The 119,973-nt window shown below is 45.5% G+C and overlaps 2 protein-coding genes across 5 annotated transcripts; one reads left to right on the top strand and one right to left on the bottom strand.

Moving 5' to 3' along the window:
* Positions 1-13,400: 13,400 nt before the first annotated feature.
* On the bottom strand, positions 13,401-85,188 carry KLHL8 (kelch like family member 8). Of its 2 annotated transcripts, XM_006115329.5 has the most exons (10): positions 85,001-85,188; positions 66,312-66,550; positions 44,614-45,162; positions 42,282-42,468; positions 38,821-38,964; positions 37,785-37,896; positions 27,628-27,796; positions 25,779-25,938; positions 19,252-19,453; positions 13,403-17,438 (listed from the first exon to the last, which is right to left on the bottom strand). In XM_006115329.5, exons 2-10 carry the CDS (start codon positions 66,510-66,512, stop codon positions 17,315-17,317), a joined length of 1,848 nt encoding a protein of 615 aa, XP_006115391.3. In that variant the 5' UTR covers positions 66,513-66,550; positions 85,001-85,188; the 3' UTR covers positions 13,403-17,314. The 2 variants fall into 2 exon arrangements, with proteins under 2 accessions (XP_089634216.1, XP_006115391.3); XM_089778090.1 differs by lacking the exon at positions 66,312-66,550 and having other exon boundaries at positions 13,401-17,438; positions 85,001-85,139.
* A 1,096-nt stretch (positions 85,189-86,284) lies between these two features.
* Positions 86,285-117,169, top strand: NUDT9 (nudix hydrolase 9). 3 transcript variants are annotated; one of them, XM_075929558.2, is made up of 9 exons: positions 86,285-86,442; positions 98,623-98,892; positions 102,605-102,841; positions 104,065-104,160; positions 110,622-110,708; positions 113,263-113,374; positions 113,818-113,964; positions 115,418-115,502; positions 116,896-117,169. In XM_075929558.2, exons 2-9 carry the CDS (start codon positions 98,759-98,761, stop codon positions 117,057-117,059), a joined length of 1,062 nt encoding a protein of 353 aa, XP_075785673.2. In that variant the 5' UTR covers positions 86,285-86,442; positions 98,623-98,758; the 3' UTR covers positions 117,060-117,169. The 3 variants fall into 3 exon arrangements, with proteins under 3 accessions (XP_075785673.2, XP_089634217.1, XP_075785674.2); XM_089778091.1 differs by having other exon boundaries at positions 102,602-102,841; XM_075929559.2 differs by lacking the exon at positions 98,623-98,892 and having other exon boundaries at positions 86,288-86,442.
* The last annotated feature ends 2,804 nt before the right edge of the window (positions 117,170-119,973 follow it).

Raw genomic sequence — 119,973 nt, 5'->3', positions numbered from 1 at the left:
TAATTAAACTATTTCTAAGATGGTAAGCTTATAAGGGGTTACAGGTGGTGCAGGACATCAGTGCTTGCTCCCATGTTGACAGGACAAAAACCCAGGGTACTCTGCAAGATGTTTTCGATTTATAGTGTCTTCCCTTTCCTGCAGATCTCTACCAGTTAGTCATCACTTACATAGGCATCATCTGTGAGAGTCATCGTATGCACATGCAGTGGCACCTTCTTTTGAGTGGTGTCTCAATGCTGCCACATTCTCCTTCAAAGAGGGTGCTTCCAAAAGCAGGCACTTGCTGCTGACCCCCAAGGTTTCCATATGTCCAGTCTTCTTCCTTCACGGGTCCCGTTGTTCTTGGATCTAGCTTCCATCCCCTCTCCAACCTTTGCAAGTGCCCAGAGATGCTTATCTTTCCATGCTTTATCCCAGAGGTTGCCACCTAAACCAGAGAATTGACCAATGCAGAATTGCCAAAAGAGCAACAGCTCGATATCACCAACCCTGGTCCATCTCCCCACCACCACTCTCAGCACATCCCGCCCACTGGCAGCCCCACCGGTCAGTGCCGCCTTTTCTTTTTCCTCCTGCCCCACCGGTCAGTGCCGCCTTTTCTTTTTCCTCCTGCCCCACCGGTCAGTGCCTCCTTTTCTTTTTCCTCCTGCCCCACCGGTCAGTGCCGCCTTTTCTTTTTCCTCCTGCCCCACCGGTCAGTGCCTCCTTTTCTTTTTCCTCCTGCCCCACCGGTCAGTGCCGCCTTTTCTTTTTCCTCCTGCCCCACCGGTCAGTGCCTCCTTTTCTTTTTCCTCCTGCCCCACCAGTCAGTGCCGCCTTTTCTTTTTCCTCCTGCCCACTGTGGTCAGCTCGTTCTTAGTGGGACACTAAGAATGGGTGTGACAAACGCAGTGGAGAGTGTAGGAAGTGGTAGAATCCTAGGGGGAAGGGTGAATGGGGACATCACCTAGGGCAGAGCTGGGGGGTTGAACAGTGAGCACCCTCCAGCCAAGTTGGCACCTGTAGTTCCAGCCCTGGATTTTGTACCTATGTAAGGAGCCGCATATTAACTTCTGAAGAGCCACATGTGGCTCTGGAGCCACAGGTAGGACTCCCTTGCCTTATCCATTCACTCAACAGGGCAATCAATTAAGCAAAAGGGGGGTACAAAGTCTGCAAGATAAAGTATACAAACATTCTATATAAAAGGACTTAATACAACAAAACTAAAGCCTTAATACAATGCTTAAAGGACTTGATACAAAGTTAAAATAAAAATTTTAATGAGAAAATGAGTAATACAGAGATTAACGAGATGTATCTACAAGCGCCACCAACTCCGGCACCGCCCAGACCTTGGCAAAGAGGGAAACCACTATCACCCACTCAGCTGGACAGGAAAGCCTCACGTAGCCCTGCACAGTCAGTGAGAGAGACTGGAGTCAGACACTTTGTCCTAAGTGTCACCAGCCCTCTAGATGCTCGAACCTTCTGGCAGCCAGGTATACTAGAGCTGGGTTGTGCTGTGAGTGTGGGTCATTGTTTGAGATACACACTCAGCACTGCTCTCCATTCCACCATTACTCACTGGCACTGAGTTTCTCGCAATGGGGATCTACAGGTCTTGCTAATTTCTCAGCACCAATCATTCACACCAGAGCAGGTCTCAAGATCACCTGTGGTCTACTGACAGCCAGTCTGGGTGTTCTCCATGGTCATGGGTATTGTCAGGTGGCTCCTGATACCAGAGCTATTGAAGCTTTCCCTCCCATCATAAGCATCCGGCCTATGTCCACGCCATCCATGCTGCATTGGAATTCTTCTTGCTTCCCCCAGCACAATTGTCAGCACCATATCCCATGTTGCCCCAGTGAGTACTTCAGGCAGCTTTACAGCCTGCCCCAGGCATCCTGGCCTGCTCAGTGGTGCCCAATGGACTTGCTGAGGCTTCCTGGTACAGCCCCAGAAACTATGCTCAGTGGCCAACTGTGCCCCCAGCCACAGGCACCAGAGGCCATCAGGCCAGCTATCCCCTCAGGTGGAGGAGTTGAGTGACCAGCCCGGGCAATGGAGGATGAGCACTCAGCTAAAGCCTTGACTCTGGATGAGGCCAGTGTGGCACCCTCCCCCCCCTTCAGTGGTTCCCTTGGAATGATGATAGAGCACACCGGGGCTGCATCTAGACTGGCAAGCTTTTGTGCAAAAATCTTGCTGCCTGTCTACACTCGCCGCGGGTATTTGCACAAGAACACTGAGTTTGTACTGTACAAAATCAGTGCTGCTTGTATTCTTGCACAAGAGGGCCAGTGTAGACAGCCAAGTTAATTTCTTGTGCCAGCCCGATGGTTAAAATGGCCTTCGGGGCTTTCTTGCACAAGAGAGCGTCTACACTGGCACGGATGCTTTTGCACAGTATAGACGCTCTCTTGCGCAAATACTTTCAACAGAAAACTTTTCCGTTAAAAGTATTTCCGTAAAATCATGCCAGGCTAGACGCAGCCCAGAACTTTGTGACGCAGGTGGCTGATAGCCTGGACCAACAGTCTGAGAAATGGAGGAAGCCTCAGATTCCTTGTTCAGGGCCCGCGAGCAGACCCAATGCATGCCAGCATTGCCAAGGTTCTGTGGTAAACTTCCCCCGCCCCAACCCTTTGCAAAAAGAGCAGCTTGGAAATATTTTGTCCCTGCAACGTCTGTAAACTCACCCTGTGCCCAACAACTCCTTGGTGGTAGAAGCAATATACCACTGGTGGGGACAGGATTTATTCTGTTCCCCCCCCCCCCCCCCCCGAAAAATAATACAAATAAGATCCAATTATTTTGAATCTTTAAGTTTTATTCCTCAGTGAGCTTTCAACCCTGGGTGGGAAAAAACCACCAGGCCCTTGTACAACTTAAATATGAGGCAGGCAGTGTTCAAATTTGAGTCTGCACTGGCAGAAGCCCCTAAGAATGACGAGTTCAGGGTGCTTGCTGATTAGGTAGCCTCGACCATCAGGGCTACAGGTGACTGCTGATGTAACAGATGTCACAGCATGATCCATGACAGCCTCAGTTTCCATGAGAAGGGTGGCACTGATCCTTTTGTGGCTTCCTCTAGAAGCCATTCCACCCAGGATTTGCCATTCAATGGAGCCATCCGATTTGTAGGACAAACGGACACAAAATTGCACACGTTTAAAGATCACAAACCATCCTGAATCCCTTGGGATTGTATGTGCTGGGGCCAAAAAGGAAGAAATTCAAGCACCTCCTGTTCCAGTTGAAGAGGTCAGCCCAGGCTGGAAGGACTCAACTCCAGGGAAACCTCAGGCCTTCTTCAGGAAACTGAGCCATTAGTCTCAATCTCACTCTCAGCCCTCCTCCAGCCCAGCTAAGCCCACTGACAAACACCCCTTCTGAAGGCGTGCCTGGGGTTGCTTTCATGATTTACTTTGCCCCAACTTCACTCTTCCTCCCAGCCTGGAGAACCAGCTCTGTGGCTAGCCGGGTCCTTCAGGGTACGGTACAGCTATATCCTCCAGTTCTCTTCCTATTCTACGTTCCCATCCCTCTTCAGAGATCACCCCCTCCCCAGTGAGGCAGGGGAGTTGTTTCAGGTGGGAGCAGTGGCGGTGCCACCCCCAGTAAAGAAATTGGGGCATTTAATCACGTTATTTTTCAACCTCAAAAAACAGAGGAGAGGTGGGCTGGTCCTCTTCTAGATTTGTGAGAACTCAACTGCTACCTAGTGAGGCTCAAGTGCTGCATAGTAGCCCTGGTTTCCATTATCTTTGACCCGGATCCAGCCTCAAGAATGCATACTTTCACATTAATGGTAGGTGTGAACTATCATCAGTTTATGGTCCTCCCCTTTGGGCTGGCTACAACCCCCAAGAATCTTCACAAAAGTGTATGTCAGCGGTAGCAGCTTACTTGAGGCGCCAGAAATATCTTCTTTTAATTATTGCTGCTATCCATTCACCATTAGGTGAGTGCACCTGCCAAATACATCAGTGCCAGAAGTTTTTCCCTAAGCAGTACCCATAAGCGCTGGGGTCCCCAGTACCCCCCTGCAGTGGGCCATCTACACACCACTATATAGGGTGCCCCCTGCTCCCGCTTCAGTTCCGTCTTACCACCAATGCGGGTGCTTGACACAGCATGCGCCAGCCTCTGCTGTGGCAAGAACTCCCTTTGCATATAAGTTCCCTATTAACAAATTGTAGAATAGCTGTGAAAGACTCAGCCTGGGGGACTGGGCATACCCACTGCCCCGGCTTCAAAGTCTGCACTACTTCTCACAGCCCCACGCCAGTTAGCCCCCCCTGCCCCAGCTGCTGCCTATTTACATTGCCTGGGGAAAGGACAACTGTGGCATTTGCCGGTCCTTCCTTCCCAGACCCATTAAAAAGTGCAGTATTGGTCTCAAGGTATTCTTAATGGAGTCGGCACTAGCTCTGCTGGGTCAGCAGTCAGACTCAGCACTGGGTCCGCTTGTCTTGATGTACAGCGCACTGCCGGCATCAATAGCGCAGCACTGTTCATAGCCCCCACCCCTGGCTAGGCCTGCATGGCAGTTGGGCAAGGACAAGTCCCGTCATAAAGATAAGGGGGGGTCACATTAGGATGGAGGAGAGGGGCCAAGAAGGAGGACACCCAGTGGGACGAATGAAACAAGGAGCAGCTAGAGTTAGACGGTCAGGCCAGGGCCACTGTGGTGAAGGAGACACACAGAGAGGAGTTGCTTGGATCTGAGGGGGTGTAGCCCGGGGCAGGTGGCGGACTTGATAGCTGGAGGACTGGTGTCTTGCAGTTCTCACTGGAGCCAGCCCCGATCCCTTGGCAGGTACACATCAATTCCCCAGCCTAATTCCCCAGCCTAGGGGACCACAGTAATGGATTACATGACCAGGTACCCCTTCGCCATACGACAGCACCCACCCTCGCAGGTGGAGCTAGTAAAAAGCTTTTCAAGGGTAGGACTGCCCCGAGAAATAATCACAGATCAGGGCACCAATGTAACATCGAAGTTGTCCCACCCGCAAACTGACGGGTAGAAAGGTTCAATAGGACTGTGAAAGGGATGGTAAAGAAATGTATTGAAGAGGATCCTAGGGAGTGGAATTGCAAGTGGTCCTCTTCGCGACAGGAGAGGTGCCCCAAGCCTCCACGGGCTTTTCACCAGTCGACCGCCTATATGGGCGACAACCCCCACGGAAGCCTAGCTATAATCAAAGAGTCCTGGGAGGAGCAGAATACCAGGGTTCAGGGGATCGTGTAATATATTTTAAAGTTACAATAGGACGTGCAGGAAAAGCAAACCAAGCATTATAACCAAGGAGCATGGTTGAGGACATTTGACCCAGGGGATAGCGTCCTAAAGTTGTTGCCTGAGCAAGACTCCATGTTATTAGCCAAATGGCAAGGACCCTTTGAAGTAGTCCTCCGAGTTGGGCCGCTCGACTATGAAATAAAAATATCGGGGAAGTGAAAGAATCTTATAATCTAGCATGGCAATTTGTTGAAAGCATGGATTACCGATTAACCCCCCCCCCTCCCCCGTATCGCTTGAGTCAGCATTGGGACCTTGGGCCGGGGATGGAACTAAAATCCTGACTTTACAGCTTGGGCAGGAGTTATCTGGGATGCAGCGGGAGGACTTTATGGAACTCCTGAAGAAGTTCCCCCAGGTATTGACGGACCAGCCAGGGCAAACAACTGTTATATCCCACCATATGACTACAGAAATCGGTAAGAAGGTACGGGACCTTGTATGGCCGCTCCCGAGTTGTGAGACACCATGGCCAAGGAAGTCCGGGGGGAGGGGGGGTGTTTGATAGAGGCGTCTTGAAGTGAAGGGCGGAGCCCCATAAATTTAGTCCCCAAGCCCGATGGCTCAACTCGGTTGTGCATTGATTTTAGAAAGATCAACGCAATATCAAGATTAGCTGCTTACCTCATGCTGCACGTGGATGAATTACTAGAATGCTTAGGAACCGCTCAATACATATCTTCCATCGACTTGACTCACGGATATTGGCCAATACCGCTTATCCCGACATCCCTAGAGAAGACAGCTTTCTCAACACCGTTTATGCTATATCACTTTGTCAACATGCCCTTGGACTTCACGGCGCCACGGCGAACTTCCAGCGGTTGATGGACAAAAATATTACGCCAACATGGGCAATATGCACCACCTATACAGCCAACATAGTAATATACAGTGCCTCCTGGGATGAACATCTCCAGCACAGCTGACGTCACTGAGGGAAACTGGACTTACAGCAAACCTGGGAAAATGCCACTTTGGGGAAGGGGAAGGTTACATAGTTGGTAATGGCCAACTGAAACCAGTGGTGGCCAAGGTTGAGGCCTTACGTGAGAGCTCTGCCCCCCAAGACTAAAAGGCAGGTGCGCCAATTCCTGAGACTCATGGGATACTATAGACGGTTTCTGCCCAACTTTGCAATCTTAGCTACCCCGTTAACAGTCCTAAGCCATAACGCAGCCCCTCCGTCCCCCAAAAGTATAGTGGGACTCAGAATGCGAGCAAGCATTTAAGACCTAAACGCACTAGCTGACCCATGCGCCGGTGCTGCCCCAACGTACTTTCAACAAAATCTTCACCTTATACACCGATGCGTCAGAAGTAGGGCTGGAGCTGTTCTATCCCAAGAGGAGGGGGTGCAGGAACACCCAGTCCCTGATAGCGGTCATAAAGTATATCACCATTGATAAGGAGGTGTTAGCCATAAAATGGGCAGTTGATACGTTGCGCTATTATCGCATAGGAGTCAACTTCCGAGTGGGCACTGACCACATACACTCCTCCAGTGGATGCAGACAATGAAAGATACGAATGCTCGGATCCTAAGCTGGTACCTGTCACTACAACGGTACTGTTTCTAAGTGGCCAACCGAGCACACGGGAATGCGGATTTCTTCTCTAGCATACCCATGAGGGAAGAATCGGACATAGCGGAGGACTTTTAAAAGAAACTGTGATGGGGCAGCTGAACCCCCACGCCAGCAGCGTGGTCCCACTCTGCACACAGGCCCCTGTCCTGCATGGGGAATCGGGGGTAAAACAACCCACCTGTGCCGCTTGCTTGGTGGCGAAGCGGCCGGCAGCGGCGGGGAATGTGCAGCAGGGCCTGGAGTGGAGCTAGCGGGCGGTGTGTGTGTGTGGGGGGGGGGGGCCATGTGAGGACAGAGGGGAGGAGGATGCCAGAAGAATAAAACAGGGAGCAGTGGAGTGAGGAGGCGGCAGAGGACGGAGTCTAGGTCAGGCCAGGGCTACGGAGGCGACGGAGAAGCCTAGAGAGGAGTCGCCTGGCTCTGAAGGGGGTAGTAAGTAGAACAGGGCAGGGCGTCTGAATTAATAGCCTGAGTACTAGTGCGTTGTGGCCGGATGCCCACCAGTCGGACCAAACTGAATGGGTATTGGTCCTTATGGCCCTGGGCTGGGACCCATGAGAGGGGTTCTTGCAGGAGGAAATTGGGCCGAAGACCCTTCAGAGCAAAGGATTCAGGTGTAGGTTGCACAGAGCAAGGGAGAGGGGGTTGGACTAGCTGAGCAAGGGGCTATGCGGCGATGCCACTTACAGATGGCTAGAAAGCTGGCTAGCCGGTCAGACTGAGCCGGTAGTGATCAAAGCCTCTCTATCACTTTCTAGCGGTGTGCCCCAAATGTCGGTTCTAGGACAAGTTTTGTTCAACATATTTATTAATGACGTGGATGAGGGCATGAGTTGCACCTTCAGCAATTTTGTGGATGACACTAAGATAGGGGGAAAGGTAGATTATGCTGGAGGGCAGGGATAGGGTCCAGAGTGACCTAGCCAGATTACAGGATTGGGCCCAAAGAAATCAGAGCAACCAAAACGATTAGGAGGCTAGCGCACATGACCATGAGGAGAGACTGAGTAATTTGGGTCTGCAGAAGAGACGAGGCTAGAGACAGGCTGGTCACAGTAGTGACAGATGGTAAAATAAGGAGCAATGGTCTCAAGTTACAGTGGGCGAAGTCTCCGTTGGATATTAGAAAAAAACAATTTACTAGGCGGGTGGAGAAGCACTGGAATGGGTTACTAGGGAGGGGGTGGAATTTCCATCCCTAGAGGATTTTAAGTCCTCTGCAGGTATGGCTAGAGTTTTGGGGGCTGAAAGGGAGCACTTGGTATTGGTAACGGTGCTGGCCAACCATGAATCGTAGAAAGTGCCTGTGGGCAGGATGAATTGTTATGCAAAAGTATGAAACTTGGAGGTCAAAGCCAAAATCCTTGATCTAATGCTGAAATCATTGTTGCTAGGGCTCACCATCTTGAATTGTTGGTAAGCAATGTATTTGTAGAAATCTCTCCCTTGGAACGTCGTTGGTACGTCAGTCATTCCGCTTTTAACTCGCCTCTATGACAGTTCTCAAGGCAGCCAATCAATCCTTTCATTGACTACAGGCATAGTAATAAAGGCAAAACTCTCTGTGGCCCTCTATTGTAGCCGATATGATAGTAATTCAAAAGGTGCTGGTTAATTGTTTCTTTGCCATCCCATTGCACCCAGTCTCACAGGACAGATTTGTTTCACTGTAAATCGACAACAATGGACATTCCAACGTTTCCCCAAGACTTCCATAATAGTCCAGCACTAGCCGACAAACATGTTATTGATAGGCTAGCAGTTGTTCCCAAACTTTTCGGCCTCACACCCACTTTTTGAATTTTGAGAAAGCCTCACGCCCCCCCCCCCCCCAAAAAAAACTAGCACCAAAAGTTGGGGATTCACGTCTGTGTTGTGGCTGGATTGCCTCACGCCCCCCCCCCCGAAGTTCTTCACACACTCCCGTGGGGCATGCCCCCCCATTTGGGAACCCATGTGTTAGACCATATCAGTCCACAAGATGGACCCCTTGTGTTCTGTTATGTAGACGCTATTTAGTTTTGGGGGAAACTGAGGCACGGGTACAACAATTAGCTAAGACGGTTTTGGCTCTGAGCCAAGAAAACGATTTTATGGTGAAAAGCCCACTCTCAAAAGACTTATTCGGGCATTGTTATAGGAAGAGAAGGGAGGCAAACAGACCAATGGAAAGAGTTAATTTCTTATGACCCTATCTTTACAAATATACTGAAATCACTTTGCCCTTATGGAAGCTGCTCAAGAGAAGGCACATCAGGAGTGGGCATCAGCTCGAGATGAGGCTTTGCCGGTGCTTAAACAAAAAGCCATGACGGCTGGCGAATGAGTCCCAGCCGTTTGTAATCAGACTAGCAGCTAACGATCTGGCATTAGCAGAATCTAGTTAAAATTCGACACTTACCACCAGGGACTTAACAAGACTTTGAACTTTCTCACCCATTACCAAGACAGTTTCCCCAATTATCACCTGTAATACCATTAACTCACAAACATCCCACTCTCCCTACCTTTAATATCAGCAATTCACAGACACTTACCTTCCTTCCTCCCCCTTCCCACCCCCCCGCATCCCCCTTCTGTTCTGCAATGTGATTTGTCCTTTTCATATTTGTTCATTTTTTTTAAATTGTAGCCTTTGGTATATATGGTTGTGACTATTTTCTTCCACTATTTGATCTGAGGAAGTGGGTCTGGCCCACGAAAGCTCATCACCTAATAAACCATCTTGTTAGTCTTTAAAGTGCTACATTGTCCTGCATTTGGCATTAGCAGCTACTCTACTTCAAAAGACTGGGGTAGGCAAACTGGTGCCGGTAGCCTACGAAGCCAGGAAATTAAAGAATTAAATTTTGACCCGGGTGAGAGGGCATGCTGCCATCTAGGCGGTACAATCTTTTGAACCCGACAGGGCCAGCTCCCCCCCCCCCCCGCCCCCGCCCCCAACAATCCAAAGCACCCACACGTCCTTTCCCTGTCAGGGAAAGTGCTTGGAGGAAATCTCACATATTCGCATGGATCAGTGCTGGACTCTCATCTTGATAAACAGAGTCGCCGCCATGGAAAGCGTAGCTAAACCCGACATGCTAACGCAACTTTAATTGAAAAAATTACTACCCCCCTCTTTTAAACCGGAGCTGACAAAGACTAGAAAAACAACAATCTGGGAGAATGAAACAATGTTTGTTGGGACTGCAACCTTTTGGATTATAAATGGCCCAGATCCAGAGACTGTGAAATTTCCCCACTTACTCCGAAGGCAACCCTGTATTCAGGTGCAAGTGGCCCCCTCCTCCCCATGATCTGTACTCTACATATCACGATAAGAATGACCTGGCTTGGGTTAAGCCTGAGTGTGCCCCATACAGTTCCCTCATATTTGATGCATGGTATCAGTCATTATTGCAAGAACATATTCCAAGAAAGACTCAGAGTATAGTGGCCACTGTTTTGGGGGGATAGGAACCGGGACCGGTGTCCTGAACTCCATAGACCTTGAAGTACTAAGAAACAAATTTAGTGCCATTGAAACCCTTCACTATTCAATAACCGAAGGGCAAGAACATCAAATTGCTCAGTTGGTTCAAACAAGTATAGGTACTGTAGATTTACACTGCGATACCTGGCAACACACAAACCACCCTTCTGGGCAGAATATGCCACAATGAGAGCCATTGCAGGTAAAATGGCCCTGGCTCTGTGGTGCTAATGGAGAGGGAAATGGATTTTGTGAGGGCTCGGGAGGGCTAGAGGGCCCCTCTATTGACACAACATCAAAGTAACTTATTTGTGCCATCCCTTGCTGGATGGTACTGTCACATTATTTCCTTAATGTACAGCAACTGAGCAGGAGCATTTCTGTCCAGGTGCTGAGCACCCAGGATGCAATTATGTTGATTTGGCCATTCTCAGCACTGCCAGTAATTCAAGGAAAACATATTTGGCTTCCCAGGCTAGCTGGGACTTACATGAATAGTAAAGGGATGCCCCGCTCCTCCTATCTTGGAGGAACCATGCTCCCTCCAGAGCAGATCATTAGCTACATGTTTTTGGGATTAAATGGATAATTCCACCCCAAGATGTATTTTAATGGAAGAAATTGTGTGTGTTGTGGGATTTTAGCCTGAAACATGGCAAAACAAGTTTCATTCAATCCCCAGTCCAAAAGTGTAATGTCTCTGTTGCATAAAAAAGCCTTTGCCTGAGCTTACTTGATTTATATACAGAGATATTCTAAGGCTACACCAAACTGTAAGGTCTAAAACTGCAACCTATTGTGATCTGTGTCAAACTCTGTGTAACTCTCAGAAATGTACTGTAAGCTGCAATTTTGTGATCTTTGTAACTCTCAGCCAGCTTGCTTGTAACTTTCTTTAAGCTGCATTCTCCCCTGAGTGAATGGAGAAAGAGTGTTTGAAGAAGGCTTGGAACAATGGAGCACATTTCAATGAGTCATCACAGTCTGGGCATGCTTCCTGCTGGATAAAGGGAAGTCTGGGCATGCTCCCTGATTACGAGGTGAATGAGTCACAGGAGCCATTCAGACACTATAGCAAGAGAAGAAGCATGTGAGACCCTCTATTTTTCCTTCCCCTGCTCCTGAGAAGCTTCTCTCCACCTGACCAGCTTCCCCAGCCATGATGAGCAGACAGACCCTCCAGAATCCACATGCTCCTTCTGCAACCTATATGTCTGTGTAAGTGTGTGAGTGCCTGAGGGCAGAAATGAATGGGTGTGAATGAATGGAGGGGTGTATGCTTGCTTGCTTGCCTCTGTGTGCGGAGAGATCTAGCTTCTTTAGCTTAAACCTTTGGTGGCTGCTTTCTCCTCTTTAGTTTTACCTAGTGGAAATAAACCCATGCTTGTGTAACCCTGGGAGGTCTCCAGTGAGAATATTTTTGGGGTAAGTCTCCAGACTTCTAAACTGGTTTACTATTTCCCAATACACAAAGAAAAACAAATTCATATAGAAACCTCAGATCTGATGGACCTCAATCCTGATTTCTCTTTGTGTATTAATTGGACAGGCCTATATGGGTAGACTTATAATAATGAACAAATTAGTAAATTAACAAAAACCACTTGAAGGACAATCCAAACCAGAAGTTTGGCCAGCCTCCATGAGGGAGACGAAATACTTAAGGTGGCTGACCAGGCAAAATAATTAAGTATTCATCATTGGTATGATGTGTTTAAAGGTTGGTCCCCTAACTGGTCAGAATTTTTGAATATAACCTTCCATCCCATTATTATTTTAGTAACAATCTTGGCCCTTATGCTGGCTCTAATGCTCTTCATGTGCTTTTGGATGAAACAAATGTATTTTAAATTGAAACCATGGATTGAGATCATGACCCAGGATGTAGCTTTAAAACAGATCCATAAAATTTAAATGTTGACCACTCAAGAATTGTTCTTGAGAGGTCAAAAGGAGGACAATGTGGATAAATCTCTGTAACATTTCGATATAATCATGTATCATTCTCATATAACTTTGTATTAAGAGAAACTTTGTAAGTCCTTTTATATCTTTGTGTTAAGCCTTCTTATAGAATCCCTTGTATTAAGAGAAACCTTGTATCCAGTCTTTTCCTTAGAAACTTTGTACCAAGCCTTTTATGTTATAGGCTTTTAGGAATAGTTAAGGTAAAGAAAATGTCTTTTTCTAGGAGTAGAATAGTTCTCTCCCCTTTCATTGATTGACCTGTTGAAACAAGTGAGGTGTGAATGGAGAAGGCATGAAAGGTGAGCACCTCCAGCAGCAGTTGCAAGGGTGAAGAGAGGCTGGGAGAAAGATCCAAGGACAATAAGACCTGTGAACTGAGCTCATTGAAAAGAACACGGGACATATAGTAATAGATATGTAGCCCTGTTAGTCTGTTCTAGCTGAAACAAAAAACAGGACGATGTAGCACTTTAAAGACTAACAAGATGGTTTATTAGGTGATCAGCTTTCGTGGGCCAGATCCACTTTCTCAGATCAAATTGTGGAAGAAAATTGGCACGACCATATATACCAAAGAATACAATCAAAAAAATGAACACACATGAAAAGGACAAATCAAATTTCAGAACAGAAGGGGAATGGGGGAAATACAATTTATGCTATCTTGTGCCAACAATGTCCATCTGCTATGTACATTGGACAAACGTCTCAGACACTTTGCCAAAGAATCAATGTACACAAAACAGATATTAGACAGGATCACAAAGAAAAAACAGTTTCTTGCCATTTCAACCAGAAAGGGCATTGTCTCAATGACCTGATTACCTGCATGCTGCTTCAAAGACCTTTTAACACCAGACTTGAAAGGGAATCCTCTGAACTGTCATTCATGCTTAAATTTGACACTTTACACCTAGGTCTTAACAAGGATGCTAATTACCTTACCCATTACAAAGATAGCTTTCCCAATTATCACCTCTAATATCATTAGCTCACACATTTACCTCCCGCCCCCATCCCCGTTCTGTTCTGAAATTTGATTTGTCCTTTTCATGTGTGTTCATTTTTTTGATTGTATCCTTTGGTATATATGGTCGTGCCAATTTTCTTCCAATATTTGATCTGAGGAAGTGGGTCTGGCCCATGAAAGCTCATCAATTAATAAACCATCTTGTTAGTCTTTAAAGTACTGGACATATAGACCTCCTTGGGAATCAAGCAACAAGTGCCTGCCCTTGGAAGGATCCTTTTTGAAGCAGCATTAAAAAAGGCAAGGAGATGACTAACTGGCTGCATGAAAGGGATAAATATGAGGCATCTTGAGAGGAACCCCGGTTTTCATCTTGTCAACATAGGAGCATCGATCCGGATCAGCAGAAGTCCAGTTCCACCCCTCTCCCAGTGTAGTTAGGGGGAGCAACTATTGGTAACAGCAAGACGGAGTGTGCTTGTGTGTGAGTGCATCATATGCATATGATAAAGTATTGATTGATCTATGTACGCTTAATAAATGTGGCATGTTGCCTTATCCCCCAAAAAAGATCCTGTGTGCTTCTTTTAAGCACAACATGGAGCGGAGCCATGTGGAACAGCAAGCAACCTTCAGCCAGAGCCTAGCTCTGGCACCCTAGTCCCTCCCTTCCTCAACCCTCTCATACTCAAACCTTCTGCTCCCTCCTGCACCCATATCTCCTCCCAGATCTGGCACCCCAATCCCCTACCCCAGATCGCAATCCCCTCCTTCGCCTAGGTCACATCCCAAAATCCTGCATCCCAGTTCTGTGTCCTAGGTCCCAACTGCCTCCTTCACCCAAATGCGTCCCAGACTCTCTTCTCTCTCCTGCATCCCAATCCTTTACACCAAGATCCCCTCTGCTCCCAACCTCCATCCCAGACCTGGCGCCTCCTCCATAATATCCTTGAAGAGTGTGGCCCTTGACCACTTTCCAAAATCTTTGAGTGGCTCCCCATAAAAAAATTATTGTCCACCCCTGATGTAGCGAGTCTATAAAAGCCCTCTTTAGCAGTGGGGTAGTGCAAGGCAAGCACACAGATGAGGACTACAAAGCTACCTTACAAAGATCCACTTAACCTAGAATTTGTATTCATTACCACAGTAGTAATGCTACAGCCCATAGTCTAGGGTTTGATGTGAAGCCAACCTTCTCCAGCTCTGTGCTTTAATTCTTGAGGCATGTCATCTTAGATGCAGAGAATATTACTTCACCTTTTACAGATACCTAATTGTTTAGGTGTGCTGAAGGCTGAATGCATGGAGAAGGAAGAACGGCGCCAAAAATAAACCCAATAAATACTTGCAGTGGTTAACAGCTATCCTTATGATAAGTCCCATTTATGCTCAGAATTAGAATATTATTAATTTTATTACAACCTCCATATATTTCAGTGTAATACCAGTCCATTCTGTATTTTGTCCACTGAATATCCATACTACAATAATTTTGAAACAAAAAACAATTGTAAAATGTGACAGTGAAATACTAAAGCTGTGATGTGTGTGCTTTAGGATCTCTGGTAAAGCTAACAACTTTCCTAGCATGGTACTAAACATACATATTATTTCTAGTTAATAAATATTTCTTCAAGAAATATAGGATTTTCATTCCCCTATTTTGTTCCAGTCCCACAGTCTCTACTAGTATTTCAATACCAAACACTGAACTTAAGAAAACTGTAAACTGTTGATCTTGTCAAGAAAATTCAGGTTTGTGAAAATCTGTTGTCTTCTGCTGAAGTAGCTCTTGATTTTGAGGTTTTCCACATATATGTAAAAATCTCTCTGTAGAATGCGGTGCTTACATTTTTTCCTTTACCCGCTGATTTGTTTTTCTGCCAGGTTATATGGATACTATTACAATTGTTTAGAAGGCAAGATCATTCCCTCGTCAGTATTTTAATTTGGTATATAGTACCGACCAAGAGGAAATAAATGACGAAGGTTTTAGATAGTCTAGCAAGGGGTAATCAAAATACAATTCCAATAGATTAAAACTAGGAAAGAATACTTTTTAAAATTGCTAAACATTTGCTGAGGCAATTCAAGTTTTAAACAAGTGCGTCCTGTCAAGTTAAAATCAGATAGTCAGACTTATTAAAGGCAGTTGCTTATACCTTAACTGCAAATCCATCATCAAAATGAAGACAGTTGAATAGCTATTCAGACAAAGGCAAGCTCTTAGACAAGATGTAAAAGATTCCTAGGAACTTCTTAGTTTCACATACAGGAATCCTGTTATTAAACTAATGGTTGAGGTAATGAACTTGAAAAGCCTGAAAGGTCCCCAAACACAAAGTTACAAATAGAAATTTTAAATAAATATGTACAAAGCATACATTGAATATAGATGGTTAATAGCTTAATACAGTAGACTTCTGATAATCCGGCACCTTTGGGACCTAGGTGGTGCCAGATTATCGGATATGCTGGAGTACCAACCCAATCAGCCCCCCAACCTTATGCTTGGGTCCCAGTACAGCTGCACATCTTTTCAATCAGCTGGCTGGGATTCCCTGCGTAACCCAATCCTCCTCCCCCTCCCCTTCCCTGGAGCAAAACACTTCTCTTCCCTGCTGTAACCCGATCCCACTCCACCCCGCAACCTTATGCTCGGTCCCAGTACAGCCGGCATGTGCACTGAGCAGCCGGCTTTTCAATCAGCTGGCCGGGAGCACTTGCCATTTTGATGCTGGAGTATCAGGAGTGCCGGACAATTGGAGTTTTACTGTAATAGATTCCTGGTCTTTCAAATGCCATACTGTTGAAAGATAGCACAATTTATTTTTTTAATTAGAATGTGTCACTGCATGTGGCAAACAAAACCCATATACAAAAGACTATTAATCTATATAGGAAAGACTATTAATCCCCTGATATATAATTTTTGTTGATACTAATGTTTATTTAAAGTGACTTTAGATTCCAACAGCTGCCATGATTCTTCATTTGAAGATTTGTTTCATTCTGGGTCTCAAACTAAAACAGTCTACAAGACTGCATGTTTGTAGCTGAAACCAGTAACATTTATATTTTCCTGGCCTAGCTTATATCACTCGGTTAACCAATACTGAACATGTAAGTCACTAAAAGTTACATTTAGAAAAAGGCAGATTTTTTTTTTATTGTAATTTTTCTCATTGTGCATTCCTTTTTCCAAGAATATAGTAATTAGAGTGTAATAAAGGACCAGTAAACTGTGCCTATCTAGGCAAACCATTTCTATTAAAACACAAAATTATACAGGAAGCCTCTCACAGGCTTTTATTCTTAAGGAGTTTCCTATTGTAGGTTTCACCGAATTAAGAGGAAACATGATCTAGTGGCTAAATCCCACAGAAGCAGATCAGAGTTGTGGACTTTATTTCCATCTTGTAACAATTACTTTGCTTTTCAAAAATGCTGAGCACCTGCCATTCAACTCCTCTGATGGGTAATGAACCTGAGTTTCCTCAGGTGTACAATAGGGAAATGAATCTCCAAAGCATTGATATGCTTTATTCCTGTCTAAAGTGCTACAAACTGGACTTTTTCTTTTTAAGGCTCTGTCAGAGTGTACATATTACATATACAGAGTGCATATCTCAGATTTCTTTTTGCAGATTAGGGGGAGGTAGTTTAACAATTCAAAGTGCAGCTCTTTCACCACAGACCATATCCACTTTATTAATTATAAATGCTTCAGATTAATGTCCTCAAATGTTTGTTAATTTCTGAAGTTAGTTTAGAAAAGTTACTAGGAGATATCGGTTTTCAAACTACAGTCCTTATTTCATATGAACCTAGGCTTTTCTGAAGGAGATACACTTTAGAAAATTGTGAAAAGCTGAATCCTAAATTAATCATCAAGTTATCACATCTAAGATGCAATCAGTATTTTTTAAACCATGTCATATGATTAAAAACCTCAGAGCAATGCTCTTGTGGTCATGTCACTCCATCCTGGGGGGTTGCTGAAGGCTTGAATCAGTTCACATACAATCAACCACATTGCTGGATCCCTGACCAACATCACGGATCTGACTAATAAGACAAGAACATACAGCTACTCCTGCTCCAGCTCTGCAGTGAGAAACAGATCCAACAAGGTCCCACCTAGGAAGAACAATAAAGCAAAAAGAAAAGGGGAAAAGTTAGTTTTTCCCTCAAAGTTCTCTCCAACCAATATCATAATAAAAGATAAATTCTCCATAGGAGAGATAATGTTTACATTGTATACTTCTATGGAAAAACATTAATTTAAACTTTCATTTACATAAATGTGACCAAGATTTGAAGAATGCACTTAATTGTTGTACCTATCAAGTGCTTCCCTCTTTTCTGCAGCCAACCACATACTGAGACCCTAGGGAGTTGTGTGTAATTTCCCTGCCAGTTGTCTCCTTGGAAAGTAGTCTCTCAGGCAAGAAGAAGTAATGACATTAGGCTAGTAACGTAATTATATTAATTCAGTTTTACCTTACATTAGTGATCTTATTTATAGTACACGTTGAATCTCTCTAGTCTTGCAACATGCATGGACCAGCATCCAGGCTTGGATTACTCACAGGAAAAAACTGACAGCAGGAGCATGGATGTTGCTGAGTCAGCAGCTGTGAGTGGAGTCCTGGGACTTGTGGGTGGGGGCTAGAACTCAGCAGCGTGGAGCAGAGCCCGAGTCTAGAGGCTAGCAGGAAAGGGGCCAAAGTTGACCTCTCCTAGTTTAGCAAACTCCCTGGTTCAAGACTAGTCAGGTCCCAACGGTGCTGGACCAGGAAGGTCCAACTTGTACTCTGATCAGAAAAGCTTCCTTTAACTCAGCAAGGAGATGGGAGATATGAACTGGTAAGTGAGAAAAAGACAGAGACTGGAAAATGGGAGGGACAGGCAGATTAATCTGCATATCAAGGAAAAGGTAAGTGTTTACTCTTAAATACATATTGAAATTAAAAATCCCAGAACAAGAGCATTTAAATAGGGCCCTTTCTACTTTGTAGCTGGAGACAGTTTACTTTAAGCTGAGTTTGACACAGCAAGAGATTGACCGGAGCAACTATGAGAAGTACAGGTGCCCTCTGAAGCTACCCTCAGTGGTCTATTTACGGATTTTAACTAGATCGGCTAAATTAAACACCAGAAGGTCAACCTCCAGTATGACGAGTGAAGACGTGCCCTTATTCAAAGGGAGGGGAAAGATCATCTGTTTAGATGGAAGATCATAGCCTTCACAAAGATTAGAGCCATCCAGGCCATAGATTTTCATAAAATCATCTCATTATTCAACTTTTTTTAAGCAATAGCTTTGTCTATTAATGGTGACCACTAAGGATGTAGGTCAAATTGGAGACGAATGAAAAGTTACAGAAAAGTTAACCTTTCAATGACATATGGCTTAACTCACAACTGCTAATACCATGGGAGAGACTCAAGACTGGGCCTAATGTGCCAGCGTATGGTGTTTCAGATTAGTCTCTTACTAGAAAGGAGAGCTGAAATCACTAACTACATTATAATCAGACTCTCAATCTAAACTTGAACTCTGGTCCCAGGGAAAAGTGAATTCTTTAAACCCATTAATGTAACTAGATTAAATATTTTTGTTGGATTTATTAATTTAGTCCACATGAAACAGCACTTGTTAAATTACCTAAAAGTATTTTTAGAAGTCTAGCATTTGCATTAAATATCTTTCTGTTATCTAATTGAGGATAGGAAATTGACTTGTGCTCTCAGTCAGGATTGCTTGCTTTATATATATAAAAACAAAGCCCACATTATTTCTTGCTACCCCCCTATCTGGAGAAGCATATTTGGCTAAAGGAGAAAAATTACTCAAAAACCACACATAATTTAAGGGACGCAGTAATTCTGCATTGTATACGTCAGCAGCTGTCTTCATCTAAATCAGCAAAGCTAATTTCAAAATTACCTGTTCATCACTGGATCAAAGGCTTCCACTGAGTTGAGGTATGCATTGCCATTATGCCCACCAACTGCAAAAATTTTACCCATTAGTGTTGCTATGCCAACTCCACCCCTGGGGGTTGTAAGTTCTGCTACATACTCCCACTTATTATTGCGAGGATCAAACCGTTCAACGGAGCTCAATGGAGAGTTGTCATCAAAGCCACCTGCAAAGAAAAAACATTACATAACTGTTTGCTAGGAGGGAGATTTTAATAATCCTGGATTCAGACTGCATGATATTCAATCGGTTGACTATACACTAGCCACATAATTCAAACATGGGTGCCTGAAGTTAAGTTCCTAAAAATCAATCTTTAGCTAGCAGTACGTGGCATAAGTTTTCAGGGTGTAAAAGTTAAAAGGGACTGGCAGGTGCTCACCTCTGAAGGGACAGTCTGGCATAGGTGCTTTAATTTTAGGCCCTTATATGTGAAAATGTTAGCCACACTATCATAGTGCTCTTAAGGCAACTTTTTGCTGTTTGCTTTTAATTCTTTACCTCACAAAGTATGTAGATAGTCCTTTTGTTTGGGGCCTAATTCACATGAATACAGTCTTGTAGGCATGTGTGCTTGTACTTTCTATTTAAGTAATTTTCTGGCTGCCTTGTTTTTGCAGACTATTCAAGCTATTCCACATTTCACAATATGCCAGAAAATAAATTTCAGTAAATGCTGAAAGCTGCTTTAGATCCACAGAGAATCATACAATACTAGAACCGGAAGGGACCTTGAGAGGTCATCAAATCCAGTCCCCTGTCCTCATGGCAGGACGAAGCAATGTCTAGAGCAGCGGTCTCCAACCTTTTTACACCCAAGATCACTTTTTAAATGACAGAACAAGCCAAGATCTACTGCCCCACCACTTCCTCGAAGCCCCTCCCTTCCCTCTCTATTCTCCTCCTCTCCATCACTTGCTATCCCCAACCCTTATACTGCTGCTTTTTTTCCCCAATTCTTCTGTAGGAAGAGGTTTTTCCAACATTTGGCCTGTCTAGACTGGACCAAATGTCAGAAAAACCCCTTCTTTTGGAAGCCTCCATATTCCTCGTGGAAGGAGGAATATAGTGGTTACTGAAAGAGCACGTTTGCTCTTCTACTAAAAAAAGCGGAAGAACAAATGCACCCCTGGATGCAGAAGAGCTTTTCTGGGATATCTCCGGAATTCTGAAAAACTCCTGCAGTCTAACCTTACCCTCGCTGGGTTGAGGCAGGATGTGTGGGCTCTGGGGTGGGAATGAGGAATTTGGGTGTAGGAAGGGGTGAGAGATGCAAGCTCTGGGAGGAAATCTGGATGCAGGAGGAGGTGGAGAAGGGGATGCTGAGTCAGGGAGGGGGCTTCAGGCCAGGCAGTGTTGGGGTCAGATGTAGGGTTAGAGTACTAAGCAAGCCACAGGCTTGTGGATATGAGGGTGCAGGAATTTGGGTTGAGGTATGTGAGGGGCTCAGGGCAGGTGGTTCCATTGTATGATAGATTCAGATCAAGGGTCTGGGGAAAGGGGGAGTGCAGCAGTGTTATGATGCTGTGGGCAGATGGGGGCTTGGCCCCAACTGAGGGTTTGTTGGCCAGGCTTCATCATATATATATATAGTAGCCCAGTGTCTGAGACTCTGTAACACCGAAATGCTGGCTGTTCCCTCTGGGAGGCCTGTGCTGCCTGGGGAGTGCGGGTCCCAAACGGCTGCTTGCTCCCCTGCTGCGGCCCGGCTGAGCAGCACAGAAGTGACGTGCGGTGTGACAGCGTCTCCAGGCCCCGTCCCCTGGCCATGAACGTCACTGCCCCGCCCCCCTTCGCCTCCCACCATGGCGCTCGACTGACTTCTGTACCGCTCAGCCAGGTCGCCAAGTGGAAGCAAGTGGAGCAAGCAACCATTTGGGCTCCGCGCTCCCCATGCAGCACGGGGAGTGCGGAGCCCAAACGGCCGTTTGGGCTCCGCAGTCCCCCGAGTGAGAGGCAGGAGCGGGAGGAGAAGAGAAAGAGAGACAGAGAGAGAGGCAGGAGGCGAAGGAGAGCCGGGGGGGGGGGGGGAGGCAGAGAGAGAGAGAGAGAGAGACCGGAGGCTCAGGAGAGAAGACTGACGTGGAGGAGAGACCTGAAAATTCCGTCTTATGATGGGCTAATTGGCTAGTTTTTAAATGAAATACTATATCAAACAAAAAGCTTCTGTATTGTCTTTATTTCTGAGAAAGGCAGGGAACCTGTTTTGAGTCAGGGGTCACTGACCTACAGAAAAGTCAGTTGGGGCCACACAAGTGAGATGCAAAATAAAAACTCCTCCAAAACCCCCACAAGCCTCACTAATGTGGACCCAACTGTGCAGGTGGGAGCAGGGGACATGGTATTGGGGAAGGGTGCCAGGGGGTACTGTGACAGGGGACAGGGTGCCAGGTAGGGTGCCAATGGGTGCCAGGGCAGGGGACAGGGTGCTGGGGCAGATTGCCAATGGGTGCTGGGGCAGGGGACAGAGGACTGGGTGTCAGGGGAGGCAAGGGACAGGGAGCTGGGGTGGGGACAGGGTGCCGGCGGGGCCAGAGGCCAGGGTGCCAGTGGGAGCAGAGTGCCAGTGGGAACAGGGGGCAGGGTGTTGGTGGGGGCAGGGAATCTTCGGCACGCGCCTTCTCCTCCCCCGCCCCAGAGGGGGGAAGCTCCGGCAAGAGCCTCCTCCCGGGACGACTCCTCCCTCCCCTGCAAAGGAGGAAAGCCCCGGCATGTGCTTCTCCCCAGGACTCCTACCTCCTCCCCCGCAGAGGAGGGGAGCCCCAGTGTGTGCCTCCCCCCCCCCCGGACGGAAGCCCTTGTGCGCACTTCCCCCTGGGACTCCTCCTCCCGCAGAGGAGGGGAGCCCCGGTGCGCGCTCCCTCCCCAGGACTCCTTCCCCCTTCCCAGCATCTGCTTGCCCTTGGGACTCCTACCTCCACCCCCGCAGAGGAGGGGAGCCCCAGTGTGCACCTCCCCTCCCCTCCCCTCCGCTCTCTTCCCCCCCCCCCCCCCGAAGCCTGAGCATGCGCCTTCCACCTGGACTCCTACCTCCTCCCAGCACGCCACAGACCTGGAGGAGGGGAGCAGGCAGTGCACTTTCAGAAACACCAGAAGTGGGGCACAGCTGCCAGACTTCCCTCTACCCCGCGGGAAGTCAGCACTACCTCCATTTTCGAGGTAGGTAGTGGGGCTTCTTGGGGATGGGGGGAATTGGGAGGGCCCTGAACTTCTCACGATCGACTGGCCGAGCCCTCCAGATCGACCAGCCGATTGCGATCGATGGGTTGGTGACCACGGGTCTAGACCATCCCTGATAGATGTCTGTCTAACTTGCTCTTAAATATCTCCAGAAATGGAGATTCTACAACCTCCCTAGGCAATTTATTCCAGTGTTTAACCACCCTGACAGTTCGGAAGTTTTTCCTAATGTCCAAACTAAGCCTCCCTTGCTGCAGTTTAAGCCCATTGCTTCTTGTTCTATCCTCAGAGGCTAGGAAGAACAATTTTTCTCCCTTCTCCTTGTGAAATCCTTTTACATACCTGAAAACCGTTATCATGTCCCCTCTCGGTCTTCTCTTTTCCAAACTAAACAAGCCCAATTCTTTTAGTCTTCCTTCATAGGTCATGTTCTCTAGAACTTTAATCATTTTTGTTGTTCTTCTCTAGACCTTTTCCAATTTTCTACATCTTCTTTGAAATGTGGTGCCCAGAACTGGACACAATACTCCAATTGAGGCCTAATCAGTGCAGAGTAGAGCAAAAAAATGATTTCTCGTGACTTGCTCACAACACTCCTGTTAATGCATTCCAGAATCATATTTGCTTTTTTTGCAACAGTGTCACACTGTTGGCTCATATTTAGCTTGTGGTCCACTATTGATGCTTAGATCCCTTTCTGCAGTACTCCTTCCTAGATAGTCGCTTCCCATTCTGTATGTGTGAAACTGATTGTTCTTTCCTGAGTACTTTGCATATGTTCTTATTTACCTTATATCTTTCATCCTATTTACCTCAGACCATTTCTCCAGTTTGTCCAGATCATTTTGAATTATGCTTCAAAGCAGTTGCAATCCTTCCCAGCTTGGTATCATCTGCAAACTTAATAATTCTATTCTCTTTGCCAAAATCTAAATAGTTGATGAAGATATTGAACAGAACCGGTCCCAAAACAGACCCCGGTGGAACCCCACTTATTATGCCCTTCCAGCAGGATTGTGAACCATTAATAACTACTCTCTGAGAACAGTTAGCCAGCCAGTTATGCACCCATCTTAGGTGTATTTGCCTAGTTTATTGATAAGAAGATCATGTGAGACTATATCAAATGCCTTACTAAAGTCTAGGTAAACCATGTCCACCACTTCTTCCTTATCCACAAGACTTGTTAGTCTATCAAAGAAAGCTATCAGATTGGTTTGACTTGATTGTTCTTTACAAATCCATGCTGGCTGTTACCTATCACCTTAATTTCATCCAGATGTTTGCAGATCACTTCCTTACTTAGTTGCTACATTATCTTCCCTGGCATAGAAGTTAAACTGGTCTGTAGTTTCCTGGGTTGTTCTTATTTCCCTTTTTATAGATGCACACTATATTTGCCCTTTTCCAGTCTTCTGGAATCTCTCCTGTCTTCCATGATTTTTCAAACATGATAGCTAAAGACTCAGATATCTCCTTTATCAGCTCCTTGAGTATTCTAGAATGCATTTCATCGGGAGACTTGGTGACATCTAACTTTTCTAAGTAATTTTTAACTTGTTTTTTTAAATTTTATCTTCTAAATCTACTCCATTTCCCCTAGCATTCACTATGTTAGGCATTCCTTCATCATCAGACTTCTTGGGGAAGACTGATAGAAAAATCATTAAGCATCTCTGCTATTTCCAAGTTTCCTGTTATTGTTTCTCCCTGTTCACTGAACAATGGGCCTGCCTTTCCTTGGTCTTCCTCTTGCTTCTAATATACTTATATAATGTATTCTTGTTAGTCTTCATGTCTCTTGCTAGTTTGAGCTGACTTTGTGCCTTTGCCTTTTTAATCTTGCTCCTGCATACCTGTATTGTTTACTTTGTAATTTGAGCTAGTTTCCACTTTTCTATTTTTAGATCATGAAAGATCACCTGGTTAAGCCATGATAATCTTTTGCCTTACTTTCTATCTTTCCTACCCAAGAGAATAGTTTGCTTTTGGGTCCTTAATAATGTCCCTTTGAAAAACTACCAACTCTCTTCAGCTGTTTTTCCTCTTAGTCTTGCTTCCCATGGGATCTTACCTACCAGCTCTCTGAGTTTACTAAAATCTGCCTTCCTGAAATCCATTATCTTTATTTTGCTGTTCTCCCTTCTACCATTCCATAGAATCATGAATTCTATGATTTCATGATCACTTTCACCCAAGCTGCCTTCCACTTTCAAATTCTCAACCAGTTCCTCCCTATTTGTTATAATCAAATCTAGAACAGCTTCCCCCCGGTAGCTTTCTCAACCTTCTGAAATAAAAATATATGTTCAACATCTTTATTAATGACCTGGATGAAGGGATGGCTTGCACCCGCAGCAAGTCTGCGGATGACACTAAGCTGGGGGGGGAGATAGATACGTTGGAGAGTAAGGATAGGGTCCAGAGTGACCTAAACAGATTGGAGGATTGAGTCAAAAGAAATCTGATAAGGACACATGCAGAGTCCTCCACTTGGGACAGAAGAATCTAAAGCACTACTCCAGGCTGGCGACTGACAGCAATTCAGCAGACAAGGACCTGGGAATTACAGTGGATGAGAATCTGAATAGGAGTCAACAGTGTGCCCTTGTAGCCAAGAAGACTGACAGCATATTAGGATGCATTAGGAGGAGAATTGCCAGCAGATCTAGATAAGTGATTCTTCCCCCTTATTCGGCACTGGTGAGGCCACATCTGGAGTATTATGGCCAGTTCTGGGCCCCGCATTATAGGAAAAATGTGGACACATTGGAAAGGGTCCACCAGAGGGCAACCAAATGATTTGGTGGTTGGAACATATGATTTATGAGGAAAGGCAGAGGGATTTGGTCTTCTTTAGCCTCCAGAAGAGAAGACTGAAGGGGGTTTGATGGCAGCCTTCAACTACCTGCAGGGGAATTGCAAAGAGGATGGAGAGAGGCTGTTTTCAGCGGCGACAGATGACAGAACAAGGAACAATGGTCTCAAATTGCAGTGGGGGAGGTCTAGGTTGGATTTGGGAAAAACTAGGAGGGTGGTGAAGTACTGGAATGGGTTACCTAGGGAGATGGCAGAATCTCCCTCCCTGGAGGTTTTTAAATCCTGGCTTGACAAAGCCTTGGCTGGGATGATTTAGTTGAGGTTGATCCTGCTTTGGGTAGGCTAGACTTGATGATCTCCTGAATGCACATTTTTAAACTTACCACATCAGAACAGCATTCGCCCCGCTTCCCCCAAAAAAGCTTCACTGAAAATCTACATTGGTATAGGACAAAGTTAGAGATCAACTAGGAAGAAATACTCCTACTCACCTACAACATATAAGCAACCACGGAGTTCACTAACCCCATTGCCAGCTCTTCGTTGACCCATCTCTTTCACTTCTATCCACTTATCCAGATGGGGATCATATCTCTCTACACTAGAGAGAGAGGCTACACCATCATTGCCACCAACAGCATATACATAGTTCTAAAGGGAGATTAAGCAGAGAAGTTTTGTGCATAGAGCTAGTCTTTTATATGAAAAGTCAACAGAATTTTTGTAGCAAAATTCTTCACCACACTGTATCACCCAGGTCCTTTTCAGGGCTTTTTTTTTTTTTTTTTTCTAAATGAACAGTGATTGTATAGGAATATATGCTGCTCCTGGAATGGCTGTCAGGGATCAGATAATTGTACTGCGTAGAATGCTTGTATTACTATCATGACCAAAAAGTTAAAAATACAGCCTAGTATATCTATTTCACAAATGTATCTCTCTACTATTTTTCTATGTAATCCTTAGAAGACTGAAATTTGTCCATGTGAACACATTGATTTGTTATGAGTGCCGCACGCGTTTTTTAAAATTTGATGATGAGGGTTATTTTGGACTTTAAAAACAGTAAAAAAAAATTTACATACCCTTTACTAAGTATCACACTGTATCATTCATTTAGTGATACATTTTGCCTACCTAAATCCACTTGCTGTCTTAATTGGAAACAGTGTTTATTGCCTGTCTTCAACTGTTTGCATATACTGTAAATAAAGATGCCATACTGCAGGCTAACTTTCATTAGTGAGTAAAATTATTTCAATGTTTATATAAAGTGTGAAGTATTTTGGAAATGTTATGAAATTATAGTAGACCAGCTTTTTCCAATGCTTTGTACATTTATGCTGGTTCTTTTATGTATCTGCAGCTGATTGACTGACAAATCCTATATGGTACTGTAAGCCTGTAGGGCTTTGAGAGGGATGCGTCCCCCTTGGGGGTCAGTGGGTGGCCACTCCACCCCATTACCCCCTGCTTAGTCTCTTGGGAAATCAGTCTTGGCGTTCAGCTCTTCAGGACTGCTGGCAAGTCAATGAACAGTCCAGAGCCAACGCCGCTACTCAGGGCGGGTGGCAAACAGGTACACAGTTCTGAGCCCCAAGCCTCAGTTCAGGGCAGGGCAACAAGCAAAAAGTCCAGAGGCCCAAGCCTCAGTTTGGGGCAGGACAGCAAACAAAGAGTCCCAAAAGGCAAGCCCTTGATCAGGGTGTGGCAGTAGGTAAATACAGTTTGAAAGCCAGGCCCAGGCTCAGGGTGTGGCAGCAAAACAAACAGTTCAAAAGACATGGTAAGCGCACCCAGCTGGGTCCCCTTGCTCAAGCAGGGGTCTGGCAGGTGCAGGCTGCTGTGGAGTAACAGCCGAGGTGGTGGAGTGGCAAGGGGACGCGGGCCCACACACTCCAACACGTCCGAGCCCAGGGCCGTAGTAGCAGCCGAACCATCTGCTGCTGGGTCAGCGGGGATCCGCTACGAAACATGCTGCTCTGGTTCTGGCTCAGCCACAGAGTGGTTAGTCACCCCGGGCTTCTTCTCTTCTCCCCCTCGGGTGATATTCATAACCGTGGCTTTTCTCTTTTAATTTGGCCATAATTAAAAGTTGGTTTTGAGCATGCCAGCCTACTGATCATAGACTCAGGATCAATACACTACTTATTCGAATGTTACGACAAACATTCTGGAGTTTGGTTGGAACACAAATGATGAACACCCTGAACTTTTGCAGAAATTATATAGTAATTTAAAGCCTTATTTTAAAGAGAGTCCCTTGTACTTGTACAGTGCCACCTCATGAAAAGTCAAGACATTATTTCAATGCTGACTCAGAAGGAAGCATTAACTTACCACAAGGGCAACTGAACCAACTCCTCCTCTGGGCGTATTCATTGATGCTACTCCACTCCATTGATCAGATTCAATGTCATATCTCTCCACATCACTGAAGCAAGTGTTGTCATCTAACCCTCCTATGGCATAAATGGGTCCACCAAGGGAGGCGAGAGCAATTCCTCTCCTAATAAAATCATAGCATCAGCACTTGAATGTATCCTTGAAGATGTTAGGCAAAGGCATTTAGACCAAGTACAATTTTCTCTGACTGGCAACTGATCCAAAATATGGGAAATAAAGTGTAATGAAAACCAAAGGAAAAATTAAGGAACTTAAATATTTCTTTGCTCAGTAAATATAGCAAGTTGACTGCTGGTACAGTATTAGCTTCATAAGTAGTTTAGCTTATTTTTAGAGGGTGTGCCCATCTTAAGGCCCCAATCTGCCTCACGATCCCCCAAAAGAGATCTCTTCATCCAGAACCTCACTACCAGTAACTAGAGGTTAGTGTTACTGTAACTAGAAAGGCTAGCTGATCTTAATTTATGGGAGGCAGCTATCCGTTCAGCTACAAGATAATCACACAATCCAAAAACAAAGTTGGAAGCAAGGAAATATTTAAGATTTAACCCACTGCAATGTAAAACAAATGTATTGTTTAAAAAAATGTAATGAATTCTATGAATACAAGGGTTCATGCTAGGAGTAAGTATATAACTGCATGAATCATGGATTAACTGTTGTTAAGGTTCAATAGGGCAATTTAGATCTCCCTTCAGAGTTATTAATGCCAATATCAATGGTACACTATTCACATTTGGAAGGGTTCCTTTTGCTTTTGCTCTGATACCCTGAATCTTTATAGACAAAGCAAGCAATATGCAATGAATGATTAGATTCTGGAATTCTGCAGTAACTTTTGGATTCTATGGCTGTGGAATTCAAATGTGGGCCCATGTGGACTGCGTAAATATATACAAAACATAAATTAAAGTTTCTAATCATATGCAACACTACCTTTACTTTTGTCACCAAAGTTTTAGATTAGAAAGTTCTACTCATCAACAGCTAGTGGTTAGTATTGGCTGTACTGTCCAGACAGAGCCTGTGTGATGGGGTGCATAAAGCCTGAACTTCCTGCTAGAGGCGTTTCAGCACCCTGGCCAGCAGCAGAAGCAGCGGAAAGGTGCTCCGAGCAGGGTAGAGGGGCAGCCTCCACTGCAGCCAACCAGGATGCTGCAGGCTGCTATATAAGGAGCTGCTAGTTAAGGCCTGTCAGTTCCAACCTGGAGCTCAACTCAGGCAGACTTCTGGGCTGACTGGGAACACCAGCCCTTTGGACAGCTCTGAGTATCTAAGTGGAGCTAGATCCTTTGGCTAGCCAGCAGCAACTCTGAGGAATCCTGGAACAAGGGAAACTTTGCAACTAGGACCTAGAGAAGGGCTGGATGAAATGGCATCCTGGAGAAGTTGCCCGGGGACACGAACAGAATTACAGACTCTGAAACCTGGCAGGTAACTGCTACATATAGGGTCCCTGGGCCGGGACCCAGAGGAGTGGGCAGGCCTGGGTCCCTCCCCCCCCAAACTCCTACAAACTACACCCAAATGAGGGGGTAAAGAGGAGGCCTGAACCTCAGCCACGAATTGGACTGTGCTTCACCTGCAAGCAGGCGAGATAATTATTGTGAGACCCCTTTCAGCCATTAAGGGGCACTCACAGACAGGACTGAACCTGTTACAGCCTGGTATAGCCATAGTCTGAGAGAAGTCCACTTAAACTTGAAGTGCTTCTGAAATATTTCCTAAGGAACCTCCTTCAATGCTCTATGGCTAGAAGCAACTGCATCTCCTGGAAGAGAAGGGTCCCTAAAGAGAGACAGAAAAAGGGGGTGGAAGGGCAGAAGGACACAGAACTGAAGGGAATATCCCCTTTCTACTGTGTGAAGCACCCACTGGTTTGAGGTGAATATGGATGTTAAAATGTGTTTAATTTTGTAAACATGTAACTGCTGTAAATTTCAATGGTCACCCATTTACATGCAGGAGAGCAGGTGGGAGCAGCAGTGTGGTGGGGGGGGGGACGAGAGGAGACAGCTCCATGGGAGCTAGCTCCACACATATCCCGGCTCCTGCCTGCTCCTCACAGCCTCTGATATAGTGGCAGCAGGAGTGAGGCTATCTATCTGTATCCATTAGTATTAACTGGTGAGTCCAGGCTCATCCATTAACCATGTAAACGGCTATGTGTTCACATCCCTAGAGGTGATAAGGGATAGAATAAGAATAGGAAGGGGATAGTCAGGACAAAAAGATAATGTTCAGAGACCAGGCTGGGCTACATGTCAACGAGGATTTTAGCTGCCCTTCATTTTGGCCAGAGAACTGGCACAGTCTCCTTCTGTCACTTCTATTATGCCTTCTGGTGTTGTATGGGTGGTTCTGTAGCCAAAATCTCTAAGAAAGATTTGGTTCTATAGCTAAAATCACTGTCTACTTCGAGTGGAAGATGTGTAAAGGCCTAAGGACCTTAGGGTGGCCCTGGAGTCCTTGAGGCTATTTAACCTCTTATCTGTCTTCTCATAGAAGAGGTTCAATCCCTCAGGACATGTCTACACAGTAGGGCTAAACTCAAAATAAGCTACACAATTTGAGCTACATCAATTGCATAGCTTAAGTTGAAATAGCTTATTTTGACTTTGGGCAAGTCTACACAGCATTTATTTCAAAATAGCGCACTCTTCCCCTAACTTCCCTTACGCCTCATACAATGAGGTTTATAGAAGTCAGAGTAAGAAGCCCACTATTTTGACTTTATTTTGAAATAACGGGCTTGGTGGGTAGATGTACACGACGCTATTTTGGAATAACTGACATTATTCCGAAATAAAGCTGCTGTGTAGACATGCCTTCACAGGGCAGGTCCTGAATAGTCTGTTGGACCCAACACCTTGAGCCATGACCCTCTTCTCATGGTCACCTGAGTTGCATCATCTGCTGAATCAAGGGCTGCCTGTAGGGACACTTAAGAGATCACCTGCTTTTTTCACTTGAGAGATCATCAAAATACCAAATAAATCCATTTCACCCCGTGTAAAAGTTTTACACAGAGAAAGCTCGTAAGTTCAACCCCTTTATCAATGAAAGAGAGATGCACAGTGGTTGCTCCTCCCCACATAGCAATTAAATAATTAAAAAGTGTTTTTATTAAGTATAAACATAGGATTTAAGTTATTGCAATTGAAACAGACAGATCAAAGTAAGTTGCTAAGTTTAAAAACAGACACCAGCTAATTCTAATATACTAAGAAACTTGTTATATGTAAATTCTTATCCTAAGCAGTTGATCTTATCTTAGGTAAAATTTTTCACAGGAGGGGAACCTGCTTCTGCAGGCTAGATCCAGCTGCTGGCTTACTTTGTTCCAGCCCCCACCAAGGCTTGGGGCTTCCCGCCACAGCAGGGTGAGCTGGCATTCATGCTCCAGCCCCAGGTCAAGACTCCAAGCCATGAGCACAAGTAGAACCCCATGTTGAGTGAGGAGGAGGAGAATATATTTTTTTATTTCTTTCTGTCCTTCTCATTTGGGAGTCAGGTCAGTGAGCTCGGCATGTGTGGTTTTTTTTTTTTTTTGCTTCTCCTGATTTATTTTTCTGAGAGCCAGTGGCCCTCGACCCAGAAAAGGTTCCTAAAAGAGGGACCTTTACTCTGTCCTGGGTCTACAGCTTTTTTCAGAGTTTTTTAGAATCCTGTGTTTTCAGGTTTCTGCATCTAGGTAGGTGGGGGATGCCAGTGAAGGAGTTTGGATAGTTAATGGCTTCGGCACTGACAACAAAAGTGGGACTGGTGCAGGCATCGGTTTCAACATCAGAATTGAGGGCACTGGTGCTACTAATGATGCAGAAAGCATCTGTTGGTTCCGCAAGATGAATGACATGAACACCACCTACAGAGAACAAGATTCTGTCCATGGGGCACAAAAGGGCAGGATTCTGCCACTGAGGCAGCCAGCGTTCTGGTTGGAATCTCTGACACCTGGAGTAAGAGTGATGACTCTACTCTGGTTGCGCTCTGAACAGCAGGAGTCTGACTCCAAAGCCTCAGAGTATGAAAACCAGGGCGGAACTGAACCCCTGGATGTCGAAAGTTGGGAGTCTGGTGATCTGCTCCTATGCCTGGAGATCAAGGCCATGGATGCTGAGGTGAAGGGGAGCAGCATGACATCCCCAAGGAGAGGATCAGGCAGGGCACTAGAGGTGTTAGTGCTGTCTTGCTCCTGGGTGACGAAAATGGAGCCATGAGGGCGAAGGTGTCCTGGGCCGCTTAGAATGCCTCTTGCATTCACAGTAGCAACAGGTCTCAGGCGCCACTAGGGAGCATGTCTGGCCTGGACTTAACCAGCCTCCCTGTCAGCAGTCAACATAGCCACACTGTGTGTCTCCATGCCGTGGCCTGACTGACAGCAGTGGCTGAACTTAAGGTCTATGGGCAGGAGACCAGCTCCTCTTGACCCTCCTCTTCTGCACCAGTGACTGCAAATGGTACCAAAGAGTAGAATGTTCCTGTGACATGCAGTGATGGTGCCAAGGCTCACTGGTCACATCTTTTTTTGGCACCTGGTCCGTTGAAGGGGGCACTGGAGCTATACACTGAGGAAGAAGTGCTAATGTCAGGTACTACAGCACTGGGGTTTGACTGAGGTTGGAGTACAATCTTTAAGAGGAGGATTTTCACCCACTGTTCATGCTTTTGTAGAGTCTTTGGTCACAATTCTTGATAAATCTTTCTGGTGACCTTCACCCAGACACCTGAGGCAGGATGTGAGGGGGTTGCTTTCTGGCATGCACTTCACGTAGTCCTTGCAAGTCTTGAATGCTGGCAGCCACAGCATGCCCCAGAGGTAGAAAAAAAATGGGGAAGACCACTGTAACAGAAATTTAACACTAATATACTCAATAACTATTGAATGTCTAACTACAAGAACTATGTATCTGCCCTCTTTGGGTCTTCCTGACTGGTCCTGAACAAGGGAGTTTGCTGAACCAGGGGAAGTCTGGGACAGGGGCGCCAACCTCTCCACTGGGCTCCTCTGCCCAGCTCTGCTGCCCCATGAGCTCTGCCAGCCTACACAGGATCTGGGAGCTCCGCCAGCCTCCCAACCCTCACCCTGCGGGTTCTGCTGCCCTGCAAGCTGTGGGCTCTACCACTGGCAACCTCTGCCACTGGAGCTCTCTGGCCTGGCAACATGTTGGTTCAACCTGTTTATGGGATCGCAGGAAACTTGACCACATCCATGAAAAGTGAACATTCAGCAAACTAAAATCATGCCAGATGATGGATGTTTCCGGACCAGAGAGTTCTGGACTAGAGAGGTTCAGCCTGTAGTTAAGTTTTGGAATAGGCATCTAAGAGAGGCTGTGAAACCCCATCGAGGCAAGTGTATAAGAATAGGTTAGGGGAGGGAGGATCTGGGTTTAGTTGATCCTTCCTTAGTGCAGGAGGCTGGACTCGATAACTACTCAAGGTTCCTTTCAATCCTCCATTTCAATGATTCTATGGTTTTATGACCAAGGGGGAAAACCTGCAGCTTGATTTGAATGTTAAACACCTACACCAACCTACAAAAATCTCTGCCAAGGGTTGCTCTGTAGCCAAAGAGGGGAAAAAAGGCCTTGGGCTAAAATTGAGCAACAAATGAGAAACACTTGCCAAGTATTGAAACCCATTTAACTACAGATAAGAGATTCTAGCCAAGACACTCAGATGCTGCTGAAATGTTAGCGCTCTCTTCTCCATAACAAAACAATCCTACATGCTCCGAACATATGCTCCCGCGTATTGCTCTGCGTAAGTCTGAGGGTGTGAAGAGCAGACTTGGGTTTGGTTTGCTATGCAGGTTTCTCACACACCCAACATAGCTGGTGCCCTGATCCTCTGCTGTTTCAGACCTAGGGTCTGGTACAGGTCTGCCAATGCACTGCAGTCCGAGCTGGGACTCTGATATCCAAGGAGACTATTAATTTACGCACACAGACCTGTTACTGTAACCTTTTCTACACACCCATGGGTCTCTTTATCCACCTGTTGTGTCTTGTCACAATCCAGGAGAATGAACTCTCTGGAGCAGCGGCTGCCTCTCTTTCACTTCTCGGCACGGTACCTTGCCCAATGGGGCTCTGATTTCTGACTGACTCTCCCAGTTGCTGCAGCAAGATATATAATAGCAGAAGCCTCTCTTTCTCCCAGCGCTAGTCCTTGAGCCAGGACCACCAACCAAACCAGGCTGTGTGGTGTGTTTGGTTAAGAGGAAAAATGGAAACCAGGTGAAATCACACTCATTTTTCACTTGGGGCCTGAGCTGTGACTCCAGAGGGGAAGAGCTAGGGTGTGACTACATTGTACTGCTTCACTGGTCCCAGCCACGTGTGTGTAAAGACAAAATGCCACGGCCATTAGTATTTACAGATTAAATGATGCTACAGATGGGGTTTATTTGCCACCCACACAGACACATATGCTGGTGAACCTGAGCCTGTCGTGGAAAGTAAGGGAGAACACCCTGCCTCCAAGATGTTCTTTTTGTTATTACTCTGTTTCCTTTTAAGACTCCGGTTGTTGCCTAACCATATTTCTTTATCTTGACCACTGTTCCCTATAACGTGTGCACTTGGGCAGCCACCTAGGAGAGATGCAAATGCTGATTAGCAGAGTGCCCACAGCCAGCAGCATGTGTTTCTACTGATGGTGCACATTCACATATGCCTTGGTGCACATAACAAAATTCATTATGCACATGGATGGAAACATTTAAAGGGAACATTGGTCCTGACTGCCACTATAAGTTCAGGATAGCGCCTCAGCTCTCACTGATATATCAGTCCTGCCAATGTAAGGCAACAGATGGATTGATAAAGCACTGTTGCTGCCTAACTGGAAAGTGTGCCCCCTTTTCCCTTGAAAATGATGCCATTTCTTTAAAACTTAATTTATAAACAGGCTGGATCCATCCCCAAGATGGGAAGTTCTTCTGGATAGGGACTGAATATTTGCTACATGTTTGTACAGTGCCTTGCACCAGAAGGTTGGCACTACAACCTTATCCAAATGATAATTGGGAGAAAGACAAGTTGGGGAGATGAGGCACATAGAAGCAAGGACCTCTGGAACATACAGACTGTATAGCAAAGATCTCAAACTCTGTGTCTTTGTTCAGTGTTTCTTTCACAGAAATCCCCTTTATTTGGCATGAGGTAAAATAAAGCAGTAATTACAACAACAAACCGACATGCGTGCATTTGCTTCAAGACCGCTGATTGAGCAATCATGATGCTGAAAAATGATGCATGTCTTATGTGAAGATGTTGGATAAAAGGATCTGCTCATTACACAATGAGGTTTCACTAGCAATCAGCAAATCAGTTAAATAGTTCGTTCCACTCCCAGGTCCTGGTACTATGGTGATTAATGAATTAACATTTGGGCCATGCATTAAGTGGTGCTCAGACTTGTCATGGTCCTAGGAGCAATCCACTTTTCCTCTTATGTTCAGAAAATCCAGGGCCTGATCCTACTGGCAAATTTCCCCTAGAGGTCAACCCTGAAAGAAGATAACAAGAACTAGCCCTGACCCTTGGAGAGCAGAGAATTAGTCAAACCCTAGGCAAGTGTCTTTCTCCCAAGGAAATCTCTTATCTGCAGAGGAGGCTCAGACAGCTGTGGTGCTGCCTGGGTGACCATCAAAGCTGGGCAAAGACTTTCCTCTGGGACTGAAACATCGCTGGATGAGGGCACTGTGTGCTATTCAACCACCAACTTCTACAACACAGCTATTCCCCGCCCATCCTCTCCTAAACTAACAGCCCCTCCTGCAAATCACGGATCACTTTCCGCTGACGCTTACAGACACACAACTCTTTGGATTAGTGGCTGACAGCTGAACTTGCCACATCAACTGCATCCCTCCACTGACTAGAGCAGGAGTGGCCAACCCATTTAACAAAGAGAGCCAAAACAGCGGTGGAAAAAATGCAGAGAGCTGCACCAGAATTGTCAAAAAAGCCCCCAGAACAAAGCAAACACAAAATAATGAAAAAAAAAATTTTTTTTTTTAAAAAACCAGGACACTGCCCCTTTAAAATGTCTGTCATCTTGGGTGCCATTTTTAAAACCCTGCAGCTCCAACCCGGTAAGCACAGGAAAGCCGGAGGAAGGGGGGGAAGCCAGCAGGGGGAGGGGGCTGTTTGGGGGGGGGAGCACAGGAGTGGCTTTGAAAGCTGCACTTTTGGGGGACAAGAGCCTGCTGCAGCTCGCGAGCCGCGGGTTGGCCACGGCTGCTGTACTACCTAACTGCTGAGCAACTTGCCAGATTAAGAGCGAAGGAAGTTCCAGCTACTGTCACTTGGCACAAGGAGGAACTGAGGATTAATAGGATCAGCAGGGCCCTATATTGAGCACTGTGAGGGCACTGACCCTATGGAATAGCTGCTAGTCACTGTGTGTGTACACACACCTGACTGTTATGCACATAAACACTGAAGAAGAATTATATCTCTCCCCACCCCCAAAAAGAAAGGTCCTGAGATCTTGCATCTGCTTCTCCAGGTTATCACCGATTCAGACACAATACAGTAATCACCCCACCTACCACAGTGCTTCACAGGAGGCATTACTAAAGCTTGAAGGGCCATCCAAGCCCTAATGGAATTTCCTGTTACCAACTTGCTTCTCTAATACAGTGGTTCTCAACCTTTTTTATACCACAAACTGGCAAACCCATTCACAAACTTTTGGCAGACCAGCAACATTTTATTTGATTATCTGTATAGTCATTATGCAAATAATGCATATGCAAATAAAATGTTACCAGTCCACCAAAATATGTACCCCAGCCATGGCCCCGAGCTGCTACACAGCAGCTGGCTTTAGCTCTGGCAGCTACTGCGGCCCAGCAGCCAGCAGTTCAGAGCCCAGAAATGGTCCGCAGACTGGCAGTTGTGAACTGCTGCTCTAACAGATGACCTGGTTTCTTGGCTTTTTCAAAGTGCTTATGCTTTACTGCTTAAGCCACAGTAGCTGCATGTTTCAGGACTCAGACATGCCTAAGTACTTTCTTGAAATCTATTTTAGACTGCAACAAATTATGGAGGTTTAAAGTAAAAGTAAGTTTTTTAATGGAGATACAGCAAGACGTAAAACAGAAACCTTAGTTAAAGCAGTTTAAAAAATTCTCACTGAAATAAGTGTAAAATAAGTGTAAAACTGCTAATTAAGTTTGTAGCTTTCGTATTCTCTCTCAAAAAGCAATATGCAACAGAATATTTAGTTACTTCTATCCATGGCTCAGGAAACAAAAGAAGTATACTGATGGAGTAAAAGTAAGACAGTCACAACTAGCTGGGAGAGGTTTATCTGAAAAAAAAAAAAAAATCATCTTTATGTGCCCTTTATTCGTAAACTGCTTTTTTGGTAGCATGGTCTGATGAAATTTCCCTTCACCCAATGTTACACAACTGCTAAGTAATTAGGAAAATCCAATCTGCTTTTTATGATGTTTACAAATAATACAGTAGTTGGAGGCTGACGTAAAGGAATATTATAAGTACATACCACCAGTAATTCTCTAATGTGCATATCTGAGATACATTTCATTACACACTGAAGCAGACTACTATGTTTGTCCGTCCACTCTTTGAAGTGTTACATTATCCTAGTGGAAACATATAAATGCCCTTCGTTAATAATTTGGGGAAGGGGAAATAGCATTATGAATACTCCAGAACACAACCCCTCATTGATATCATGGTATACTGTTATACAGGACATAATACAGAATGCGTATGCAAGTACTGACCAAAGTATCTCTTTTCTATAGCTAGCAAAAAATTAAAATTGCCAAGAATCTCAAACAGGATTTTCATCAATTTCAAACCATGCCTAAGGCAAAAGAAACTAAGCAGCAGCTGAATGCAAGAGCACAAGTTTGCATTCGTAAACTCAAAACAATCGAAAACCTTGGAAATGTCTAAGTCCTGTAACTCAGCTGAGCCTGACTATTACAACCCTAAGAACTTTTAAAAATGGTATGCACAAAGGAGTGGATAAAAAACTAGGCCACAAAAACTTCCGCATTATTTTCTAAAAGAATTGCTTGCTCCCTTTTTATGGAGATTTACCTCTTCGTGTTCATTGATGCTTTCATCATCCACTTATTAGTGACAGGATCAAACATTTCCATGCTGCCTAAATGCTCATTTCCATCATGCCCACCTACTGCATAGATTTTACCTGAAGAACAGAGAAGCATTTTTATTTAAATGATTGGTAGATGACACTGGTTCTAGACACACAAGATCATCCCAGGCAGTGGGAAATATACAGGCCCAAGCCTATTTTCCAGAATAGCAGCACACTTTTCAGTTGCAAAAAATAAGATTTGAAGGTCACAGACCTAAGAGATCTGTCTTAGCGGCAGTTTCTATAGGACATTTTAACATCTTGATATGAAGTCTTCCGTTTTCATATTGAAAATAACATGCGACAGCATGGCTGCTTTTTTCTTACAATCACAGAATCATAAGGCGGGAAGAGACCTCAGGATGTCATCAAGTCCAACTCTGCCCAAAGGAAGACAAGCTTTTGTTTTAGCCTCTAAACAAAATACCAAATTACTTTAAATAAAACAGTATATTTGGAGGCACAAAGGAACGTATGCTTTCTAGAAAACGGGTTCTGTTTCAGGAATATGAAGGAAGAGTAACTTAACAGCTGTGGGTTCTCAGCAGCTCTGGAAACTTGTTTTTATCTTGAGCACCCAAAAATTGAGTTATGAAAGCTACTGACAGTTTTAGAAAATTATGCAGTACATGAGTTGCCCAAATTCAAAGAAGTCAGTTCTAGAACTGAGGAAAAATGGCTTAATGTGCCCACACTATGCTTCTGAGAAAAAAGAAAAATTAAACCATGCACTACTATACATAGGCTACAGGCAGTGAGCAATAAACTCACTGAACTAATATGTTCTCATATCAGTGCTATAATAACACAGGTATGTTTTCAGATCTGAAAATTTACTCTGTAGTAAACTTAAACATGTCAAATAATGTAGTCATGATATGGGACAGGCTTTTCTTATTGTTTAGCAACAAGAAAACAATTAAGTAATTACAAAAATAAAGAATAGGTTAGTACAAAGTTTATATTGTTACTAACCTTCAACAGAGATTACACCCACATGTCTTCTCCTGCTGTTCATTTCAGGACCAAAGAACCAATTGTTTCTGTTTATAGAATAGCATTCAATACTGCGAAATGGATCACCTGATCCACCTCGACCACCAACACAAAATAGCACACCTGAAGGTGAAGATATAGAGAGAAAATAGAAAGTTTCAGAATGATTAGCCAACAAAAGTTGAGCAATATTTTTACTGAGAGTAGATTAGGATTATAAAATTAACTGAAGACAAAACACTTTTTTCTCCTCCCCCGTGGGTCACATTCAATACAGCTATACTTATGCATTTGTGGCAATGACTTCATCTTTATTTTGGCAAGAGCCATGGTATTTTAGCATGCAAAGTGTTTGTCAATGTTATTGCATAGGCTGCTAATCAGACTCAAACCCAATATTTTAGTCAAATTATTATTTCATTGTGGAGACAACCATTTTTCTTCGGTTACATCTATTTGGCTTTTCTAGATTAGAATTTCCAGTCTAATCTGCATAACTCAGAACACTTTGTAAACGGCTGCTCACTGCTTTGGTGTCAATTTTTGTCCAAAGGAACAATAGAAATGTTTTTATTCCTCAAGAAGTAAGCTTTGTAGGGCTTGGATTTCTTTGATTTCCTGTATATTTCCTTGAACATTAATATGCTTTCTGTAAGCTTTGCCTTGTATATTTACATTTGATCTAGTTAAATTAATATTTTAAGCTAATTTAAGTAACATTCATATACTAAAAGCTATGCATTACACCAGAGACTTTCACATTTCTTCTTTAAACATTAATTAGGTTATAAACACTGTGGCGTAGTGGGAGTGCTGTCTGCTCTGTAACCTGGTGTCCCCCTGCACTGTGATGTGAGATTCTCACGGACTCTCTCAAATGTGTATTAACCCAGACACCTGGGCTCAGCCTCCCAGGGAGAGAGACAAAGGGAGGAAGATGGAGACCAACACCTGGCTGGGGGGGCAGGGCCTGGGAGGGAGGCAGTTGTTGTATGGGAAGCATGGAGAGAAGAGGCTAAGCTGGGGCCTAGGGGCGATGGACTCTAACCCTAGAGTCTGAGGGGCCCTGGCCCCTGTAGCCACATCACATATGTGCTGTGCTGTACCCTGAAGGAACAATAAACCCCTCTCTATTCTACGACTGGCAGAGTCTGTTCTTGCTGCTACGGGGCTGCAGGATTTGGGGTAACCCCAACACGCCATCGCAAACACTACCTATCCATACTACCTATCTCTAAACCAGGGTTGAGCAATAACTTTTGCTGGGGAGCCACTCCAAGATTTTGGTAAGTAATCAAAGGCCACATTTCTCTATGGAGATGGAATGTGGGTGCAGAAGAGAACTTGGGGTAGGGGACTGGTATGTAGAAGAGGGTGTGGGGTCTCAGAGGAAGTTTGGGTGAAGGAGGGGATTGTGATCTGAGGCAGAGGCTTTGAGTGCAGGGTCTGGGAGGGAGGGTATGGATGCAGGAAAGGATTCTGGCCTAACAGAGGGATGTAGGAGGTGGTGCAGGGTCTGGGAGGGAGTTGTGACCTGGAGGAGAGGGAAGGCAGGTGCAGTTTTTGGGTGGTGACCTGGAGCAGGAGGGGGTGGATACGGATTTGAGGTGTGAAGGGGAGGTGAAGTGCTAGGGGCAGGCTCTGTCTGGGAGCTGATTAGCTAGGCAGCTGTCAGCCGATGGCCAGGGCAAGCAGGCAGGCAGGCAGGCGGGGGGGGGGGGGAGAGAGAGAGAGTGTGTGTATGTGTGTGTGTGTGCGCGTGTGTGTGTGTGTGTGTGTGTGTGTGTGTTACACCTGAGTCTTCAACTGCTGAGACACAAGGTCCCGTCGCAGCGGGCAGCCTAGGGAAGGCTGATGGGCACCCCGAGAAGTTTAATGTCCGTGTCTTTGACCGCTAGGACCAGGTCCCTTCGCGGTGGGAAGCCAACAGGCTGACAGACACCCCAGAGTTTACAGGGAGAGCTTATTACACCTCAGATTTTGACTGCTAGGATACGTGATCCCTTCGCAGCGGGCAGCCTAGGGAAGGGTGAGAGATGCCCCTACGGATCTGTCCCCTGGAAGCAACACGATCCAAATGCCCAGCTCTGCCTGTATCTGTCCCTTATGACCGGCTGGAGTTCCTTTAAATTGTGCTTGGTTCTGTTACAGCAACTGAAGGAGTCAGGTTAAAGCTTAAACAGTTACAGGTTTATTAAAGAAGCTTATAAATCATATGGTTACAATGGCTATTGCTCTCTTTCTTAACTGCTAGCAAATATAGATCTTAAAAATGGTTACAAAGAAAATAAAGATAGAAAATAGAAATAATGGTACCAAGTGACAGCTTAATCTTTAAAGAGCTGTAAGTCTATGTGTACACTTAAGACAAAGGACACATCCAGGTACAATTTTTACCCCCTTCTGTGCCTCTCGACTCCAGCGTATCAGGCCAGAGCCAGTCCCTCAATTCCTAGGAAAGACAAATACGAGGTGGGCGTCCCCGTGGAACCTTGGGAGGCCAATCACATAACCCAACCAGCAGATAGATAGTAGACTGATGCTCAGAGTAAGCGTGCTGCTGGACCCATCTTTATACCCATAGGGGCCCGTATCCTCTTTCTTATCTAAGATGCCAAATTGTGCTGGTTCGTCTTTGTGACACCAGTTCTTACAAGGGAGTTTCAACTTAATTTACATTTGCAAGAGAGATAACTAAATTGTGAGTACTGGACATTCTTTACTGGGCGGGAGATTCCTCCCCCTGCGGATGGCTGTGTGTTCGTATTAATATAGGTTTCAGTCAAAGGCACTCCTCGGCAGCCTCTTGGTCAGCAATTGGCGTTGACGTATCTCTGTTTACAGCCATCCAGGGTCACAGCAGCCAGCATATCTGGGCCTTCTGTCAAGGCATCAAAGACTATGCTGATTTTACTGCTCTGTCTATGCCCTGTGTGCTCCAGGCAAGCAAAGATGGATGTTATGGGGGCGGGGGATTCCTGTCTGGCTACAGCAGCTCCTGGCCAGCAGCCCTGCAAGACCCTGAGGCAGACTCCTTGCCTGCCAGCAGCCCCAGACCACTCAAAGCAGCTGGCTGCTCTCTGTGGCTCTCTGCTCCAAGTGCAGGAGAGTGGGTGGCTTTGTACACTACCCCCGCCCCCAGAAAAATCTCTCAGCTTCTATTAGTCTGAAACCAGCCAATGGAATATGAGAGATTTTTCTGGGGGAGGGAGCAATGCACAAAGCTCCCCCTCCTCTCAAACATCCACAGCAGAGAACCAAAGGGAGCAGCCAACTGATTAAAGCAGCAGGTGGGTGCTCTGTACTTAAAGGTCCTGGCAGCCCGTGGGCAGGATCTGGTGGTTTGGCAGGTCGGATCCAGTCTGGATCTTGCCCACCCTGCCCTACACAAATCCCCAACTCTTCCTCAGTACTGGATAATCAGATCCCCGTTTAATTACCTGCAGTCTCATTCCTTGGAGTTGTGCGGATGGAATACTCGAAGCCTGGCACCGCCCTGCTGCTCAGGTGAAGATGATAGTTCCTTGCTTCATCCAGTAAATCTCTACATTTTAGATTCTGCTTGATGATCTCTTCTTTTGCCACAACTCCCATAAGGAAACAAATAGGCAACAAAGGCAGACGTACCTGATGGGAATGTACACGGTTCTGGGTAGCATACTATTATACTGTCGAGCCCTAGATGCTACTGTCATGAATATAGTTGTGTAACTTGTAAATTAAAAAAAACACTCTTCAGTAAAAGTAGTAATAAAAGTCCATTCAAATATAGCTTTGTTCTTTCTGGGGAGAATGAACACTTCTGTCATACTGTTTAATATGCAGAGTACACGTAGCTATAAAACACACTGCATTGAAAGGGTATGTCTACACTGCAAAAAGACCTGCAGTGAGTTGGAGAGTGAGTGGAGTTCACGCTATGGGGCTAAACATAAAAGAGTACAAATACTGGGCTCTGATACTCAGTGAAGGGGGATGATCTTGGATCCTGGGCTCCTGCCTGATCTTGAAATGTCTACACTGCTATTTTTAGCCCCATCCTATGAATCTGAGTCAGTTGAGCCAGGCCCTGAGACTTGCTGCTACAAGGTTTTATTTTCTGCAAGGTAGATATACCCAAAGACTCCAGCAGCAAAGAAAGGTCCTAGCAGGTCAGAAGCAACATGCCACAGTGCTAAAAAAAAGCAATGGATATATGAGAGGTTGCACGTGGGCTCGCAGAGGGCCCTGAATGGTATATACTTTAGGATTCAGATTTGTAGTGCTCTATTCACCTAGGCTATGCCTTATCATTTATTAGTCTCTATGTACAACTGTAAGTGTAGACATACCCTCACTTGACTAAATTCTTCATATAAAAATGTTACACAGGATTTAGAAAATCCACTCAAGGGTGAATGGACTAAGTGGCACTTTAACTGCTTGTGACATAGTAGTTGTTACACAGATAGTACATCAAGTATTGCTGCATACTTCTTTCGCCAGGTGACTTCTTTCTTTTATAGCCTTCAAAAACTCAAATATAGACCTTTATACCAGCATAAGAGTGCTTCTGCTAGTGTAGCTTACTTCATTTGGGAAATAATGATAAGCTATTTCATGTTTCTGTTGATATAAATCTGTCTATACAACAAGAATTTACTGGCAGTACTAGCAAACCTTTGCTAATGTTGATCTCGCCTGATAGCATAGGTTAAAGGATGCTGACAGCTAAGTGGCAGAGTGTCTACAGGCAATGATAGAACTAGCAATATAGTAGTACACAGACTAGCTAAAGAAGAGAGCAAATTTTGGTGCTAGATCAGCAGGGAATGTCTAGGACTATTAAGTCTAACTAGCAGAAAAGACTAGACAGCTTGTCTCCAATGTTTGCCCAAAATCCAGCATGAATTCTGGAAGATATTTAAATCTGCTTTTCTGCTATGTATCTGACTGGTTTGCCCCTTTTGCTTTTCAGTTTCAAAGGAAATTATTGAAAAAAGCAATCTGATAAGGAGTTCAGATAATTAAGCTGCAAATTCTTCCAGCTGAATGACGGAACAGTCCAAAGTGTGTTTTCTTAAGCCATGGATCAAGAAATAGATTAGCACATTCTGTCATAAAAACGAAAGAAATACCCTATGTACACCCCAGAATTTATATCAGAGTTAGTCTCATTACCTTTCATTGTAATTATATTTACAAAAAAGTATTCTGAAAAATGTCCAGCTTGGTGGCAGTTGACTTCCCAGCATTGTAGGAAACATATAATGTTTTAATACTTCTGACTCTCAGCTTTGCCTCAGGACAAATAAATACTTAAAAAAGAAATCATCCCTCCTTCCCCCCCAGAACTTAGTATTTCCAAATGCATTAAGTAATGATGACTTTATGTTCTTATTTAACTATGTATGCATTTTAAAGCTCTCTTCCTCCAAAACTGATATTGTTTTGTGTTATTTCTGACTAGCATGAAGTCCAGTCATCATTAAAATAAATTTTTCCTTTCAGAAACTGGTAAATAATCCTATTTCCTTTTCTGATATCCAAGGACAGATCAGAATTACTTCTGTTCTAAGCAGAAGACTTCATACATCTGTAACAACATTTAATTGGAAAATATTATTCAACACAGAATTGAAATGAAATTTGATAGGGAAAGAAATACTTTGCATCTTTTGTCTTTTTTTTTTTTTTTTGCTCTTTTTTCTACAATATACATTTCCACTGTAAACAAAACTTATGGCTTAATCTCTATATGCCACAGGAAAATATACCTCAATCTCTTCCTACCTGAGAAAGTATTTCATTCAACCATGAAGTATGATGCTGTGGATTAGCAAGAAGCCACTTGATAGCTGCACTATAAACCTGTTTCTCATTCTCAATGTTCAGATTGCTGGAGGACAAGAGTTTATGGAGGTGCTGAGGTGACATACTCACAAAGTCCTCACATTCCACCACTTCTGTAAAGTGTTCACAAGCATATCGGTCAGCCATGTCCATCAAGTCAATGCGATTGTGACTCTCTGCAAAGGCCCTCACTGCCAGGCAGTTTGAGGGATGAAAGTGTAGTTTCATATATTCACAGCAGGCTTTTGCTACTAGCTCCACCTGAAGAATGCAGGCTGCATATAAAAGAGGTTGGACGTTATCAACAGTCAACGTAAGCTGGGAGGAATAGACAAACTTCACCAAATCTTCTATTGCGTCTCCATCAAAATCCTTGATCTCAATCAATGTCTGTTTTGCCTCAGCCATTTCAGAAAGAAACATAGCTCTGAAGTAAGGGATAACACAAGCCAGAACCAGCTTGTGACAGGAGATTAGCTTCGAACCAACCTGTCGGGGAGGGAAGAAAAAGACTGTTTAAATGAAACCCCTTTTTTTTAGCTGTAAAGAAAAAATATTCAAATTATAGTTGAGGTTGCAATCTTAGAGTTCCTATACTTTTGTCATATAACCATAAAACAAAAACAAAAGGATTAGACATCTGATTTTTAATTCATAAGAGCAGGACAAAACAATAGCCTATCACTACAGGTTGAACCTCTCTCAACTGGGATTCCCTCGTTGGGCAGGACCATGGATATTGCTGAAAAACCCAGTGGAGGGACAGAGGCAGGAGCACTGCGGGGGCTGGGAACCCAGCCAGGCTGGCTGCAGAGAGGCCAACAGCTGGAAGCCCTGCCATGGGAGTCTAGCTAAGCCCAGGAGCCATGGCAGCGGGACTGCTGCAGCAGGGCTGGCAGAGCCAGGAGCCTCAGCAGCAGGGCTGGTGCTGCCCTGGTAGGACTGGCAGGGTCGGGAACCCTGATGGCTGAGTGGCAGGCTGCCACAGGCAGGCAGTGGGAGTCCCAGCAGTGGGACTGTGGGCTGGTGGAGCTGGTGCTGCTGTGGCAGGGCTGTTGGGGCCGGTAGCACTGTGGCAGGGCAGTGGTTTGCCACGGTGAAGCTGAGAGCCCCAGCAGCAGGACTGTGGACTGCCATGGCAGGGCACCAAGGCTAGTCATACGTGGGGAGCCCGCTGGGAGAAAAGGCCAGAAGCAGAGCCAGGCTGGGGGGCAGTAATGACCTTCCCTGGCCCAGCAAAATCCCTCCTTCTGGACTACTCAGGCCCTGAGTGCGGCAGACCAGGGAGGTTCAACCTATAGTTCAAGTCCTTCAATAACATCTCTTATTCTTCTTATAAAAAATTTCCCTCAAACACAGCATCCTTTAAAAAAGACAAAGCAGAACTGGAATTCCCTTAAGAAAACACAATTCAAATAGAAGTCTAGGGATTGAAGGGGAGGTCACTAGTTTTTCTAAGCTTACACACAAATTTAAAGTGCAAATGAAAAATTAATCTTTGCTAATATGTGTCAATGGCACTCACACTAAGGAAAACAAGATATACAAAGACTGTAGCCTCATCAGACTGAAGAATGGCAATCACTGAAACTTTCTTCTTTCTCTCCCATGAATACAACAAGAGTGAGGAAAGTATCAATCTCTTCCAGAGGCAAGTGAGAGGGTGAGTAGTGGGGGATATAGAGAAGCAGACCATGGATTACTGCCTCTTCTCAAAAATAGCAGGGGGCAGATCCTTCACTGGTGCAACTGTCATTGAGCCTTTCACTTCAATTAGAAGTTTACAACAGTAGAAACTGGTGTACCTGTTTGAGAGTCTTTGGGCTACGTAGGAGGCGAGAGCAACAAGTGTGATGTTGTGGTAGCTATCTAGACCAGAAAGAGGAAGTAGACTAAGCTTCTTCAAACATCTAACAGAAGTTTCCAGATCAGGCCCTGATTCTCATGGGGCACTTCAATCACCCTGATATCTGCTGAGAGCGCAATGCAGCAGGACACAGAAAATTCAGGAAATTTTTGGAGAGTGTTGGATACAACTTCCTGGTACAAGTGCTGGAGGAATCAATGAGGGGTTGTGTTCCTCTTCACCTGCTGGTCACAAACAGGGAAGAATTGGCAGGGGAAGTATAAGTAGGTGACAATCTGGGCAACAGTGATCATGAAATCGCTGAGTTTAGGATCCTGACAAAAGAAAGCAGAGCAGCCAATAAATACCCTAGACTTCAGAAAAATAGGCTTTGACTCCCTCAAGGAATTGATGGGCAGGATTCCCTGGGAAGCTAATATGAGAAAGAAAGGAATTTGAGGAGAGCTGGCTATATTTTAAAAAAGCTTTATGGATGGCACAAGAACAAACTATCGAAATGTGCAGATAGAAGGGCAAATATGACAAGCAACTAGCTTGGCTTATCAAAAAAATCTTTGAAGAGCTTAACACAAAAAAAGAAGCCTACAATAAGTGTAAACTTGGACAAATAGGGAGAAGCATAACAAAATTGCACAAAGCATAACTGAGCAAGGTATGTGAAGAACAAGGTTTTCTACAGGTATGTTAGCAAAAAGAAGGTGGTCAGGTAAAGTGTGAAGCCCTCACTGAATGGGGAAGGCAATTAAGTGACAGATGATGTACTGAATGCTTTTTCTGCCTAAATCTTTGCAGACAAGGACAACTCCCCACACTGCTACACTGAGCAGCACAGAATGGAGAGGAGAAGGGAGCAGCTCTCATTAATGAAATAACAGGTTAAGGACTATTGAAAAAAGCTGGACATACCATTGAGTCAGATCTAATGCATCCAAGGATGCATTGGCCATTATCTTTCAAAACTCGTTGTGACTGAGGAATCACTTGATTGTCTGGGACTGATTGGAAAAAGGCAAATGCAGTGCCCATCCTTTAAAAAGGGAAGGAGAATCTGTTGAACTACAGACAAGTCAGCTTCACCTCAATTCCTGGAACAATCATGGAGCAGGTCCTAACAGAATCTAATGTGAAACACGTTACAGGAGAGAAAGGTGATCAGGAACAGTGAACATGTATGCACCAAAGGCAAGTCATGCCTTACCAACCTAATTGCCTTCTATGATGAGATAACTGGATCTGTGGATATGGGGAAAGCAGTAGATGTGATATACCTTGACTTTAGCAAAGCTTTTGATACAGTCTGGCTTGGACTATAAGGTGAATAGAAAGCTGGCTAGATCATCATGCTCAACGGATAGAGGTCAATGGCTCAATGTCTAATTGGCAGCTAACGGCATATTGGGCTGTATTAGTAAGAGCACTGCCAGCAGATCAAGGAAAGTGATTATTCATTTCTATTAGCACCAGTGAGGCCCCATCTGGAGCACTGCATCCAGTTCCCCTCTTCCTCCCCTCTCCCCCTCCCCCCTCCAAAAAAAGCTGTAGACAAATTGGAGAAAGTCTAACAGAGGGCAATGAAAATGATTAGGGGGCTGGGTCATATAACTTATGAGGGGAAATTGAAGAAGCTGGGCTTTTTTAGTCTGAAGAAGAGAAGAACAAGGGGGGATTTGATAGCAGCTTTCAAGCACCTACAGGGGTAATCCAAAGAGAATAGAGCTAAGCTATTCTCAGTGGTAGCAGATGACAGAAAAAGAAGCAATGGTCTTAAGCTGCAGTGGGGAAGGTCTAGGTTGGATCATTGTGAAGCACTAGAATGGTTTATCCAGGGAGGTGGAGGAGAGGTTTTTAAGGGCAAGCTTGATAAAGCGCTAGCTGGAGTGATTTTGCTGGGGTTAGTTCAGCTTGCAGCAGGGAGCTGGACTAGATAACCTCCTTAGGAATGGAAGGAAATGGCCCACCAGACCACGGTTGTCTTTTCTATAGTATGCCAACCTCTGACACAGCTGGAGCCTTCTTCCTGACTGCTTAGGGCCAGGTGGGAATGCCTCTCCATGGCTGCTGCAGCTCCAACCAGCACAGCTGGAGGAGGAGTGCATGTACTCTGGCTATGGCAGGTTCATGTTAGGCTGAGCAGGGGCCACAGAAAAACCATCTGTCCTCCGGCAGCGGCAGCTCAGGATTAGGTGCCATGGCTGGAATGAAGAGGTAGTGGACAGGAGAAGCCCCCTCCCCTGACCTGAGCATGAAGCTACAATGGCTGGGAATGGGTAAGACACCCCTTCTCATGGCCTCAGCACAGAGCTGCCACAGTTGCCAGGGGAAGGGGGAAGGGAAGGCAAAGCCTGCCACTCCCCCATAATGGAGCTGCTGTGACAATTCTGTGCTGGGGCTGGTAGGTAGAGGTGGCACACTGTGCATTATCCTGAATCCCTGCCCTGAACCCTCTTTCAACATTTGCTCAGTTATGTTAATTTTAAGGACTACACTTGATTTGGTGATTCTATTTTCTGTTTGAGTTAATGAGAAGAAATCCCATTCTAGGCACATCCCATTTTCCTGGAACAACCAAATCCTTACGTTGTTTTAAGTTACAGTAAGAGGAAGCTCTATAGCGAATTTGGTAGTCCTGGTTCTTACCATTTAGGAGAAGTTCTTGAACAAACACACAGACTATGTCAAATATATACAGTAGATAGTTACTATACAACTTCCAAAGAACAAGCTTAAATGTGACTAGTCTATCAGCCTAAACTGAGTCTATAATTTTTGTTATTCCACATAAACCTATGTAAAAATCTGAATCATATTTGCCTAGTTTTATTTATTCAATTCAAACACTGAACATTTTTGTCCCTTCTGTTCAATTAATAAATCTATCAGTTTCAACCAACTAATGTAATCAAAAAAGTTCATTTTACCAAGAAATACAAGCTGGAAGAGATTATATAAGAATGGCCATACTGTATCAGGCCAAAAGTCCATCTAGCTCAGTATCCTGTCTTCCAACAATTGTCAATACCAGTTGCCCAAGAGGGAATGAAAAGAGGAGGAAACTATCAAGTGATCCATCCCATTGGCCATTCACAGTTCCTGACAAACCGTCACTAGGGACATTATCTATCTTCCATTAAATTTATCTAGTTCTTTTTTAACCCTGTTATAGTCTTGACCTTCACCATATCCTCTAGCACAGTTCCATAGACTGACTGGCTACGTCTACATTGGCCCCTTCTCCGGAAGAGGCATTCCTCTGAAAGTAGGAATAAGAGATCCTCCGGAATAGGGCTTTATTCCGGAGGATCGGGCCAGTCTAGACGCTTTTTTCCGGCTTTTCCCCAAGCCGGAAAAAAAGCGGCGGCCATGTTTATTTAAATCCCGCGGGGGATATTTAAATCCCCTGCGGATTTCCCTATTCTGAAGTTTGAAATTAACATGCCTCTTCCGGAGAAGGGGCCAATGTAGACGTAGCCCCGGTGCGTTTTGTGATGAAATATTTTCTTTTGTTTTAAACTTCCTGCCTATTAACAAGATTTAAGATAATGTCTTGACTGATCAATGAGGTTTGTGTTTATTTTGAGACAAGTTCTCTGTATTATAATTATGGGGGCATTTTTTAAATTAAAATTGTAATTAATCCACAACAAGACAACCACACTTAAAGATTCATGTGAAGCTGGGAGTATAGCTGCAAATACTACTGGTTCCAACAACAAAAAACATTCTACATATGCTGAAGAAAAAAAATGGTTACTCACCCTTGTAACCGTTCTTCAAGATGTGTTGCTCTTATCTATTCCAGTTAGGGTGTGCACGCTCCACATGCATGACTATTGGAAAGTTTTTCCCTACGTGCTACCCATCGAATCAACTGTGGAGCTCCCTCGAGTGGTGCCAATGCAACACTCTATATATGACCCTGCTGATCTGACCTCTCCATAGTTCCTTCTTGCCAGCTACTCTGTTACTGGTGAAGGAAGAAGAGTATGGAATAGATACAAGCAACATATCTCTAAGAATAACAGCTTTTTCCTTCAAGTGCTTGCTCATATATATTCTAATTATATGACTCATAAGCCTGTACCGTGGAGGAGGGGTTGAAGTCACAGTCTAGATGACTCAAGAACTGTGGTACTAAAAACTGTGTCCTGCTGCAATTGTTGCATGATGGCATAGTGTGATGTGAAGGTATGTACTGAGGACCAAGTTGCAGCTCTGCAGATTTCCTGGAGTGGTATATGAGTCAGGAATGGTGCCGAAAAAGCTTGCACTCGTGTGGAGTGCACAAGAAGTGGTGATGGAGGGACCCTGGCCAGGTCATAACAAATATGGATGCATGCATTGATTCGGGAGGAAATGTATTGCAACGAGACTGGCTGTCCTTCATCCGATCCACAGCTACAGCTACAGACAGTTATGATGTCTTATGAAAGGGCTTGGTATGTTCAATGTAGAATACTTGTGCCCCTCTTACATCACGGGAGGGTAGGCATTGTTCCCAGGTATTCTGCGGAGGTTTAGGATAGAACCTAGGAAGAAAGGCCTGGTGTGGAAACTGAAGACTACTTTGTGACAAAAACCAGGTGAAGGCAAAGCTGGACCTTGTTTTGTGAAAGACCGTGCTCCAAAGACAGGTCATGAAGTTCAGAGACCCTGTGAGCAGATGTAACGGTAACCAGAAAGATCACCTTCCAGGACAGATAGAGTAGAGAGCAAATGGCTAACGGCTCAAATGGTGGACCCATAAGGGCAGAGAGAATGAGGCTGAAGTCCCAAATGGGAGCGGGGCGATGAATGGGTGGAGCTGGTCCATCCCTTGAGAAAACACCCTATCTGGGGGTCCAACAAGATCATGCCGCCTGTTTCTTCTGGGTGGAAGGTGTAGATGCCTGCTAGATGCACACAAAATGAAGAGGTTGCAAGACCTTGATGCTCCAGAGATACCAGATAGTCAGCATGGAGATAAAGTATCCAAGTTGCTCTTAGGGATGTCAATGTGTAGTCGACGATACATTAACCAATAAGCCTAGGCTTATCGGAGAATCTTGTTGACTACACACATTCCCTCCCCCCACCCACCTGCTGCCTCTTAAAAGCCAGTTCCCCCCATTATGGGCTCCTTGATGCCACCTATCAGAGGCCTACGCTGATGCAGAAGCAGCAACACGGGGTGGCAGCAGCCCCTGTGTGGGGGGGGGGGGGGGCAGAGCACCCCATGCATAGAAGCTGCTCCACAGGATCTGGAGCAGCCTCTGTCTGAGGGGAGCTCGGACCCCTCCAAGGACAGGGGCTGCTGCCACCCTATGCTGCTGCCTCTGCATTAGAGGCAGCAGCGGAAGGTGACAGACAGCTACTCTGCAAGGGGAGCTGGTTTTTAAACTGGCTTCCCTTGAGGACTGGCTCCCCCTGACACCCCATGCTGCTGCTGCCTATAATACAGAATCAACAGCATGGGATGGCAGGAGGCTCCCCAGGAGTGGAACTGGCAGCACACTGGCTGCCAGCCCACTCCCAGGGACTATAGAATAGTTGTGTAACTGCTAAGATTTCATGCAATTACATAACTATGCAATTGCCCAAAAATTAAAATCCCTAGTTGCACTGTAGGCACCAGCTTGGGAACTATTTCCATTTTTCCAGGTACATAAGTCTGGTAGAAGGTTTCTGACTAAGGGAACTTAGCAGGCCCATTCTGTGGGGTTCAACCATGGAGTCATGCCATGAGGTTTAACGAGTGCAGATCCAGGTAATGCAGGCGCTTCTGATCCTGCGAGAGGAGGTCTGGCAACAGCAGAAGTGGAATCAGAGTTTATACCAGGAGTTCCAGGAGTGTGAGGTACTAATGCCAGGCCAGGGCTATCAAGATGACATCCACCTTGTCTCTGTGGTGCTTGTTGAGTACCTTGTGGACCAATGGGAACGGGGGAAAGCGTAGAGCAGAATGACGTTCCATGGAATCAGGAAAGTGTCCACCACTGACTGAGATTCCATAACAAGCTAAAGCGTTGGCACTTCTGATTCTTCTGAGTCATGAAGATGTCCAATCAGGGAAAAACCCACTGTCAGATGTTGTGGAGGACATCTGATCGAAGCAGCCACTTGTGGGCAAAGCTGCCTCCAGGTGAATGAAATGGGCTATGCACAAGTCCCACAAGCAAAGAGCTTCCTGGCAGAGTGGGAAGGATTGTGTGTCATTCTGTTTATATAATACATAGAAAAATGCTACAGAATAAACAGATTTCAGTTTAATAAAATTCTGTAGCGGGGGTGGGGAACTTTTTTTGGTCAAGAGGCCACACACAAGTGAGAAGCCCAAAAAAAAAAAAAGTGAGGTTGCTTTTCCTTGGTGAGCCTCATTATGTCTGCTGGCACTGAAGATGCCATTTCTCTGTTTATTTTCTCCATAACTGTGTAGACCTTTGTTACGTCATCTCTCTTCTAAACTGAACAGCAAGTCTTTTTTTAATCTCTCCTAATGTAGAAAGTTATTCCATATCCATAATCATTTGTGTGACTTTCCCTAAACATTGTAACTTACTGTCTTTAGTTTTAACACATTAAATAGAAAGTTGATTGACATAATGGTAAATAAATTCAATGAACACAGCATCCAATTGTACTGTATTACCCCTTTAAACAGAGGAGAGACAGCATAGGGCTTTTGTATCCTTAATTATTGGGCTAGTAGGTGCTGAACTGATTTCAAATCAAGGATAAAGATACCTTCTGAGATTCTGAAGTGCGACGGTCTACGACAGGGACTCACATCAGCATGTCTTTAGGGCATAAAAAAATCCAACTCTGTAAGAATGTGTCGGCGATGTAATTGACACTTGTGACTGGCCAGTGCCAACTGACTTGGGTCCCTCTACTCCCTCAGCAGGGCTGTTTAATTGTTGTGTACACATTCCAGTTTCAGTTGTAGCCTGAGCTCTGGGATTCTCCCACCTCACAGGGTCTGACAGCCAAGACATCTATACCACAGTTATGCAGCCCTGAAGCTTGAGCTTTGGGGAATGAAAGTCAGCTGGCACAGGCATCAAATCTGGGCATGATGAATTAACTGCCACAATGAGGGAAACCCATGGCCCAATGTAATATTTGATAATTGTTAATGTTCTAAGGGATTTGGCCTTTCATTTCTCTCGGTATTACCCACAATTACAGTATTCTCCTTAACCAGAAGTGATTTGTATAAGTCTACGATTCAGGATTGACATGTTTACAGACTCTACTTAATAGCCACATCAATTCAAAATTATATTTTTTCAGAATCTAAAGAGCCTTTTATAGTTAGTACTATTCACTTTGACTTAATCTGTCATTCATGGGTCATTTAGGAGAAGTGCAAGAATCATGCACCAGTGAGTCACAGCACAGCACAAACATCATATAAGTCAATCTCTGCCCAATATATTCCCAGAACTTCTGCAAAGGAGAAATCTAAGGATATTTTCCTTAAAGGAAAATATTTATCTTTGTTCTTGAAATATCTCATTATGGATAAAAATATATGTGGAACTGTAAGATTAAAATGAGGTAATTAATCTCAGAATCATCATTAGAAGGCCACTGGCAACTTAATTTTTTTTTTTGGGGGGGAGGCCTTTTTCTTCCCTCCAGCTAGTCCTCTAAGCAGTTCTGAAAACAACATTAAATATGATTAAACATTACAAACATTCTTTCCCCTTCATCTCTGTACACTCCTCTACCTGCTGCCTGCTGGTTGTAACTGTAGGTCCTATAGTTAACACTATCTTAAAACTAAACCTGAAGCATGCACCAACACCACAAAGAGAACAGATTATACAGGAAGGAATATCAAATGCACAAAGAGAACACGTTTAAGAGTTTTTTTTCTTTAATATCTTTGTTAGTGATCTGTGGGTTTTCTTGCAACTTTAATAGCTACAAAATGTTCAGATAGCAGTTGCAAATTCAGTACTTCAGATTTCAGTTACTTTTAATATGATTTTAAAACATTTTTCTACCTAAGGGGCTCATTATTTGCAGTTCAACAGTGCTTCTTCACAGCTTTAGTCATACTTGAATATAAAGTGAAGCTATATGGCTCCATTTGTGATATCAAAAATTATTTTTAGAATAGACTGATATGCAACATGATTAAGAATAATTCACTGCCAATCAATTAAGATGAGCTGGCTTGTGATTAAAAAGAAACTCCTGCTTAAATGATACAGGCCAGGGTTTCTCAAACTTCATTGCACCATGACTCCCTTCTGACAACAAAAATAACTATACAACTCCAAGACGGGGGACTAAAACCTGAGCCAGACTGAGCCCTTCCACCCTGGGCAGGGAACTAAAACCCAAAGGCATTTAATCCAAGGCAAGGGGCAGGGGGCCTGGAACCTGAGCTCTGCCAGCCAGAGCTGAAGCCCTGGGCCCCAGCAAGTTTAAGTCAGCACTTGCAATTCCATTAAAATTGGATCATTGACTACTTTGTGGTTTCAAACATACCTTTACTAAATGTAAACAAAATATATATCGTAGTGTTTTCTCTCAAATTTTCAGCTTCTACTGCTCATCCACTTGTTAAGAAGCAGCACTGTAAATTTTCTGTTTCAGTGCTGACATTCAGAACTCTGTAAACAACAAAAGTACTGACAAGAATTACATTCCAACTGCTGCTGTTCTTAGTTTTCCTACCTCTGGATAATGAATATTGTGACAAAGCTCCTACTTAAACTCGGTGGACCTTGCACTTTCAGGTGGATTTGCTTGCTTCATAGGCTAACAGCAGCCCTCAATTTTAGGCACCACACTAAGAGCATTAATTTGCTGTTTGCTGAGCTCTTTTCATCATTGGCCAGCGTATGGTATAAAGTTAGAATAAACGCCACAATCTTTTTTCCTGAGTGGAAATGGGGAAGTGAGTGTTGGGGGGGAACGTGGGCCCACCCTCTACTCCAGGTTCTAGCCCAGGGCCTTGTGAGTCCCTGACACCTGCTACAAGACCCTGGGTTACTTCTCCACACCTTCCCCAGCACCTTCCTTTTCTCCAGTTCATACTGTAGCCTTCTTGTGGAAAAGTTTATGCAAATGAAGCATAGCGTGGAATATTGCTGCCCTTCATTTGCATAATTAATTGGCAGCTGCTTTTGCTCAAAAAGGAGCTGTGTAGATGGCTCCTTTTTGCGCAAAAACCCCATCTTGTACAAGAGCCATTCTTCCTCATTTTTTTCAGGAAGAACAGCTCTTGCACAAGAGGGGCTTTTTGCACAAAAACCGAGCCTCGTTAATTATGCAAATGAGGCACGACAATATTCCATGCTTTGCCTCATTTGCATATTTCTTGTGCCAAATGGGCGCAGTGTAGACATAGCCCTAGTGTCCATTTGTCTTCTTTCCTCCTACTCCAAGCAGCACTCTCCTCCATCTTCTCATCTACAGAAACATATCAACAACTGCAAGCTCCTTTTATAGCCAGTCTCAGCTGGTTTCCCTAATTAACCCCAGGTGTCTTAATCAACCCAGGCTCCCCTGATACTGCAAGCTTGGTCAATTAAGCACAGGTGTTCAACTGCCCCTGACTGCCTCTGATGGTTCTAGACCAACCCCTCCCTGTTATCCTGGGAACAGAGATTTTCTCAGTCTGAGGCTAATGTCCCACCTTTCCACTCCTTTTTGTCTCTCTCTGATCTGACCCTACCACAATCTCTACTGTGCTTCCCCTCCCGCACCCTCTCTTCTCCAGGAGTGAGGGTGTGTTGGACTGCGAGGCTGTGTCTACACTGGCGCAATCTTGCGCAAAAGCGGCTGCTCTTGTGTAGCCAGACAGAGGCCCCCCCGTCACATCCATCTTGCTTGCCCCTCTGAGGTGCCTGGAGCACACAGGACATAGAGAGCAATAAAATCAGCATAGTCTTTGAAGCCTTGACAGAGGCCCGGATATGCTGGCTCATCTGACCCTGGATAACTGTAAACACAGATACGAGAAGGTGATCAAGCCAATAAGCTGCTCTAGAGGCTGTGAGCACTGCCCTTGGCTGGCACCTATGTTGAAACGATCACACGGCCGTCCTGGGGAGAGGAATCTCCCGTTTAGAAAAGAATGCCCAGTACTCCCAATTTAGTTCTCTCTCTTACAAGTGTAAATTAAGTTCACAACTCCCTTGTAAGAACTGGCATCACAAAGACGAACCAGCACCATTTGGTACCATAGATAAGAAAGAGAATACGTGACCCCACGGGTATAAAGATGGGTCCAGCAGCACACTCACTCTGAGCGTCAATCTACCATCTACCTGCTGGTCGGGATAGGTGATTGCCTACCGAGGTCCACAGGGATGCCCACCTTGTATTTGTCTTTCTGAGGAATCGAGGGACCAATCCTGGCCTGACACACTGGAATCGAGGGACGCAGAAGGGGGTAAAAATTGAACCTGTATGTGTCCTTTTGTTTTAGTGAATGCATAGAATAGAGCTCTTTAAAGATTAAGCTGTCACTTGGTACCGTTATTTTCTAACTTCCTTTTCCTTTGTAACCATTTTAAGATCTGTATTTGCTAGCAATTAAGAAGTAGAACAACAGCCATTGTAACCACGTTTTATAAGCCTTTTAATTAACCTGTAACTGTTTAAGCTTTTAACTGACTCCTCCTGTTGCTGTAACAGAACCAGACACAATCAAAAGAACTCTAGCCGGTCATAGGGGCAGACACAGGCAGAGCTGGGCATTTGGGTTCTTTTGCCTCCACGGGACAGACCCTTTGGGGCACCCGTCGGCCTTCCCTAGGCCACCTGCTGCAAAGGGAACTTGCGTCCTAGCAGTTAAAGACTCAGGTGTAATAAGTTCTTCCTGCAAACTTTGGGGTGCGCATCAGCCTTTTTGCTGCCCGCTGTGAAGGGACCCCGGTCCTAGCAGTTGAAGACTTGGGTGTATAACACACACACACACACACACACACACACACACACACACACACACCACGCAATGCCCTGACCATCGGCTGACATCTTGCACAAAAACTTGCTGCCGGTCTACACTGGCCGCGTGTTCTTGCGCACGTAAACTGATGTTCTAATGTATGAAATCAGGGCTTCTTGTGCCAGAACTCTGACACTCCCGCTCAGGAAGAAGCCCTTTTGCGCAACTGTTCTTGCGCAAGAGGCCAGTGTAGACAGGCAACATGAATTTCTTGCGCAAGAAAGCCCTATGGTTAAAATGGCCATCAGAGCTTTCTTGTGCAAGAGAGCATCTACACTGGCATGGATGCTCTTGTGCAAAAGCACATCTCTTGCGCAAAAGCACATGTCAGTGTAGACACTCTCTTCTGGAACAGTTTTTACAGAAGAACTCTTCCACAAAAGAGTTTTTGCATGAGAATGCGCCAGTGTAGATGTAGCCCTACTGTTGTGGCAGGCAGGCCTTGGCTGCCTACATTCTGGGCCAAGCCCTCTCCTGCTGTGTTTGCAGAGGACTTCTCTTCCTCTCCCCTCAGCTGGCTATTGGGGCTGCTGGGTATGTGGTGGTGGGGCTGCTGCTGCGCTGCCCCTGGATGGGGGAGGAAAGGAGAACCCCTTTTTTTGTAGAGTGGGGAGTGGTTCACCTCCGCCTGATCCCGCCTCTGCATTTGTGGTGCTGCCACCACCACCACCGCTCCCTCCCCAGCTTCAGTTGCTGCAGGGACCCATTTCCATTCTTGGCCCCACTGCTTGCCCCCTCTTTCTTTTGCTCTGCTGGATCTTGCAGTAGGTGTTGTGGGCCAGTTATTCAGATGCTTGTGAATGTACCTTCCCTACCCGCCACTAGCAGCAGGCCCTTTCTCGCTGCCTGCCCTCCCCCCTACTTGCAGCAGGCCCTTTTTCACTGCCTTCCCCCCTTTTCCTGTGTGCCCATTCCTCCCGTTTTTCTTTTGTTTGGCACCTGAGCCTCCCCTTCTTTCCTTAGTTCTCTCTCTCTCTCTCTCTCTCACACACACACACACACACACACACTCACCCCATACTGTTAATATAATCTACCCCCTCATCACCCCAGTGCAGCCGGAGGAGCCAGTCTTACCATCCTGTGCTGAGAGTTGTACCCCTTGTTCCTTTATCCCCCTTCCTCTTTATTGCTGCCCTCCCATCCCACTTCCACCCTAGCATAGGGAAGTGGTGAACCTTCCTCTTCCCTTTCCTTCCTTCTCAGGCATTTTTTTTAAATCTCTCCCAATTGTTGTTCCTGTCCTTCCTTCCTCGCCCATGACAACACTTTTAATGGAGGGGTTGTCTTGTGACACTCCTGACACCTCTTCCCCTCCCATCCACCTTTGCAAATACCATCCTCTCTGAGACTTCCAGGCTACCTGTTGATACAACGGTGGTGGTGGGCATGGATGGGAATTCTTGGCCCGCCACTCATACTGCAGCACCTTTTGTTAGTGTCACCATTAAGAAGGCCTCCCTGAAAAGCAGGAAGGGTCAGGGGACCAAGAAGGGTAAAAAGCCCACCGGAAGACAAAACCTCCCTTTGTGGTGGCTCATCCCCCTGCCATTGCAAGTTTAGCAGCGGGGGGGATCCAGACTCAAGCCTCTGGAGGGCCTGGGCGTATGGATAACATTTTCCTCCGTTCCTCCCCAAATGTCACCCTACTGTCATTCCGCCCTGGAGAGGACTGTCAGTCCTGAGACCCCTTCCTCTGGGCTGCAAAGATCCTGCCCTCTACCAGCAGATACCAATCCAACTGCCACTGGTGTGGCAGAGAAGCTCTAGAAGGATCATTTCTGGTGCCCCACCAAGGGGTCTAGTACTGGGTATACTACACTGTGGGGGAAGCCTGGTGCTTTCTCTGCCAGGTGACAGGACACATCCAAAGGGACTGCCCTCTAGCCCAGCAAAGCACTCAGGACCCCTGAGGCCCAGGAGGGCACTATCCCTACCATAGCCAGTGGCCCTGACAGTCCGGACTCTGGGGTCACCCCTCCTCCATCCATGACTGTCAATCCTGTTGGGCTCCGCAGGGCCCAGACGAGCATGGGGGTGCCGCTGCCACTGTGATAAGTGCTAAGGCTGGGCCTATGGAGATGGCAGCAATGGCAGTGATGGGACTCAGGCAGGGCTTACCCCAGGGGGAGGTTCTTCCTTCTCCTAGGCTACATCTAGACTGCAAGCCTCTTTCATAGAATCATAGAACCATTGAGCTGGAAAAGACCTCAGAAGGTCATCAAGTCCAGCCCCCTGCTCTACACAGGACCAATCCCAACTAAATCAACCCAGCCAGGGTGTTGTCAAGCCGAGACTTAAACACCTCTAAGGATGGAGACTCCACTACTTCCCTAGGTAACCCATTCCAGTGCTTCACCACTCTCCTAGTGAAATAGTTTTCTAATATCCAACCTGGACCTCTCCCACCACAACTTGAGACCATTGCGTCTTGTTCTGCCATCTGTCTCTACTGAGAACAGCCTCTCTCCATCCTCTTTGGATCCTCCCTTCAGGAAGTTGAAGGCTGCTATCAAATCCCCCCTCACGCTTCGCTTCTGCAGACTAAACAGACCCAACTCCCTCAGCTTCTCGTCATAGGTCATATGCTCCAGCCCCCTAATCATTGTGGTTACCCTCCGCTGAACCATCTCCAATGCGTCCACATCCTTTTTGTAATGGGGGTCCCAGAACTGGACACAATATTCCAGATGTGGCCTCACCAGAGCTGAATAAAGGGGAATAATGACATCTCTGGATCTGTTGGCAATGGTCCTCCTAATGCACCCTAATATGCCATTAGCCTTCTTGGCTACAAGGGCACACTGTTGACTCATATCCAGCTTCTCATCCACTGTAACACCCAGGTCCTTTTCTGCAGAACTACTACTTAAGCTGGTTGGTCCCCCGCACAGTACTCTGCACTTGTCCTTGTTGAACCTCATCAGATTTCTTGTGGCCCAATCCTCCAATTTGTCTATGTCACTCTGGATCCTATCTCTGCCCTCAAGTGTATCTACCTCTCTCCCTAGCTTAGTGTCATCTACAAACTTCCTGAGGGTGCAATCCATCCCCTCACCAGGTCATTAATAAAGATATTGAACAAAACCGGTCTTAGAACCGAACCTTGGGGCACTCCGCTAGAAACCGACCGCCATGCTGACATCGAGCCATTGATCACTACCAGCTGGCCCCGGCCTTCTAGTCATCTTTCTATCCATATTACCGTCCATTTATCCAATCCACATTCCCTTAACTTGCTGGCAGGAATATTATGGGAGACGGTATCAAAAGCCTTGCTAAAGTCAAGGTATATCACTGACTTTCCCACGTCCACAGAGCCAGTTACCTCATCATAGAAGCTAATCAGATTGGTCAGGCTCAACTTGCCCTTTGTGAATCCATGCTGACTACTCCTAATCACGTTCCTCTCTTCCAAGTGCCTCAAAATGGATTCCTTAAGGATCTCTTCCATGATTTTTCCAGGAACCGAGGTAAGACTGACCGGCCTATAGTTCCCTGGATCGCCCTTCTTTCCTTTTTTGAAAGCATCTTTCGAAAAAGCCTCTTTCAAAAAAGAGCATCTAGACTACAACTAGAACTTTCAAAAAAGCAAGCCACTTTTTTGAAAGAGAGCACCCGGGCAGTCTGAATGCTCTCTTTCGAAAAAGCAGTTTGCATTACATAGCGCCTTTTTTTGAAAGAGCGCTTTCGAAAAAAGGCGTTAATTCTTGTAAAACAAGATTTTCCAGGTCAAAAAAACTGCCAAGTTCTTTAGACTACAGGTTTTTTTTTTTAAAGCGACCTTGTTTTCAAAAAAACTTCCTGTGTCTAGACTGTTGCCGCGTTCTTTCAAAAGTAAATCTAGACACACCCTTTCTGTCCAGCCCCTGTCATCCCTCACCCTCTCACCAATGCCCTTGTCCCCGATCCCTTCCTTCTCTAAAGTCCAGCCCCCCTTTTTGCGGGGCTGGGAGCTTACCATGGGGAGGTGACGAAAGTGGGCCCAACTCTCCACCCCACCTGACAAGGGGGAGGATACCCTCCATGCTCCTCTGGGTATGCCTCTCCTCTATGCCCCAGGACATTTCACATCACCAGACGATGGCTGAGGTGACTGTGGCAGTTGCAGAGGGGGTGAATGCCTCCCTCCTGGAGTCCCTGCAGGGGAGGCCATGGTGGATACTCCTTTTGCCCCCCTTTGTCTGTGCCCTCCACCTGTGTGGAGGCGATTGCGGATCCTGCCACTGACAAGGGCAACAACATGGTGGTAAGAGGTGGACTTGCGTTCCTCTCACAGGAGGTTGAGGCCCTAGGCTTGACCCCATCTGCCTCAGAGGACGAAAAGTCTCATCCTCTCACAATGACCCATCATCTTCCCATCTTCATGCCTCTGAGTTGCCCCAGGATGTGACCACCTGTCCAGCCATAAGCAGCTCTTTGGTCATTGCCACTAAGCCCCTAGATGCTTCTAGTGGGCAGCAATTCCCATTGTTCCACCAGGGCCTGGTGCTGGGGAAACACTACCTTCCCCTACCACTGCTATTGATCCCCTACTCTGCGAGGAGGCATTACAACCCAGTTGCCTCCTCTGCTGAGGTTGCTGACCTTGTTCCCACTCCCAACCCCTTTCTACCCCGTACCGTGCTCAATCCTTCTCCCATCCACGTTCCACTCCTCCTGTTCCCCTTCTGCCATTTCCTCTTACTCCTCTTCCTGATTCCCCTTCTTTTTCTCCTCCCCTCACTTCCCTTCCTTCTCTCCCTTACCTCTTTCCTTCCCCTTACCCAATTTCTGCTGTCCCTGGGGTTGCCATGTTTACATCAGACATTGGCCACCAGAAGGCAGTTTTCATTTCTCCTGCTCCCAGCACGTCTGGGGCTGTTCTCTCTCTGCCACTGCCCCTACCATCATCGCAGCAGGGACTTTAGGGTCCCTGCTTGCCTATGTTGGTCGGCTGCAGGGCCTATAGGGAGGTCTGGCCCAAGGATGTTCGGGGCCTGAGGCCCTGATGCCTGATGCACTAAAGACCGAGATTCACTGTTTCTTGGAGGACATTCATGGCTCTTGCCCTTCAGCTCTGGGAGACTTCCAACTTGTCCTCTGGACCATAAAGGACATTTTGAGGGAAGGCAAAGAGATTGGACGGTGGAAGGCTGCAGCCTACCAGTGGGCCCTCTGCTTCTGATACACCCTGCTCACATTTAGGTACAATCACAGTTTGCTGTGGGGCCCAATGGGGGCTGCCCGCATTCTTGCCAGCAAGGATCTTTCCTAGCCCTCCCAACGCCACTGCTCATCTTTGCCACTCTGAATACCTAGGGCTGTAAGATGGGTCTCCACAAGTATCAAGGGCTCTCCTTCCTTCAGGAAGGGGGGTACTCCATCAAGTTCCTGTAGGAGACCTGCACCACTCCAGCTACCGAGGCTAGCTGGCAGCTGGAGTGGGAGGGACAGGGTCTAATTTTAGCCACCTGTTGACTCATCAAGCCAGAGTTGCAACCCTGTTCTCCCCAAACCTACAGCCTGAGGTGCTGGGGACCGCTGAGGTTGTGCAGGGTTGCCTGTTGTACCTCCGGGTTCAGGTGGAGGGGCTGACGTTACACCTTAACATCTATGCCCCGATTTCTGGCCTGAAAAGGCTCTGCTTCTTCCAGGGGACTTATGCCTTCCTGGGCTCTCTGGATACATGCAAGTGCCTGGTCCTGGGCAGGGATTTCAACTGAACCTTCGAGGAATGGGACCACATGGGGACCGAGATGTGCCAGGCCTCTGTAAACGTCCTCAGAGAGATAATAGATCAACACTCCCTAGCAGACGTTTGGCATGACTACCACCTGGACAAAGATACTGCATTCACCTTTGTCCGGCTGGACGGTGAACAGTTGTTACAGTCCAACTGAGAGTGTATTTACTTATCTTGTTGTCATCTTTCCTGGGCCCACTCCTCCAGCATTTGGCAGGCTCAGTTCTTGGACCACCACTTGGTGGCTGTGACAGCTCTCTTTCTTTGGAGAGGCCAGGGTTGACCTTTTGGCATTTCAACAATAGGTTGCTGGAGAACATAGCATCCTTCTGGGAGTTCTGGCTGGCCTGGCATGGGCAGCGGTGTGCCTTTCCCTCAGCATAGAGATGGTGGGATGTGGGGAATGTGCATGTGTGGCTCTTCTGCAGCGACTATTCCTGGGGGACCAGCCGGTGGCAGGATGCAGCGATAGAGCATTTGGAATGGAAGGTTGTTTGTTTGTTTTTTTAGAGCTGAAGAGGTGCCACCAGCCCCGGAGATCCATCCCTCTGCAGAACGTACCAGGAGAAGCGGGAGGAGCTCCGGGCCCTGAACAACCTTTGAGCCTAGGGCACCTTTGTTTGTTCTTGAATCCATCTCCTCTGGAGATCAATCACAGCTCCCACTTCATCTATGCCCTAGAGAAAAAGAGGGGAGCTAAAAAGCACATAGTCTGCCTTCTGGCAGAAGATGGCATACCTCTCACAGATCTGGTGGAAATGCACGAGAGGGCACGAGCCTTCTCCACCTCCTTTTTCTCCCTGGATTTGACCAACGCTGATGCCCACAGAGTTCCCTGGGAAAAGTTTCTGACAGTCAGTGTGGGTGGCCAAGACAAACTGGAGCTGCTTCTCACTTTAGCAGAGTTCTCAGAAGCCCTCCGCCTCATGCCCACCAATAAATTCCCAGGCATGGGCGGGCTGACCATGGAGTTCTACTATGTGTTCTGAGATGCCCTCAGCACGAACCTTGCCAGTGTCTAGGCTGAGTCTTTGGAGAGCGTGGTCCTCCCTTTATTGTGCAGGTGAGCAGTGCTCACTTTGCTGCCTAAGAAGGGGGACCTTCGTAATCTGAGGAACTGGCTTCCCGTCTTGCTCCTCAGCATGAACTATAAAATCATCGCCAAGACCATCTCACTGAGGCTGTGACCTGTGTTGGCGGACGTGGTCCATCCAGAGCAGACCATCTTTGATAATCTTTATTTAGTCCAGGATCTCATACAGCTCAGGTGTAGGAATGGTCTGTCATTCACCCTCCTGTCCTTGGATCAGAAGAAGGCATTCAATTGGATGGACCACAGGTATCTCCTGAGCACTTGGTGGGCCTTTGACTTCGGGCCCCACTTTGTGGGGTTTCTCCACACACTGTGCACTTCCATGGAGTTTACTGAAGCTCAACTGGACCCTGACAGCACAAGTCAGCTTTGGGCAGGAAGTGCATGAACACTGCCCATTGTCAAGTCAACTGTATACTCTGGCCATCGAGCCCTTCCTCATTCTCCTTCAAAGAGGTTGATGGGGTTGGTGCTCTGTGAGCTGGAGATGTGGCTGATCTTGTTGGCATATGCCAAAAAACGTGCTCCTCTCCCTATGTAGGAGGGCACTGGTGCTGAACCAACTGGTCATGTCCATGATCTGGCACCGTTTCAACCCTGGTCCCAACTCCAGGTTTCCTGGCCCAGATCCAGCAGCTGATGCAATGGTTCTTCTGGCCAGGACTGCCCTGGTCCTTCGTAGGGGTTCTCCATGTTCCCCTGGAGAAGGGAGGGCAGGGTCTGATGTGTTTGCACATGTGGGTTCATGTCCTCCGCCTCCAGGGTTGTCTGCTTGGTGTATCCATCCAGTTCCCTCATTTTAGCCCTTTGACGTCCATACCCATCCCTGTTTTTTCTTAATTTGTGCTCCATAATCATTTGGTGTTTGGGTTCTATGTATCCTCCCCATAGGTTGCGGGGTGGTCCTTTAGATGGGGGCAGGCAATAGGACTACTTTTTTGTAACCTTCTGCTCTGACCCCATCATTAATTAAGATGAAGCATACCTCACATCCCTTTTCCCCAAAAATGGGAGAGTAGAGTAGAACAGAATACTAGAAATGATGTTCCTCTGCACCTCTTCATAGTAGGCTCTGGATGGAACTTTTCTGCTCGATCAGGTAAGTGGCTAGGAGGACAGAATATCAAATGTATCAGCTATCCAGTAGGCAGAGGCTTATAGAAAATATGTAATTTGCAATAGGATCCAGGAATACCATCCTAAAAGAAAACCGAGCAACTGAGTGTTGCCGAGGGGCTGAGATTTTTACTCTTATCTTGGGAATGGAACTACCCCACCATCTCTTTTAACCTACCAAGCTCTGCACTTAATGCTATTTTGATTCTACATAAAAAGAGGTCCTAATCAGAAATAACTTAACTCTATAGATCATTTATATATGAAAAATAAGAGCAATTAGTAACTGACTAATTGTTACATAACACCCATTTAGTAAATTCCCATCTCTCTCCCTGGTCGCTTGTTTTATTTTTTAGGAGAGACATAGGAATATTAGGATTATTGGAATACAATGTTTATTAATTAAGGGTTTGGCAAAGAGCAGCACAAAATCTCATTCAAGAAATGTAAATGTGATACAGAAGGTGAGGGGAAACAAATGAAGGAATTATGGCTGGAAATTCTCAAACATTGATTTCTATGTTAGCAGGATAGAAATGTTGAACAGGTGTGGAAGGGGAAAAGGAACGGCACTAAGGTAAAAGTCAAGAAGGTGTTAACTGAATATCCTGAGTATGACCACGATATTTTAAAATATTTTGTACATAAATTGTGAGGTACTCCTTTGTTAAAATGACTGAAGACAGGAACTGTAGCACCCTAGCTTGAAATTCCTGAGCTATCAGTAGTGTTCACAGAATCACAAACAGCCTTTAACAATATCCCAGAACAAGGGGATTGTAATAATTTGTAAGAGAAATTAAAACTGAAACACATTTAGGACATGCGTTACAAATCAATAACATAAAACATGGAGGGAGGGGAGAGAAAGTGTTTTTTCTGTCACCTTCAATGTAACATCACAGAGTTCCCCAGATTCATAGAACTGAAGAAGAGAGCTATGAAAATCCTTCCAAGCTTCATTTGCTTCAAATACAAACACTTCTTCACCATCACTGTTCAGAGATCTATCTTGCTGCTGTTGCCGCCTTTTCCCTTTTATCTGATAGTGTTTTGCTGACTCTGGGATCATAGATTCTGAAGCCATTGGATGTTTTCTTCTTTCACAGCATGAATATTCAAACACTTCCCATAAAAAAAAAACACAAGAAAAAATGAAACTCCATCAGAACTCAGGCCAAACATACACAGTAAAGTAGAATCACGATCTTCCTATTTGCAATGATTAAAAAAACAAACAGATTAAACATTTTATTTTGATAGTGTACTTCACATGTATAATCATATAATCATAAAATCCTAGGGCTGGAAGAGAGCTCAGGAGGTCATCCAGTCCAGCCCCTGCCCAAAGCAGGACCAATCCCAACTAAATGATACCAGCTAGGGTTTTGTCAAGACAGGACTTAAAAAACCTCTAGGGATGGAGATTCCACCAACTCCCTAGGTAACCCATTCCAGTATTTCACCACCCTCCTAGTGAAATAGTTTTGCCTAATATCCAACCTACACCTCCCCCACTGTAACTTGAGACCATTGCTCCTTGTTCTGCCATCCGTCATTACTATGAACAGCCTCTCTCCATCCTCTTTGGAACCTCCCTTCAGGAAGCTGAAGGCTGCTATCAAATAATCCCCCCTCACTCTTCTCTCCTGCAGATTAAATAAGCCAAAATCCCTCAGCCTCTCCTTGTAGTGGTTGGGGTCAGAACTGGATGCAATACTCCAGATGTGGCCTCACCAGTGCCAAATAAAGGGGAATAATCACTTATCTAGATCTGCTGGCAATGGTCCCCCTAATGCACCCTAATATGCCATTAGCCTTCTTGGCTACAAGGGCACACTGTTGACTCTTATCCTGCTTCTCATTCACTATAATCCCCAGGTCCTTTTCTGCTGACCTGCTACTTCGCCAGCTGGTCCCCAGCCTGTAACAATGTTTGGGACTCTTCTATCTCAAGTGCAGAACTCTGCACTTGTTCTTGTTGAACCTCATCAGATATCTTTTGACCCAGTCTTCCAATTTGTCTAGGTAACTCTGCAGCCTATTCCTACCCTACAAGTATCTACCACTCCCCCTAACTTTGTGTCAGCCACAAACATGCTGAGGGTACAACCCATCCCCTCAACCAGGTCATTAATAAAGAAGTTGAACAAAACCAGATCTAGAACTGATCCTTGGGGCACTCTGCTTGAAACCAACCATGAGCAGATGTCAAGACATAGATCATTACCCATGTATAGCATGTCTAATATCCAATTTACACTTTTAAAGTTCTTACTAGGCATAGCACCTCTGGTTTGGAACTCTGGTTCAGCAACATTTGTGGTCCGACAAGATGTTGCTAGACCATGGAACCCCAGTGGTTGATAATGAGGACTGGCCAAGCATCCAGTGGCAAAGTCCAGCTGGGTCAGGAGCAGGGTACTTTGAAACAGAGTTCATTCAGTTGCTAAACTAAATTTTTCACAGCAGTAGCTTCCTCTACAAGCAGAGAGAATATTTTCATTGTTTGGTATTATTCACTTAAAAAGCAAGAAAAAAAAAACACCTCTTATTTCTGTTTCTGTCTATGAATCAAAATGACAGTGGGAGTGGTAAGATGAGAGCTAGTAGCAGGAATGTAAAAACCCATTCAATTAGTTAACTGGTTAAACGGAGGGGGCAGGGCAGAAGCAGCCCCCCTGCCACCAGCCTCCACTGGTTAGCCATTCACATCCTTAGCTAGTAGAAGTTTTAATGACACAGTACATTTAGTGATCTGAGGAACTGTCTGTTGGAGTTAATAAAAAAAAGAAGAATGTGACATCCATCAGCTGAAAACTAAGGAGACTGCTTCAACTGCAAATGTAAAACATTTATATAACAGTTGAGATTTAGTTTAATAAAATGCATGTGCCGCTATTGTGTTTGTGTATGAGATTTAGTTCTTACCATTCCTAATGCACTGCTGCTGCATCTGTAGCTCAACACAGGTAATGAGTATTATATACACCATTTCCAAAATAAAAATCAAGTTATCTAAAAAACATTATGGAAGGTATACACATTTAGGTGTTGTAAAATACTGTAATGTGTTTTAAATTAACATGTGGTATCTGAGTCTTTAGCTATCATCTTTGAAAATCACAGAAGTCGGAAAAGATTCCTGAAGACTAAAAAAGTGTAAATATAGTGCCCATCTATAAAAGTGAAATAAGAACAACCCAGGAAACTACTGAACAGTCAGTTTAACTTCTGAGCCAGGGAAGAAAATGGAGCAAGTAATTAAGGAATTAATCTGCAAACATCTGGAAGATAGTAAGGCTAACAGCCAGCATAGATTTGTAAAGAACAATCATGTCAAACCAATCTGATAGCTCTCTTTGATAGGATATCAAGCCTTGTGAATAAGGGAGAAGTGGAGGATGTGGTGTACCTAGACTTAAGTAAGGTATCTGACATGGTCTCGCATGACCTTCTTATTAATAAACTAGAGAAATACAACCTAGATGATGCTTACTATAAGGAGGGGCTGCATAACTGACAGAATAATGACTACTTTCTGAGAACAGTTAACAGTTCACAATCATACTGGAAGGGAACAACAAGTGGGGTTCCATAGGGTCCTGTTCAATATCTTCATAATTTAGACGATGGCATAGACAGTAGAATTATTAAGTTTGCAGATGACAGCATGCTGGGAGGGGTTGCAAGTACTCTGGAGGACAGAATAAAATTCAAAATGATCTGGACAAACTAGAGAAATGGTCTGAGGTAAATAGGATGAAGTTTAATATGGACAAATGCAAAGTACTCCACTTAGGAAGGAACAATCAGTTTCGCACATACAGAATGGGAAGTGATTGTCTAGGAAGGAATACTGAAGCAAGAGATTTAGGGGTCATAGTAGACACAAGCTAAATATGAGTCAACAATGTCACACCATTGCAAAAAAAAAATCATGATTCTGGGATGCATTAACAGGAGCATTGTGAGCAAGACATGAGAAGTCATTTTTCTGCTCTACTGTGCACTGATTAGGCCTCAGTTGGAGTATTGTGTCCAGTTCTGGGCACCACATTTCAGGAAAGATGTGGAGAAACTGGAGAAGGTCTAGAGAAGAGCATCAAAAATTATTAAAGGTCTAGAAAACGTGACCTATGAGTATGGTGACCATATTTTCTGAACCAAAATTACAGACATATTAGCCATGTCCCATAATTCTCATTAGCCACACCCCTGTCACAAGAAGTCCCATGCCTGGAGGTAGTGCTCCTGGGGTCATGATGGACATGTGACCAGTAGTAAAGGGTGTCGTGTGACTCCTAAGAACTCCTCCTGCTGTTCTCCTACCAATAGGGATGAGTTTGGGCCCTCACAAGATACCCCCCATACAACTATCCTGCAATTGTACTAACCCAATTTGCATTGCATTAACTAAGGGAGGTGAGGCTGGGGAAAGTGTTCCCTCTAAGATTTTCTTCCCATGAGCGGAGTGAATTTTGTCTTGTGCGCCAGTATTGAGTTCATATGCGCTTGTTCGGATATGTGCCACTGTGGCACTCAAGGGTACGTTTAGACTACGTGCCTCTGCCGACAGAGGCATGTAAAATAGGCTACCCGACAGTCAGTGAAGCGGGGATTTAAATATTCCCGGCTTCATTAAAATAAAAACGGCCACCGCGGTGTTGTTGGCTCAGCTGATTGTTGGCACAGCGCGCGAGTCAAGATGTGGATCGGTCAACCAGGGAAGCCTTTGTCAACTGCTTCTGTAAACCCCATCAGGCCACAGCATTATAATACTCCTGCACCTCCCCAAATCCTAGATCTGAGCCTATCATACACTGGAACCCCCTGCCCTGAGTCCCTCACATACTCTAACCCAAATTCCTGCACCCTCACATTCACAAGCCTGCGGCTTGCTTAGTAGCCCAACCCTCCCTCTGACCCCAACACTCTCCAGCCTGGAGCCCCCTCCCCAAGCCAGAATCCCCTTCTCCACCTCCTCCTGCATCCAAATTTCCTCCCAGAGCTTGCACCTCTCACTCCTTCCCACACCCAAATCCCTTATTCCTACCCCAGAGCCCACACATCCTGTCTCAACTCAGTGAGGGTATGGCTAGACTGCAGGAGTTTTTCCAGGAATCCAGAGATATTCCAGAAAAACTCTTCTGCATCCAGGGATGCATTTGTTCTTCCGTTTTTTTAGTGGAAGAGCAAACATGCTCTTTTGGTAAACCCTATATTCCTCGTTTCACGAGGAATAAGGGGGCTGCCAAAAGAAGAGTTTTTTCTGACAATTGGTCCAGTCTAGACAGGCTACATGTTGGAAAAACCTCCTACAGAAGAATTGGAAAAAAAAAGTGGCAGTGTAGAATGTATAAAGGCTGGGGATAGCAAGTGATGGAGAGGAGGAGAAAAGACAGGGCGGGGCTTCAAGGAAGGAGTGGGGCAGTAGATCATCGCTTGTTCTGAGATTTAAAAAGTGATCTTGAGTGTAAAAAGGTTGGAGACCACTGAGATAGATGGTCAGTGAGATTTGATGTTGAAAGGGCCATATTTGAAGAAGAAATGATAGAACTGCAAAACAACAGTATTCTAAAAGCTATGCATAAGGAAGAGGATACTGAAACATTTTGGATGACCCATGTACAGGAAAAACTTAAAAAACAACAAATGGTCTGGTAGCACTTCATAGACTAACAAAACATGTAGATGGTATCATGAGCTTTCGTGGGGACAGCCCACTTCTTCAGATGACTGGCTACCCCCTGAAGCTTATGAACATGTACCCTGCATTACTGAAATGTGCCAAAAAAGTGCTAACTTGCTCTGGGTTTACATAGGTCTGTGAAAGTTTATTCTTCTCCATCGGAATCATTGAGTCAAAACCGCACGCCTATCTTAATGACAGACATCTGACCGACTGTCTCTGTGCTGCTACAATGGAATACAAGCCTGATGTGAAACAGCTGTGAAAAGTTTGCAGACACAATCTTCACATTAATTGTACTTATACTCCAGTAAATTCCATTACTATATTGGTAGTTTTTGTTTGATCTGTTATAATTGTGAAGCCAAAACAAAAAAGTAGTCAAGATAATAGTCTACTGTTGATATGTATTTTAGTAGCTAAATTCCTGGACTGTCATTGCTCATTAAAAGTGCTGTCACATGGGTAGAAATTGGGTAAACATTGCATTTTATTAATATCAGCAGAACTGACTTAAACTGGAGCCGGTGTGTTGTATAGTCTTGCCTTAATTTTTGTATTCATGCCCATCAGTGTGAAAAAAGTTATTTGCATATATTTACATGTATATACAATCACACAAGTTGCGGCCCTCGGCATGTGCTATGAGTATCATTGTGGCCCCTGGGGCTTCCAAAGTTGAGTAGCTCTGTAATAGATGGACAACCAATAAGTAACATCTACTAAAATGGTTGCAATTTTGCTAAGTTTTTTGTATATTTTGAACAATTAGAGACAGTTGGTATGGTCAGTTAATGTTTAAATTCTAGAACAATATTCACCAAGATTATTTTTTGTATTCCAGCTATATCTTACATGTCAACTTAAAAAGAAGTAGCTACACCTAAAAAAGGGAAGAACCTGGTTAAGTCAGCCTTTTTTGTCATCTGCCTGGCTTCATCTCAAAAATCCAGGCTGGACTCCAGGATTTTCCAAAATCTTTTCAAAAGCTAAAACAACTTTTGTCCATGAGGGGAGAAAACTTTTAAAAGACCTTACAGAGAGCACTGAGACCCCCCCCCCCCTTTGGATCTGTACCTTGGAAGGGGTTTTGCTTTGCCTTCATAGACTCATAGCATAGTAGAACTGGAAGGGATCTCGAGAGGTCATCAAATCTAGTCACCTGTTTTCATGGTAGGACCAAGCACCATGTAGATCAGCGGTGTGCAACCTGTGGGAGATCACAGCTGTCTTCCGGGGGGGAGGGGTAGAGGGGGGTGCACAGCACTGTGATTCGGGCTGGCCAGTATTTTCAATTCCTGGCTCGGTGCCCAACATATATGTGGTAGGGGTGGGGGGGAGGGAGCGGCATTTAAAGGGGCCATGCTTTTTTTCTTCTCAACCAAATTTTCCCTGGGGGTCGCAAGTGCAAAAAGGTTGAGCACCACTGCTTTATATCATCCCTGATAGATTGCTATCTAACCTGCTCTTGAATATCTCCAGTGTTGGACATTCCACAATCTCCCTAGGCAATTTATTCTGGTGTTTAACCACCCTGACAATTAGGATGTTTTTTTCTAATGTCCAACCTAAACCTCCCTTGAAGCAATGTGCTTAAATTGCAGCTTGTCCTATCATCAGAAGTCAAGGAGAACAATTTTTCCTCCATCCTCCTCGTAACACCCTTTCAGATACTTGAAAACTGCTATCATGTCCCCTCTCGGTTTTCTCTTTTCTAAACTAAACTAAACAAACCTCTTTCAGTTTTCCCTCACATATCATGTTTTCTAGATCTTTAATAATATTTGCTGCTCTACTCTGCACCTTCTCCGATTTATCCACATCTTCCCTGAAATATGGAGCCCAGAACTGAACACAATACTCTGAGGTTTAATCAGTGCAGAGTAAAGAAGAAGAATTACTACTTATGTCTTGCTCATAACACTCCTGTTAATGCATCCAAGAATCATATTTGCTTTTTTTACAATAGTATTACACTTCTGACTCACATTTAGCATGTGGTCTATTATGACCCCTAGATCCCTTTCTGCAGTACTCCTTCCTAGACAGTCGCTTCCTATTCTGTATGTGTAAAACTGATTGTTCCTTCTTAAGTGGAGTACTTTGCATTTGTCCTTATTAAACTTCATCCTATTTACCTCAGACAATTTTTCCAGTTTGCCCAGATCATTTTAAATCATGACCCTATCCTCCAAAGCACTTTGCAACCCCTCCCAGTTTGGTATCATCAATTTAATAAGTGTACTCTCTGTGCCAATATCTAAATCAGAGATGGGGAACCTCAGGCCCGGGGCCTGTGATGGCTGAGAGTGGTGCTGTTGCCCTAAAGCTGGGTCTGGATACAGCTAAGACCCAAAAAGGGGGTGGCTCTAAGTTTGTGTCTTCTGGGGAGAAGGATGCAGTGACTTGGGTAGATCCAGCCAGCATCTTGTCAGAATCCCAGAGATCAAAACAGTTGTGGCACAGACGTTGTGCCTGATGCAGCTGTGTTGCTGGGGGATGAGGGAGCAACCTGTGGGACCAGGGTGACCCCTCAGCCAGGGCACAAGGAGAGAATGAGAGCATGTTACCTCTGGTGCCTCATGACTGTGGAAGTTTACAGCCATCTGGAGAGCTGAAAAGGGAAGGAAAATGTCTCTGACCTTATAACTCACGAGTCTGTCTGTTTGCCTGAGAGGGGATTATCTGTGAATCCACATGAGGTAGCAGAGATGACCCAGGGAGTAAGTGTAGCCGTGTTAGTCTGGTGTAGCTACATAGTCCTGTATTTTGTTCCAGGGAGTAAGGGGATTGCCAGAGGAGTTGGTTGTGGCTCAGCAGAGCAATGCTGCTGCAGAGCCAGAGAATGGTGAACTGTTACTTAAGGAAGCTCATAGGGAAGAGAGTTCTTTCAGGGCTTTTAGCAAGCAGTTTGCAGTAACAGAGAGGTGACAGGGCCTTGCTTGGGGAAGGCATTCAAGAGAAAGCTCTGCCTATAAAAGGCAGCAGCTTGTTGCGTGAGGCACTTGTTTCAGTGCCTGACAGACAGAATGTGTCTGTAAGCAGTGACTCCACTGACTTGGTTTTAGAGAAACCCAATGTGGATGGTTGTAGAGAGGTCTCAGAGGAACTGAGGGTTGTTACAAATGAGACAGGAAAAGCCAGAGAATGGGAGCAGTCTGATAACCAAGTGACTGTATGTAACCAGTTTGCTGGGAAGTCAGTGTCTTTGGGACCGGATTATTCCCAGATGGATGAGGAAAGTGGAAAGTTAGTGTCTCAGATTCAGGAGAAAGACTGGGTAGCCAAGTATGCAGAGCAGAACATCTATGTGGTTACTCTCTCTAGGATGCATGAGATGGCAGTTAAGTTCCCATCTCTGGACACAGTGGACACTCATAATCAATCAGGGAATTTGATATCTAGCTCCATGTGGAAACAAAGGTTGGAGGTGGAAGGAGGAGAGACTTGTGAGTCTACAGCTTATTGTTACCCCACTGACTGGGGGGGAGAGAGAATTCCATGGCTATTGTGAGCCAGGAAGACACGCCGAGCCAGGCCTTTGTCTCTGCTAGGCCAGGTATTGAGCCCACAAGAGAAGGGGGCTGGGCAGAGCTTGCTTGGGCAAAGGAGACTTGCAGTTTAAACCTGAAGGCCTAAGACTGCAATAGTGTGGAGCCAAAGATGTGGCATAAAAGAATGTACTGTCACTATACATTGGATATGGATTTGTTCCTATTACTGATGTCAACTCTTGTAACCAATGTACTATTGTTGCAGAGAATTGTAAAGATGTACGATGTGCATGATCGTTTGAAAATACCTTGTAACTTATCAAGAAATGTACCAGATGACAAAATGTATGCTAAAGGACCTTGGGATGTTAATATTTCAGGGTTAATGCTTGTAACTGGTCTTGGAACATCTTACAGGACAAAGAAGGTTCCAGCCAGAAGGTGCTATGTGAACAGGGAAACTGAGGCACACCACCATTTTGTTTTTGTGGCTAAGTGAAAAAATACCTACATTCATGCACTAATTGGATTTCAGACTGTTGCCCTAGCTGGCCTGGATAGATTCACTATTTTCTTCAGCTCTGGGCAAGATCACCTGACACAAATAGGGATCATGCTGCAAAAGCAGATCCAACTGGCTATGGTTTTTACTAAGGTTTACCTTGGGTTTATAAGATAATGCAGGGACATGGTTGTCGCTATGACAGAACTTGCTGTGATGAAGCCTGTTGTAAGCAAGTTTGGTTTTCATACACTTGTCCAGCTCTGTACTATGGTTTGTAACATTGGATTAGAACGTGTGATGAGACAGAGCCAAAACATGGGGAGGCCTATGATGCCCTCAGTGATGTTACTAGCATCACTTCTGCATCAATTTTGTGTTGGGGGTGTCACGTTACTGGATTTTGAGAGGAGCAGCCATATCACTGCTGCACCCATGGGGAAGGGGTGTTTGCCCCAAAAGTGGTTACAAAGAGGGCCATATGAGGTGTCAAACAAAAACTTACTTTCTACTGATTCTGCATATGCTCTTCATATACCTGTATAATGTCTGTGGGTGAAGTTATAAATATGTACTCTGTATTGATGCTGAAAGATTCTCTGTCTGAGGCAGAGCAATGGGCCAGGAATGTTTGCCCATGGACATGCTAATGAGCAAAGCTCCAGGGAACAATGGACCTCTGGAGGCCAAAGACACACCTGGCCACTGGCCAGGTGACTCCCTCCAGCTTGGAAGAAGCCAGGAGGGGGGATAAATATGCCATGTGACCAACTCTATTTTGGTCTTGAGATCTGCTCCTGACCCCAGATGCGGCCTCGCAGGGAATCACGAGCCAGGAAGAACTGTGGACCCATCTGGATATAGGATGTACACCAAGGACTTTAAGCAGCAGTTATAACATCTCTGCTGTGAGCCTGCATCGAGAACTGGGAGATTCGATGCATGTAATGTATGATACTTTAACAACCATACTCTCATGCTTTTCCTTCTTTTAGTAATAAACCTTTAGATTTTAGATTCTAAAGGATTTGCTCAGCGGGATCTTGTTGGTAAGATCCAGAGGATAAATGACCTGGAATCTGTGGCTGGTTTCTTGGAACCAGACAGAACTTGTTTGGGGAAGGTGGGATTGGGCTCTAAAACCCCTCACCTGTGTATGAGGCCTGGGGCCATCTGAGGCACAGATATTGCTGGGATGTCGGAGGGGTTTTGCTCGTGAGGCTTCAGGCAGGCAGCTGAAGCACTCTGTGGGACTGGTTTGTGGCCTATTTGGGAAAGTCTCCAGTCTGGGGGGCTATAAGGAGCCCCGAACCTGAGCAATTCGCCCTGAGCGGATGCCCTCAGCTGTGCCCAGATCCGGCCCAGTCCAACACAAGAAGTCAGGGCAGGGTTTAGAGATGGGGGTGGGGAGAGGAGGAGACGTAGGAGGCTGGGAGTGGAGGTGTGCGAGAGTGAGGTTTGAGGGATGAGGAGGGGCTCACAGTGGGGGTCCCATCTGGCACAGCCCTTTTCCCCAGCGAGCCTCTGCCCAGCCACTAAGGTCCTTTTCTCTCACCCCAGCGCACCCCTGCTGGGGGCCTTCTCTCCCCCACCACTCCAGCCCTGTGTCCAAAGGCTGGGAGAGAGGAAAGGGTTTGGGGCTGAGAGGCTACTTACCATTGTGCTGGCAGGCAAGATGGCAGAACCCCAGTCCTGCTGGCCAGTGGGCACTCTGCAGGAGAGATAGATCTCTCCTGCAGGCTTGCTGCCCCCACTGGCCACTCTAAAATCGCATCCCTCCAAACAGCAGCCCCTCTCTTTCCATATTATGGAAAACAGTCCTTTCCCCAGGGTTTCCCGTTTTCCCCAGGATTTCCAGTTTTCCATGTACAACCAAACCCTAACCTTGCTTTAAGTTGGGAGAAGAAGCTGCACATCAAATTTGGTGACCCTAGCTCTTACCATTTAGGAGGAGTTCTTGAACAAACAGACTCGTAGACAGACACATTCTAAAATATATAGAGAGATTATGCAGCACAGTCAGTATTAGATACAACTATACCACAGGATATTAATTTATTTTAATTGAATTGGATCATTAGACAGAGACAACAGGGAAGTCATATGGGACTCACACAGATGTGAAACTTCAAGTGTTTGATCTTCAAATAATCATTGTACCAAAGAGAAAAAAGCGCAGTATATTTTATTAGTCCACTCCTCATTATTATTTAATGGTATTGGTACTGCAGTAGTGACTAGGGATGTAAGCGACTAGCTGACTACCCAATAAGCATAAGCTTATCGGATATTCAAGTAGTCACTCGACTAGTCGCTTCCTCTCTATGAAAGCGCGCAGTGCGGGGGTGAGGGGGAAAGAAGGGGAGTAGCAGGAGCCTAATTGCTACTATAGAAAACACACTGTTCCCAGTATTACAAGTGCCTGCCTTACAAGTTGCTTCCCACAGGAAGAACAGGAGCCGGTGCTTTTGTACATTTCACAGGATTGGGGACCTAAGCAGTACTACTTTGCCTTTTCCTTTGAAATGTACAAGAATCACAGGCAGCTTTTGTACATTTCAAAGGGAGAAGTGCAGCGGTATAGCGAGTTCCCCCCTTATCGACTAATTGATTAATCGATTAGTTAATTAATTGACATTTAACATCCCTAATAGTGACTAAGGGCTAAATTAAAAATCAAGTCTCCAGGCACTGCACAAATCTAGAGTCAAAGACACAAAAGATAGATGATACAAAGGGGAGAAGATGATAAAAGGTAAATTTTCTCCTCCTCACTCACCAACCCCCCAAAGTCTTTGCAAAACATACAATGGCTTGTAAGAGGTCTAACATAGCCATGCTAGCAAAATTCATATGTAACAATGACTCTCCAACATAGTTTGTCATTCTGTCAAAGCTTCACTGTGGAGATCAGAAACTGATCAATAGCTTTAGTTAACAATAGAGTGAACAGTTACTTCCCTACAGCTTCTCCCTTTCCCCTAGTAAAATAATTCAGTCAAATGTAACAAAGTCCCTGGTTTTGTACCTGTTAAGCAGAACTTCCTTAAAACAAATGATCTAGTGGAATAAACTACAAGCTACACTACTACACCATACACACTTTATTAAGTTAGCATTAAGAGTCAGGTACTAGTGATGTGAATGGGTAACATGCATATCTTTTACTAATTACAGACTATCAAGTTTCTTTTGTTTGAAACAGAACATGGGCTTCAATTGTATATTCTATTTTAAACATTCCGGGACATCTATAAGCAGACAATGTTTTGAAAGTTTCTAAAAGAGAAAGTGCAACTGTTACACTTAAAAAAAAAAAGTGTCACTGGAGAGATGCTGGACCAATAGAACACCACATTAACATAATTAAACAAGAGGAAATAGAAATATAAAATGCTTCCTGTGCTTGGGAAAAAGAATTATGATATAATGTGTCAGAAATACGGAGTCAGGAGAAGTGGGATCTGGAGAACTGGGACACAAAGGGTATGTCTAGACTACCCTCATGGAATGAGGCATACCGGGGAGGTCGACAAATGCCTTTGATGTCGACTGCAGAGCATCCAGATTACAGCGCTGAGCCAACAAACAGCTGATCAGCATAGCGTGGCAGCCATTTTAATTTAATGAAGTGGTGATAATTTAAATCGTGGCTTCATTTGGGAATGTCTAATAAACTAATCTACATGGCTCTGGTGACAGAGCCATGTAGTCTAGACATACCCTTAGTGTCTAACTGATTGGCCACCCCGACCTAAATGATTATAGGAATTTTGGGTGTGATAGTCCCCGCGCACACACAATGGCCAGTGCCCTTCGTAACCTGAACCCAGGAGCAGGTGTGACCCATTTTGCCTGGGAAGCAGGAGAAAGGTAGGAGGAAGAACCTGACAGGGTGTGGGGGACTAGGACTAGGTTGCTGAGAGTGCAACAGTCTGGCTGCCTGGGAGCAGGAACTGGCCGCCCACACAAGAGGGGAGAAGCAGGAGCCACACACACACACACACACACACACACACACACACACAGCTCCACACACACACACACACACACACACACACACACACACACACACACACACACACACACACACACACACACACACACACACAGCTCCTCCTTACCCCCATAAGCTTTAACCAGTGAACTGTTTAACCAGGATTTTACATTCCTAGTTTGGGATGTAGGAAAAGAGCCAGGCTCCTAGCTCTGGGCTTCCCTTTCCCAAAAACGGATTGTACTGACTGTTCCTGTTTTCTGTGCTGACAAGTCTGTTCTATGCTGTGTTCCTGTCAGCAAATAAACCCTTTTGTTCCACCTGCTGCCTGAGAGTCACATCTGACTGTGAATGGGGAGTGCAGGGCCCTCCGTCTCCCTCACACTTTGGTGACAGGGTGTGTGAAAGGGGACACAGCAGATGCAATAAACAACTTATACATAAATAAAACATCAAATTTATATTTAAATAATTCCTTTGTTCGATACTAGGCTTGAAATAAGTGAATTAATCCTGAGAAAATAACGGTCATTCTACTAGCATTAGATTATTGTATTTGGATACATATACTTAAACAAAACAAAGGAAGCCTCCCACTGAATTAATTTTGAAATTAATTAATTAACATACAGAAGAAAACCACTTTGCTTTTTTGTAGAATACAGATTAAGGCGCCTCAATATGAAAACAAGCTAGGATACCCATACCCCACAAGGTTGGAGCAACCGTTCGCCCGTGCAGGCAGGAGACTGCTCCCAGGTACTGGTTAACCGGTACCCAGTAAGCATCACCTATAAGCATAAAGTAAGTTGCTGTGTATAATAGAATTTATTAAATACTGTTTTGTGCATTACCACTAATAAGAATTTGAAAGAAAAGAAAATCTCCATATATTTGGCATAATCTAAAGATGTTTAATCTCTTTATGCAACAGAACCCAAATGATGCAGTGGACAAACGCCTTCTCTCAGCCTACTGTCCACACAAATATCTTGGTTGTTGGCCAGCTGCTGGCAGAAAAAAAGCAGGAAAGGAAGGAAAAGAAAATTTGTTTGACAATGCCTTCCAACACAGATGCACAAAGAATCATTTTTCCACAAGCTATTTTTATAATCCGGAGCCACAACAGTGAAGGCACCAAACGGAATCTACATCTTTATCTTTACAAACACTGCCTTTCAAACTTGTTCAGCCATAAACCTCTTCATAAATTCCGACAACTTCCACACAACCTCAGAACCTTTCTTGCTATGGGAATTACAGATATCATCTATTTGCTAGGGCTTTGGAGAAGGATTAACAATATGATTGTGATAAGACTCAGTGGTCCCCAACGCGGTGCCCGTGGGCGCCATGGAGCCCGCTGGGGCATTTATATGCACCCACCAAAACATCTGGGCTGGCCCCGCCCCCAGCGCTCAGCACATGCACGGTGCCGGCCCTGGCTGCAGGGCGTATGGGTGGCCCCTGCCGTGGGCACGCAGCACATGCGCGGGGCCGGCCTACATGCAGGGTGTGTGGGTGGCCCCACCCCCAGATGCCTGGCATTTCAGCGACTGCACCCCCGGCAGCCACGAAAGGTTGGGGACCACTGTGATAGATTATTTCATTAGCTAACAAGTCACTTAATCTTCTGGGTAGCTCATATGTAAACTGAAACAAATTACCTATTTCAGAGCTCACAAATATTGAGGACAGTTTATAGACACCAGAAAAGGCAAATAGAGCAGAGTCAGAAAATCCTTTGTTCAAAAATTTGAGTCAGTCACAAAATAGCAATCCAAGGACAAACAGCAATTAGAGCTGTCACTAGCATCTGCATTCCTGGCTAGTGAAAATTCAGATTATCTAAGGCCCATACAAAAGAGGGAGAAGAGCTGACAATGCATTCTTTCAGGGAATCTTTCCTTCCATCCTCTAGCACATGCACAACAGCCTGACTATTATTAAAGAAACCGTCACTTTTCAACAGTGAGCATCCAATATTAAACTTCCCTTCTAATGCCAGTTAACTGAGAATACAAAAACTAATTTGCAGTGACTCCTGGACCACAAAGCAGGGGTGGGGAACCTTTTTTTGGGCCAGGGGTCACTGACCCACAGAAAAATCAGTCCGGGGGCTGCACACAAGAAGCTGGAGCAAAGCTGGCGTGCCAGCATGGGCTCCCCCATGCTGTGGGGGGAGGGGAGGAGACGGGACCTGAGTCTCAAGGGCTGGATCCAAGCAAGCTGGGGGCCACATCTGGCCCCAAACTTATGTTTCCCACCCCTGCTGTAAAAGCATTCTGCAGAAAGAGCACTCCTCCAGCTCAACATCAAGATAAGGCCTTCTCATCCTGATGGAACTCACTGCATTTGATACAAAGAACCATCAAATTCTCTTCAGAGAGGTTGCGATGATGTTCACCAGGACAACAGGAGACAGTGTTCACAGGAACCACTTCAGACATGTGAGAATGACAACTAACTTCAGTACATACAAACAAAAGTTTGTATTATTTATGACTTAGCTTTTCCTCACTAAATACACATCTCACTCCCACCCCAATACATGCAATATACCCACTCACTCAAAATAAAATATTTTCACCAACAAACATTTTTTATTCCCACAAATGAGAAAGAAAAGGAGAGCTCACTTGAGACCTTACTGGGATTGTAAACTCTTCAGACCACAGCCTTTATGCTGTACTTTGGTTTGAAAATATTGCAGACTCCTGCCCTAAGAACCAAACTACAGTAAAACTCTGATGGTCCGGCATCTGATGGTCTGGCACCATCAGGAACCCAGAAGTGCTCCGGGCAGCTGGACCATTGGAGCTGCTCTGCCCCCAGGTTCCCCAATTCAGCCGCTGCTAAAACTGACCAGCGGCTGAATCAGGGACGCCTAGGGCAGAGCAGCTGGGGCACTGCAGGGTTGGTCCCAAAGCGCTGCCCCTCAGGACTGTGGGACCCAACCCGGCAGCGCCCCAGCTGTCCCCATTCAGCCGCTGCTGAAACTGACCAGCAGCTGACTCCAGGAAGCCCGAGGCAGAGCTGCTCAGCAGCAGCTGACTTGGGGACACCTGGGGCAGAGCAGCTGGGGCGCTGCCGGGTTGGTCTCGCTGCGCCAAGGGTCGGCGCTACCTGACCAATCTGGCAGCACTGCAGCTGCTCTGCTGCAGGCGTCCCCGATTCAGCCGCTGCTGAAACTGACAAGCAGCGGCTGAATCATGGACACCTAGGGCAGAGCCGGACTATCGGAAGGCGGGGCAATGAGTGTCTGGGGGGGCATGCCCCCCTCACCCCAGACCCGTCACAGCCTCTCCTTCCGATAGTCCAGCAAATCTGATAATCCGGCACCCCCTGGGTCCTAAAGGTGCCGGATTATCGGAAGTTTACTGTACATCAAAATTCAGAACAATGGTCAACAAAGAGATGTATAAGAATGGCCATTTGCATGACTGAAAATATACAACTTATTATTTATTATGTCAATTATCATTAATATTAATACCATCCATGAAACGTACTCTCAGACTTTATTTAATGGGACTTCTGCTGCTGCATCTTTTCGCACATTTCTTTTTACATCATTATTAGTCAAATCCAGCTTCAGGCTGTCTTCTGTCAATCTTATGGTAGGGGACTGCGTATGTGGAGGTGCAGGAGTCTGTGTATGAGAGGCTCAAGGCAGAGGGTTCAGATGTATGATGGGCTCAGAGCATAGGGTGGAATGGGTGTGGGGGGTTCAGGAGGGTTATGGCAGGAGACTGGTGATGTAGGGGTTTGGGAATATAGGAGTATGAGGGGCCTAGGACAGGGGGCTCAGGTGTATGATGGGCTCAGGGTTAGTGTGTGTGTGGGAGGCGGGGAGGAGGGTGCAGGAATGTTATGACATTCCTGCGGCCAGATGGGGGCAGAGTCCCAATTGGGGGCTTCTTGGCCAGGCTTCATTTTTAAATAAAGTAAAAAATTATGTTCAACACAAAAGGTTTCAACATTGTCTTAATTTATGGCAGGAGTAGGGAACCTTTTCTGAGTCAGAGCCCACTGACACACCGGAAAAAAAAATCAGTAGGGGACCACACTAGTAAGAAGCAAACCAAAAAAAACCCCAATCCTCCAAAAAACCCCAACCCCCACTGATGTGGCCTCCAATTGAAACACCTCAGTCCCCTGATGCTCTAACTCCAAGGTGGGGGGAGTGGCAGGGAGGACCGAGGTTCAAGTCCTCAGGCCAAATTTACTCTTCTGGAGTTCCAGGGTTAGTGCATTTTGTGGACCCCTAGACTTGGGGGGGGGGGGGAGAGGGAAGCAAAAATGAAAGGCGGGCAGGCTGTCTGGCTGGAGGGGTGAGGGTGGCTGAGGAAGGAGAAGAGGAGGGGGCAGGGTGTCTGGCCAGAGGTGAGGGAGCAAGAAGCAGGAGCAGGATGGGGGCATGGTGTCTGGCTAGGGGGACAGAGCAGGAGTGGCCTACGGGTGTGGGGTCTCAGCGGTGGGGGAGGAAGTAAGGGGGTAGGGTTGCGGGGTCTGGGCATAAGGAGATGGGGGGCAGTTGTTTTCCTGCCGCATCACAGGCATCATACAACATGGTCTCCCAACTACTCCCATTCACTGGATTCAGGCCAATGGGAGCCAAGGGGGAAGCCTCCAAGAAGTATGTCCCTGTAAGGCTATCCCATGAGCGCATGGAGCCGTTTTTGGCTCCACTTCTTCCCCGCACACCGGATTCAGCACGGGGGCTCGGGGCTTTCTCCCACCTGAACTGCCCAGCCCTCACAAGAAGCCAGCACTGGCATTCCAACCTTGTAAGGTGCTGTAAGGCTGAAGTGCCAGCGCTAGGTCCCTGCCGTGGGAGAATCTGGGGGAGCTGAGCTGGAGCACCAAAAGAGAATATCTGGCTCCCTAGTGTGCCATTTGGCTTGCAAGCCATTGATTGCAGACCCCTGACTTAGGGCATGTCTTTAAAGCCTGCACGGATACAATATTTGTATCTGCAGCCGCATCCATATTTGCAAAAATGAGTCGCTGAGATCCTCATTCATATTTGCTAATAACCTGAGGATATCTGCAAAACTGCAGATACAACATTTCCACAAAAATTTCCATTTTTTCCATAGCCACAAAAATGATCCATGGATATCTGTAGATTTCCAAAGCTCTACATGTCTTAACTACCTGCTGGATCACTGGGAAGCGAACTATTCAGCGGGGGTCGACTGATCACGTCTTGTATTTGACGCTCCCCTAATCAACGCTGAACAGACTCCCAACAACTCCAATACACCACCAAAACCAGCAGAGGAGACCATCTCCTGTCCACTTTCCACGATGAAGAGACTGCAGTAGGCCTAAGTACCTTGACTTCAGCTACATTATTCACATAGCTGAAGGTGCCTTATTTATGTCAGCAGCCCACCGACGTCTAGACAAAGCCTTAGAAAAAAAATTATGCCCAGGGTCTTGGTGGGGCTGCTAGCACAGACAAGACAGTAGCTTAGCCCTGTCACCAACAAAGAGCAATTTAAAGCCCGCAGCTGAGCCCTAATTACAGCATCCATAAGCTGTCCTGTGATCATTACGTTGCAATACCAGGCAATTATTGTCCTTATAGTCAGAGACTATTTCGAGAGGGGGAAAAGAGGAAGTTCCATGTTAGGGAAATGAGCTGACACGTTAAATACTCTGGACAATCAAATTTAGCGGCAGGTGTGACAATGCGTGAAGGCTTGTGACGTACTAAGCGTTACGACCCATGAAAACCCTCCTTGTGCGATGTGCGAACGCGCAACCTTCAGCGACAGGAGGAAATCACTTCCCCGAGACACGCAACAAGCCGCTGCCCCGCACAGCCCCGCGCTCGCCCCTCCCTTTCCATTCCCCCTCCCACACTGCGCCCGGCCCTTACCTCCTGCGCGCTGCGCTACTCGCCGCCGCCGCCTCCGCTCTCCTAGCGCCCAAGGAACTGCCGGGGGCAGCAGGCCCGCAGCAACGGTCTCGCCGGGCGCAGCCTCCCGCGCATGCGCGCTGCTTTCCTGACAGAGGACGGCATCAGAACTACGCGGCTGGGAGGAGGCGAGAGAGGAAGATCGCTGGCACATGCGCAGTTCCATCGAGGCGCGAGGAGGCGGTTCATGCTGGGGAGGGGGGGGGGGGCACAAAATACCATCTCCCACTAAAGATTAGTCTTTAAAGTGCTACATTGTCCTGCATTTTGCTTCATCTCCCACCGTGAACCTTTACATACGCATAATACCAGGAAATCAAATGAAGCAAAATGCAGGACAATGTAGCACTTTAAAGACTAAGAAGATGGTTTATTAGATGATGAGCTTTCGTGGGCCAGACCCACTTCCTCAGATCAAATAGTGGAAGAAAATAGTCACAACCATATATACCAAAGGATACAATTAAAAAAATGAACAAATATGAAAAGGACAAATCACATTTACCCTTCCCCACCTCTAATATCATTAACTCACAGACATTCACCTTCCTTCCCCCCCCCCCCACATCCCTCTTCTGTTCTGAAATGTGATTTGTCCTTTTCATGTGTTCATTTTTTTTTAATTGTATCCTTTGGTATATATGGTTGTGACTATTTTCTTCCACTATTTGATCTGAGGAAGTGGGTCTGGCCCACGAAAGCTCATCATCTAATAAACCATCTTGTTAGTCTTTAAAGTGCTGCATTGTCCTGCATTTTGCTTCAGCTACCCCAGACTCACACGGCTCCATTTCTATCAGGAAATCAAATGGACCTTTCAAATGCTGGCCCAACTAGTTTGAGAAAACATGCACAAAAACTGGGGTGTTGACCCCTCTATCCTTTGTCATTGTCATGTTTTTTTCCTGTGCCTTTAGTGGCATTTGGTTTCCTGCTATTTTGTGTATGTAAAGGTGCACAGCAAGAGGATGTGGTCATGCAGCAGCGAGTGTGCAAGTCTAAGCAACACGTGAGAGCATGCACAAAAACCCCGGCCCTTCAGAGCTCTAGCCTGGGTTCTTTGCAAGAGATAGAAAACAACTGGCAGGGAAGCGGGGCGGGGTAGGAATGTAGATTTTCTCGCCTCTTCGCCCACCCACGGTGGGAGATTGGCGCATGTATTTTGCGGCCCCTCAAGCATGAACCTCCTCCTCGCGCCTCGATGGAACTGCGCATGTGCCAGCGATCTTCCTCTCTCGCCTCCTCCCAGCCGCGTAGTTCTGATGCCGTCCTCTGTCAGGAAAGCAGCGCGCATGCGCGGGAGGCTGCGCCTGGCGAGACCGTTGCTGCGGGCCTGCTGCCCCCGGCAGTTACTTGGGCGATAGCAGAGCGGAGGCGGCGGCGAGTAGCGCAGCGCGCAGGAGGTAAGGGCCGGGCGCAGTGTGGGAGGGGGAATGGAAAGGGAGGGGCGAGCGCGGGGCTGCGCGGGGCAGCGGCTTGTTGCGTGTCTCGGGGAAGTTATTTCCTCCTGAGCCCATTGGCCTGAATCCAGCGAATGGGAGTAGCTGGGAGACCATGTTGTATGATGCCTGTGATGCGGCAGGAAAACAACTGCCCCCCCATCTCCTTATGCCCGGACCCCGCAACCCTGCCCCCTTCCCCCCCACCGCTGAGACCCCACACCCGTAGGCCACTCCTGCTCTGTCCCCCCAGCCAGACACCCTGCCCCCATCCTGCTCCTTGCTCCCTCACCTCTGGCCAAAGCGGCTCTGGGAGACAGACCCATAGTCTCCTATAGACAACCACCTAACCTCAAGATGATTCTTACCAACCACCACAGGACATACCACACTAATACCAACCCTGGTACCTTCCCTTGCAACAAACCCCGCTGCCAGCTTTGTCCACATAGTCACTCTGCTGATACCATTATTGGACCTAACCAAGTGAGTTATAAGATCAAGAACACATATTCCTGCGCATCCAGAAATATAATCTATGCTATCATGTGCCGAAAGTGTCCGTCTGCTATGTACATTGGACAAACATCTCAGACACTTCGCCAAAGGATTAATGCCCACAAAACAGATATCAGACAAGATCACAAAGAGAAAACAGTTTCTTGCCATTTTAACCAGAAAGGACACTCTCTCAATGACTTAACCACCTGCATTCTGCTACAAAGACCTTTTACATCTGCACTTGAAAGGGAATCCTCTGAACTGTCATTCGTGTTAAAATTCGACACTTTCCAAAAAGGACTCAACAAACATTTGAACTATCTCACCCATTACCAAGATAGTTTCCCCAATTATCACCTCTAATACCATTAACTCACAAACATCCCACTCTCCCTACCTCTAATATCATCAATTCACAGACACTTACCTTCCATCCTCCCCCCCCCCCCCTGCATCCCCCTCCTGTTCTGCAATGTGATTTGTCCTTTTCATATTTGTTCATTTTTTTTTAATTGTATCCTTTGGTATATATGGTTGTGACTACTTTCTTCCACTATTTGATCTGAGGAAGTGGGTCTGGCCCACGAAAGCTCATCATCTAATAAACCATCTTGTTAGTCTTTAAAGTGCTACATTGTCCTGCATTTTACCTTTGGCCAGACACCCTGCCCCCATCCTGCTCCTTGCTCCCTCACCTCTGGGCAGACACCCTGCCCCCTCCTCTGCTCCTATCTCAGCCACCCTCACCCCTCCAGCCAGACAGCCTGCCCGCCCCTAGCCTGCTCCTGCACCCTCCTCCTTGGCCACGTACTCTACCCCTAGCCTGCTCCTGCACCCTCCCTTGCTCCTGTCTCCTGCTCCTGGCCAGACAGCCTAGTCCCAGCCTACTCCTGCACCTTACCTCACACCCTCATTTTCTCGTGCACCCCACCTCCTACCCAGATCCTTCACCCCTATCCCACTCATTGGCAGCCCTGACCCACAGGCTTAACCTTTCGTTTTTGCTTCCCTCTCTTCTCCCTCCCTCCCCCAAGTCTAGGGGTCCACAAAATCCACTATCCCTGGAACTCCCGAAGAGTAAATTTGGCCTGAGGACTTGAACCTCAGTCCTCCCTGCCACTCCCCCCACCTTGGAGTTAGAGCATCAGGGGACTGAGGTGTTTCAATTGGAGGCCACATCAGTGGGGGTTGGGGTTTTTTGGAGGATTGGGGGGGGGGGGGGTTTGGTTTGCTTCTTACTAGTGTGGTCCCCTACTGATTTTTTTTCTGTGTGTCAGTGTGCTCCGACTCAGAAAAGGTTCCCTACTCCTGCCATAAATTAAGACAATGTTGAAACCTTTTGTGTTGAACATAATTTTTTACTTTATTTAAAAATGAAGCCTGGCCAAGAAGCCCCCAATTGGGACTCTGCCCCCATCTGGCCAGAGGAATGTCATAACATTCCTGCACCTCCCTCCCCCACCCACACACTAACCCTGAGCCCATCATACACCTGAGCCCCCTGTCCTAGGCCCCCATACTCCTATATTCCCAAACCCCTACATCACCAGTCTCCTGCCATAACCCTCCTGCACCCCCCACATCTATCCCACCCTATGCTCTGAGCCCATCATACATCTGAACCCTCTGCCTTGAGCCTCTCATACATGGACTCCTGCATCTCCACATACGCAGCCCCCTACCATAAGATTGACAGAAGACAGCCTGAAGCTGGATTTGACCAATAATGATGTAAAAAGAAATGTGCGAAAAGATGCAGCAGCAGAAGTCCCATTAAATAAAGTCTGAGAGTACGTTTCATGGATGGTATTAATTATTATGTCAATTATCATTCATATTAAGTTGTATATTTTCAGTCATGCAAATGGCCATTCTTATACAGCTCTTTGTTGACCATTGTTCTGAATTTTGATGTACAGCAAACTTCCGATAATCCGGCACCTTTAGGACCCAGGGGGTGCCGGATTATCAGATTTGCTAGACTATTGGAAGGGGGGGTTATGCGGGGTCTGGGGTGGGGGGCGCATGCCACCCCAGACCCTCATTGCCCCCCCCTTCCGATAGTCCGGCTCTGCCCCAGGTGTCCCTGATTCAGCCGCTGCTGGTCATTTTCAGCAGCGGCTGAATCGGGGACGTCTGCAGCAGAGCAGCTGGAGTGCTGCAGGGTTGGTCAGGTAGCGCCGACCCTTGGCGCAGCGAGACCAACCCGGCAGCGCCCCAGGTGTCCCCATTCAGCCGCTGCTGATACTGATCAGCGGCTGACTCCAGGAAGCCCGAGGCAGAGCTGCTCTGCTCCGGGCTTCCTGGAGTCAGCCGCTGGTCAGTTTCAACAGCGGCTGACTCCAGATGCCTGGGGCAGAGCAGCTGGGGCGCTGCCGGGTTGGTCTGGTAGCGCCAACCCTTGGCGCTGCAAGACCAACCCGGCAGTGCCCCAGCTGCTCTGCCCCAGGCATCTGGAGTTAGCCGCTGCTGAAACTGATCAGGGGCTGACTCTAGGAAACCCAGGGCAGAGCAGCTCTGCCTCGGGCTTCCTGGAGTCAGCCGCTGGTCAGTTTCAACAGCGGCTGAATGGGGACAGCTGGGGCGCTGCAGGGTTGGGTCCCGCAGCCCTGAGGGGCAGTGCTATGGGACCAACCCGGCAGCGCCCCAGCTGCTCTGCCCTAGGTGTCCCCGATTCAGCCGCTGGTCAGTGTTAGCAGCAGCTGAATCGGGGAACCTGGGGGCAGAGCAGCTCCAATGGTCCGGCTGCCTGGAGCACTTCCGGGTTCCTGATGGTGCCGGACCTTCAGGAGTGCCGGACCATCGGAGTTTGACTGTAGTTTGATTCTTTGGTTTGAAAATATTGCAGACTCCTGCCCTAAGTACAGCATAAAGGCTGTGGTCTGAAGAGTTTACAATCCCAGTAAGGTCTCAAGTGAGCTCTCCTTTTCTTTCTCATTTGTGGGAATAAAAAATATGTTTGTTGGTGAAAATATTTTATTTTGAGTGAGTGGGTATATTGCATGTATTGGGGTGGGAGTGAGATGTGTAATTTAGTGAGGAAAAGCTAAGTCATAAATAATACAAACTTTTGTTTGTATGTGCTGAAGTTAGTTGTCATTCTCACATGTCTGAAGTGGTTCCTGTGAACACTGTCTCCTGTTGTCCTGGTGAACAGTCTTGTACAGGTAAACAGTTGTTAGAGGTAGGGATGTAAACGAGTAATTGAGTATATGATTAACTGATAAGCCTAGGCTTATCAGTTAATCTTTTTGACTACTTGCATTCCCCCATGGCTGCTTCTGTATCAGAGGCAGCAAGGAGCGGGGAAGCAGGAGCCAGTGCTGGGCGTAGCTGGCTTAAAAGCTGGTACCTCTCCCCCAGGCCTGTCTCCCGCTGTTATACCAAATAAAAGTAAGCAGGATCTTATGAGGGGGATAAGGCAAAAAGATAATAATAAAAAAATAAAGAAAAGATAGAAGCAAACAACGTTGTTTAACTACTTATTCCTATCACTACTTAACCCGTATACACTTTTATATATATAAAACATTCATTCATACATCCATTTATTCAAGTTCTGTGTATAGTTACCAGCCTGGAAGTTGCTTGTGACAGAATACTGGCCAGGTACTCTGTACACAAGTGATGGTAGTGGGAAGCGAAGTCCTGATCAGATGCGCATCTGAAGCTCCTGGTGGGCTGGCAGCAGAACCTTGGACTCTGATTCCATAGTTTTTTAGTCCAGTTCTTATAGGAATTTCTTCCTATGCCAGTCTATGGAAATTGCTGCATCATGCTGATGTCTCCAGGGTGGCTGCCAGGTGCTCATCAGTGATCTCATCGGTTGGACCTCCAGTACTTGGTTTTCTCCACTTGACACCTTTTGGTTGCACTGGCACCTGACGCCTTCTTCAGCCCTTTGTTGCTGTATTCTCAGGTTGGCACCTCTCAGAACCATTCATTCATCTCCAAGCACTCTCTCTCTCTTACATACATTCTCTAATTAATGTTTCCCATACAGTATTTTGTATAATAATAAAAGTTGTAGTTACAAAAGTTTCTGGGTGGTATTGCTTAAAACATTCTCTGAGTGCTGAGTAAAGTTACAATGTTTTAAAGAGAACAGGCGTCAATTATGTAACAATGCCCTTAGTCAATTACAGGGCTTGGCTCCCATAGCAGAGTTAGTGGCTTGACAATGCATTGTTACAATGTATCTCTGCAATGTCAATTTCAAGCAGCCCCTTGCACAAGCCTGAGCATGCCCTGGGACACAGAGGGGGGGGCTGTTTCTGGCTACATAGGATTATATTCTTAACAGTTCTAAGTTACATGACCTAATATATTATATTCTAAAGGGGCAATAATAATCATAAATCTAAACATTTAACAATCTTAAATAATAATAATAATAATAAGAAGAAGAATTAATAAATCTAACCACTTTAAGTTGTGGGGAACAAATTATGGGGAGTCATTTCCATTTGGGGGAATCATTTTCAATACATTAATATGTTATCCCTACACCGCCCCCGCGCTGCTGCCTCTATCAGAAGCAGCAGCAGGAGGGGGAAACAGCAGCCTCTGTCCATGGGTCGGGATGTGGGGGTCTGAGCTCCCTGCTGACAGAGGCTGCTCCGCGGGATGCAGAGAAGCCTCTGTCTGTTGCGAGCCTGGGTCTACTGCAGGCAGAGGCTGCTTTGCTCCATGGGAGGCTTAGTAACCTGTGTCTGTGGGGAGCTTGGACACCCTGTGGACAGGGGCTGTTGCCACCCCGTGCTGCTGCCACTGTATCAGCTATTTTTAAACTGGTTCTCCTCGCAGACCGGCTCCTGCCTGGTAGCATCAGGTGGCAGGGGACTTTTTGGCAGTAGGGCCAGATTGCATTGCCTACCAGCCCTGCCCCCAGGTCTCCCACCTCCCTACCTTCAGGGACTGTAGAATAGTTGAGTAACCGATAAGAATTCATGTGATTACTCAACTATTCAGTTACCCAATCGATAGCTAACATCCCTAGTGGGAGGTCATGGTTATGGAGAGAGAGTGAGAAGCAGTTTTGTTTGACTGTGGCCAGTTTCATGAAGGTCTAGGAATAGGAGTTGCTGGGTTTAGTCTGAGGGGAAAAAAATGTTTACATTCATCATCGCAACCTCTCTGAAGAGAATTTGATGGTTCTTTGTATCAAATGCAGTGAGTTCCATCAGGATGAGAAGGCCTTATCTTGATGTTGAGCTGGAGGAGTGCTCTTTCTGCAGAATGCTTTTACAGCAGGGGTGGGAAACATAAGTTTGGGGCCAGATGTGGCCCCCAGCTTGCCTGGATCCAGCCCTTGAGACTCAGGTCCTGTCTCCTCCCCTCCCCCCACAGCATGGGGGAGCCCATGCTGGCATGCCAGCTTTGCTCCAGCTTCTTGTGTGCAGCCCCCGGACTGATTTTTCTGTGGGTCAGTGACCCCTGGCCCAAAAAAAGGTTCCCCACCCCTGCTTTACAGAGTGGTCCAGGAGTCACTGCGAATTAGTTTTTGTATTCTCAGTTAACTGGCATTAGAAGGGAAGTTTAATATTGGATGCTCACTGTTGAAAAGTGACGGTTTCTTTAATAATAGTCAGGCTGTTGTGCATGTACCAGAGGATGGAAGGAAAGATTCCCTGAAAGAATGCATTGTCAGCTCTTCTCCCTCTTTTGTATGGGCCTTAGATAATCTGAATTTTCACTAGCCAGGAATGCAGATGCTAGTGACAGCTCTAATTGCTGTTTGTCCTTGGATTGCTATTTTGTGACTGACTCAAATTTTTGAACAAAGGATTTTCTGACTCTGCTCTATTTGCCTTTTCTGGTGTCTATAAACTGTCCTCAGTATTTGTGAGCTCTGAAATAGGTAATTTGTTTCAGTTTACATATGAGCTACCCAGAAGATTAAGTGACTTGTTAGCTAATGAAATAATCTATCACAGTGGTCCCCAACCTTTCGTGGCTGCCGGGGGTGCGGCTGCTCAAATGCCAGGCATCTGGGGGTGGGGCCACCCACACACCCTGCACGTGGGGCCGGCCCCGCGCATGTGCCGCGTGCCCAGGGCAGGGGCCACTCATACGCGCTGCAGCCAGGGCCAGCACCGTGCATGTGCTGAGCTCTGGGGGTGGGGCCAGCCCAGATGTTTTGGCGGGTGCACATAAATGCCCCAGCGGGCTCCATGGCGCCCACGGGCACCGCCTTGGGGACCACTGAGTCTTATCACAATCATATTGTTAATCCTTCTCCAAAGCCCTAGCAAATAGATGATATCTGTAATTCCCATAGCAAGAAAGGTTCTGAGGTTGTGTGGAAGTTGTCGGAATTTATGAAGAGGTTTATGGCTGAACAAGTTTGAAAGGCAGTGTTTGTAAAGATAAAGATGTAGATTCCGTTTGGTGCCTTCACTGTTGTGGCTCCGGATTATAAAAATAGCTTGTGGAAAAATGATTCTTTGTGCATCTGCGTTGGAAGGCATTGTCAAACAAATTTTCTTTTCCTTCCTTTCCTGCTTTATTCTACCAGCAGCTGGCCAACAACCAAGATATTTGTGTGGACAGTAGGCTGAGAGAAGGCGTTTGTCCACTGCATCATTTGGGTTCTGTTGCATAAAGAGATTAAACATCTTTAGATTATGCCAAATATATGGAGACTTTTTTTCTTTCAAATTCTTATTAGTGGTAATGCACAAAACAGTATTTAATAAATTCTATTATACACAGCAACTTACTTTATGCTTATAGGTGATGCTTACTGGGTACCGGTTAACCAGTACCTGGGAGCAGTCTCCTGCCTGCACGGGTGAACTGTTGCTCCAACCTTGTGGGGTATGGGTATCCTAGCTTGTTTTCATATTGAGGAGCCTTAATCTGTATTCTACAAGAAAGCAAAGTGGTTTTCTTCTGTATGTTAATTAATTATTTTAAAAATTAATTCAGTGGGAGGCTTCCTTTGTTTTGTTTAACTATATGTATCCAAATACAAAACAATCTAATGCTAGTAGAATGACCGTTATTTTCTCAGTATTAATTCACTTATTTCAAGCCTAGTATCGAACAAAATAATTATTTAAATAAATAACTTATACATAAATAAAACATCAAATGTATATTTCATTTGCTCTGTCCCCTTTCACACACCCTGTCACCAAAGTGTGAGGGAGACGGAGGGCCCTGCACTCCCCATTCACAGTCAGATGTGACTCTCAGGCAGCAGGTAGAACAAAAGGGTTTATTTGCTGACAGGAACACAGCATAGAACAGACTTGTCAGCACAGAAAACAGGAACAGTCAGTACAATCCATTTTTGGGAAAGAGAAGCCCAGAGCTAGGAGCCTGGCTCTTTTCCTACATCCCAAACTAGGAATGTAAAATCCTGGTTAAACAGTTCACTGGTTAAAGCTTATGGGAGTAGGGGAGAGCCCTGTGTATAGGTGTGTGTGTGGGGGGGGGCTCCTGCTTCTCCCCTCTTGTGTGGGCAGCCGATTCCTGCTCTCAGCCAGGCAGACTGTTGCACTCTCAGCAACCTAGTCCTAGTCCCCCACACCCTGTCAGGTTCTTCCTCCTACCTTTCTCCTGCTTCCCAGGCAAAATGGGTCACACCTGCTCCTGGGTTCAGGTTACGAAGGGCACTGGCCATTGTGTGTGTGCGGGGACTATCACACCCAAAATTCCTATAATCATTTAGGTCGGGGTGGCCAATCAGTTAGACACAAAGGGTATGTCTAGACTACATGGCTCTGTTGCCAGAGCCATGTAGATTAGTTTATTAGACATTCTCAAATGAAGCCGCGATTTAAATTATCACCACTTCATTAAATTAAAATGGCTGCCACGCTATGCTGATCAGCTGTTTGTTGGCTCAGCGCTGTAGTCTGGACGCTCTGCAGTCGACATCAAAGGCATTTGTCGACCTCCCCGGTATGCCTCATTCCACAACAGAGCCATGTAGTCTAGACATACCCAAAGAGCTGTGGATAGTAGTGCAAAGAGCCACATATCCCTCCCCCAGACCCAACCCCTGCCCCCCAGCTCCCTTCACTCTAACCCAATGTCCTCCTCCTCCCCCAGAGCCGGGCACTCCCAACCCCCTCCCATTCTAACCTAATGCCTGGGTCTCACCGGAGCTGCCACTGCCACAGCCTCACACTTCTCCACCCAGGAACTGGGGTGCGTGCACAAAGCGGGCATGCGGCTCCAAGTGAGCCGTAACCCCGAGAGCCGCATTTCTGTGAGCAAAGAGTTGCATGTGGTTCAAGAGCCACAGTCTGGCCACCCCTGATTTAGGTATTGGTGAAGTTCGCAGGGAAATTGAGGCACAAACGTGGGATACTATAGGACAGTAGAACACACAGGCAACATAAAAAGGTGAATAAAATCCCCACTTCATCACACTCCCTCATCAGCAGTCTTGTATGTGGTTTCTGTAAATCTATTAGGGATGTGAACCGGTAATCAGTTACCCGGTAAACATCACCATTACTGGGTAATGTACAGGTTAACTGGTACCTGGTAAACCTAGCAGCAGTCTCCTGTCTGTGCAAGCGGAGGGTTGCTCTAGCCTCATTGGGTATGGAAGCATAAATTGACCACCCCGCACGCAGGGGTTGGTGGGAGGACAGGAGCATGAATTGGCAGCCCCATGGGATAGCCTTACAGGGGCGTACTTTTTGGAGGCTTCCCATTTGACTCCCATTGGCCAGAATCCAGTGAATGGGAGCAGTGGGATAATGAGCTTCTGGATAAGGGAGAAGCAGTGGATGTGGTATACCTAGATTTTAGTAAGACATTTGAAATGGTCTTGCAAGATCTTCTTATCAATAAACTAGGGAAATACAGCTTAGATGGGGCTACTATTAGGTGGGTGCATAACTGACTGAATAACCGTTCTCAGATGATAGTTATTAACTTCTGCTGGGGTCTGTTTTGGGACCTGTTCTGTTCAATATTGTAAGCTTTTTAAGATTGCAGATGATACGAAGCTGGGAGGGGTTGCAACTGTTTTGGTGGATAGGGTCATAATTCAAAATGATCTGGACAAACTAGAGAAATGGTCTGAGGTAAATAGGATGAAGTTTAATAAGGACAAATGCAAGTTATTCCACTTAGGAAGGAACAATCAGTTTCACATTGTCAAGGTTGTTCCCTACTTTTGTACGACAACTGCAGAAGTGAGGGCCCGCAAAAGCACCCCAAAACCTTATTTCTACAGGCTTTGGTACAAAAACTTCCCCCCAAATTCTAATACCCAGATTTTGGGGAATATCTGCTGCTACCATCAAGTGCTTTTAATCCCACAGCCAGGGGTGGACACTTGAAACCAACCCCAGGGATACTCTAAGCTCTTTTCCCCGAAAGTACTTAAAAAGAAAAGGGAAAATACAGCTGCAGTCTGTGGTAGCTGCTCCTAGTCAGAGGCATGCAAATACCCACAGACAGATTTTCCGGGACACAGAAATGAACCAATACCAGGTTAATTAGAAAAAGAACACAAACTTTTATTAGCAAAACAAAACCATAGTTGGAACCAGTGACTAGATTAAAAAGAGCCACCTATACTCCTGCGGGACCATCCCATCAGCTCAAAACTTAGTTACAAAAGAGAGAGAACCACTTTTAATAGCACAGACATCATTTCCACATCCCCAAACCAGAAAACAAATAAAACTTGACGGGCTAACTAACTTTGCCCTACTTACACATTATAAGAGGTCGGTCTTGTAGAGAGATGGGCCTTCCCATCTCCCTATTACTTGGAAGAAACCACTGTCTCAGACAAAGGAAGGAAAGATAAAAATTCCTCTGTCCCAGTTTGAAATCCCTACCTGCATTACTATTGGCATCACCAGATACCTGGCTAGGTTTGGCTGTTTTTAAAAGGAATACCATATCTCCTGCCTTTTGTCTATTTTTGTCCCTTTAGGCCCCCAATTAAAATTTTCAAAAGCACTTGAGTGACTAAAGTCACTTTTGAAAATTGAACTTGGAAATCTAAGCTCAGATTTTCAAAGATAATTAAGCTCCTAAAGTTGCCAACTCAGATCTTCAAAGATATCTATTTGATCTTTACATGTCTTTGAAAATCTAGTCATTAGTATCCTAGTCAGAACACGAGACCATTCTCATAACTTTGTGTAGGCGTTCCTTGTGATTTTTGGGTTAGCAATACTGCTCTTTGATTGGTGAATTTAGAGAGGTCTCTCCCTACAGTTTCCTTTTCCACCCTCCTTTTTTGTCACAGGTCATCAGAGAATCATAGACAATGGAGAGTAGGGTGAGTCCGTGCCTATGGTTAATGACTGGTCAGAGTGACTAACTTTATCAGCCAGTGGTTTGAATGAGCTATCTACTGCCATCTGTTAATCAACTGTAGGAAAAGGCTTCATGAGCAGACCTTATTTATATAGACATACCTACTTTGCCACAGAGATCAGTAGACACACTTGTTGTGTCAAGGTGATCAATTTTGGCTCTTTTGGGTTGAAATTCACTTAAGACTTGGAGCTGGGAGAATGAAATGTTATTATCCATATTGTATGATTAAAAGGTAAAAGACTTGAACTTAATATGACCTGGCTTAGTGTCTACCATAACTTGAACACTAAGCAGAGGATAGTGAGTCACATCTAACTGAAAGTCACAGAAGATGGACTGGTGGTGTAGAGTCTATTTGGGAGTCCTTTCTTATTCTTATTCAAGTAGGAATAAGAGATCCTCTGGAAAAGGCTTTATTTTCCGGAGAATCACATCTAGACTGGCGCTTTTCTCCAGCTTATCTCCAAGCCGGAAAAAAGCGGCAGCCATGTTAATGCAAATACCGCGGGGATATTTAAATCCCCCGCGGATTTGCCTATTCCAAAGTCTACATTAGCATCCCTTTTCCGGAAAGTGTTTAAAGGCAGAGCTGACTAGAATCAATTGAGAGACCTTGTCTTGTCTCAGTGATCGCTTGAGCAAAAATCATTGATAAAATCTTGTCTAGACTGACCTTGGACTCAACGTGCAGGCAATATGTGTTGAAGGGCAGTGCAAAGGAGGCAATGGTGGGGAGGTACCATATTACCTAGTGAAATCATTGGTGCTGAAATCACTAAGGACTGGAATTTGACCACAGAACTGACACTTTCTTAACAAAGACTCCATTTTTGCTATTTAAGAAGTAAATCAATGTAACAGAAAACTGCAACGCTCTCTGGTAACTTTTAAAAATCAAACTTTAAACTTTATTGAAAATATTGGATAGTTTGCAATTGAAAATATTTGACCTACACTTAAGGCAACTGATTTAATTTTGTGTAAAATTTTGCATAATAAAGGATGGCATTTAAAAAAAAAATGTTCAACTATATTGATATATGTTGGGAATGTTAGATAGCATGTAATTGAATAATCATGTAACCACATGAAATAACAGTAGTTACATGACTATTTATTAGTCCCTTGAAACAGGGCCATTAGCCAGTGGCATTCCCATTCCCACTCCCAGGGAGCCCACTGCCATTCCATGCTGCTGCCTCTCTATCAGAGGGGAGCCGGTTTAAAAATAGAGGCAGCAGTGTGAGGCAAATGAGGGGAAAAGAGGGGAGGCGGCCCCACCAAAAAAAAGAATTCAACATAAGATATTGAATAAATTAATATGGCTGTTCCTTGTAGGGAATAAGGTGGACAAGACGGACACATCCTACAATCAGATGTTTCCTACTTCATCTCCAGACAGTCCTGGTCACTGCATGGCTCTTGGGCACTGCATTCTGGGGAGGCGTAGTGACCTGTGAACATCCTGCATGTGATGGCAAGGTGCTGCCTGGCCCGGACTGTTGCTGTGGTATCTCTCACTGTAACTCTGTCTGCTGTTGCTGTCAGGTACCCTAGCTGCCAAGTCTTCCACCCACTGCTCCATCCTTTCAGACAGCTGGCTTACAGGTATTTACATTATGACACCACAGTGACATAATCCTGTTATTTTCAATAAATGATAATGCTAGGTTGAGGTCTGAGGCCTTGATTCTGCTAATATGTTTGTGACTGCTTAACGTCACATACATAAGAAGTCTCACTGAAATTTCTTATGGTGTTGTTCATGTAAAGTTATGTATGTTTTGGCATGATCAGGGCGTGTTACCCTGGCAGTCCATCAAACGTATTTCAGATACTAAGATCTGTTAAACTCAGAGTTGCAAATATGTGAGTTGCAGGTGCATATCCATTGAGTGAATTTGGCCCTTTGTTTGGAACAGTTTTGGTAAAATTCCCAAAAAGCAATACATGATTTTAATCCTGAAAATCTGTATGCAAATAAATTTGTCACAAGTAATTACCCTTGGAGACAAAAACAATGAGGAATCTTGTGGCACCTTGGAGACAATTTACTTCTGTACATATATTTACAGTTTTGGACTGATTATGAATCATGACTGACTCGTATTAATTTTTCATTTTTGTAGAGAAGACGTAATTTTACCAAATAATGAGAAATCTAGCTAGGAAAAGAAATCTCAGATGGAAAAGTTTGTAGAATCATAGCTCTGGAAGAGACCTCAGGAGATCGAGTCCAGCCCCCTGCCCAAGGCAGGACCAATCTTAACTAAATCAACCCAGCCAGAGCTTTGTCAAGCCGAGACTTAAAAACCTCTAGGGATGGAGATTCCACCATTTCCCTAGGTAATCCATTCCAGTGCTTCACCACCCTCTGAGTGAAATAGTTTTTCCTAATATCCAACCTAGACCTCTCCCACTGTAACTTGAAACCATTGCCCCTTGTTCTGCCATCCATCACTACCTTGAACGGCCTTTCTCCAGCCTCTTTGAAACCTTCTTTCAGGAAGTTAAAGGCTGCTATCAAATCCCCCCTCACTCTTCTCTTCTGCAGACTAAACAAACCCAAATCCCTCACCCTCTCCTCATAGGTCATATGCTCCAGCCCCCTAATCATTTTAGTCACCCTCCGCTGGACCCTCTCCAATACCTCCACATTCTTCCTGTAGTTGGGGGCCTAGAACTGGACACAGTACTCCAGATGCGGTCTCACTAGAGCCGAGTAAAGGGGAATAATCACTTCTCTGGATCTGCTGGCCACGCTCCTCTTAATGCAACCTAATACAGGCAGTCCCCGGGTTACGTACAAGATAGGGACTGTAGGTTTGTTCTTAAGTTGAATCTGTATGTAAGTCAGAACTGGCGTCCAGATTCAGCCGCTGCTGAAACTGACCGCCAGTTCTGACTTACATACAGAATCAACTTAAGAACCCCAGGCGTCCCCAAGTCATCTGCTGCTGAAACTGATCAGCAGCTGATTCCAGGAAGCCCGGGGCAGAGCAACTCTGCATCGGGCTTCCTGTAGTCAGCGCTGGTCAGTTTCAGCAGAAGCTGACTTGGGGATGCCTGGGGCAGAGCAGCTGGGGTGCTGCTGGGTTGCTCCAGTAGCGCCGCTCCTCGGTGCTACTGGATCAACCCAGCAGCACCCCATCTGCTCTGCCCCAGGCGCCCAGCAGACCAGGGACACGGGGAGCAGAGCCGCAGCGGCAGCGGGGTGCCGCGCCTCTGAGGCTTTGCCGGAGCAAAGCCTCAGAAGCGCGGGAACCCTCCGCTGCTGCAGCTTCAGTCCCGGTGCCTGTGGTCTGCTGGGGACGGTCCCCAGCAGACCACAGGCACCGGGACTGAAGCGGCAGCAGCGGCGGGTTCCCGCGCTTCTGAGGCTTTGCTCTGGCAAAGCCTCAGAAGAGCGGGAACCCGCCCGGTGCCCCTGGTCTGCTGGAGACGGTCTCCAGCAGACCAGGGGCACTGGAGCAGCTTACGAACGGGGCTTTCTCGCCCCAGAGCTCGCAGGTAGCAATCCACCACCTCGACCTCCGGGGCGAGAAAGCCCTGTTCGTAAGTGCGGATCCGACATAAGTCGGATCCGCGTAAGTCGGAGACTGCCTGTATGCCATTAGCCTTCTTGTATGGCAGGGGCTGCGGAACACAGAGGCTATGTTATTTCGGAATAAATTATTCTGGAATAGTTATTCTGGAATAGATTATTTCAAAATAGCACATCGACACTGCAGGGAAGCCTCAAAATTAATCTGAAGCAGGTTTCCCTAATGTGGACATGCTATCTCGATTTAGAGCCTGAGGGAGAATAATTTAGAATGGCCCTGATAAAGGGTTATTTTGAAAGTGCGGCAGTGGAGCGTCTACACATGCCTTATTTTGAAATATCTATTTTGGAATAGGCGTTACTGCTCATAGAATCTATTATTTCAAATGTTTTTCAAAATAGCGGAATTGCTGTTTAGATGCTTGCATTATTATTTCAGAATAACTGCCATTATTCCAAAATAACTTTGCTGTGTAGATGCACACAGAGTGACATGAAGACATCATTCTGTTGTCCTGCAGGATAAGTTTATATATAGAGAGATAAAACTAGCAAACTTACTTGGCATTGCTTGGGTCTTTTAGGGCAAGGAGCTGGTGATGTGGGGAGTGCAGGACACTGGGCAGGAGTTGGGAGATCAGGGCAGGTAGTGGAGGGGGTGGTTCAGGAGTCACGGCTGGAGATTGCATTTGGGGAGGCTTGGTGCAGGAGCTCAGGACAGGAGCCTGGAAGATGTGGAAAGAGGCTCAGGGCCGGGGTGGAGGTGGGGGGTGGATCTCACTGCAGAAGGCTAGGAAGCTTGTGCTCAAGGGAGATGCAGGATTCAGGTGAGGGGGCGTAGGGAAGGCTCAAGCCAGGAGTCTGGGGCCAGGGAGCTGGGAGGTCTGCTGGTGAAGATGGAAAGACAGATGCACAAACTGCATGTGTGTGTGTGTGTGTGTGTGTGTGTGTGTGTGTGATGTAAGTGATTAGTCAGCTACCCGATATGCATATGCTTATCAGGTAGTCAAGTAGGAACTTGACTAATTGCTCCCTCCCCCCCCCCCCTTGCTACCTCTATCAGGGAGAGGCAGCAAATGGGGGAGGAGAGGGAGCAGGAGCCAGTGCTGGGGGGAGCTGGCTTAAAAGCTGGTTCCCCCTAGCACCGTCTTCACAGAGGGCAGGGAAGGCAGAGGTGTAGCAAGGGACTGGGAATCAGCTGTCCGAGGTCACGCCTGGTGGCTCTTAATACATTTAAAAGGCAGAGCCACAGCGGGGTTAGCTCCCAGGGCTGGGAGCTAACTCAGTTTTCCTCCTCTTATTGACTAATCAATTAGCTGATTTAATGCTGTTTAACATCCTGTAGATAGTTAGATAATGTAATAGTTCCTGATGCGTGTAATACATAATACTTATGTAACAATGTAATGTAATTCTGATGAGCTGAATGATTCTGTAATTTGGAATGTCACCAATTTCCAAAGTATTTTAGAGCATATATTTTGCAATTTTACTCAGACCATCTAGTTTTTTTGAGGCACTTTGCTTTTACAAAACTGCTTTGTTTTGCTAGGACTGAAAAGGTATTCAATATAGATAGCATGGAAAAATGTTCTCCGATGTAATCAAATACAAATAAATCACTGGGCAGCTTGGAGTGGGTGTATATTTTTAGGCTTAATATATTACTACTTTAAAAATATTAAACACCATGTCTTTTGTCTTCTCTTTGCAATCCGGAGTCCTAAAACTTGGCATTAAATATCTTCATTAATATTTTTTTCCCCCTTTCAGTAGGTCAGTACCAGTACATTGTTTCCATTTTTATCCTGTCAGCATGCTTAGCGGTTACCATCCAAATGAGAATGTTCACAACAAAGCTCGCACCTCCCCATATCCAGGGTCAAATGTTGAGCGCAGCAAAGTACCTACTGATAAAGTGGACTGGCTAGTTGAGTGGGAGGATTACAAGCCTGTGGAATACACTGCATCCTCTGTCTTGGCTGGACCCACATGGGCAGATCCACAGATCAGGTGAGCATTGTCTGGCCAAAAGAAATTAGGGGTTCAATTAATGTGGTTCTGTTGACCAGTGTAGAGAAAGGATGGAGTTTGTTTTGAATATAGCTGACAGAAGTTTGATCTATGTTTGCTTTAAATATCTTTTCTAAAATTACACATGCACCTGATACCTGTGAAAGACTTACTAACATTGGCTAGTGTACAGTATAATTTGTAGAGGCTTTATGAACCATCCACACATCTACTACACTGCACCTGGGACTATGGAATTGGTAGTAATTTTTTTTCCTAGAATGAATGGGTGTACCTGGCACAACTAGATATTCAAATGAATCTAGTTCTGTAACACATGGACATTTCTATGATGGTCAAGGGGGTTAGTAACATGAGCGAGGAACTTCTCTTCGGGTATGTCTACAGTTGCACCCTCTTTTGAGAGAGGGATGCAAATGAAGACATTCAAAATTGCAAATGAAGCCAGGATTTAAATACAATGAGGTTTACCAGTTCTTTTGAGAGAAGGGTTTTCTCTTGAAATAACTGCATCTTAACAACATCTGTTATTTTGAAATAGCGCCATTATGCAAATGAAGCATAGGATATTTCAATCCCAGCTGCATATGCAATTTCGAATGTCTTCATTTGCATCCCTCTCTCGAAAGAGTGTGCAAGTGTAGACATACCCTTCTACATGGGATAAAGATGAGTGAAATCTCAATCTTGCTACACTGTCCTTTCAAACATTATTGATATTAGGGCTAGAACACTGCTGCTGCAAGCTATATGGAAGTAAAGAAGTGTTTCATAATTTATATATTTCCATTTGTTTGTGATGTGCTCACAATGCAATACTTGCAACAGGAGGCAAACTTATAACTCATAGTCAATCAAAGGTCTCCTCGTGGATTGTATCTATCACATTTCAAAGCTTGTCTGTTATTACTCATGGAAAGTGCTACCCTAAAGGTGGCTATTTTAAGAATTTAGTATGTCAAATCCATATATCACCTCTTAGAAGCATTGAGAGGTTCTACAATTTGCAAATACTGACATTTTAATAAGGCAGGGGAAAAGCTTAGAAAAACAGGGCTGCAAATCTGTTTTTTACATTTTGGTGAAAGAAGTGTCATTCTTGGGACATTTGGTGTTGCAGATCCTTTGGATAGCATTACAGTCTTTATAATTAACACCAGTTGTTTATTTAGTAACTTACTGTAACTATTTCTTTGAAATAGTGCCAAAAACTTTTCTCCCAAATTCAACGAGAAGGATGGACAAGTGGAGAGGAGGAGTCTGCTTGGCTTGTATGAGGTTGAAAATGGAAGGCCCAGGTAGGTGCTTTTACTTCTTAAGCTTCTATGACCAATGTCATTTAAGAAGGTGTGTTTTAATGACTGTTTGAATTAGGGATGTTAGATATCAAATAATAAGAATTCATATGGTTACTTGACTATTCTATCAGTTACTCAACTATTCTGTATTCCCAATGGCAGGGCCAGCAGCCAGTGCAATCCTGTTCCACTCCCAGAGAATCCCCTGCTATCCCATGCTGCTGCCTGTGTATCAGAGGCAGCCATGCTGGGTGCCAGGAGGGAGCCAGTTTGTGAAGGGAGCCAGTTTAAAACCCAGCTCCCCATGCAGATCAGCTGCCTGCCACCTTGCACTGCTGCCTCTGATATAGACACAGCCTCTGACACAGCTGCTGTCTGTGGGGAGCTCAGACCGCCCCTGAGGACAAAAGATGCTTCACAGCAGCCTCCCCTGCCCCTCCCCCACTGCTGCTTCAATCAGATAAGACAGCAGTGTCGGAGAAGGGAGGGCAGGGGTACCATGGAACCAGTGCTGATACAGAGGCAGCAAAGGGGGAAGGAGGTATGCGAGTAGTTAACCGATAAGTCTAGGCTTATTGGTTAATCATCTAGTTAACTGCTCATTGACATCCCAATCATAGAACTGGAAGAGACCTCAGAAGGTCATCTAGTCCAGTCCCCTGCCCAAGGCAGGACCAATCCCAACGAAATCAACCCAGCCAGGGCTTTGTCAAGCCGAGTTTGAATCTGATTTGGCGTGTTACATACTAGACAAAAATAGCACAGTGTGCTAACTTCATTGGTGCAAAGTCCCAGCACCAAAAAGTTGGCTTAAAAGTGGTCTGTAGAGGAGAAATGAGGTGGCTTGAAGTTAACACAACTCCCAAGATTGGAGAATGTATTGGATGCAGATTCATATACAGTAGGCTTCCGATAATCCGGCACCCTTGGGACCCAGGTGGTGCCGGATTATCAGAAATGCCGGACTATCAGGAGGTACTCTGGCAGGGGCGGGTCTCGTCGGAGGGGAAACGGGGGAGGCGGTGGGGGTGTGCCAAACCCTCCCTCCTGCTACAGGGAGGCAGAGCCTGCAAGCGGTGGAAGAGGAGAGGCGGCGACAGGCAGGCAGCCGCATTCAGGACGTTCTGATCAATTACACTCACTCCGGCTGGATCCACAGCTGACACGCAGTTAATGTACCTTTACTCTCTACTGCCTGGAGGAGGGGGGGCAGGGGAAGGTAGGGGTCAGTGGGGGAGGGGAAGGGGACCGGGGTGTGCCAAAGCAGCCGCATTCAGGACGTTCTGATCAGTTACACTCACTCCGGCTGGATCCACAGCCGACACGCAGTTAATGTACCTTTCCTCTCTACTGCCCGGAGGGGGGGGGGGGGGGCAGGGGAAGGTAGGGGTCGGTGGGAGAGGGGGAGGGGGATGGGGCGGGGGTGTGCCAAAGCAGCCGCATTCACTGGGTTCAACTGCTGCCTCTGTTTTTTTGCGCAAGCTCACTCACTTGATCTTTTGATCCTGGACTATTAGTCTACTGGTAAAAGCAGCAGGGACAGGGAGGGGAGATGATCTCTTGTGAGTTTCAGCAGCAGCCTGTCACCTGCGGATCTACCTGTTCCCACCGCCCCCCCCTCCCGGCAGTAGAGAGGAAAGGTAGATTAACTGCGTGTCGGCTGTGGATCCAGCTGCAGTTAATCAATTACACTAACAACTTGAAGCAGCTGCCGGAGCACTTCCGGGTTGCAGTTGGTGCCGGACTATCAGGCGTACCGGACCACTGGATGCCGGACCACCGGAGTTTTACTGTATGTGGGAGAATGTGCTGTAGGATATGTTGCATCAGTGCTTCCTTGCTTTAGTTTCTCCTAGCAGAACTTCTTACAGAAACACCACCTCCCCCCTTGAGGTGTAAGTCTCTCTCAGGATGCAGCAGTTCTCATTAACATAGTTTGTGCCTCTCTCTAGCAGAGGTGAATCTAGCACACTATAGTTAAACTGTTTATAAACACTAACATATAGAGCAGTCCTGAGCAAAATACGGCCGACGGCGAGATCCAGCCTGCCAAGCCACCGGATCCAGCCCACGGAGGCAGCAGGGAGCCCCAGGCAGGCTCTCCTGCTTGCCCTGCAGCCCCGCACACCACTCAGAAATGCAGCTTCCAGGCTCTGTTTCTGTTTTCAAACTGGAGAGGAGGGAGGAAGTTTCAGGAGCCGTTCAGTTATTCAATGAAGCACATGGCTAGGCAAGTTGGCTGGCTGACTGGGAAACGTTTTACGCTCTGCAGGTAGGCAAGCTAGTTTGGCAGCTGGCAAGTAAGTCTTTTGACCATAGCTTGCTTCTGGCTCCTCAGCCCTTTCCTGCCCCAACCCTCTGCCCTTCCCTCGATATACCCAAACCCTCTGTCCCCCTCCTTTATACCTTTACTGCCTCCCAGATCTGGCAGCCCAGTCTCCTGCACCACCGGATCCCAAACCCCTGCACTTCAGTCCCCTTCCCTAAGTGACAACCACCTCCTTTACCCAAACTCCCTCCCAGACTCCAGTCTCCCTCCTCCACCCCAATCCTCTGATCTGTCTAGGTCACTGTGGACCCTATCCCTGCCCTCCAGCGTATCTACCTTGCCCCCTAGCTTAGTGTCATCTGCAAACTTGCTGAGGGTGCAATCCATCCCCTCATTCAGGTCATTAATAAAGATATTGAACAAAACCAGCCCTAGAATCGATCCATGGGGCACTCCGCTAGAAACCGACCACCAACCTGTCATCGAGCCATTAATCACGTGTTGGGCCGAACAGTCTAGCCAGCTTTCTATCCATCTTACAGTCCATTTATCCAATTGATACTTCCTTAACTTGCTGGCAAGAATATTGTGGGAGACTGTATCAAAACTTTGCTAAAGTCAAGATATATCATCCACTGACTTTCCCATGTCCACAGAGCCAGTTACCTCATCATAGAAGCTTATCAGATTGGTCAGACATGACTTGCCCTTGATGAATCCATGTTGACTGTTCCTGATCACTTTCCCCTCTTCCAAGTGCTTCAAAATGGATTCCTTGAGGATCCTCTGCATGATTTTTCCAGGGACTGGGGTAAGACTGACTGGTCTGTAGTTCCCTGGATTGTCCGCCTTCCTTTTTTTAAAGATGGGCACTACATTTACTTTTTTCCAATCATCTGGAATCTCTTTCAAAGATAATGTCCAAAGGCTCTGCAATGACATTGCCAACTCCCTCGGTATCCATGGATGCATTAAATCCGGACCCATGAATTTGTGTATGACTAGCTTTTCTAAATAGTTCTTAACCTGTTCTTTCTCCACCAAGAGCTGTCCATTTCCTTCCCATACTGCATTACCTAGTGCAGTAGTCTGGGAGCTGACCTAGTCTGTGAAGTCAGAAGCAAAGTAAGCATTGAGAACTTCAGGTTTTCCCACATCATCTGTCAGTAGGTTACCTCCCTCATCCATTAAGGGCCACACACCTTCTCTGATCACCCTTCTATTGCTAACATGCCTGTAGAAACCTTTCTTGTTACCCTTCACATCCCTTGCTAGCCGCACTTCCAATTGCACTTTCGCTTTCTTGATAACTCCCCTGCAGTCTCAAGCAATATATTTATAGTCCTCCCTAGTCATCTGTCCAAGTTTCCACTTCTTGTAAGCTTCTTTATGATTAAGCTCACCAAGAATTTCCCCAATAAGCCAATCTGGTAGTCTACTATATTTGCTTTTCTTACTGTGCATCGGGATGGTTTCTTCCTGTGCTTTTAATAAGGCTTCTTTAAAATACTGCCAGCACTCCTGGACTCCTTTCTCCTTCATGTTAGCATCCCAGTGAATCCTGCCCATCCGTTCTCTGAGGGAGTCAAAGTCTTGGAAGAATGCAGCCTCAACCACTTTCCAAAATCGTAGAGTGATCTCCAGTCAAAAATTATTGCCCACCTCTGCTATAAAGAATAGGTCTCCATGCTTGTGTTTTATGCATCAGAGATGAGATTGGAAAGTTAACTAGCAAGCTAAGGGCCAGATTGTGACCTTCACCAACCTGCTGGTAAATAGCATTTCTTTACTCTTCTGTTGGACTACCCACATAGCCAGCCCATGTGTAAGCTAGCAAAGACTGTGAAGAGCTGCTGTTGCAAAATGGGGTTGGGAATGGGCTGTTGAGCCTCTTTATGCCTGTATGCAGGCATGTAGAACTAGTTCTGCAAACCCATCATAATTGTCTCCCTAAACTGCTCCTGGATGATACTGCTACATTCTCTATCCTCCTCATGCTTTACCATGGGGTAGGAATGATTTAGAACCCTTGGAAGAGTTGTAGTCCTGTGATTGGAGGTGAGACTGCTTTAATTCTCTGATACCATTTAATTTTTCCCATGTCTGGTTATTTAGACCCCAAGGTAAAATTATGTCCCCCTAGAGTTCCAGGATTCCTTGCTATATTTTAAAGCTAGAGGACTTAGCCTGCGTTGCTCAAGTCCTTCAGGGCAGGGATCTAGTACGGGGAGTGCAAGAGTCAGGGCAGGGAGTTGGGTGTAGAAGGGGGCTCAGGGCAGGGGATGGTGCTGCCCACTACCAGGTGGGGAGGGGATGAAGGACTTGGGGGTGGAGGCTTGGAGGTTTGGGGGATGTAATGCACAGGGGTTGCAGGATTCAGGATAGGGGGCTGGGCAGTCTGTGGGAGCTCACCGGTTCTGTCCACAGTGATGGTGAGCTCAGCACTGCAACTTCTCCACTGCCCAGCTCCCGGGGAAAGCTGCTTAGACCAGCCCTCGGGGGGCAGAGGAGGTGTCAGTGTAGATCTGTCCCAGAAGGCCCTTTGAGGGTTTTGCCACCAACCCTGGTAATTCCTGGTAAGCCCTGGTCATGTGGGGCTGTGCTGATCAGCCCTAGTGGAGCTCCCAGTGGGGCCACTGTGGTTGAGGGCCAGGTAGAGGGGTGTTGGGGAGGAGGGGCCACTTACCCATGGCCGGTGACCAGCAATATGAAGAGCTCTGGCCCCAGCTGGCAACTGTCCTCTGCGCTTGCTGCCCCCAGTGATCATTGTGGAGCATAGTTGTCCCTGCTCTCAGTCCCCTCCCTTTCCATGTTATGGGAAATAGACCCATTCCCACCACTTCCTATTTTCTGGGCACCACCAAACCCTGATCTTGGTTGAAATTAGGGTAAGAGGAAGCTGCATGCCAAATTTGGTGCTCTTAGCGTTTAGAAGGAGTTCTTGAATAAATGGACAGACACACAAACTCCTAAATAAATATATACTAGCAGATGTACCAAGCGTTGTTCGGATCTATAATGGAAGGAAAAATAAATGAAAAATATACATGTGTTATTTCAATGATTGTATTTTTCAGAAATGAAGGTTAGAGTGAGAGTTCGGGGTGAGGAGGGGAAGGGGGTATGTGGGCTTCAGGCACAGGGTTGGGAGGTGTGGGGGGTTTGGTGTGGGGGAAAGTGCTGAAGTCAAGGGAGGTGGAGGACTCACTACAGGGGGCTTCTTGGCACAATCCATGGCAGCAAGGGTGGAGCTGCTCTAGCGGCGACTTCTCCTGGGGCTGTGAGCACTCCACTGCCAATGTGCCTCTCCCCATTGCCCTCCTCTGTGGTCTACAGGCTGTCTGGTGGGTACCAGGCACTGGAAGCTGCCATCCACTCCAGAGCCCCTGATGGCCTGCAGGTTTTCTGGGGATGAGGCTCCAGGGTCTGCCCCCAGCCTCCAGCAGCCCCCTCCACCCACAATCCTGCAGGCTGTCTGAGGAGGGAAAACTTTCCCCGTCCAGCTGTCCCCCTCCCACACACAGCCTGCAGGCTCTGTATGGGGAGGGGAGGCTCAAGGTTTGGGGCAGGGGAGCTCCTTATCCATGTGCTAGCAGACAAGCTGGCAGAGCCCCATCTCTACTGGCCTCTCTCTTGGTGCTGCAGCTGCCCCCAGTGGTCAGTCTCATTGCATTCCTCCCATCTCTTGTGCCGCTCCCTTTCACATTCCTCCTCTCTCTGCCCTCTCCCTTCCCATGTTATGGGAAATAGTACTATTCCCAGCACTTCCCATTTTTCCGGCACAACCAAATCCTGACATTAGTTTAAATAAGGGTAAGAGAAAGCTGCATACCAAATGTGATGGTCCTAGCTCTTACAGTTTAGGAGGCGTTTTTGAACAAATGACAGACTCACTCTAAAATATAGATAGATCCAGTATTATAGGAGTTTACAAAACAACGTATTGTGCTTTTCTGTTTGTGTTGTTTTGTCAAATTCAGGAAATGTAATGGAACTTTATCTCCAATAAAATGTTTAATAATTTTTTCTATACTTTTGTGGGAGAAACAGAGAGGCTGAGGTATATTTGACACTAAGAATATTACAAAATGTTACCCTTTTCTTTCCTTGTTCTGTAATTCCTTATTATTTGCATGAAACTGATGTCCCAGAATTTGTACACACTGACTTCATATGTACCTACTTCTCTCAGAAATCCTGGAGGCAGGACTGGACTAGTGGGTCGAGGATTATTGGGGCGCTGGGGACCAAACCATGCTGCAGATCCTATTCTAACTAGGTAAGGGATACAGGATCAGAGGATGATATAGCAGCAGAATGTAAAAGTTGTACTCGTGTGCATGTCAGGTACCTGCATAGTGATTGTTACTTATGTCAGTTGGTTTAATGAACTATTAGACAGATGTTTTATTTTCATCTTTGGAGAGGAGGAATGGGAAGTCATCAGTCAGGCTAGACCATCACTTAAACTGGGAATGCTGGCTTTAAAAAAAAAAAAAAAAAAAAAGAGAAACAATGCAAGTAGCAAACCACTGTAAGGAAGTATTAAGAAGATGACCTATGGAAAAGTATCTGAAAGCACAGCGGTATTGCAGAATGCCTATTATCATCATAGTATGCCAATGGGCTTTCCAGTGCCCCATGTAAAATTATTGGATATCCTTTTTTAAAGTTTGTAGGTTTGAAATTCACAACTAGTATGGCAGGATCTGTTAGAGAAACCTTAGTTAGCTCCAGCCCCAATCAGGGGAAATGGATTGGGACTGGGTAAATAGCCTGATGCTTGCCTGGTAACTGACTATACCTGGCAGCCTCCAGCAGGAGCTATAAGATTGGGAGAAAGTGAGGAAAAAGAAGAGGGTGGAGACCGGGAAAAGAAGATGGAAGATTGACGCTGCCATGGTCAATCTTCTGAGGTTCAATTTATCATGTGTAGTATAGACCTGCTAGAGTGAACTCAAATGGCACCTCCATTGGTGCCAGTACTCCTGTTCCTCACAAGGAGTAAAGGAAGCTGAAAAGCCCATTTGCTCCTATTGACCTTCCGCTGGGAAGGTCACCAGGAGCAAAATATAAATTATGTAGCTGGAGTTGCATATCTTACTTCTACCTTCCCATGTAGCATAGTCCAGAACATTGGGAGGCAGGATTTCCCTAGTCTGTTTACTGGCCAGGGCCCTGGCAGGTCAAAATGTTATAAAAAGGCTATATATACTTGGAAACTGATTGTGGAGACTTGATCATACATTAAGAGCAAGGGTAATGAGTTTTATGGGCCCATAGTGTGTAGGCTCCAGGAATATTCCTGACCAAGGGGCCCTGCTCCAGCAAAGTTCAGGGCTGGGTCTCCCCCTCAACCCTGCCTGCTGTACCCACACACCTCCCCTGATGTATTTCCTGGTCCTTCCTGCTTGCTGCCCCCAAGTAATTTGAAAGGGCCTAGAAGACCCCTGTCACCACCACTGTGCAGTGCATCAGGGCTAGAATGGCATCCTGTCTTTTCTGGCTCTGCCAATGGCTGCCAGCACCATCCCTACAGTGTGTGTGTACATGACCTCTGCAGCCACTGGGAGCTGCAGAGGCAGTGTCTGCAGGCAGCAGTGTGCAAAGACCCCCTTAGCCCACCTTCCTAGGAGCTGATGCCAGAGGGGGGTGCCTCAGGTAAGAGGCTTAAGCTTAATTTGGCTCCCTTGGACCTATACAGTTTTTAATTATGTGATCATGTACTATTTAATTTCCATCACACCATTGCTTAATCCAGTTTACAGGATGGGTAATGCTCAAGAAATGAGGCAGCAGATCAAGTTTTATTTTTATGATCATCATTCGGTGTATCGCCATGGTTTATTTATTGCATACCATCCAAATCCTATTCTAAGTACAGCTGGTCCCCAAGTTATGAACGAGTTACGGACCAAATACTTGGCCGTAACTCAAAATGTTCGTAAGTTGGACCCCATTGAGTTACATTGCGACCGCGCTGTTTGTAAGCGCGGGTTGCATTCATAACTCGGGGACCACCTATTACGACCACTTGATGGTAGGTTTGGTTGTAAATGCTAATGGTCATAAATCTACTGTTTGCAACTCGGGGACCGACTGTACATAATTATTACTTTCATCATGGGCTTTTTATGCTGTTCATCACCATGGTATAACCCTAATACAAGAATACTTAAGAAATATTATAAACTCCCATAGAGGTGAGAAGAGGGCATTATTATTCCTATTTCACAGATGAGAAAAATAAAGCAAAGGCATAGAGATTTGTCATAACACACACAGTGAATCAGTGGAAGCGCCAGGATTAGAACTCCGCAGTAGCTAGCTGCCAAGCCTGTGCCAGACCATACTTCCTTAATGCCAGAGTATCTGAGCAACCAACATTTCTGTTAACTGTGAGTATTCAGCATTCTTACAAACGAAGTCATCTCAGATATCTAAAAGTGGGCATGTAGGAAAGGAGGAATGCACAATTTGTGTAAAAAGTTTTAAGTGACTTGCCCAGCATCACCTAGGAATGCTGGCAGAGGCAGGGATTGAAACCAATCATCAAGGGCAGATTTCTGGCAGAGGCAGGGATTGAAACCAATCATCAAGGGCAGATTTCTGGCAGAGGCAGGGATTGAAACCAATCATCAAGGGCAGATTTCATCTTCCTTATCACAAAATGGTCTATTCCATTTTACAGTCCTCTGCTTTATTCACCGTACCTCATCTTTCAATCTCAAGAGCAAATAATGCAGGGCAGAAACAGTCTAATTCTTTTGATGACCCTGATTAATTCCAAAGAATGGAAAATAATTTCCTTGCTTATTTATGATTCCCTGCAGGTGGAAGAGAGATAGCAGGGGCAATAAAATAATTCACCCTATCTCTGGCAAGAACATTTTACAGTTTGTAGCAATCAAGAGGAAAGACTGTGGGGAATGGGCCATTCCAGGGGTAAGAACTAAAGCACTGAGCAGATATTACAATTATTATCTATTAAGGCTATGAAAATTTAATTAGCATTAAACAGCAAATGTGCATTTCCTCTGAATGACTTTCTTTTGTGAGGTATCTGAGGGCACTTTAGAAAGCATCAAGGAAAATTAAAATGTTTTATCAAAAAGACTCTAAACTGTTATGTTTTCTTTTTATTGTCCTGGTACAAGATGGTATTTGCATCTAACTAGAACTACTCTTTTGGGCTTTTTATTTATAATGTCACACTTTTTATTATTGTAGATTACTGTTGGTGTCCATAACTCTTTACAAATGTATTATAGCTAATTGAAGGATTTATAGTCTAACACAGACAAAAAGAACATACAAAATAAAGAGTAGATGGAATAATGAAAATAGGCAGAGGGATATCAACATTAGATGTTTTTGTTTTTGTTTAGGGTATGGTAGATCCGGGAGAGATTATTAATGCCACACTGAAACGAGAATTTAGTGAGGAGGCCTTAAACTCCTTACAGAAATCCAGAGTAGAGAAGGAAAAGGTGGAGAAGCAAATGAACAGACTCTTCAACCAGGAACATTTTGTGGTAAACCTTTTTCCTTCTATGATGATCTTTTATGCTATTAAAAAATGTCAATAGAATGTATAGGAGACTGAATTAAAATAGTAGCAGAATGGTTTCATCCATGGCACCACTGTACTCTACTGTGGGAGTGGCTTCTACTTCGGTCCTTTGACTCTTGGAAATATCTTTAAAATTGAGAATATTCTGAACTTTAGTATGTGTGGTTTTCTGACAAGGAACTTTGTTTTCGTATCAATCCGTTGCATATTTGGGTGTAGAATTGTAACATGAAAGAGAGCGCTTGATAGAGTCCTGCTTATCTGGGATCTACACTCTGGAAAATGAATAGTCTGGAAAAGATCAGTTACATCCCAGGTTTATGTATCACTTTCTCAGAGAGATTTATATATTGTTTTGATGGCCAAGTAGAATTACTGGAGGTCAGAGATATGCAAATCTTCTAGTTACAACTTCTTAAAATCCTTGTCTAATGTGGGTGATTACAGTGCACTTATACCACTTTCTGTTTTGGTCCCTTAATGGGACCAAATAAATAAATTGTGTAAGGGACTTTGTCACTATTCCTGCTCAGGTTTGCAGTAAAGTCTGCTTTGCATTGCTCTGGGCTGTGGAATGAAGATAGGGAATTGATAGAAAAGAGAGCTTTGGACAATAATGCATCTGTTATGCCTCAGTAGCTACTAGTGTCTCAATAGACAAATATCATTTTAGATGTGGAAGAAAGTCCAGGATCATGGATTATTTTCCTCAGGAGACATTATAAAACTTTAATAATGGAGAGGGACCAAAAAAGAAACCATTTAGTTGAAAGGACAGCAGTCCAATCAGATATTAAAAAAGAATTGACAATGTTAACAAGCTGTTAAAATGTTAATAATAATTTTTAAACCTTATTTTTCCTCTACTTTGCAAATTTTCGATGAACTTTTTAATTTCAATGAAAAATGGTTTAGAACTTTCAGGAAAACTTCATTTGTTGTGCAAATGCAGAACAAAAAGACATCCCCTACTCCACGGTGCTTGCAATCAAAGTATGAGACCACTGGATGCAGATGGGGAACAATGAGAAAATATTGGTCTTCATGATAGGTCATAATCTCAGTACACCAGTAAATTGTTGTCAAGATTTTGTCAGCATTGTGAGAGAGGAGTATTTTAAGAAGAGTTTTGGAGTAAAACAATGAAGTGGCTTTGTGAATGTTATAAAAAAAACAAACCCTCCTTCCATGTCTGAGGCAGCATGGGAAAAAAATCACAAGTGTTTGTTTGCAAATTTAACAAGAAAAGCTTTTGAATGTCCTTATTCATTTTAGGTAGCAGATCATGTACTCCTCCAATACATTGCAAACTAGTACTTTTTACAGCCATTCCTTAACCAATGATTAGGCCTTTTAAGATTCTCCCTCATTTAATTTAATATTATGGCCCTCAGCTTACGCTGTCGTCTTCTTAGGTGTATAAGGGATATGTGGATGATCCTCGTAATACAGATAATGCCTGGATAGAGACAGAAGCTGTGAACTACCATGATGAACCTGGTGCGTATCCACATTTTTACTTTTTAGCAGTTGCTCCTTTAAACATGCTATCTCAAACTAAGTGGAAGGTGATAGGTGCTGAGATGCACCTTATTAAACTAAGAGAAGTCCTGTGGCACCATATGGACTAACAGATTTATTGGAGCATAAACTTTCGTGGGCATATACCCGCATCATCAGATGCTCCAATAAATCTGTTAGTCTATAATGTGCCACAGGACTTCTCATTGTTTATGCAGATTCAGACTAACAGAGCTACCCCTCTTGATACTTACTAAACTATTGTCTAATGTGAAAATTAGGTGTAAATCTATGGAACAAAAGTCACTGGATGCTCTTTTTCCGTGGAGGGGTTCAGCCATGGCACACAGTAATCTTTCTTCTCTAGATCAGCTTTTCTCAATAAATATTCACAAAGGTTAGTTGGCTAAATTCAGGCCCTGCCAAAGAGTTTGCAGGAGCCTAAGATAGCACTCTGTTTGGCTGCACTGTGTGTGTGGGCAGCTCCCAGCCAGGACAATGGGTGAGCGGGCACTGGGCAGCATGGGGCCCAAGGCAATCAACTGGGCCCAGCTAAATTATATTAAGAAAGATAGGTGCTTTGGAAGTATGTCTACTTCAATTGAAACATATTGGAAAAGTTGTGAAATCTGAGCTTAATTTTTAAGTGTTTTTAGTATAACTTATTGCATAGAGACCAAACATTTAACTAAGTCTTGATCTTACTACAGAAGCTTTTTACATTTGGTTTATTTTTCTGTCCCATCATGAAAGGTGGGAGGATGGATATAATTTTTCAGAGCTGTTCCAGTGTAAAGGACTCAGTGCTTGTTTATATGCATTGTTTTTAGTGAAGACCTTTAAAGCATCTATTTAGCACAATGCAGGGGCTCCTGGAACCTGTTGGGGGATCTGCTGCAACCAGGGGATGGCCACTCCATCCCCAACCTACCCTGTCCTCCAACCTTCCATGGCTGGTGAGGGACCACTTGAAGACTGTGCCAGCCCAAATCTGACCACTCTGCGGAAGTCCTCTTCAGCTCCAACTCAGCTCTGGCTCAAACCAGCCAGGGTGAGGGGAGGGACACCTATCCTGCCATCCCAGCCCTTGAGCTGCCACAGTGGAAGAAGTGCCTTCCTTCCCCTACTTCCCAGCCCAGGTGCTGTTGTGTGAAGTGAGCTGGGAGGGGGTCCTCTCTTCTCACTAGAGCTCTCATCTTCGGGCAGGAAGCTATTTAAACGGTTAACCGATTACATATAACTTTTAACCAGTTAACTAATTAAATGGGATTTTACATTCTTACTGCAGCAGAGAGTAATGGAACATGCAGGATAGTGAGAGGGAAGACAGAAAATAAAAATCTTTTGTTAATTTTTTTTGTTTCTCAATCAGGTGAGATGATGGATAACTTGCTTCTGGAAGCAGGAGACGATGCTGGGAAGGTGAAATGGGTTGATATCAATGAGAAACTCAAACTATATGCAAATCATGGTGACTTTATCAAGCTTGTAGCCGAGAAATGGGGAGCACACTGGAATGAAGACCCTGTTCCATAAAGCTTATGGAATCCAAATATAAACTGAAACTTTATTTAGAAAAAGGCCATCTTTTGTGTATTCAGTTTTGTTAGTTTTCAGTACTAAGAATAAACTATTCTTACATATTATTAATTGTCTTTTGGTTCAAAAGCTGTACTAAATGTGGTACCTAATGGTAAATATATCAGATACAAAAAGCAAAAGGTATGTAGAGGTACAGTTGTGTGTGCATGCTCCAGTTAAATAGCTGAAATACCTTATGACTGCAAAAAAAATGGTCTGGTAGCACTTTATAGACTAGCAAAACATGTAGATGGTATCATGAGCTTTCGTGGGCACAGCTCACGAGTTTTGAGTTTAGCATGTGCAGACCCAAAATAAATAGGAGAGAAGGAGGGGGAGGGAAAAAAGGGGTGGGTGGGAGAGATGGCGCTAAAAGGAATCAGTAAGTATCTGAAGATTGATTCTTATCTGCTTCATTTTAACTACCCAAAGTCAATTGATAGTATCATTCCTGACATAGGAGTCTACACAAAGAGCTGTTTGTACCTTCAATGTCTATTAAGTTGATAGTGCCCCAACTATCCTTCATCACCATTGAGTCCATTAGCATGTGAATTGAATTTGTGGATGAACTCTAATTCCAATGTTTCTCTGTGTATCTGGCTAGTAGAACTGGTTTGTGACAAAACAGCCACTTGAAGATCTTTTAAACAGTGATTAGGAAGATTAAGGTGTTCCCCAATAGGTTTCTGTATGTTTCCTTTACGCATATCTGATTTGTGTCCATTGGTTCTTTCCCACAGAGACTGTCCAGTTTGTCCAATATACAATAAAACTCCAGTTGTCCGGCATCCAGTGGTCTGGCACTCCCGATAGTCTGGCACCAACTGGAACCCAGAAGTGCTCCGGCCAGCCGGACAATTGGAGCCGCTCTGCGCCGCTTCCCCACACAGACTGCCACTCTGCATTACAAGGGACTGGGCAGCCAGTGTCTTGGGCAGCGGGGAAAGTTATGCTGGGATCCAGTGCAAGCCAGACTGAGTGCTGTAATGGTGATCCTTATTGTTTTACTGAGTAGTTGATAGATTTTTTTTGTATCGACTACTTGAGTAGGAAAGTAACCCAACTCAAAAAGTAATTGAGATAATGTCATAGTGGTGTATAACCATAATGGTCTTGATCAGTGGTCACCAACCTTCGGGGGCTGCCGGGCGCCCGAGGGCAGGGCCACTCACGTGCTGTGCGTCCAGGGGCGGGGCCACTCACGGGCCTGGGGGCAGGGGCCACACATGTGCTGCGCGCCCAGTACGGGCACCGGCATGTGCCATGACCCCCAGGCAGGGGCCACCCATGCTCCCAGGGCCGGCACCGGCTGGGGCCGCCCAGGCGCCCAGGGCCGACACCGGCATGTGCCACACGCCCGGGGGCGGGGCCAGCCCAGACTTTTCCGCGGGCACACATAAATGGCCTGGCGGGTGCCATGGCACCCACGGGGAACTGCATTGGGGACCACTGGTCTTGATTTTGTCTCCTATTGGACTCCAGATTAGGATTTATCTTGGGCTGTTGTAGAGTTTGTAGAGAAAGCTAAGCATCAACCTTTTTTTAATAAGGTAACCTGTCAATCAGATAATGATCTGATATACTGTAATTAGAACAGCACATGTTTTTTTCTCTATGAATTTAGAAGAGGCAGTTGAAACAGAGGTGCTTGTAAACCTCGGGTGATTCCTACCTCATTATGGAGTAAATTATCAATATCAATAAATTCAGGCTCAGCATTATAAATTATTTGAGCCTATTTTAAGTTACATTAAGGAATTTAACACTGTAAGTAATTATTTAAAATAATGTTTAACCTGTATATAACTCTGTGCATTTTTAAATTGCAAAGCATTTGTGTATCATATGTTATCCACACTTTACAGATGGAGAACCAAAAGATGGAATAAATGACTTGCCCAAGCTCACACAGCAAGACTTAAGCAAAAACTCTCATTGCCTGACTCCATACTCTGTTGCCTTGCCTAAAGGATAGCACCCTCTTCCCCGTTTATCCAACCCTTCTAAAGGATTGATACTTGTTTCCAATCTCCATTTTTATAGGTTGCCACCACCAGAATAAGATAAGATTTGTATTTCTCTCCTGTGTTCTGAGCATGGCCATTGCTATTCCAATCCTTGATAGAAATATCAGACTACTAGAAATTTTTCTAAGCAAGTTCAACAAGGAAGGATTTCTTTAGTATGTACTTTATTCTGATTCAGTATCAAAGCTTTACAAATAATAAGCACCTGCAAGCAATCTTCCCACGGTCATCAGCACTAAAAATTTCATTTTTCAGTAAACAGGTATTCCACTTAAGTTCCAATAAGTTCCTCCTTTAAAATGTCATTCTATTATTGTTGGACATATGGAACTTTAAAGCTAGAAGGGTGTATGCTAATTATTTTATAGACATTTAGAATTAAATGTACTAGCACATTTAATTTTTTTTCCAAAGCTGGATAACCCCAATAGAAGTACAAATGGAGAGGTAAAACTTCAGTTTATTAATATTAACAGTCTTGTATTTAATTTCTTAGACTTAAAATAGGCTCGAACCATTTATAATCCATTTTAGGCACCTGGCAGGGCCCCTATCATGGACACATTTAACATCAGAAAAATCACAGCGTGACTAGTAAATGTTGGAGTTCTCCAAAGATGATATTGCCACAATACTTGAGGGAAATTAATTGGGATATCATTCATGGCAAAGTGCTGAAGGCTTAAGTTGAGAATCAAGCTCACAGATCCCTTTGAGGCTGGCACAAAGCATGTAATAAGACCGTGATTTTTAGATGGTGCATTCTTAGCACTTTTTATAAGGTTAAGTGCCGTCATTGTGATTTGGACAACTCCAGATTCTCATAAGGAATGCCCTGT

This window comes from Pelodiscus sinensis, chromosome 4, assembly GCF_052426305.1.
Source record: "Pelodiscus sinensis isolate ZL-2025 chromosome 4, ASM5242630v1, whole genome shotgun sequence".
NCBI lineage: Eukaryota > Metazoa > Chordata > Testudines > Trionychidae > Pelodiscus > Pelodiscus sinensis.
The sequence above is the reverse complement of the archived record's forward strand: the minus strand, read 5'-3'. Positions and strand labels throughout refer to the sequence as shown.

What these genes read in the sequence shown, in the direction of transcription:
- NUDT9 (XM_089778091.1), top strand. Translation starts at nt 98,759, where the DNA reads ATGGCAAGGTGCTGCCTGGCCCGGACTGTTGCTGTGGTATCTCTCACT. An exon ending in GTTGAAAATGGAAGGCCCAG is followed by an intron (nt 104,161 to 110,621) that starts GTAGGTGCTTTT and finishes TACTTCTCTCAG; the next exon opens with AAATCCTGGAGGCAGGACTG. An exon ending in GAACTACCATGATGAACCTG is followed by an intron (nt 115,503 to 116,895) that starts GTGCGTATCCAC and finishes TTTCTCAATCAG; the next exon opens with GTGAGATGATGGATAACTTG.
- KLHL8 (XM_006115329.5), bottom strand. Translation starts at nt 66,512, where the DNA reads ATGGCTTCAGAATCTATGATCCCAGAGTCAGCAAAACACTATCAGATA. An exon ending in TCCAAGGAATGAGACTGCAG is followed by an intron (nt 38,965 to 42,281) that starts GTAATTAAACGG and finishes CTTCACCTTCAG; the next exon opens with GTGTGCTATTTTGTGTTGGT. An exon ending in GCATCAATGAACACGAAGAG is followed by an intron (nt 27,797 to 37,784) that starts GTAAATCTCCAT and finishes TGATTTTATTAG; the next exon opens with GAGAGGAATTGCTCTCGCCT.